A 142,905-nucleotide genomic window follows, 5' to 3' on the forward strand; every position below is an offset into this window, starting at 1 on the left:
TCAAAAATGAACCCACAGGCCCGGAGGGATGGCTCAGCAGTTAAAGACTAGAAGCTAAGCGACTCTTCCAGGGAACCCAGATTCCCAGCACCCATGTGGTGGCTGACAACTGACTGTCCCTCCAGCTCCAGGGGATCTGACACCCTCTTCTGGCCTCTGCAGGCAACAAGTACACAGGCATGCGCAGGCATATATGCCTGCAAAACACCCATATACATTAAACCAAATTAATACACTTTAAAAAGCACAATAAAACATGAATCGAAAAGAAAACAGGCCAGCTGGGATACACATCTGAGAGACAGATCAAGAGCTCAAGATCATCCTTGGCTATATAACAAATTTGAGGCCAGCCTGAATCACACAAAACGGTCTTTCAATCAACAGACAACTTGGGGACGTAATAGCAATCCTCCCACTCCTTCAACCAGTCTGTCTTTCTGGTGTTCCAGACACCTGGGGAAGTACACATCTTAGCAAGAGGTGCTTAGCACAGATCAGTAACGAACACCAGGCCCAGGTGCTGTAGATAATAGACACGTGGGTGAGGAAGCTACAGACTTTGGACCTGGGTATCCCCACAGTCAGAGGAAGCAGTGAGGTCAAAGACTGTTTGACTTGTTAGACAAACGGGAGCGAGAGGTCTGGGTGGTAACACCATGCAGCACAGGAGAGGAGCAGGATGGCTGTTAGAGAGGCACCGAGCTAGGCCACAACAGAAGTAGATAACTGTCTGTAATGGCTGGTACACAGTCCATGAGGACATAGACATTTCTCCATGGTCTGAGAAGTATCTGGTACACAAAGAGCAAGCAGCCATCCCTTTCCCTTTCGAACTTTTTGCAGAGCCATGACCAGAGTAGCACCCAGGAGTAGCTGGGGAGAGCATGTCTTTTATGGACACTGGATGCAGTTCCTACTCTGAGAACAGTCTCCTTTTTTGGTGTCAGGTGAAGAAGGTTCAGGCAATTGCCAACTATTTATATAAACTATATAATATGTTTAAAGATTTCTTTCCTCACTCCAGCGATTAGGAGAGGATTGAAAAACAAAACAAACCACTTAAACATGCCTAAAAAACAGAGTTCAAAAATCTGTCTAGAAACATCCTTAGCTCTTCTAACCCACTCTCCTAACCCAACAAACTTCCTCCACGAGGCTGTGAGTTACTATGCTTTCTCAGTCTCACTCTTGTGAGCATGATGTACCAGAAGCACTCGGTAGAGGTAAGATGTCGAGAAAGGGGAGCAGGAAGGCGACGAGACAAGGGTGCAGTTAGCAGAGTCGGCTGGAGTCTGATGGTACACTTGGCTTCGAGAGCTCCCTGGCAGCCTTTGCAGCCAGGTTTAGTTTTTAAAGCACCAGAAAGCCACAGATTTGCATGTTATTTGTTCCAGGCTTCACTTCCAGGTATGCAGAATAAAATGAATGAATGAACAGCATTCAGTCTCTTGGTTAAGGCGTGGGTTCAGAAATCCAGACCATAATGAGGATCCAACCACTGATACAGTGAGGATCAGCAGACAGTTTGGGGCAGGTTATCTATGTTTAAAATATGTATGTATATATGTATGTATGTATGTATGTATGTATGTATGTATTTCATATTCTCATATAAATGAGGAGACAGAACAGTCTCAGAGATACACAAATATATTATTGAGTCCTGGGAGTTTCCAGTCAAAGCACAGAAGCAAAATCCACAGAATTTATTTTAAATAAGTGAATTTAAAAACCCTAGGGAGTCACATATACAGATAAAGGCGACATTATCCCTGACACATTTCCACCTCTGCCCTTTCCCCCACGCTTCAGCTTCATTCTGAACTATGTGCTAATGAGTTTGTATTCTTTCTTGAAAAGGTGTGTCTGTGTTTACTCAGCCTTCCAAATCAGGCAAACTATAAACTTACAGACTGTAAGACCCTGAGGACACAGTGGCTTTTACTTCCTTTGTTAAACCATCTTTCTCACCCTTCAGGGCTCCAAAGTCTAGTGCTTGACCTCACACTTACGAAACCCTCAGATAGAAGCTTCCCATGAGTTTCAAGTAAGGCAAGTGCCTTTACAGGACAAGACAAAGAGAAAGGAACCCACCGTCTGAATGTGCAAGGGGCATGCATCCCTGTCAATAAAAAGGGTGGAGGATGAACCTGCTACCCACAGGGTTAAGATGTTCTGATAAGCCTCTGGGGTATAGCCTGAGAGCCCCACACTGCAACATGCTGAACATGGGATGAGGAAGGTGCTTCTGTTAAAGGCCAAGAGAACACTGTTGGAGGTGAGGATCTGTGCTCTGGGCCTACAGTATTTGGAAGTTATGACAAATAATCAAGTCTCCTCGCACCCTTGCAACACTGTTATTCTTAAGAAATGTTTCAGAGAACAAGCCCTGTCTGTCTTGTTCTTTCCAGACTAGAATACAGATGCTTGCAATCCTGGTTAGAAAAACAGCACCAATCCATTCTCCTCGGCTTAGCAGTTCCATGCCCCTTCCCCCGAAAGGCCCCACCCCCGTGAGAAAAGCAGATGACAAGACAAACAGGGAGAAGTCAGGCCATAGATAGTGTGACCAGGGAGAGCTTTAAATCAGATTTCGGTGCACATACTTAGTGGGTCCTTACACAAGAACTGAATGTGCCTGCGAAGAATGGAGCCCGCGTTCTCCTCGGGTACCACTCTCCCACCTTTGCCTTCCCGCAGCCGGCCTACTTCTAGGCACGCTGCATTTAGCCAGACTCTTGTGTAGCCCTAATTCTACACCTGAGGTAGCGCTGACCTGACCTTCGACATTGACTCAGAGCATCTTACTGCAGGTAGAGCAAGGAAACCGTAAGGTGTCAGTCTCTCTTTACTCTGACCTTCAGCCAGAGCTTGGGAGGATGACACGGGAAGATCAGAGGTGGAGATTCGAACACAAAGCAGCTCTTTGAAGAACGCTCTCTCCATCCACTGATGACAGATTGCACCATGGGTGTGGGAAACCAGGTGGTGGTGCTGGAACATTTTGCTGGGTTATCTGCTGTCCCCTTGAACCACTAAATGCTAAAGCAGTGCTGAGGCAGTCTAAGGACTAGTACTCCTCACAGAAGAGTGAATGGGCATCGAGTCTCTAGGCTGTCTGTGGACAAGTACTCACACTGAACCCTACACAGGACTCCTGCGAGTCACAGTGGATCTTAAGTGATCAAGAGGATGCAGCCAGCTTCCACACATCATAGCACATGTTCTGCAAAGGGCAGGACTCATCTCATTTTCTCTGCATACACTGCAGGGATGACTGCTGGGGTTGCTGGAGTCTGTAACCGCCCTGTAGTGCTTATCCTCCCTCAGATATCCCTTTTATAGGGGAGGGGAGACGGTTATGAGCATGGAACATAGGGGAAAGGGACAGAAAGGGAGAACGACAGGCATATTCTGTTTAGAGCAGGTCAAACAAGACACTGGTAGCATGCCCTTGGCCGTGAAATACACACAGCTTCCGTCTTGTCATTGCCATTCGCTCACTCTAGACTTGAAGGAGTTTCCAGATCCGTGTCCTGCTCCTGTTAGCTGGCTCTCTGAGGATGGCCTACTGTGTGCAAGTCTGTACTTGTTCCCATTAGGCCACCCGTCACGGTCTGACTTACTCCTATTACTGCTGGGAAGGACAGTGGTCTTGGGATCACTGGCTTTACCTGGTCCTATTTAAACTGCATCGGAGAAAGAGAGTCAACCTCAGACTGGCTCGACAACTCTCTATTTCACAAAGTGCTTTTGTTGCACACCTCACACTCTGTTGTCCATGGCAATGAGTATTTGTTGCTTTGGTCCATACAAAAAGTCTCTGGGGAAGACAAAACAGATTCTGTCTAAAGGAACAAACAGTGGAAACCATCTTGTGATGAGCCCGGGGTATGAGTGAGCAAGGCCTGAGAAGCTGTCTTTAGATTAGGTCGAGCTGCCACTGTGTGAGCTGTGGCGTACGTCAGTAAGTACCAGGGTTCAGACAGTGTTCTCCACTCCTGCGCTGAGTCTGTGCCAGTGTTCTAGAGAGAATGTGAAAGGGCCCAGCAACTCATATACAGAAAGCTATTTATTTCCTATGGAAAATCAAGAGAAAAAGGGAGGAGGAGTGAGGAAGGAGCAGCGAGAGAGAAACACAAAGGTACAGAGGCCCCCAGCCCCCAACATGCAGGGAGGGAGGCTGCTGGAGTGGAGACCGAACACTCATTTAACAATGGCGTAGTAAAAAAAATAGTTGCTGTTTTCAAATTGTAACTTGTGGTAAAACATAGAAAAATGTACTAAACAGGCTTGGTATAAAACAGAGTAAAATTTCCAATGAAGCCCAAGGAGAGAGCACAGTGCTGGAAGGGCTGGGCACAGGGGCGGCGGGGAGAAGACTGCATAGAAAACTACCGGTCACCATACACAAAGTAGAAAAAGTCCCTGTAGTGGAACTTAAGTACAAAACGACACTGGCACTGCGTCACCTCCCCATCTCACCTCAGGAGCTCTGCGAGGGTGGGAGAGGTGCTACAAACAACGAAGGAAATAGCAGATTAAAAACCTCAAGTTTATCAAGCTAAGCTCCGCCCGTTCTTCAGCTGGCAATGTCATTTACCTTGATAACCTTTACTCCTAAACCAGATTCATCCAGGTCTCAAAATACTCTTAGGAAATCTACAAATGCCCATAAACAGGGCTTGCTGGGATCTCTGTGTGCTGGAGTTTGAAAGATGAAAATAAACCTACAGACTAAATGGTGAACACATTCAGTCTTTTTTTCTTTTAAAAGCATATCCCTGTGAAATATATATTTCACATTTATGTGTGTGTATATATATGTATGTATACACACATATAGGTATATATGTATATAAAACTCTCTGTGGTTAGAAACATATTTAAACTAACTAGCCACAGACACCCTAGACCTGTACTCATCCAACTCTGGCATGTGACTCTGACCACTGAGGTCCCCCTTCTTGGTCAGCAGCAGGCAGCAGTGAAGCTGGGCCCTGGCTGCTGCACTCAACACTCCTGGGTGGCTCTCCCCACAGCACGGCCTGCTCGAACATGCAACCCCCGCCTGTGAGGAAAGGCCTGCTCGAGGCTTTAGGGTCTGCTGGGGCTTGTGCAGTGTGCTCAGGATGGGATGACTCGACCAGTGAGGAAACAGCCTTGAGGAGAAGCAGTCAGTTTCATGGAGGGCACATAAATAGGAAGGCTCTGGAGGAGGGGACTTAAGCGTGTGCCTCAGAGTCCAGTTCACAGTTCCATTTGTGACCCTGCCTCCTAGGGACTGCGTGTATGACCACGGCGCTGGTGGTTGTATCCTACCTGCTGCCACGCCCTTTCCTACTCCTCGGTAAGGTCTAGCAACAAGAGTTTACATGAAACCAAGATTCTTCCCCAGTTTTCCTTGGACTCCTAATGAGGGACTCAGTGAGGCTGGAGCCCTTGGAAAACAAGACGGCAGAGCTGAAGTGAAAAGCAGCCTCTCTCTTCAGTAGGGATGTCCCTCACCCCTTTCACAGCACCAGAGTTTCTTTGCAAAAATAGTATCTGAGATACAAAAGGAAGGCAGGTGTGCTTGTGAGTGCGTCTTGCCTGGTCTGGCCCAGGACCAAGGGCTGTACAGAACAGGGGTTAGGAGCGGCTGTCTCCAAGCTCTCTGGCTGTCGATGGCAAAGGCTGGTCCCCCACACGCTCAGTGTCTGCTCACTGAGACAGTCTTCACAAGAGCTTCCGGTGGAGTATCTCCCAGACCATTCGCTTCCGGAAATATGGCATGTGTTGCTGTAGGGAACAGAGAGGTTTAGTTCTCACTTGTGTGGGCACAGTTCTACGCGGTGGCCTCTCTGCTCTTTCAAACTGCTTGTCTTCACTCACACCGCCTTTTCTTCCATTGCTTCTCTCTACTACAATTTTTGCTCTATGCCCTTAACAAATTACAGTGGGTACCATCTCGAATCCCCAGGCCATTACCTAATAACTCCAAGAAATTTGAGAATGGTGCCTATCAAATTCTTTACGTTTATGATGAGACTAAGGCCAAAAAACGAAAAATACTTTATTGGAGAAGTAAGAGAACTTCAAACAATGTCTCAGTTTGGTCTAAATCTGTGTCTTAATTTTTAATTTAGTTTTGTTTGAGACAGTCTCTCACTGTCCTTGGCTGGACCAAAACTCTATGGAAACCAAGATGCCCTCTAACTCCTAGAGATGGGGCTGCTTCTGAGCACTGGCATTAAAGGTGTGTGCCACTGTGCCAGGATTTTTCAAGGGTTTTCTTAAACTCGGGGCAGTGACCCCATATGAGCATCTAAATGTGTTTTTTAAAGAGATGAATTTATTTAATGTCTGAGTGCTCTGTCTTCATGCACACCAGAAGAGGGCATAAGAGCTCATTACAGATGGTCTTGAATTGCTGGGAACTGAACTCAGGACCTCTGGAAGAGCAGCCCCTGGGCCATCTCTCCAACCTAGGCATTGGAATTTGTAACTGAATATGAGCACTCTGAAAAATCTGAGAACAGTAAAAGGTTTCTGAACACACCACGTCCAGAAATTAACTCAGGCTCAAACATGCGATGAATCCTAGGTGCGAGACGTGCCTCAAGGACAAAGCACACTTGGCACCGTGTGATCTATGAGGCACATCAGCTGGCGCTCTGGAAACACCCAGTTCAGATTTTAGCCACCGCACATTATGAACAGCAGCCTTGTTCCTTACATATAACACTTTTTGCTTTGACAGAACAAAAAAGTTTAATTATGAAAACAGAATTTTAGTACCTTTCTATTATCACTCCTCAGCATGTGACATCAGCCTGGCCTACCTTTGTATTGTACTGAGTCAGTGACATGGTTCAGTGAGTAAAGAAACTTCTACCACGCTTGATGATGTAAGTTTGACCCTTGGGACTCAGGCAGAAAGAGAAACAATTCCTACAATCGTAGGAATTGTCTTCTGACTTCCACAGGCACCTTACTCCCTGCCAGCACTACTGCTGTGCAACAGCATTCTCAGCGCTGCTGACTGTCAACCACACTGTCAACCACTCTGGAAAACAATGAGGACCCGCCAGATCCTGTAACACTAAAGAGTCAGCCAGGGCTGGAGAGATGGCTCAGTGGTTAAGAGCTCTTCCAGAGGTCCTGAGTTCAATTCCCAGCAACCACATGGTGGCTCACAACCATCTGTAGTGAGATCTGATGCCCTCTTCTGGTGTGTCTGAAGGCAGCTACAGTGGACTCATATACAGAAAGTAAATAAATCTTAAAAAAAAAAAAAACGTCAGCGAAACTCAAGTCTTTATACAAAACCAAAACCATCTGTTTCATTTGTGTAGAAACCAACTGTAAAATACCCTGTATAGAGAGACCTGTTTTAAAGTAAGTTTAGTTATTATCAGTGTATGTTTTACTTATCTAGTTAATACATGTATGTATCTAGGGCAATGTTAAAACTTTCCGGATGAGGGCTGGAGAGATGGCTCAGCGGTTAAGAGCACCGACTGCTCTTCCAGAGGTCCTGAGTTCAATTCCCAGCAACCACATGGTGGCTCACAGCCATCTGTAAAGAGATCTGATGCCCTTTTCTGGTGTATCTGAAGACAGTTACAGTGTACTTATCTATAATAAATGAATAAACCTTTAAAAAAAAAAAAAAACTTTCCGGATGAAGATGAGTAGTAAGTTTTGTTCCTTTTCAGGACCGATTCATTTTTATCTGTATGAACGCTTTCCTTGCATGCATGTCTGAGTTCCATGTGCATCCCATGGCCCGTGTGGGAGCCAGAAGAGGGTGGTAGGTCTCCTGGAACTCTAATTACCAATGGCTGTATAGGCCACGTGGGTGTTAAGAATTGAACCCAGTCCTCTGGAAGAGCAGCTAGTGCTCTTAAATCACCAAGCATCTCTCAAGCCTCAGCAAGAGGAACATGTTTAAGAAGCCCTGGTTTGGACAAAATCTAGACAGGACACTGATTCCAACAGAAGCAAACGTATCAAACATATCAGAATAAGCTATAATTTGTAGTCTCAATCCTCTGAGGTTCAGGATGATAGGTAGAAAAATGACCAACTACCTACTAAGATAAAACTGACCAGTGGCACTGACAAAGGGGTCGGGGAAGGCGGTGTGTAAAGTACACAGGGAGGTTTACTTGCGTCTGTTCCCAAACCTAAATGCTAAACTGAGGAGAACTGAAGAAGGATTCCTCTGGTTCCAGTGTTGTGTTTCCTATAAGGTTAGAGGTAGGTGGGGGGATGGATAGACAGCAAAGCTTTCTTCTCAACCCAAGACTCAGCTGCTGTCATATGTGACAATGGTAACCTGGGGTGTGGACCAACACTGTCTCCTTTTGTGCAGTGCTATGAGACACAGCCCGAGGTATGTAAAACTCAGGGCAGAGGCCCCACAGAACAGCAGGGAGGTAAGCAGCTTTTACGGCTTGGGTGTGCAAGGCAGAGGTTTTGTCTTGGAGGCCTGCCTCACCTGTGTGAAGTTGATTGGTCTGTCTTTGGTAATGCAGTCGGCATATTTGCAAGCAAACATTCCACAGTCACTTCCATTCATCTGCTGTGGGATTTCCTAAAAGACCGACAACAACAACACAGTGATCTGCAAACTTCTTCATCGATTTTACACCATTTCCCTAAATTCTGAATACATGACCTTAGATCTCCTATTTAAGACAATAAAGGAAAGTTTAAGGGGGAAGGTGGTTTTAAAAAATGTAGCATGTTAGTCCCACCCTTGTGTTGTTTTAATTTCATATTAGTCACACAGGGAACTACCTCAGGTTTTCATGGCACCTAAGGGTGCAGAAACCGGTCCTTCTGCTAAGGATCAAATAGTCAACAAGTATTTTTCAAAGGAGTAAAAATCTCAGCAAAAAAGCATGATGTTTAGAAAAGTTTTACACAAGAAACATATCACGAGTTTCCCCACAAATAATTCATCTGGAGAAACCAGAGAGAGCTGAAGTTAGAAAGTCTATGGGAATCCGACAGTAACTAACCCCCCACCCCCCAAGCTCCAAAGATTTCTGTGACGTCAACATGAAACATACCTGGCTTTTCTTGCTGAAGAGCTGCCAGCCATTGGTATCCAACTCTTTCCTTTTCTTGTCGACACTTTCTTGTTTTAGGTATTGCCTAAAGGGTCAGAAGAGATGGAGATGAGCTGTGTGCGCCTGGACGGCAGCTGCACCCAGAGTGGGGCTGGCCGTCCTCAGAAGACAACCCTTCAGACTTGCACAGCAGCCAACCTGCCAGGAGGGACAGGACCTCTGCTTCTGATATCCTGATGGGTAGTACTCTTTCTAAAGTTCTCTAGTCTGTTAATCTTCCCAAGAAACATTTTTAAATTTATTTTTCTTGGTTTGTATGGTCCTTTTAGAGTTATCAACTTATTATTAAATTATATATATTATTAAAATGTCTCAAGCAGTATCAGGGTATGTATGTTTTTTAAAGATGTATTTAGTTTATATAAGTACACAGTTGCCCTCTTCAGACACACCAGAAGACAGCATCAGATCCTATTACAGCCAACATGTGGTTACTGGGACTTGAACTCAGGACCTCTGGAAGAGCAGTCAGTGTGCTTAACTGCTAAGCCATCTCTTTAGCCCCTGGGTATGAATTTTAACATTTGTAGGGTAGGATCTTTATGCAAAAGTTCAATCCAAACCAACAATTTAACAAGTACAAATTCACACCAAGCAGCGGTGGCACATGCCTTAAATCCCAGCCCTTGGGAGGGAGGTAGATCTCTGAGTTTGAGGCTGGCCTTGTCTACTACAGAATGAGTTCCAGGACAGCCAGAACTATAAAGAGAAAACCTGTCTCAAAACCACAAACAGCAAGGCCCTGGGTTCGGTCCCCAGCTCCGAAAAAAAAAAAAAAGAAAAAGACCACAAACAACAGTACAAATTCACAGAGAGGACTCCTCCCCAATATTCATGTATATGTGTTGTGGTATGCATGTGTGTGGTATGTATGTGCATGTGTTGACACACACGTGGCTATGAGTGTGTGTATGGTATACATATGGAGGTATGAGGTCAACATCAGGAGTCATTCTTCATCACTACTCAGCCTTACTCATTGTGGCAGGGTCTCTCAATCAAGCCCAGAGCTCACTGATACTACTAGTCTTGCTAGCCAGTTTGCTCTGGGGATCTATGTGTCTGCCTGCCAAAGCTAGAGTTAAGTGGGAACCATGCACACACGTAGCATTTATGTGAGCCCTGGAGGTCCAAACTGTGGTACTTGTACAACAAGCCTTGACCTCTGAGCCTCTCCCTAGCCAAGAGTACTCTTCTCAAGCAGCAAACGCTCACTTTCCAGGGACAGATCCCCTGCCTTAGCTGCAGAGCAAGGAACACATGTTTACAAAGAGGAGCAAATGGTATGTAAGAGATCTGCCTTCTAATTTCCAGGTGAGCCACTAAGTAGTATGACCTAAGTAGTCATCTCTGTGAGACTTTTCATCTAAAATTTCAGAAAGCTGAATTAAATGAGTTTGGCTGACTGCATTTCTGTGATATAGTTACTCTATATTTCATGTGCTAAGACAGCAAGTGCCCTCATAATACACTGCAGTATTTAAAATATGCATTTATACTGATGTGATGATGCCATTAATCCTGTCTCCAAAGTTCTCAGATAATGTGTCTAATTGCTGGAAAGACAGAAAGCAACAAACATTTCTTCTGTCCTTCATTTGCACTTACAAGAGGATCCTGCAGGCCTCATTGTTTACTCCACCCATAGAATCATAGTAGGTGATACTCTTCTTTCTAAAGTCTACAACCTGGAACAAGACAAACCAGTGAGGACACTACTGTACATCAGCTGTTCCTCCCTTGGCCCCTGAGCTCTCCCCAGACTTTCTGTGAGATTGGGAGCAGTGTGGTGAATGTGTGCACTACACTATGCTGAAGGACAAGTGGATTATTTATTTACACAGAGTAGCTGGCACTGGGGACGACCATCAGTGACCTATTAATTGTCCTAAAAATCTTTTTCTGCATGTCAGTTTCTCCATGATTATTCAAAGAAAACTAACTACCATAAGGTCATTGGCATAGTTGAAGAAAGATGGTGACAAGATTCTGGGTCTGTCTTTTTTATCTTGTTTCGTTTTTTGGATTGATATCTTTCCAATGTAATTAAAAACAGAATACACAACAACTCTTATTAACATTAAACTGATGTATCCATGCTCCCAGAGCCACAGAAATGCTAAATCCCCACATGCACAAGGCAAGCCAGAGCTGGGTAGGAAATAGCATCTGAAGCTGGAGCTGGTGGCATCACAAACATGCTTGTCCCCTTGTCTCACCCAAGGGGGCTGGATGACCTGTAGCTTCCAGATCTAAGCATCTCCTACTCTAAGTAGGAAATTCATTGGTTTACCTGACTGTTAGCCAAGTCATCGCCATTAAATTCTACCTCTCCCTTCTATAACCAAGCAAAGATACAGAACGAATGACCCTCTGTGTTGTCTATGTAGATTCCTTTTCCGTGTCATCAAAACCAAGGAGCTACTCACCGCCAGACACCAGTGCACACCCAAGTGAATGGGCACCAGGAGAATGTCAACAGAAAACACATCCACTTTCTTTGTCCAGCGTTTCACTGCCTGATAACCAGCTGCTTTGAGTTTAGTGAAGAAAAAGGTATTAAAGGCATGTACACTCGGAAATCCCTTCTCTTTACTGCGCTCCATTAGCATATTCATGTAGAAATTGATGATCTGCAGGAAGACATTACACATTACAACAGTCTAAATAGTAGCACAGTAGGGAAAGAGCAGCTGTTACACTGAGCAATTCGTATGCATTAACATACGTTTATGTCTATGCTGTGGATGGCAACCAACTCAGTGAATGCTTCAACAGATAATTTTAAAATATCCAGTTTTTCCTTAGTATAAAGATTTTATTAATCATACTTCTTAAGTACCACGCAACTAAGTTAACTGCTGGCAGCCAGAACAGATAGGCAGATGCTGGCCGGGACAGGAGAAAACTGGAGGGCAGGGGGAAGATGAGGCTCAGAGAAGGGAGCCGAGGGAAGGCAGTGAGCTGTTCCAGTGTTGTATTGAGCAAGTGGATCTGGGGCTCAGGTCTATTCTCCCTCTGCTCTTTTCTCCTTCCTCTCCCTCCGTGACCTTCTCCCTCTCCTTCCTCTTCTCCCTGCCTGTGTTGAACGGGGTCTCACTCTGTAGCAGATTGTCCTAAACTCACTATGAAGCCCACGGCAGCTTCTCACTTGTGGTACATATCCTGTTTGAGACCTGAGTGCTGGAGTCGAAGGCTCGAATGCGTGTTACGGTCCGTACAGTGAGAGCCTAGCACCACACCTGAAGCCTCCTCAGCACGCGCAGTGCGAACTGCCCAGGTCTCATGCAGATCTGTGACCAGAAAACCATGAGACGAGCTAAGCAAATGCCTGCAACAGCTCGGCACCTCTCTTAGGAACCCACGAAGTCACGGGCACGACGAGTCGAGATGTTCAGCTTTCTCACCTGTTGACTGCATCCCTTCTTCAGTATCAAGCATGAATACGATAAATTAAAGTGTTTAATAGAAGAGATGCATGGGTCTTTGTCAACAAAGCAATGTCCTCCTTAACAGTAACTATGCTGTCTATGGTTCCTTTAGGTTCAGAGTCCTGGTCCTAAAGCTTACAAGTTATTAGGCCAAAAATTACAGCATACTTACTTTATGTGGATAGCTAAGGCCAAGCCAGTGTCTGTCAACTGAAAGGAATGAATGGGCTAACTGAGCCACAGCTTGGAAATATGACTATAAAAACAGGCACATTTTTCAGAATGTTTTTTGAGGAATGGGAAAATGCCCCTGTCCTTTGACAAATATTTACACACCAGGATGCCAGAGCAGTGAGCCACTGTCCACAGCAGGGAACCCTGCCAGGAATACAGCCGAGCATGGCCTAGACCAGAGAAAGGGCTACAGATACAGACACCAAGGCAGCTTCAGGGAAAACCCAATTAAGGCTCTAAGGTGATGGGCCAGGTCTGAAGACACTGTTCTGCCTGCAGCTCTGATCACTGTGCGATCGTCCTGAAGGAGGAGAGGACTGTGGCTAACTGGTTCTTAAATAACGAAAAGGAATCAAGTTAATCAGATGGTGTGTTTTCAAATCTAAGTGATCAGTTTAACTGCCAAAGACTAGTGCTCCTAAGACAGACCTCCATTTGTGAGAACAGCTACGACTGCAGGCATATCTGCCCAGGCAAACACAGATCTCGAGATCGTAAACTATAATCTCTACTGAGAGAAAACTAACCAAAAAGAATGGATCAGTTTCCTCTCAGAGATGTGGGGAGAATCTACTTAGTCTACTATGTTATCCATATTATATTTATATATATTATAGATTATAAATATATATTATAGTTATGTATTCAGTGTATCAAAAGGTACAGTATATAGGCAGATAACCAGGCAGTAGCCTTTTCCCAGGGGCACTTAGGGTATCTACTTTACCAAGCAATGAGGACTAAAGAGAAGGTCAAGAGAGCACGGGCAGGGAGAGACGGATAGTCAAGCACAGAAGCCATGCAGGTATTTCTCTCCTAGGTGTCTAACAGAGTCATTACTTTTGGAATCATTAGCTTGAAGTTTAGAAAGACAGGGGGAAGGGTTAACATGTTATACCTAAGTATTCTGGTTTTCAGAAGGAAAAAGTTCTAAAAGCTGGCCAAGTTTTGACATAGTCAGGTTTTACTTCACTCCCAGAAAGCACCAACTGCACAAGACTGCTAGGCTGAGGAGAACAGAGAATCTTTTTTCATTGCTTGTGTCTCCCCCTTCATCCAAGGTTTTCCTTGTGGGGAGGGAAATGGCTTCTTCCCACTCCTAGCCACTCTGTGGCAGGATACAGGCTCCTTCCCATTTCCCTATGTCCCAGCAGGGGGAGTTTGGTGACCTTGACATCCCCTTCCATTAGCTGCAATCTGATATCCAGGCTGAGTTTAGACGCAAGTCTTTCTCTCCGTAAGTGAAGAAAAGTGCCATGGTTCAGTAAGACAGTCATGCTCAAAGCAAGCTACAAAGGGATCCTACGTGTCATCCCGCAGAGGAGGCTAGGGATGAAGGACAGGGAAATGAGAGACGGGATCACAGTGTTCGAGATGAAAGAGAGCAACGCCACAGCAGTTGCTTGTATTTTATGAAAACAACGGTTCCTTCCCTCTCCACTGGCAAGAGCTCTGACACACGAGGGTCTCTTAGCCCAGCAGGTCCTAGATCTCCTTTGAAATAAGGGGCTGAAAGTCCAGTGGCTCGGGGTCTTGCTGTCTGCCTTGTCACTAGGGCCATCTGACAAGCACTGTAGGTCAGTTCACTTGCCACCTTTCTGGCGGGCAATGGTGGCTGCCCATGGTTGCTGGTGCCTAAGAAACTGCCTTCCTATTCCCTGAAGAGCCTTGGCCATCAAGCATGTGTTTGTCTGTGTGGCCTTGTCTAGGACAGGAAAACTGTTTGCGATGTTTTTGTTCCTTTTATACTCTATTTGATGAGTGGCCAACCTGAAGCTGGAAAGAAGCTTCTCTTTAAAGAAAAATTCTACAGTGTTTTGTTTTTTAATATAAGTACACAGTTGCCCTCTTCAGACACACCAGAAGACAGCATCAGATCCTATTACAGCCAACATGTGGTTACTGGGACTTGAACTCAGGACTAATCCCAGCCCCTTCTAAAAACGATCCTACCATTTGGCTTAAAGTAGGATCCGGGGCTCCGACTACATTTCTCCCACCCGGCAGTCTAGACCACTGGACTGGATGCTCACTGGACCCCGGCAGTCTAGATCACTGGACTGGATGCTCACTGGACCCCGGCAGTCTAGACCACTGGACTGGATGCTCACTGGACCCCGGCAGTCTAGATCACTGGACTGGATGCTCACTGGACCCCGGCAGTCTAGATCACTGGACTGGATGCTCACTGGACCCCGGCAGTCTAGACCACTGGACTGGATGCTCACTGGACCCCGGCAGTCTAGATCACTGGACTGGATGCTCACTGGACCCCGGCAGTCTAGATCACTGGACTGGATGCTCACTGGACCCCGGCAGTCTAGATCACTTACTGGATTCTCATTGGCTGAGTGAGACCTGTTATGGCATGCATCTTCCTGTTGCACTGTTTCTTCTCTCCATCTGTCTCCTTCTGTGGGCTCTTTACTTGAATACACAAAAGCCCCTGCTTTTCCTGAGATCGCCCCTGCACCCAGGCTACCTGACAGCATCCTGGAACTCGCTGATGGTCTGCCGTCTTTGCTCCTCTTGTTCTACCTCCATATACAGTCCCCCTTCTCCCAGGACCACTGGGGCGCTGTCTTCATGCAGTGTAAGGAAACTGCTGTTTATATTATTTTATGTTTAGATATTGATTCGTTTTGTTTAGAAGCAAAACCGGTTTTATCTGAACAAATACCTAAATTATTTCCATGTATTTCTAAATTTATTTAATGATTTACAAAACAGTGTTCAAGGGGCTGGACAGCTGGCTCAGCAATGAAGGGCACCGGCTGCTGTTCCAGAGGTTCAATTCCCAGCACCTACACAGTGGCTCTCAGGAGTCTGTAACTCCAGTCTCAGGGAACCCAGACCCCTCTTCTGGTCTCTGTGGGCACTACACAGGGAAAAAGGAGCACAACGGCTTTACATGCATGCCATATACAGGAGTTTTAGATTTTATCTTTATTATTACTTATTTATTTATATGTGTAAATATATGGACAGAGTTGCACGGTAGCAGATATGAGTGGAAGTCACAGGAGAAGTTACAGGTGTTGGTTCTCTCCAACTTTGTGGGTCTTGGGAACCAAACACAGGTCATCAGCCTGGGCAGTAAACCCTTTCCTGCTTGCCTATCCTGCTGGCCCTGGATTTTGTATTTTTCCTTCCCTTCCTCCTCTTCCTTTGGACTACTTAAGATTTACTTCCTTCAAAAAAAAAATCTGACTATTTTTCACTTCCTGTATTAATTTTTCAATGGTAAGAATAATTTATGAGTTACTTGATGTAGCAGAGAATTAACATATCTTATAATACTGGCAGGATACACAAAACAAAAATGGGTATTTACAAGAGTATTTGAGAAAGAACAGAATTGAAATGCACTGAGTACTTGCAAAAGACTGAATATTCATAATTGATGAAAAAGAATTAAGGATTTGTAAATTAAACATCACAATTTAAGTGTCTATGACAGTTCATCAGATGGTGACTATTTCAGCCTAAGAAATATGATACTCTAAAACTGGTGCTTCTTAAACTAGTTCATTATCATCTTGAAGATGGGACTTCTGTGTGGCTTTGAAAGCACTCCCTCCAGCACTGTATGTAGGTGTGGTAGGGCTGCAGTAGACAAGGAATCTCGCCTCCCCTGCATCTACTCTAATCATGTAATTCCCACCAACTGCAAGCTCAGTCTAGCCTCTGCTGGGCTGCAGCACAGGAAAGTCTGTCCTGATGAATGCTGCCTCTGTAAGGAATCTCTGAGGTACCTGCCACAGTGAGGGGCAAGAATTCAGGTTATGTCTCACTGCTGCCCCCTAGGTTTTGCCTAAGTTATAACAAACAGGCTCTAATTCTTTCGGAAGAACTCTCTTCTCCTAGCAGCGGTGGGAAATGATAAATGCCCACACATCATCAAAAACAACATCTGAGGGTACTTTTGATTATTGTTGATTTTTGTTTTCCTCTTTAATTCAGTTAGCTCTTCTACACTCTCATTTAATCCAGCATTCCATTACCCGAGGAGCCAAGAGAAGTGAATGAGGTTTCTAACAGAGACATCAAATCATGCGTTTCCTATCATTCTAAGTAAAAACACAGCGCGCAGTAGGTCTTATAGACTAGCCAGTGCTACCGACAATGGAGCAGTTCGGCTGGCCCAGAGGAAATCAATGTCACGGGCATATGTATGGTCTTAAGTTCTACATTTCCAGTCCCATAAGATCCAGTTTAGCACGCCTGAGGCAGGGCTGACAGTGAACCTCAGTACCCGACCGGGATCCGCTCTCTGAAGTGGGAGTGTGTGTCTTAAGTCTGCTATGCTAGGCTTGTCTCCTGATGTCCAACTTGTCACATCACACAGTAATAAAGGGATAAATCTTCTCAACTGAAACAGCTATTTTAAGGTTTAGAATGAGGACAGATCAATTTAAAGAGCATGGCATAATTAATATACTTAATTGAAATTGGGAGGTGAAGTCATTCCCCCTTGCTACATATCAACCTCATAAAAACAATTTAATTTTTTCGATAGCAACTTTGAAAATACTGCATACAAATAAACATTACTTGAGAAAGCTTATCATTTACAATGTAAGTAACCTAAAGTAATAGAGGAGAAGGAAGTCGACCTGGTCCCTGCCTAGAATCCCAGAGTCCCCTCAGGAGGCCATGCGGTCAGACAGGAAATATGGAGCAGGCACCTTAAGCAGTGAAAGCCCACTGGAGAATGGAAGCATTCAGTTGTAATAGTGTGCACAGTGTGGGAGGGCTGTGCTGAAAGGTCCTCTGTGCCACATGAGTTCTCACAGAGGCCTCTAAGAACCACCTTTGCAGAAACAGTAACACCTTGATTCAGTTTCCATGTAGTTTTGCAGACTATTTGCATACAAAGTAAGCCCGAGATTACCTCGTCATTGAGCCAGTTTAGATGGTTCAGAGTCTGAATGTCTTTGCGTGTGATGGTCAAGCGGAAGGCCTCACTGAGGACTTCATCCTGGTTACCATTACGAAACACATTCTTTATTTCTTTCTCCATTTCCTAAGTAAGAAAACAAAAGAACAACCACAATGGTTTCAGAAAACACTCGTTTCTCACCAGTCCCCAGGCTGTGTTTATCACGAGTCACCTGCCTCCCAGTTCCTGTGGTCAGCTTACATGGATCCACCATTCCATCTCCTTCCCTCAGTGGTCTTCCAGGTCACCTCCCACTCACCTTGCCCTTCCCTTTTCCTTTCATGCGACATTTAGATCCTTGATTTTGTATCACTTCCTGAACACTGATACAACCTTTGCTCGAAACTTCCAAGCTCCTTAAAAGGTTTATGCTTTATGCTTCAATTTAAATGGTCCCCCAAGAAACAAAAGCTACAAAGACGCCACGGAGTACCGGCGGCAGTCTCCCAGTCACTGCTCTTCCCACAGACATGACAATGGAATTCAGCACAGCTATACAAGCCTGGTGCTCACTGCCTCCTGGGCCCAGGACCAAGGCTGTGCACATGAAGCCAGCAAGTACTCCAGCAGCAAGCTGCACCCAGGTCCGATAACGTTTTGAAAGAGGTATGAATTAAGGAACAGATTTTAAAGCATACATAGATTTCTAAGTATTTCCCAAAATTTTCATAATGGATTACTATTGCTTAAAAAGAAACACTATAAAAATAAAGCATATATTTAAAAAAGTCATAATGAAATCCATTCCTCTGTATGCTCATTAAAAAATAAGGCAAAACGAAAACAAAGAAATCATACCTCTCAGCTCACAATTTGCTATCAAATTATCTCCTATGTCAGCATATAGGAAACGTCTGGCTCAATTACCGACTATAATCAAAACAGAACACAATCTCCCAAGCCAAACTTAACAACAATTATTTTTTTGAAATATAAAAGGATTATTAAAAATAAAAATATAAAATATAAATATACTATATATCTTCTCACTGAAGTTGCTAAAAACGCACCTATAACCATTTGAACAATCTTTAATTACCTTTAAAAGTAAACACTGGTGCACAATACAATTGAAAGTTGAGCTACACTAATATAAATGCCAGATACTCTAGTGAATTACATTTGAAACTGCTCTCAGGATCCTTTCTAAACAAAAAGCAATTGTAGACAAATATTTTTTTTGAGGCAGGGTCTGCTATGTAGCTCTGGCTGTCCTGGAACATCTGTGCTGACCAGGCTGGCCTAAATGCAGAGATCCCCTGCCTCTGCCTCCCGACTGCTGGGATTAAAGGCGCTCGCCAGCACACGCAGCTCTATGGAGGGATTTTCAGTTGTCCTTTACCTCTGTAATTTCAGGGAACTCGTCTTCACTATCAGTTAGTTGGTGACTTTTTTTCCTGGTTTCTTGGGCTGCTGTGACAGGGACCTCCTTTTCCAGAGGAACACGAAGGTGGAGCTCTACGGAATCAAGCACTGCATGCTCCTGCTCCTGCAGTCTCTGGGGACAGAACTTCAGAGTGAGTGGGACAAAGGGGTCTGCTATTTGACCTCTGTGAGGTGAGTCATGAATTCCATGCTGCTGTCCATGCACACAGCTTCACTCAGGCGGATGTAACCTCCCCACAGCTTTAAGTGCTATTTATTTTATAATTTCTTCAAAAAAGATTTATTTATTCATTTACTCACCTATCTACTGTATCTATCTAGGTTTTTTGACACAGGGTTTCTGGCTGTCCTGGAACTCACTCTGTAGACCAGGCTGGCTTCAAATTCACAGAGATCCTCCTGTGTCTGTGCTGGGACTAAGGGCATGCACCACCACCCCTTGGTTATTTTTACTTTTCAGGGGGAAGTGCTTTGCCTACAAATGTGCATGGACACCAGGTGGATACCCGGCTTCTGGGGGCGCCAGGTTCCTTGCAACTGGAGTTGCTGGTGGTTGGGAGCTGCCACCTGAGGACTAGTAATGGAGCCTGAGTCCTCCTCCACAGTCAGTGCTGTCAACTGCCGAGCCCCGACTTTAGTCTTAAGGCTGCGCGGTTTACCTGGTTTTGAAGCTGTAGTGCCAACGCCTTCTGCTCTTCAATCTGGCGCAGTCTTTCCCGGGCTCGAGAGTCATAAACACTAGTTCTGGGAAGTGAAAGCAACACAGCCAGTCAGAGTCTCAGCACCGAGCACATCTCTGCCACAGCAGACAGCCAATGGTAAACGGAGCTCACAGACACAGAAATTCCACGCAAACCTCACCACAGTTACATGTCAGGATACAGTAAGACAACATGGTAATTTAAACTATTTTATCACCTTTACTGGGCTAATTTATATATAATTCGTGTGACTTCTATGGGTATCTGTAAATACGTAGTCCTATTTCACAAGCATGTCTCCTAATACGTCCGGTGAGAGGGAAGCCTTACTCTAGACATCTAAAGGCAGAACTGAGCCCACAGAGGAAGAGCACACCATCAGGGCGGCAGCTGAAATAACACTCACTGAGACCTACAGAGACCCAGGGCTGCAGACACTCAACAGGTTTTGGCCTTGAAACTAAATGTTTTCAGTTACTCCTCAAATGCTCTGATGCTCAACAGTTTATGTAACAATAAAGGCATTTATTTTATTCTTTACATAGCTACTTTTGCAATATTTTCCAAATCAATTTAGCTTTAACAACTGTTACATAGTTGAGAAATACAGAACCAGCAATCTCCTAATTGACACCGGTTAAGAACCCCAGAGGACCTGGGTTCAGTTCCTATTACCGTTTTTTTTGCTCACAATCGCACATGGTTCGTCTGTGCTTTCAGTTCTAGGGAATCCTACACCTGCTTCTGGCCTCTGTGGGCACTGCATGTACAAGATGCATACACAGGCATGCAAAACACTGACACACATAAAATAAAAGTAAATAAAATCTGAAAAAACTAAATACTGCAACTCTAGGAGAATCTTAAAAACCCAATAGGTAAAGAGTACAAATAGGTATTTCTTACTGAGTAAAAACAATTAGGATAATTAGCTAGCTGTTTGATTTCTTCCTAAATGAAAAGGAAATGAGAAGAAAAACATAGTATCAAAACCAGCAACTTACAATTCTTTGATCCAAAGCTCTGCCTGGAAGAAAGTAGGACTATGGGTGGGGAAGAAAATAAGCAGAAGGGGTTAGGGAGAAATTCCAACATTTTTACAAATAAAAAAAATCATTTCAATAGTCTGTAAGATTCCTTTGCAATTATAGAATAAAAAATATCCAATTGACACGAAGTAACTAATTTGATTTTTATTTGAATCTACTAAAAAGATGACCTAAAGATCAGAGGAAAATGAAGTTCAGTCTAGCTCTCAACTTGTATGAGAGAATAACGTATGTAAAAAAAAAAAAATCCTTCTTCTAAGAGGATATATTAAGATAGAAAATTACTGTTCCCAAATGATTCAGGATGACAGAATTCTTAAAAGATTTAACCAAATCTTTAAATTCTTGGACTTCCCAGTCTCAGTGAGAACACAGCTGTTAGAGGACATTTGAACCTGTTACAGGACATGTCCTAGCTGTGGTGTGGCTCAGCCCTAGCACATACCTTCAATCCCTCTGGCTGGAATACAGACATGACCTTAGCATTCATCTTTAATCCCAAACAGGGAAGGTAAAGTTAGTTTGTAGGGGGAAGCACCCATGTTTGAAAGTGATGTCTAATTGAGTGGCAGCCAAAGGAAGAATCAAAGACAGATTTGACAGAATAGGATATGTCCAACTTTCACAAGGAAAGGAAAGGGAAGCTACTTAACAATAGAGTTGAGAGGGAGAGTAGAGCAACACAGAGGGAGGAGGAGGAGGAGGGGGAGGAGGAAGAGGGGGAGAAGGAGGAGGCGGCGGCGGCCAAAGATCAGAAAGAACTGGGAAGAGGAAGCTTAACCAGTAGCAATTCTCTGAGGCTGAACACATGTTAAGCCTAGATAACACTGTATGGAGGCTAGAAGCTTAGCTTCCTAGGTTAGCAGACAGAGGTACAGAAAGCCCCCAGACAACAATGACTTCAGGAGAATAAGTTACATTACACATCTCCAATCAGATCTAGTACATAGTAAAGATCTCCATCCACACAATATTGCACATCAAACTGGCTAAGGTGGAGACGTGGCGAGCAGCCCTGCTGCACGGATCATAGGCATTCCATTCCACAGGCTCTTGTGGACAAACCCAGTGAGGAACAGAGGAGTCACAGGAATGTTAACTGTTCTGACAGCTTTCCTCCCTCTTAACTACTTTATCTCCTTGTAAATCTCTAACTAAAAGATCTATCACAGAAGCAAATACAAGAATCTAAAGGAGACCTTTGTGGTCCTCAGAGCAAGTAAATTATTTTCTGATTCTGAGCAAGTCACTTCATCTCTATGGGCTTCAGTTTCAAGATATGTAAAATACAGTGTGGTTAGAGTTCTCTTAAGTCCCCAGTCGGCCATAGGCTGTGACTTGGTAATACTGTTGTGTCCCCTCAATGTCATTTAGGTTAATGAGGGCTAGTCACCTTTGGCACAATAAACACCTGAGAGGGCAAGAGAGACATCATCAGTAGCAGTATAGTTCTAGTGTGACACACAAACACACAAAGACACACAACCAAATGAACACAAGAAGATATTCATAATATGATGCAAAAAGGTAAAAAGAATTACCCAAGATTTCACATAACAGGTCATAAATTTGTCTGCACTCCTTATTAAAATACAAATTTCATGAAAATACAGATTTTTATCTATTTATAAACGACTGTATCCTCCTCAAGTAGAATACTACCTGCTAGAGAGCAGATCCGTGACTGCTGAATAAGGAATAATGTAGGGACAAGTACTTCTCTTCAATGGACTGAGGTATCTGTTGGCTCAGGAAGGACAATTATAAGAGAAATTGCATTTCTAGTGAGATTACACACAGCAGGAAGAGCTACAAGCATTCTGAGCACAGGTGATCCTAGTGCCCTAGGAAAACTGCCTTAGTGCTTTTATATATTGCTAAGCCTCATGGGATCTCCATATTAATTAATCTTTAATATAATATGCAACATGAAATTATTACCCATACTTTATGGAAAACCAAACCAAACCATGCTGAGGCCCAGAAGGACACATTGTATTGGACAACAAGTATTCTAAGTCTTCTCTGTCCAATCCCAAAGACTACATTTCCTCATGCCTCTCTGTGTGTGAACGCGTTAAGCAACAAGGAGAACCAAGTACTTGGACCACAGGAATGCCTTCTAGCTTTCTTGGATGTCCACTTGTTAAGAAAGATTTATTTACTAAACACCCATAACGCTAAAACTATCACTGGGTGGTTTACTGCAAAGATATAAGTGGTAAAAACACAGTGAGGCCGAGTGTCTAATGTCATCTGGGGTCAGAGTCACCACCTAGAAAAACTACCATCTGAATCGGATTCTGAAAAAGTAAGAGTTCATCAGAAATCAAGTAAAGAATGGGAACTGCAGTCAGAAGAATCAAGAGTGTCTGAAGTAGAGGTGTGCACGCCACATTCCAGGAGGACAGGGCGAGTCCTCACTGTTGGAACTGAAGTAAGAGGCCATGGCCAGAAGCTGACCCTAAAGGCTAATCGTAATGAGCCCAGCCTTGGGACAGCAGCTTAACTTCAACCACAACATTACTACTCATCCCTCCAGCTCCCTCTTCAACAGCTCCCTCTTTTCCCCTTCCACCGACCCTTCAGGTCATTCCTAGGAGAAATCCTCCATAAAGGAAAGCCAACACCAACTTCTTCTGGGAGAGAATACTAGAGAGAGAGAGAGAGAGAGAGAGAGAGAGAGGGAGAGAAGAGAGAGAGAGAGAGAGAGAGAGAGAGAGAGAGAGAGAGAGAGAGAGAGAGAGAGAGAGAGAGAGAGAGAAGAGAAATACATCTGTAAGCACTAAACGCCTTAACTATACATTCGTTTTCCTTTCTTCCTTTGAACTAGTCTGGGTTCAAACTCACCGTTAAAGGAGGATGACTTGATCCTCCTGCTTTGGCCCTGTAAGCATTCGAGTCACAGGGATGTACCACCACAAGCCTAGGATAAGTTACTCTTCACACAGTACAGCAGTAAGTAAGGCCTTAATGCTCACATTTTTTTGGCAAGCGAGGTTCAGAATAACACGAAGGCCAAAAAAGCTATAAGCGGAAGTCAGACCTGACTCTAAACACCATGCAAGAAACCATTCGTTCTCCTCAAAGAAGTAACAGAGAAAACTTTGTAGAATACCCAAAGCTCAGAGTAAATAATGGCGCTGCCAAGCAGGGGATGGGCTGAGACAGAACATTCTGTCACCTGCAATCTTCTCCCAAGAAACTGCTACTGCTATCTTCCTAGTAGGCAGATTGCCAAGGCTTTGTATGATGAGGACAGCAGTGTGAATGACTGTCACAGAGAGCGAGTGCCCACACCTCCAGGAAGTGAAGTTGTAGGTGGAAGAGCACATTTAAACTTGGATTCACACCAGTGTCAGACAGAAGAAACTGTGATGTTGAGACAAAAACATATACCATATTTACAAACCAACAAGTCTAGTATATCGAGATATACAAAAAGATCTTTTTACAAACATAGCTCCTGCCAGGCGGTAGTGGCACATGCCCTCGTGCCAGCACTCTAGAGGCAGAGGCAGGCAGGCAGATCTCTGCGAGTTCCAGGACAGCCACGCTACAGAGAAACTGTCTAGAAAAAGGCAAAACAAACTGAGTCAAAACAAAAAGCAACGCCTCCCATCCCAACTCCCACAAAAACAAAAACAAAAATAAAAACAAAAACAAAAACAAGACAACAATAAAAGCCACCAAACAAATACAGTTCCTTCTTTGACTTCGGTCAGCTGCGGCATTTGATCGCAGACTTGTTCTAGCCTCCTTAAGTAAACAGGATTGTAACCCTAGTGTCTCTCCCTTCATTTTTCTTCACAACATTGATAATTGCCACTTTTTGCCCGCTACTAATTTGTAGCTTTATATAAAATGCAGCTCCTTGAGAACAGGGAGTCTTAGTCACTGCTGCTGTCCTGATGTCCATTTACCAATACCAAAACCACTGTGGGTTCTCGATAAAGACTCATTAAAGGGAAGCGTGCAGGGAATGTAATTTTTAGATGTGTATGTGAAAACGTTCTTTTATATCACACTAAGGCATCCTGCCTTGAGTTATCCTTCAGGTAATTTAACAACTAAGTGGTCATTAAACGCCTTTACTGATTAGATATGAATTTTAGAAAACTAACTGTGGCTGCAGCAAGGAGGGCAGAGCATGGACAACTTGGGATGGTGCACGACAGAATGAAGAGAGTGAAGACTGGATGGAAAGAGAACAGGGGGGGTGGGGGTGGGGTGACCACTGACCCTTCCCTAGGTTTACCTGGAAGCTGGCGTCTGAGATTCTTTCACTTTGAGTAAAATCACAGAGTCTGACCCTAAACAAAGAAACACAAGAGCATTTCATTGTTAGTAAGCCAGCACTTACCACCCGCCTCTCATGGAAGTTTAAGCTTCTACATGCTGTCATGTTATAGATACATCAAAAGTGTAACATTAAGAACAGGGCAAACAGCAGCAGCTAAGGATACCATTAAAGACGGAAAAGAGAGGAAGAGCTCTACCTGTGCCTCATAAACAAAGAACCATTTAGAAACACAAGCTTGTCTGTCCAGCAGCATCTATCCTAAGGCTGTGTCTGCTGTGATCCCTCCTCCCGTTTCTAGGGAACAAGACATGTCACAATTTTTAAGTCTTGAGTCCATGATATAAGATACACTAAATTAAAAAGAAGGAAAGGAAAAAAGGGAAGACGATAACACAGGTAGAACCTATAAAAACCATTGTAGAAGCACAGACTTGACCACCGTGTATTCTGAACGCTCACTGAGAGCAGGGTTCATGACCTTCTCTAAGGGTGTGACTGCGCACTCACTCGCACCAGAGCAGGACGCAATGCCACGCCCGCCCGATGTTGTTCCTGTCCAGTTCCATCTCACTATCCTACTTCACCATATACATTTCTGAGGTTGGAGAATTTTTAATTTTAGATTTTTGGAAAATAAGATAGTTCTCAGTAAATCATTTCATAAAATGTAATATAAGCAATGTATAGTTAAACAGTGATACCACCAAAAGTTGAATCCCCAAGTAAGAAGTTTCAGAAAGTGAGTAGGGTAACAACAGCAATAACAGTAACAACAACAACAACAACAACAACAGTAAATCAAATGAACTGAGAAAGGAGGTAGGTGCTGTGTATGTCAAGAGTCCTACTATCCAACCACTTAATCTAAACCTTGCTTTCCATTATAATCTGAATACATATTTTAAAATGAGGATAATTACATAACAAAATCTTTACCAGCACCAGTGCTTAGGCCAGGTGTTTAGGTTAGCTCAAAGTCAGGCAGGAGATTCTTGTTTCTAGAATGTTCAACTACTCTGAAATGCATGAAGCATCTATCAAAACTGAGAGACAGATGACAAATCCTTGACTAATGTCTGAAAGTTCACAGAACCCCAGAGAAGCCCCCACGTGCATTGTACAGTAAAAGAAACAAAATGTGGTCCCTGGGGCAGTGGGGCTGAGTGGGCTTTGACTCGTCTCAGGAAGTTAACACATAGCATGGGAGAGGGTCCTGTAACCCCAGCCTCTGGTAGGACTGTCCTGAGTTCAAGGCCAGCCTACCACATAACAAGTGCCCAGCAGGCAGGGGCACATACATGGACACTTTTAAAAAGATAAATAAAATAGTATAGCAAGTCATTTGTATGCAGGGGGAAGGAACAACCTTTAAAGAAGGGGGAGGGAGTGTGAGAGAAAGGAGATAAGAGAGGAATGACTTTGACTGTGGGCTTGGTTTCATCATGGTATCTGGGCCACATGCACTTAATTAAAATCCACTATGTCCTAAGCTATATGCACTACGGTTTTGCCTGCAACAGAGCCAATGACAGCTGACTGACGGTTAGCACTGTTTACCTTCAGACTGTGGATTTGATGCTGGTAAACTGTCTGGCTGATGAGGTGCAGAGAGGTGATGGTGAAGAGCGGAGTCTTTGGATCCAAAGGCAACATCTGGGGTACCAGATATCAGGGAATGTGCACTGTGGGACAACTGTTCCTGTGCAGTTAAAATGCTGGCAGATCCAGAGGACGAAGTATCAGAACCAATGACATGAGATGCACAAGAGTTTCCGTTTCTCAACAGTGAGTCTTTCAAAGAGTTCTTATTGGAACTAAGACACCGAGACCTAGTAAAAGAAGGGTACGGTTTCAATATCAAGTAACACACTGTAGAGTTAAGTTCACATGAAAGGAGCGTTTGTGACTCACAGATGTAAAGGGAAATGTGTGGTGGGCTTGGCTATGGAGAACTGCTTCCCTGTGACCATCTGCAGCAGCTGCCTGTAGATCTCCTTTTCTTCTTCTTGAACTGTCTATGAGGGAGAGAGAAAAACATCTTAACCTCGTTCAATGAGGCAAAGACTCCTCAAATCGACATGTAGGTCTCAGGCTTTCTGCCAAAGCTCTAGCAGTCCTGAAGATACAGAGCTACCGTGTGTTAATGACACTGTCGAGGTACTGTGCATGGGTGAGCAGAGTCAGACAGCAGGGCCTGGGAAATCATGGTGAGCGCCAGTGCAGAGAAGCTATGGACTGGAAGCCAGAAAGCCAGGAAGCATTTATCTAATCACTCACATTATGATGAGTCCAGAACTACGGCTTCTAAAGCAGAATCCTGAGGAACCCGTGAGTCCCGATGCTGCCTTCTAAAGCCCTGAGGAGAGAAGCTGAGTCAAGGGCCACCGGAGGTACCTTGCCAACAGCTCCTTACTCTATGCAGGTGCAAGAATTCTTTAAAGATGGTTTCTCTCTCCGCCACTCATTTACTTACTTCTCTCTAAGTCTCAATTTAGTATTTTTAAAGAATAAAGCAGCATATAATCTGTAGGACTTATTGACCTGAACATTTACTCTGCTCTAGTCATTTGAGATTCACAAATTGAATAAAATAAATTTCCGGCTTTTGTGGAGTTTATATTATAGTTATTACCAAGACTGTCAATCAAAAGCTTGTTCATGGCATGAGTTAAAGGGCAAGGGAGATAAAAAGCGATGCAGGCAAAGAGCAGGAAGAGGTGCCATCTCTCTAAAAGAAAGACCTTTCAGCAGAAACCTCAACTAAGGGAAGTTAATGATGACCATAAGGCTGGATATACCCGAACGCAAAGCCCAAGACAGGAAGTGCTTGATGTACTCAAGAGCCTTAATGTCCATGCAAAGGAAGAGCAGAACGACGAGGTCACTGGGAGAGAGAAAAGGAGCCCACGAGGACCTGCACGTGCAAGGCTTTACTCTACACACAAGCAATACCGACAAACACGGCCTCAGCGCGGCTCAGCCTAAGTCTCATAAAGCATCGTAGTTCCACTGTGCTAGGGCTTGCACCGTGAGGTAAGATATGTGGCACTGTTCAGTAAGAGCATGAACATTTTATGTAATTGTAAATGCTGGTTAAAAGCAGAATGGACTAAGTAATTCTGAAAGTAAGCAGACACTGACGCTTCTCTCCTGAAGTTCACTGCTGCTGCACGGTAAGCTCTAAGCCGACTGCCATTATAAAGCCCTCATCTACCAGATACACCTCGGTCCTGAAGCATGACAACGCCAACCATCCTGACAGCCGACAGCTAAGCAATGAAAACAAAAGGAACAACTAAGCAAGCGTTTGTTCGGCAGACAGAGATCCCAAGGGGCCAGGGTCCTGTAAAATAAAGGGCTGGAGCGGCAGATTTAACACTGGCCAGAGAGGACCCGAGGCACATCTCTGGCCTTGAAGAAGTGATATCTTTGTTTTCTGTAAATTACTCTTTTCCTATAACCTTGCTGCTCTATTACTTTTTTCTTTCGTAGACTCCTGTTTTACCTTCTAGTTTTTCGGACTTTTACCTTTATTAACTTTGAAGTTCCTAGCATATTCTACATTGTTGCTGCCTCCCTCTTTCCCTATGTTCATGGTCTAGCAGCTGTCCTTAACTGTTTCTTATCTTTGTTTTCCTTCTGTGTCGTTGCTGTCTTGGCAATTTGATTTTTCCCTTCTGAGTTATATAAGGATGAGTCTCCAAGAAAAGGCTGCTCTTCCTGAATAAGACCATAAAGAAATCCATCTCAGGCCGAGGGCAGAGCTCTCGCCCTGTCTGCACAGGATGGGAGGAGGCTCCCCAGGAGCAGCTGAATGCCTTGGGGCAATGGCAGCTGCCGGTAATTCCAGTGTTCACAAGGTGGAGACAGGAATTCCTAGAGCAATCTCGCTAGTCAGCCTAGGTGTTCAGGTAAGTTCTGGGTTATCTGAGAGATCCCACTTCAGTGAGTAAGGTGGACTGCTATGGAGACAGGATAACTCAACAGTATGGAGAAATACAAAAGGGACCTAAAGGAAAATAAGAATTGTGCACAGGCTGAATTACTAGTTAGATGTCATTAGAGTGGAAGAGAGGAAAAACACTATTTTCAGGTGGGCAGTGGTGGTGCTCCCCTGTAGTCCCAGCACTCAGGAGACAGAGGTAGGCGGACCTCTGATTTTGAGGTCAGCAGAACAGCCGGTGCTACTCAGAGAAACCTTGTCTCTAAAAATAAAACATACAAAAAGAAAAAGAACAAAATTTTCAAAACATGTATGTATTCCAATAAGCTGGAAAAATCCAGAAGGAATGTATACATTTTTGGATACTTATATGACCTAACAAAATTAAATGAGGTACAACAATACCCTAAACAGATCAATAATGACACTGAAGCACTAATCAATGTCTCCTACCAAAGACAGCCCAGCACCAGACACTGACCATGAATTCTTACGGACTTAAGAACTAACATCAATGTTCTTCAAACTAGTCCACAAAACAGGAAGGAAATGTTCAAATCTGCTTTAGAGCCAGTGCTACCCTGAGACAACTGGAGGTAAGGACACAGTAAGAAAATGATAACCAAATTCTTTTTCCTTTTTTTTTTTTTTTTTTTTTTTGAGCTAGGATTTCTCTGTGTAAAAGAGCCCTGACTTTCCTGAACTTACTTTGTGGATAAGCCTAGTCTTGAACTCACAAAGATCCACCTGCCTCTGGAGATAATAAACCAAATTCTTTGATGAACAGAGATGTTAAAAATCCTAAATAATTTCCAAACAAAATTCAACAACACATTAGGAATACTGTACACCATGACCAAGTTGGTTTTATTCCAGTGAGGGAAGGCTAGTACCGCCCACAAGTCAGGAACATCATCATTCACAAATAGAAGCAAGAGTACGTATGACATCATCATTTTAACAGCTGCAAAGCAGGTCTGACCAAGCTCAAGGCCCTTCACACTAGAAGCCCTGAATGAAAGGAGTCTCATACCACATAACAGAGGTGTTTCAGATGTGACTGCTGTGCCACATGTGTGTCAGTAGGTGGCAGAGGAGAGGCTGTCTATGCTCAGTGTTCTGACCTGTGGACATCTGAATAATTAGTAGCTTATTATTCCCTGGAAAAAGAGACCCTAGGACCACTACCAGCCTCGCACCAGGGGGCCTCAACAGGGAGCTAGCCTGAGATGACTACCACTCCGGTGCAAAGCAGGCCTGGTTAGGCTTCCAGGACAGGACGAAAGCCTGAGACTAGGAGAACCCTGCCAGGAGCCAGACAGATGCCACTCGGATGGACCAGTAGAGGAATGAGACTGAAATGACCACCACAGACTGGTGCCAAGGAGTCAGGATAGGAAACTAGCCTGCTATGAGCACCAGTCTGCCACCCCCAGTCCTGGGGGGAGGACATAGCAGGCTCGAGATGACACCTGCCCGGCATCATAATGCATGAGCAGGACATAATCATTCCTGAAACAACCCCCAGACACTTAGAGACCACAGGTGCCACTAAAAGGAGCAAGTACGGGGTGGAGAAATGGAAGAGAAAGAGAAGCAGAAGGGTGTGGGCACAATGCAGAGAGGCAGAACTGGAGACTTGAGGGTAGTGAGAAACAGCCTGATGTGAGTAGCTGGTGATGCTACCTATGCCCATGGTGGGTGGGGTCCTGGCCTGTGCTGACACTGGGGGCCACGTCTGGGTCAGTGGTCCTGCAGCAGTAGAGGTCTGTTATCACCAAAGGCTAGGCAGATGTCCCTGGTCTGGGCTGCCATTGGGGACATGTTGATGTCTGAGGACTGTGCAAAACTTGCCCCATTCCTCACCTAGGCACCATAGGATAGCTGGCCCTAGAGGCATGAGAGCAGGAAAGCTGACTCCAGCCAGCTGCCTGCCTGGGTTGCAGGTGAGCTGGTCTCAAGGGTGTGAGTGAAGGAGAGCCAGCCCCACCTCTTGTCTACCGACAGTGGTAGAGATGTCCTCCTCCTTCCTATCCCTTACCATCTGTGGCAGAGGGAAAGGTTGGTCCCAGAATTATGAGAGTGGGAGAACTGGCTATGTCTATGTCTCACTGGCTACAGCATTTTGCCTTGGTAGCAGGGTAGAGATGGCTCTGGTTGTGGGGGTCGTAGATGAGCTGGTCCTGAAGCACGAGAGCATCAGAGCTGGTGGGCTGCCCATCTCTGACACCTCTCAGGCCCACATCCAGGGCTTTCAATCGGTCCGCCCCAACATCTACCCCATCAAGGAACTACTGGAGTGCTGGTCCTACAGATCCAAAACTATAGGATCTCCATGGCAGAGCAACAACAGGACTTCTGAGAGGAGTCCCAGTGAGTAGGAGAAGTCAGAGGCCTCGTACCAGACCACCAAGTCACTGCAATGAGCATTTGCAAGCAAAGAAGTGTGGACAAAAGGGAACACAGTGGACACACTGTGACACAATGCAGCTTCCACAATGAGATATTTTTTTCTGTTGCAGGGGTGGGGGAGAAGTGTAGAAGGCAGGTGTGAAGGTAGGGAGAGATAAGTGGGACTGGGGTATATAATGTAAAGTTCACAAAGAATCAAATAAATTTTTTTTAAAAAGTGTATATAAACCCTATAGTTTTTATGGGATATGTTGAATGGGGGAAAACTAAAGGTATTTTTTCTAAAATTAGGAGCAAAACAAGGGTTCTCATTCTTACTGATTTCTAGCTAGAGCAGTAAGGTAAGAAAAAGAAAAAAAAAGTATTACAAATAGGAAAGAGGGGTTGGGGATTTAGCTCAGTGGTAGAGCGCTTGCCTAGCAAGCGCAAGGGCCTGGGTTCGGTCCTCGGCTCTGGGGGGGGTGGGGGGGACGACGACAAAATAACAAATAGGAAAGAAAGAAATCACCAAGTTACCGCCACTTGCTGATGATAGGATCCTATACTTCAAAGACCAGAAAGCCTCCACTAAGAGACTTTGAGGCTTGCTAAGTACTTTCAACAAAGTAGCAGGATACAAACTGAACAGGCTCATTGCCCCAGCAGCCTCTGCCAAAGTGGCAGAGGAAAAGGAGTCCTATGTCTGTCTGCTAGCCAAGCTCCTCACTTGCCAATGCAGCAACCTGCTTCCTTATACATTCGATGGAGAGATAGCAGGAAGACCCATACTGTCCATCGGTATGCTGATGAGTAAGATAAGAAGAAACCAATTTAAAGAGGAATCTGCCTGCACTGACACTGTAATTGAGCATCAAGAGTGCGGAGAAGTAATTCAGTTACTACGTGTCCAGCACAAGAACATATGCCGGTTCCTGAAAGACCCTGGACTAGGGATGATCAGATGAAGGCTCTAGGATCTACGTGGCTGCTCACGGAGTTTAATTGAGGATTTCCTTGCTCGAGTAGAATTTCCCTTCTGTCCCTGTTACAAGTTTATACACCCTCACAGCTTGTAAAGTGTAACCATCTGGGGTCTGCTTTTATATTTTTATAGTTTTTATAGTTTTGGTTGTGAGCCTAGCCTTTAACGGCTGAGCCATCTCTCCAGCTTTTAATTTAGTAATTCCTTCATGCAATAAAGTGAAAAGAGCTAATAACAAAAAGCAAAAAAACAAAAAAAAAAAAAAAAAAAAAAAACTTTCGGAAAACAATTCAATCCCAGAATCCCAGAAGCTTCAAACTCACAAATGGGTAAGTGGGGTGGGGTGGGATGCGGTGGGGTAGGGGACGACAAACACAGAAACCATGGAGGGATAAATCAAACCAAATAGGTTCAAGATTCCTTCAGTGAAAACTACAGAACAGTAAAGAAAGTGAAGACACACAAAACAGCAACAACTCCCATATTTGTGGATCAGAAGAACTAATATTGTAAAATTAACTTTTACTGAAAGTGATCTATAGAGTCAATGAAAACTCCATCAAAATTCCACTGTTACTCTTCACAGAAATAGAAAGAAAACCAATACTAAATTGGGTATGGTGGCCTATACCTATAATTCCAGCTCTTGGAAATGGAGGCAAGAAAACCAGGAGTTCAAGGTCATCTTTGGCTACACGGCCTAAGCTCCATAAGAACTTTGAAACTTTGTTTCAAAAAATGAAAGGGAGAAAGGCAAATGGACAAACCAGCCGACTGACCTGAAACTCATGTGAGCATTAAATATATTAAATAAGCTAATTTTGGGCTAACACAGCTGCTATGGCCACAGAACCCCTGTTGTAAAGTTACACTAAAGCCATATGACCAAAACCAGCATGCTACTACCAAAAATAAGACAGACCAACAGAAGAGGCCATTCAAAAGTAACTCCACAGTTTTCAGTCACTTGATTCTCAACGAAGGACAAAAAACACTCTAAAGAAAAGTCTGTTTTAACAAACGGGTCTACAAGTAGCAGAGTAAACTCGATCCCTACTTCTCCTGCTATACAAAACTAACTCAAAACTGATCACAGAATACCTGTAAGATTGAAAAATACCAGAGGAATTCTGAATTAAAAAACTGGGCTGGAGGTGCAGCCCAGTGGCACAGACCTTGGTTAGCTCAAGGCCTTAGACCTGACTCCCAGTACTGAAAAACAGTACAATCTCCAAAAACATCTCAATAAACAAACAAACAATAAATAAATAATAAATACATACTCCAATTATAAAACGGGCAAATGAACAGACGACAGTCATCAAAAGAACAAATAATAAATACATAAAATGTTCAACAACTTTAACCATCAGAGAAATACAAAGCACCATGCTGTGTAAAGGAGGCAGGCCAGAAGGAACTCCAGAAGACCTGCACCCAAGACCTGCCATAGCACCTACCAGCCAGGTGACCCTCCCTCCTCAGCTGTGAGGTACGAATACAAACTCACCCTAGCTATGGCCCGGGTCAAAAGCACTCACTTCTTCACTATACTAATAGAAAGAGAGCACACTGCCAAACTCTCTCTGCAGACCCAGTCACAATTGGTAAGACACCAAGTAAGTGTGTAATGAACAGATGCAAACCTCTTGCTGTGCCAACTACCTACTATCTCCCCGTGGTCCACCCTGTAGGTTACTGAGTGAAAAGAACAACTCAAGTATCACCAGAACAGCTTTCTTTTAAGAAAGTCTATGACCTCCAAGACCCTACTCTTAATTAAAAGAAATAAACAAATTTAACTGGCTTTAAAAGAAATTATCTGTATGTGCATGTGTGTGTGTGTGTGTGTGCAAACCCATATGTAGAGGCCATGTTAACCTTGGGTCTTGTTCCTCAAGAAGCTACATCTTTTTTGGAACACGGTCTCTTACTGGCCTGGAAGTCATCAAGTAAACGCAACCAATGAGCCAGGATGGGCCTGGCACCTGCCTGTCTCTGCCGTCAGGAGCCGTAACAGGACAAGCTAACCATTAGCAGGTGATCCTCCTGAAATGACTTCGCTTAGATTACATCTACCACACGCTCTGACAGACAAGGCCCAGGGCTAAATCATTTCAGGAAAGATTCCTGCTATTAATATGCCTTTCCTGTTGTTATTAAACATATAATAACAATAACTAGGTATTAGCCCACCCTTTGGAGCAGACCTCTGCAGATCTATGAAGATGTCTTGTAGTGATGCTGTATAGACAAATAGATGATTTCTTAATTCTTGATGATCCTATAAGAATTCCTAAAATTCTATCAGTGGTTATTAAGCTCCTTTATAGTGGGACTGCTATTAGGTCCTTTTCTGATAGCCAAAACTGCAGTGAGAACTCTGTCAGTCTCCCATGTGTCACCAGTTAATTGTTTCCAGATAGTATCCAGACTTTCTCCTACTCAGAGCACATTCCAAGAGGTTGTAAAACAAGTCATAAAACGGGAATTAGGAGTTGAGGATTTAGCTCAGTGGTAGAGCGCTTGCCTAGTAAGCGCAAGGCCCTGGGTTCGGTCCCCAGCTCCGAAAAAAAAAAAAATAAATAAATAAATAAATAAAACGGGAATTAACGATTTATTATAGGTGCTAGGACAGAAGATAAAAATATTGACTAGGTTTATCTACACAAAACTTCACTAGTAACTTAGGTATGGTTTTTAACTTTCAAGGAACCTGTGGAGCTGTGACAGGTAATGGATGTGTAGACAGATAATTACTCCTAATCGATATGCATGTAATCATTCACACTGTAAACGTCTTATTCGATTTATGATTTGAATTTAATGTGTGAACTTGTGATGAACCTTCTAACATATGATCGTGTATTCTAAAAGATGGGTAAGTGCTGAGGACAAAGAGAAGAGTCGGAACTGAGCTGAGAGCTTTTAGACGGAACACTTCTTAGTAAGATCTGAACAGAATTTAAGAGAGCAGAAGGAGCAGACAGGCTTTTCCTTACCACAGAACAGAACAGGTCATTTCTTAATAACCAGGCAGGCTTACTCTTATGAAAGAAACAACTGGTTTGAATGGAAATGAGCGTGCGTGAGTCTGTATGTGACTTATGTGAGTTTGTGCATATTTGCTATGTAAAATTCTTCCCTTCTGTGAGTACTATACTCTTCTCCTGGGTCAACAGAAGTTTACTGCTCCAAAGAGAAGAGCGTAAGAAAACCTTCCCCGTGCTCTGCCTCTGATTGTTCGGCTTTTGCCCTTTTTTTTTTTTTTTTTTTTTTTTTTTTTTCGGGGCTGGGGAATCGAACCCAGGACCTTGCGCTTCCTAGGCAAGCGCTCTACCACTGAGCCAAATCCCCAACCCCCTTTTGCCCTTTTCTTAAGAGAGCTTTCATAAGTAATTTTGTACAACTTAGAAATAAACGCTATCATCACCTTTCAAAGTGTCCCTTTTTCTTCCTGGACTCCTTCTAGCAGGCTGAAAGTTAGAGAGGTACTGAAATAGAACAAAGGCCCTTACTCAATCCATCCCTCACTGTTAGGCTGCAGCTGCAGGTGTCAATGGCCCTCAGAAAGAGTGAAAAGGTTCCTTAGGACTTTTTAGAAGTTATCAGCACTTCAGGATAGTTAGAGAGATAGAGCATCAGGACCCTTAGACTTTAAAGCCACACCAGAGTCCTACTCTGTGCCCCCTCTTTACCCTCTCCAGGAGGGGAGGCTCTGGGCACTCTGCCTCCCAAGTACTGGCATTATAAGCGCAAAGCACCTTGTCTAGCTTTTGGTGTGAATGTTGGGAATTGACCTTAAGTCCTGATCCTTGAGGGAAAGCACTTTACTGACCAAACTATTTCCATAGCCCCTCACTGGCTTTCTAAAAAATTAATATTTTTTATTTGATATTTTGTTTTTATAACTGATGAAAACTGTTCCTAGTGAGAGTAGATGTTCTAACCAATCAAATTTATTAAAGCAAAAACTGCTGAGTGAAGTTTACAGTTTTACTAAGGAAAAAAAAGTTTAGAAAGGTTGTGAAGCAACAGGAACACAAGGCAGTAGGAAAAATGTTTTCCAACATTTTGGAACTTAGAACAAAAACTTTATAAAGAGAAATTTTGGGGAGAAAGCAGAGTAGATCAGGTAAGTATAATGGTTTACGAGCATGCAGGGGAGAGCAGACGAATAGCTCCCTGTATGAAGGCGTCTCTGGCTGCAGTGTTTCCTTACCTCTTCTGCTGTGCTGAAATGTCGCCTCTGAGTTTTCTTGGGGCTTAAAAGACTCCGCCGACACGACCCACTCCAGGACGGACTTGGGGCAGGCTTGATGGGGAATGACTTTTCATAGGCAGACACATGGCAGTGGTGATTGGACTTGCCCACAAAGGTGTTTGACAATCCACTAAAATAAAGTTGTAAGAAAAGGTAAACCTAGGTAAAAAGCCTATTTTTACTTTTACTTTTCAGAAATAACAAAAGCAGAGCTGGAGAGGTGGCTCAGTGGTGAGGAGCACTCTGACTGCTCTTTCAGGGGACCCGGTTCAGTTCCTAGTGCCCACGGGTGTAGTGACATTTCTGGAATTTCAGTTTCTTCTAAAACAAACAAACAAACAGACAAAAAAAAAAAAAAAACCAAAACAGGAATAAAAGAAACTGCTTTTGTGGAGCTGGAGAGATAGCTCAGTGGTTAAGAGCACTGACTGCTCTTCCAAAGGTCCTGAGTTCAAATCCCAGCAACCACATGGTGGCTCGCAACCATCTGTAATGGGATCTGATGACCTCTTCTGGTGTGACTGGAGAGAGCTACAGTGTGCTTATATAGTATAAAAAAATAAATAGGAAGGAAGGAGGGAGGGAAGAAGGAAGGAAGGAAGGGTGGGCTTTTGTTTTAATCTCAGTTGTGGGATATGGGGCTGCTTTACAACAATTGACCATAATTTGCCTTGTGCTGTAGCAGAGGCCTGGTCTTGCCAGTTGCAGACAGTTTCTACAATTGAGTGACGTTTGGAATTCTGGGAACTTTTCAGAGTATATACATTCCAGGGCCTCGAGAGGCAGAGTGGGTTGTTGGTAGTTCATGGGGGTGGGTATAGTTTGTTATTAGTCGTGCTCAAAGAAGAAACAAAATGAAAGAAATTCGATTCAAAGATCTCTATTTCTCTCTCCCCCGCCATCCTTATTCCTCTCCCACCTAGTGAGAGGGGGAGAAACAAGGTTATGGAGGCCACAGATAAAAGGTGGGAAAAAAGAACCCACAAAGTAGCAAAGACCAGCTACACACATGGCAGTTCACAACTGTCAAACTCTAGTCACACTGACATACATGCAGGCAAAACGCCAATGCACATAAAAGGAAAAAAGAAAGACAGCTGGAATGACAGAAATGCATCTGTGGAAATACACAACACCTGGGATATAAATCAGGCTCTGCCTCCCAAAAGATTGTAGACTGCTAAATCCTATCGCTAGCAAATAACCAAAACTGTTTTTCTTGTATTCACAATCTAGAATTTCCTTTCTCAAGAACCAGTTAGCAATATGGCGTGAGAGAGAACAAACCCGGTTGATCTTTGCTGGAGAACCCAGAGTGGAGGCATGCTAACCACATATGTTTTTCTCTGTCATCACTACTGCACATTTCTAGTCCACAGCCCTGTCCCTAAAGCTCTTTGGAAGGAATGACTTTAAACACGTAAAGGTGGATAAACTGAAGTCTACTAATCTTTACAGTGAACCTTAAATTTCCTCCAGGACAACAGAGGGCTCTCCTCCTTCAGGAAGAACCACCAGAAGGTTCTCTGCCAGGGTGCAGAGCACATGACGGGTTCTTACTATCTGTGCCCTTTCTAGTGGGAAAACTGCCAAGAAAAAGACCTTGGTGAACTCAAACCCCAGTCTGTCTAAAGCTCTCTGGTTTGAAGCGTCTCCATCCTCACATGCTTTCTTTCCATCCGCCTTCACCTACAAGCTTGAGGTGTGTACTCTAACCACAGTGAACTCTTCTTTTCTTTCATTTTCCCCCAAGGACTCAAAACAGTTGAATAGCTGTCTAAGCTAGAGTCACTGAACTCAGCTAATCTAAATGAGATGGCCTAATCTAAAAACAAACATACTCTCTTAGTTTTCAAACTCTATGGAATTTCCTATATAATGTAACAGAAGGAGCAGACTCCAAATGTCAGCTCAGGTTTGTGGTCAGGCTGGGCGGGTGTGGTAGCACAACAGCAATGACAGTGCAAGTGTCCCAGAAAGACAAGCGGGTTTCTTACAATGTCGCCTCTACCTGTGTTTACTCAAGTGAGTCTCCTCAACATTAAAAACCAACCTAGACCAGAACAAGGCGAACGACAACATGAACAGATAAGGTGAAATTTAAAACAAGACTGAATTCATCATGATAAACTATATGAAGTAGTCATTAAAAAAAAATACTTTGAAAACTAATTTTAAAAAGAACTAATCATTTATCCTTCCTTTCCCACAACAGATTATGCACTTCAGAGTAATCAAACAGCCTGACCTTATGAGAAAAACGGAACGCCAACTAAAAGTTTCATTAACTTTAAGAATCTTTAGATAAGGATTACCAATTGAAATCAATAATTATTAAGGGATTAGTTTCAGTGAAACTTTCATGCATATAAAGCCAAAGTAATCACACTCAGATTATATTCAAATCACAAAGGGAAAGCTCTACTGTTCAGTCAGGGACCAGACTCTGAACTCTCTTGTGCAGACTCAACCTACCGTCACTGACCACTAAGCAGAATAAGACAATGCTTGTTTTCTAGTGTGATATACCAAAATATCATTATGTCTTTGAGTCAGAAAATTACCTTACAAAAAGCACAGTGCGTGGAGACTTAAGCAATGATCCCATGAAGAAGGGCAACTATCAAATCCAAAGGGCAACTCCACAGGAAAAAGTTACGCCATTAAGTTACAAGCCACCAACCAGCCCTGCCTCCAAACCCCCAGCCCTTCAAGACTGCAAGAAACCTACGGGAATGACTGGCAGGACACAGTGGGGTACTACATGGGATCAGTCTGTCAGTGAGATATAACGGCACTAAAGAAGCCGGGGACAGAAGAGCAGTCTTAGTAGAGGGGCTGCTACACAAGCCTGCTGACCTAATGACCCCTGGAACCCAAGTAAAGGTGGAAGGTATCAACTCCAAAGCTGTCCATATGGCTGCCATGGCACACACAGCTAGATACATGCATATATACCACATGCTAATAGTAAATTAATAATTTTAAATGTACGTATAGTATGAACTAGTCTTTGAAAAGACGATATAAAGGCACCAACAATACTTAAAAGATTTTTATAAGACTTGTGCTCAGGTTGGTAGAAATGTGATGTTTTATTTTTATCTATATTTTTTAATTTTTTTAAAAGGATTTTTTCTATAATAATTTCATATAAACATATAGTATTATCAATTTAAAAAAGCTATTTGCTAAATAATGCATGAATGTCTTTAGGGAAGACAGAAAATCATGTTTTGCATGGCGTGCAAGTACACGAGCACTGCTACCCACAGGAAAGACAGACGGAAGAGAGACGGAGCAGCTAAGAGGAAACGGGAGAAGGCTCATGGGTCCTGCCCAGGCTCCCTCACACATGTTAGCCTTTCCACGTCTGCAGTGTGAATGCACTTAGGACTAAATGACCCTGGGAGCCATGGCAGACAGACACCCCCACAGCCCATGCGCTGATCTTCAAGTAGATAAAGGCCATTCTGTTGGTTTTAATCAGTATTAGGAAGTTTGTCTAACGAAAACAAATGACCTTATATTCCTCAAATACATATAGAGAATATATATATATATATATATGTATGTATGTATGTATGTATGTATGTATGTTGGGAGTCAGGCATGGTTGTACATGTCTGTAATTTCAGGACCTAGGTGTTAGAGGCAGGAGGATCAAGGTCATCTTTAGCTACATATTAAGTTTGAGTCCAGGGTGGGCCAAATGAGAACTTATCTCAAAAAATAAAAAATTAAAAATAGGCCGACAGGCCAGTGACACAGCCCAGTGGTAGAGTATTTGCCTAGAGTGCCCAATTTCCTGGATTTGATTTCCCAACACTGTCAAAAATTAAAAAATAATGAAGGTTTTCTGAGGTATTTGTCTTTAATAACCAGTGTAAGCATGGCCGGGTAATGGGTGGTGCTCATGAACGGATATAAAGCACTCCACACCCTGACTTTCTAAGTTACAGGAGGCTGGGCTCTGACTGACCGGCGGACGTCAGGCAGCTCTGCTTTAGGAAGGGCATGTGAAGGCCACAATGGCTGAGTACGGGCTGGAGAGACGGCTCAGCCGGTAAGTGCTGCCTGCCCTTCCAGAGTGCCTAGGGTTCAGTTCCCAGCACCCACATGACAACTCACCAACTGTCTGTAACTCGGTTCCAGAGGATTCTACATCTTCACGCAGACATACATGTAGGCAAAACACCAACGCACATGAAATAAAAATACATAAATTGAATAAAATGAAATAAAATAATAATAAAAACGTGCCAAGTTGTCACTCCAGCTGCAGACATCAACCTACGTTTCCCTGCAGCTTTTCACTGACTGCTAGAACTAAGTCCTAAAACACTGACATGCTATCAGGGTTTCCTTCAGAAGTGTCCCGTCTTATCATTTAGAAGATTCTGCTATCACCCAAATTTAGCACAAAGGAAATATTTGTACATACTGCGATGGTTTAAAGCCCTAAAATGGTACTCTCATTGAAAATTCTAATGTAAAGTCTATCTTGCAGCCATTTTCCCCTTGTGTCTGAGGGAGGGTTTGAGGAGTAGGTAGACCAAAACTAACCTTGAGGTCTTCCGGGTTTCGAGGTAAAGACTTCGGCTATTTCTTGGTTTTTGTAATGCTGATCCTGACGCTGGAGTGGAGTTTCTCCATTGTCCATTTGCACTTTGACCAAAGGTTCTTATGTCACCTGAGCCAAGGAAACTGTCTGAGGAAGGGTTATCTAAAAGAAAATCAAAGTTTCAATAAGTTGAACAAATCACTAGATGTGGGCCTTTTTATGATTGCAGCCATGTTCCACCATTGCATTCCAAAGTAACGCAGCCTATCACCATGCCTCTCATGGAGAAAGATCCCAGACTCAACTGCCGATCAATGTGCAGTAAGGGACATCTACAAACTATGATCGATTCAGCCATACTAACCTGAAAAGTGACGAAGGAGCTGAATCCTGCCACAGTCATGTGCCTTATCTGCATCAATGTGACTCCGTGGTGTCCACCAAAAGTCAACATTTTACCCCAACTATATCTTGCAAGCACTCCCAGGCCTGGGCCTGAAAGAAGGTAGGCCAGACCAGTAAGACAGCAAGTGGAGGGCCGAGGAGATTGTAATTCAAATGAACAACAGTTAGCTCAGTAAGCAGCCGGTGTCACATCCTTCCTGTAACTGACATGCTCTAGACTCAGACTCAGAGTACAGAAAACCCAACTGCTGCTCCCTGGCTGGCTTACGGCAGGAATGACCCATGGTAGACCTCTGGCTCTAGTACGACCTTCCGTTTCTTAAAGCCGCAATCATTACATAGATCATCAGTGCTCTAGCGGTTGCTACCACAGTCAGACTGAGGATTATTTATTATTTTAACTTTATGAACTCTAGATTATAAACTGGAATGACAAAAACCTCTTCAAAGTTTCAGCTACAAGTAGAATAATTCCTATGCCTTCCTTTCTCTATCAGGAGGACCAGATAAGTTAAACCCAATCCCGCAAAATAACTTCAAACATTAGGCTATCGAATTCTAGGGAGCATCAGCGGAAAAAGTAAAACTGATAATTCTCTAATCTCAGAATTTGTCTTATACTAACACTATTCTGAAGCTCTCCTTTCCAAGAACATTAACACAGGACTTTGCACAATAGAATGCATTTATGTTATCTAAAGTATTTAAGCGTGGGTATGGTGATACACACCTGTAATCCCAGGACTTGTGAAGCAGAGGCAGGACAATCACGAGCTTAAGGTCAGCTTTGGCTACAGTAAGATTATCTCAACAAACGCACACACATATGCATGCATACGCCTGTTTGTCTTTTAGTACTCTACCCAAATAAAACAGCCTTCAAAGAGAAGGCTCCGTACGTAAATCAGGAAGCAGGATTTGGGTAAACGTAAGGGGGAGAAGGAGCAATCCACAGTCCTGTTAGTATCAAGAGTCAGGGCAGTGTAGTAACTCAGGCTGACAAAATAAGCAAATTCACTTCGGAAATCAACTAGAACGTTCCTCCTCTACAGTAGTAAGTGGGCTTAACATCTAAGGACGGATACACGAGGCTCCTGAACAGGCGTCTCGGTAAGAAACCCAGAAAACAACGGATACTAAATGCAAAGTTGTAACAGTAGAAGTGCCTTTCACACTGCTTGCTAAACGATCTAACTAAAATCGTTTATTTGAGGAGGAAATCTGTTAAAAATACAAATTAGCTTGATAGATGTGAAATGTGAGATCCAGGCTACGTCAGAACGGCCTTCCAGGAGCACTAGTGAGGCTTCAGCTTACAGGGCTAGGGAAGTGCAGTGCTCAGTCAGGGGGCTCTATCCCCAGCCGAGGACATCACTGATTAATCCTCTAATTGCTGGTGGGAGTAAGGGACTAATAAGAGGCTGCAAATCTTTTGTAATTTGTAAAATTTAACCTGCTATTTTGCCATCACTAAGAAATTAAGAGTTACAAAGCCAGAAACAAAGTAATTTATCATGTGCTCATACATGCATACAAAACTAGAATAGCCGGAAAATGTAACTGTGGTTATGTTCTAAGGATGAAATGACTGAGTGCCTTTCTCTGCAAGTTTCCTGCAGAAACAGGCAGCACTTTTCTGAACATAATAAAACTAAAACCACGTGAGCTCCCGCTACTCAGAGCAAAGCTCCCCTCAGCCCCTTCTAAAAAGTAAAGGACAGTGTGTCAGATAATCATTCACTGTCAAAGTGACCCATTACCTCTCCTCTTAACATTGGGATAGATTAGTTACTATAGTAACAGCACACTAAACAAACAACCTACCATGTGTTAGCTTAATAACCTAACCGAACATACCTTCCAAAGATATTGATAAATTTAAAGCACTTGAAAACTCCTTTCATCTCAATCAACTTTTTTGTTGCTCTTCAGGATTAAGAACACTTTAAATTTCTCCCACTGTGCTCGGCTAAGGCTGGCTACTAAAGGAATGTACTGCAGTTATGCTTCGTAAACAATCGGAAGTAACTTCCTTTCTGAGAAACAGTTTTGAATGGCGTTATTCAGAGAGACAGTCCAACAGATTCTACAGTTTGGACTTTCCATTTTCATTTCCTCATGGAAGACAAGAGCATGGCAAAGCAGCAGCAAACACCAGCAGTGCCCTGACTAGAAGACTATGGCAGATACCAAGAGACCCACACCTAGCTCCATCAGCAGGGCGCTGTGCAGCTGGAATGAACTGGAATGGGTGTGGCAAAGGAAAAGGTTCTAAGGTGTGTGGTAAAGGTAGCTTTGCCTTTGTCTGGTGCTGGGGATCAAACCATGGGTCCTGTGTATGCATGTTAGACGTAAAATTCTGCTTGTAAAGTCCATGGCATGTCATAACTTGTTTAATCAATAACTTGATGAAATTTGATCAGTTCTCAGCCTGTGGGTTGGGACCCCTTTGGGGTCAAATATTCTATGTATCAGATAGCTACATTATAATTCATAACATTAGCAAAAATGAAGCAACGGAAATAATCTTATAGTTGGTGGTCATCACAACCTGAGGAACTGTGTTAAAGGGTCATAGTGTGAGGAAGGTTGAGAACCACTGAGCTAAACAGATCTGAATGCTGTTTCAAGCGGCAGAGAGCACACAGGATGGCTCTAACAGATACTGCAACACACTTCCATCAGCACGATGTCACTATTCACTGCTCTTTTTCTCGTGTATACGAAACTATTATAAAATATTTTTATTTTCGTAAAAAGGTCATAAATTCAAGTGGGAGATAAACTTTAGTGAAAAACTTTTGGTATGAGGATTAACTTGTGGTATGATGACAAACACAGGAAAAGTGTAAATCACAACAATTTGTGACTAATTAGAAAAAGACAAGAACCTAGTCAAATATTACTACATCCAAGAACATGAGGATCTGAGTGACCTCAAATATATCTCTGTCAATATTAAGGTTCAATTAAAATTAAAGAGAAAAACTGTATGAATGCTTGTAAGAGGCAGTATTAACAACCAACAAAGGTATAATGGACTTATGCCCTAGGAAACACAATGGTGACACAAACTAAGGCACAAATCCCACAGCCTGTCCTTCAGAGTCACAGACTGGGGATTTCGGCCAGATAACCTGCTACTCTGTAGAACCCTGGCCAGCACAATGTGGAGCAGCGCTCTAGAACAAGCATTGGTACATGCAGCAAAGCAACTGTGCACTTACATTTACAGGGGTAAGTGACGCCCAACAGAAACCTCTCCATGTTAGCTCACATTGGCTGTAATGTCAAATCTAAAATACAGGTTTTTACAGCTTTGTGGAGTCTGAAACTACATATAAGGGACTATGGCTGTGCATAACAGTGCCACAGATTAAAAATTAACAGAAAACAATAAGCATAAGAACTTGTGAACTAACAGAAAACAAAAAGTACAAACTTTAAGTTACAAAGATTTTATTGTGTCAAATTATATAATGTGTATAAATAGAGAGAGATAAAAATCACAAGAGGCCAAAGAGGATGGAGGTAAGTAATATTTGGTTTTTAGTCAAGGGGATTTAGGTCTAATCGTCTATACAACTGTTTTTTATAGAGCAGTCATTTAAAACACAGTGGAATGGTTCGATCCAATAGTAAACTAGTATATGAAATAACAAGCAAGTACAGCACGAACCAAATGGAAATATTAATGATTTGATTTATTAATTCCACAATCATCTTTTTTGGAGATTTAATTATGAGCTATCATACCAGATTTCTTTGTTCCCAAAAGGCCTTTTCTTTTTTTTGGAGCTGGGGACCGAACCCAGGGCCTTGGTAGGCAAGCGCTCTACCACTGAGCTAAATCCCCAACCCCCCAAAAGGCCTTTTCAATAACGACTAAAGAGTTACTTTCTCAGTTCTTTGATCATTGAAATTATTGACACGCTATGTAGAGGCCACTGTGCATCCTGAGGGGAAATCTAGTGCCCGGGGTATAGTACCACCCACCTAAATAATGCACATTTAAATATAATATATGTCTAAAAGAACATCATACTAACGTCTTTTTAGGGGAGGAGATCTCATCTTGCTGACAAAGAATCCTGAGGAAGCCAAATAATAATGATTATTATGTGCATATTTATTTCATATTTATCATAAGCTTATCCTTACAAAAAAAAATCTCATGTAGACAGGCTCTAAAGTATACCTTTTACTCCCATATTTGTGGCAAAATGAGATTTTAAGTAATGCTGAGTGAAAAGACCTGGAAGATCACTGTAGTCTTCCTGAGTCATCATGCTCAGAGAAGAATGGACAGATTCTTAGTTTCCCAAGTGACAGGCAGAATATTGTCAGCAGTCTACACCGTAGGAAGGGTTAGATAAGGCGGCCAGCCAGCCAGGGATGGGTCACCTCGAGAATGCTGACTTCTGTCACAGATCACAGGTTGAATAGCAAAGTCCTTGACTACACAAGCATACGGCTGTGGCAGGCGCTACACAGAAACATGTAGTTACTACCTTCCTGCCCAGAAGGAGAAACGGACTTGGGCAGAAAGACATTTTCAGGTTTAACTGTTTCAAGAACAGATATAAGTTAGCTGTGTGGTTTAAATCAATATGAACAAACATCCTTTGTACTACATGCACACAGCAAACCAGAGACAAAGCAGAGCAAAGCTGTGTATTTTCTGTAACGGGACAGTAGACCTGGAGGACAGATTCCAAACAATCTCCCACCCAAGGATGAGCACTTGATCGACATTAAATCCAAACTATTGTAGCGACTAAATACATACACACAAACACCTTATAACAGGATGTGTGAGCGGGAGAATGTCACGCTGCTTCTGACAAAGCTTTCACCTTTTCTTTTGACAGTATAAGGAGGAAACCCAGGGCTTTGAGCACCAGGCTAAGTGCTCCAGTGCTGAGCCATGTCCCGATCCCTGATAACGCTTGCACTCTAGATGGTAAACACAACGTATTTGCTATGAAGAAATGAGGGCACGCGGTGATTGAGTACAAGCAAGGAGCCATACCTGAGTGATAGTCTGGGTTATAGGCTGCACTGCTTGTAGAACCCGTGAAAGCTCGGTGTAGAGTCCCCTGCCTGAAAGGCAGGATCTAGAAACAGAAGGTTGTCTTCTTAAATCATATTTTTGACAATTAAAGAGAATAAGATTACATTAAGAAAAACAACATTAAACAGGACTATGATAACTGTGCAACTCGATATAACATGTAAATATCTGTTATTATAAATAAGCTGCACACTAACAAGAAAAACCTATTTGAGAGAATTACTGGGATTTAAGGGGAAAGTTGGAAATGATGACCTGCTCTCCAGTGTAAAGGACGCTCACTGGACGATGCGTCTGCATTCGCTATGTTCTAGCCGACCGTGAGTTATAAGGTTACAGAAGCGGAGAAGTCAACTAGGTTTTGCTTCTGAGGACCTCAAGAGTAATTTTCGTGGGGAGAGCTGTTACAGTCTCAGTCCAAGTGCAAGCTGTAAGCTTGTGACACCTGAGGATGTGGGGGACACGTGTCCCACCTGCTATGACAAACCCTCTCATTCAAACTAGAGTACCTGCTTTGTTTTAATTACAAGAATTAATAGATTATTGCCCCCCGCCCATGGCATGAACAAGGAGGTCAGAAGACAACTTAAAGGAGTCCGCTCTTCTGCTATGTGGGTCTCAGGGACCAAACCAAGGCCCTTCTGTGTGGCAGAAGGAATGCTTTTACCATATGGCATCTTTCCCCGTGGTAGATGCTCAGACTCCGTATCACCCCGGCTCTCAAGCAATGCCTACGTCACAGCAAGCTCAGAACGGCTGTACATTCACTCCTCTCCCTCAAGCTATGCTTAGTACCCAGTTTAAAAGAACAGAGATCTGGGTTTCAACAGTAGGATCTTCAAAGTAACAGTGAACACCTTTGGAAAAAATATGACAGGGAGGGGCAGCACACATTTACTCCCAGCGGTAGGGAGGTAGAACCAGGTGGCTCTCTGAGTACCAGGCTGGTCTGGTCCAGAGCTAGTTTTAGGATAGCCAAGGCTACACAGAGAAACAACATTCTTTTTTTAAAAGATTTATTTATTTTATGTATGTGAGTTCACTGTAGCTGTCTTCAGACACCAAAAGAGGGCATCGGATCCCATTACAGATGGTTGTGAGCCACCATGTGGTTGCTGGGAATTGAACTCAGGACCTCTGAAAGAGCAGTCAGTGCTCTTAGCCGCTGAGCCATCTCTCCAGCCCAACAAAAATATTCTTAATTCATATTCTTAACTCAAGCAGAAATCCAACATTAAAATTATTGTCAAACGTTCACGTGCTTAGAGTTTTTAGTGTGGAGTTCAAACTGCATCAGACAAATATTTATAATGAGGAAAACAATTGATTAAAGGGAAGGAATGGTTCCAACCTGCTGGTCAGAAAGTGCAAGCTGGTCCTCTGGAAAGCCTGAGTGTGGCAGGAGGTGGGCTCTGAAGGCGGAGCTGTGGTTCACTAAGGTCACCTCCCCAGCGTCCATCTTCACCCCGTCGGCAGTGTCCTCTAGGGAGAGAGACCACATTAGATCAGGACACAGTCCATCAACAACACCTTCACCTAAAAAACTGTATAGACAAATAAAACCCCTCCTTCATAGCATGTGAAGACAGCGGTCCATTCAGAATTGACTGAGGTCATCTAACAAGCAGCTCAAAACCTACACAGGAATAAAAGCAGCCTGATTTATACTTTGTTTTTAAAACAATGAAATTTTCCCCAAAGAGAACTCCCCCCGGAGCTGAGGACCAAACCCAGGGCCTTGCGCTTGCTAGGCAAGCGCTCTACCACTGAGCTAAATCCCCAACCCCCAAAGAGAACTTTTAATGTCTTAAGTACAGGAAATTTAATATTAAAAAAATTAGGATGGTGGGTAAAAAGGCATGCTCTGGAAGAGGCAGCTACTGGAAAAGCAAAGGTAGAATTCTGGTTATCTGTCCCATGAGTTTGGAATTAACATGGACAACACGAAGCCTGTCACTTAAAGAAGGAAGGAGGGGGTTACACCACCATGCAGAAACATGGTTTACACTGGTTTACTTTCTATCTCAACACAAAAAAAGGTGCTTTAAAGTTTAACTCAGGAGCTGGGGAGATGGCTCAGTGGGTAGAGGCCCTTGTACTTGGTCTGCAACCCTAGCGCCCATACAAAGTGTTTGCCTGTAGCCCCAGCACTGTGGAGTAAACACAGGCAGATCCTGGAAGCTTGCTAGCCAGACTGCTAACCTGGCAAAAGCAGTAAGCTTCCAATTCACAGAAGTCACTGTCTTGAAGAAATAAGGCAGACAGGATATTCAAAATCTTCAGGCCTGTACACATTCGCATAGGCAAGCGTACCTGCACATACAGATGTGTGCACCCTCCCCCCAAATACCAACCATTCTTTAAAACAAAACAAAACAAACAAAAAACCTTAATTCGCTGAACTGTTTTTTCTGTAAAAAGGTAAGAATGTATTTGTATTGATCTCAGAGTCATTTCAGTGACTATAGTGTCCTGGCAGACTTTTACTTTGGAAACATCTAACCATAAATTCGATAAACAGGAGCAGAAGAGAGCGAAGAGAGCTCAGGTGATTTACACTGACAACAGCATTGAGGAAGGGGAAATGAATAAGGAGAGGGAGAGAGTACACCATGGTGGTGGAGGCAAAAGTGCAAACAGCTGCCTACAGCAACTGAAAAGTATCATGGACGTTAGTCTTCCTGTTTAGCCATTTTAATTTATTCCTAAACTGGCTGCTATTCCTGTCTCCTTTTGCAGACAGAAAATACTGTGAATGAGACAGTAGGGATGTTCCTATTGCAAAGATTCATTATCACTAGCTACAGCAAATAAAATATTTACCTTACTCAAATTATTTCTCCTAGAGGAGGCGGTGCGACACAGAACTGAAGAATAAGGACTGGAACTCTGCTGGATAGAGTGTATGACCCGAGCAGGTTTCTTAACCTGTATCTCACTTTCCTTGTTGGTACAATACTGTTGACTGTGTACATTTTGTACTATTAGGTACTCTTGCAGATGGTTGAAACAATGAAATGAATATAGATTACATTCAGTCTTAGACTAGATAGTAAGCATAACAAACACTGCAGTGTGCACTTGGTGAGTAAGGAAACAACCTTCAACGGTTTTGTAGATAAGGTATGAACCAAAGGAAAAATGGAGCATACAGGGCTCTCTCATTAGGACTAAGGACCTGTAATATTATTACTATGCACAACGACACAAACAGAGCAAACACTGGGAATGCACTCTTTCTCTCCACTCTTTCTCTCCACCTAACTAATCACTGTGTAAAGGACGGACTGACTAATTTAGTTAGTAGTCTTACCCATTTCAGGTCTTTTCACATCACTGACTGTAGTAAAGATACAAAATCCTATAAAAGAAGACAAAAAACATGAAGATTACACAGTGAAGCATCTAGCTTGAGTATTATACAACAGGGACTTGCACAAAAGTGACCTTTATGTACTGAGTGGAGAAAAATGGTGAAGGCCATTGACTTGTTGAGAAAAAGAGTTAAAAAAAAAAAATGGCCTGAGGTACTCACAAACACTGCTACAAACTATACCACACTCAACAGCAGCCACAGGTAACCCAGACAATCACAGACCATCAAAGTAAGAACCATGTCAAGTGAGCCAACCCCCAGGAAACAGAATCATGTGCATATAAATCACTTAGTGACTTCGATAAAATCACAACAAGAAATTCTCCCCAATCCACCAAGGTTTTTATTACCTCATCCTAAATCATTTTTTTAAGCAAGTGATAGACTTTGTGACCCTAAGATTTGTCTTCCATAAACTTTATACAGTGGATAAACAAAATCCTACAAATTTACTGGGTACAAATCAAGGAATACTTTCAGTTGTACAAAGCACTCTCCACTCAACATTATTCACCAACCTCTGAAAAGGGTTGGAATACAGCTCCCTTGTATAGCATGTACAAGGTCCTTTATGCAACCAATCCTTAGTGCCAAACCAATCAACCAAACCAAATTAAACCTGCTTAAACCAAGGCTTTATCTGCATAGAAGTTCCCCTCATGTAGGATATATGTTCCAAGGCTTCCAGTATATGTCCAAAACTACAAGTGGTACTGAATTATACACACAGGCACATTTCCTATACATGCATAAATACACACACACACACACACACACACGCAGTGCTGCTGTGCAGTAATGTTGTTAAAAAATATAAAATAAAAAAAAAAAGTATCTTTCTACCCTTGAAGTCCGGCAATGTGCCCCACCTAAACATACAAAGCCCAGTACCATCCATCCCTTAAGAACATTAATAACAACCTGTAAATACACAGCGGAATCTTTTTTAAAAAAGATTTATTTATTTATTTTATGTACAGCACTCTGCCTGCATATGTGACTGCAGGCCAGAAGAGGGCACCATATCTCACCACAGATGGTTGTGAACCACCATGTGGTTGCTGGGAATTGAACTCATGACCTCTGGAAGAGCAGTCAGTGCTCTTAACCACTGAGCCATCTCTCCAGCTCTACACAGCGGAATCTTAACATCAGCCTCCATTGTCCTGCCACAGCTTCTCCCTTCTCCCTCCTGTCTCTTCCTTTCCATTCTAGTCTCCTCCTCTTCCTTCAAACTTCTCTCCCACCCATCCTTCCTTCTCCTCCAATGACAGGCCTCCTTCTATGCTGTACCTGCCCCTCACCTGTACTTTACAAATTCAATGGGGAGAAGGTTCTGGTGAAGTCACCTGATTACTGAGTATGTGACTAGGCAGTTGTCCTTGGGGCAATGGAATTAGCATCAAAGTACAGATAACTCAGGGCAAACCACAACACATATATAAAATCTAATTCATAAATTAGAACAAGAGATTAACAACAGTAGTAAAAACAGAATGTCTTAGGGTTTTACTGCTGTGAACAGACACCGAAACCAAGGCAAATCTTATAAAGGACAACATTTCATTCAGGCTGGCTTACAGGTTCAGAGGTTCGGTCCATTATCATCAAGTCAAGAACATGGCAGCATCCAGGCAGGCATGGCGCAGGAGGAGCTGGGAGTACATCTTCATCTGAAGGCTGCTAGCAAAATACTAGCTTCCAAGCAGCTAGGACGAGGGTCTTAAAGCCCACACCCACTGTGACACACCTACTCCAACAGGACCACACTAATAGTGCCACTCCCTGGGCCAAGGATATACAAACCACCACATTCCACTCCCTGGCCCCCATAACCTTGTTCAAACATATGAGTCTATGGGGGCCATAACTAAATACAGCATAAGGCAAAAATATATTTAGTCCAACTTCAAAAGCCCCCATAGTCTATAGCAGTCTCAATAATGTTTAAAGTCCAAAGTTCAAAGTTTCTTCTGAGATTCATTCACTCACTTAACTGTAATCCTCAAAACAGGAAACCAGCTGGGCAAACTCTAAACTCTGCATCTCCATGTCTGATGTCAAAGTGGTCTTCAGATCTCCAACTTCTTTTTCATCTTTGTTGACTACAACAAACTTCTTTCTCCTGGGCTGGTTCCACTCCCTGTTAGCAGCTTTCCTCAGCAGATAGCCCAAGGCTCTGGCATCTTGAACATCTTGGGTCTACAAGGCAACTTCAATGTTACAGCTTCCTGTTTCAATGTCAGGAATCCACACATGGTCTTCTGGGCTCCTCCAAAGGGCTGGTGTCACTTCTCCAGCTCTGCCCTCTGTAGCTCTCAGGTTGATCCACTCCACTGCCGCTGCTGTTCTTGGTGGTCATCCCATGGTACTGTCATCTCCAATCCACTGGGGTCTTCTGCTGCAACTAGGCTTCACCTATAGCTTCTTACAAGCTCTCTTCATGGTGCCAAACCTCAACTCCTTTGCCTGACCCCTTCAGTCCTGGGCCATCAATTGCAACTGAGGCTGCACCTTCACCAATGGCCTTCCCTGGCCTCTCACAGTGCCCAGCCTCAGCTGCTCTGCATGACCCCTTCTTGCCTTCAGAACCAGTACCACCTGGGTGACTCTCACACATTACCAAGTCCAGCTGCAGCATAAGGTGAAACCGTGGCCATCTTTGGAACACAGCTTCTTTGTGTTCTCCGAAAACACTTCCCAGGTTTCACCTCAGTGATGCTGGTCTCTTCTTAATCACAGCTAATTTCTTAGCTCCAGTTAACCACCTATTTGTCCCAGTAGTTTCTTCTATTCTGGACTCTAAAACCAGAGCCACATGGCTGAAGCTGCTGAGTTCTGCTGCTTGCAGGAGCTGGAACATGGCCCCCTTGTTCTATTACATCATCACCAACTTTCTGTTTTCCAACTCCTTCACCACCTAAGTTTGGCTGTTGTGGAACTTGCTCTGTAGACTGACCTTGATCTGCATGCCCATCTCCTAGGATTAAAAAGTGTGTACCACCATGCCTGAAGTTTTTCATTTATTTTCTAAACAAACTTGACTATAACTGAAACTGTAAAAGTGAATTGCAGATACTGAATTTCCCCAGAAAAGGGTTGGGAGTAGTTAAAACCCTAGCTGCCTTAGAACTACTTAATTAGCATAACTCTATACATCCGATTTTAACAACATAGTTTAAGGAGACTGAGTATTTGATTATCAAATCCACTTCTGTCTTAAGCTTCGATTTTACTGCTATGAACAGACACAATGACTAACTCTTCTAAGGACAGCATTTAATCGGGGCTGGCTTACAGGTTCAGTCCATCATCATCAAGTCAAGAACATGGCAGCATCCAGGCAGGCATGGTACAGAAGAAGCTAGGAGTTCTACATCTTCACCTGAAAGCTGCTAGCAGAATACTCACTTCCAGGCAGCTAGGGCGAGGGTCTTAAAGCCCACACCCACTGTGACACACCCACTCCAACAAGGCCGTACCTTCTAATAGGGCCACTCCCAGGGCCAAGCATCTGCAAACCATCACAACCACCACTCCTGGAAGTTTTCATTTATTTTCTAAATAAACTTGACTGTAACTGAAACTGCAAAAAGTGAAGTTGCAGATACTGAATTTTCCCAGAAAAGGGTTAGGAGTAGTTCAAACCCTAACTGCTTAGAACTACCTAATTTGCATAACCATCCGCTTTATAAATTTAAGGAAACTGAGCAAACTGTGAGACTGAGCGATTATCAAATTAACAGCCATTCTGAATCCTCAAAGTATTCAAGAAGACTATGCGCTGTCAGCAGTCACTCTAACAGTCACAGTAACAAAGAATATGTGGGCGGGTAGCCTCTGGAGTGGGCAGAGTACCCAGGCTGGCCAGGAAGGATCCCCAACAGGTCATCCAGCCTTAGATTTTTGGACCAAATACATCTCTAAGCTTCTATCTAGAATTTCTCCAGGCTATTCTTCCCTTTTTCCTTAATGGGGTGAATTTTTTTTTTGGTTCTTTTTTTCGGAGCTGGGGATCGAACCCAGGGCCTTGCGCTTCCTAGGCAAGTGCTCACCACTGAGCTAAATCCCCAACCCAGAATTTCTTTTTTTTTTTTTTTTTTTTTTTTTTTTTTCAGAGCTGGGGACCAAACCCAGGGCCTTGCGCTTGCTAGGCAAGCACTCTACCACTGAGCCAAATCCCCAAGCCCCAGAATTTCTTTTTTTATGTGTATGAGAATTTTGCCCAAATGTGTGTGTGTGTACCATGTGCATACCCAGTGCTTGTGGAGGTTAAAAGAGGGCTTTTCAGATCCTGAGCTATGGATGCCTGTGAGTCTCTGTGTGAGAGAAGCTGAACCTAGGTCTTCGAAGAGCAGCAACACCTCTTAACCACTGAGCTTTACTTCCTGCAGTAGGGCATTAGGGTAGCATTCTTTAGGGTCCAGATTAAGGTGTGGGGGGGAAAATCCAACAACCAAAGTTACTTTCTTGTTGTGGTGTGCACTGAAGTTACTGTATTTTGATGCTAATTCCACTGCCCCAAGGACAGTTGCCTAGTCCAGTACCCAGGACTCAGGTGACTTCACCAGAACCACCTCTCCATTGAATTTGTAAAGTACAGGTGAGGGGCAGGTACAGCATAGAAGGAGGCCTGCCATTGGAGGAGAAGGAAGGATGGGTGGGAGAGAAGTTTGAAGGAAGAGGAAGAGATAGGAGGGAGAGGGGAGAAGCCGTGGCAGGACGAGATGGCAGGTGATGTTAAGATTCTGCTTTGTGTATTTACAGGTTGTTATTAATGTTCTCAAGGGATGGATAGTACCGGGCTTTGTATGTTTAAGTGGGCAATTATATCATCAATTGGATCTAAGATTATTGTGTTATGTGTTCCTTTATGTGAGGGTTTGAGTGTAGGAAAGTGTGCAGCTGGGCTGTGTTTCCTAGCGGGGTAAAAGACCAACAATACATTTTTATTTTTATATTTTTACAACAACACTTTCTAATTGTGACTAGTTTATTCTGCATACCTTAAAAAGAAGTCAGGCTGAAGAGATGGCTCAGTAGTTAGGAGCACTGACTGCTCTTCCAAGGTCCTGAGTTCAATTCCCAGTAACCACATGGTTGCTCATGACCATCTATACGGGGATCTGATGCCCTCTTCTGGTGTGTATGAAGACAGCTACAGTGTATTCATACATAATAAATAAATCTTTTAACAAAATGCCAATTTAAAAGTCTACTATCTACAACTTGGGAGATAGGAAGAGTCCAAGTTTGAGGCCACTTGGATTATATAGCAAGATAGTCTCTCAGAAGGAAAAAAAAAATCTGGTATCCAGTAGAATAATCCCAATTATTTTTTTTTTCCACTTTAGAGATGTGGAAGGAGAAAACAAGCTAGAAGTTCAATAATTCAAAAAGTTAACTGTCTTGCATAAAATCACACAGATGGGGCAAAAGGAAGGACTCAAGAATTCCTCAACAAATACACACTCAAGCTTAGCACAGCTTCACATCCTTCAAACAAATTCACTCAAAGATTTACCTGGGCAATTGAAAAATCACCTCCAACTAGCTTTGAGTAATCTAGTCTGGCTCATATACGTAAATGATTATTCATCCCTTTTTACAAATACACCTTGCTTCTTCAGTGTGCTTCCACTATCTTCTTTAGTAATGATGTTGGAAGAAGAGATTTTTAAAAAACAAGAAAAAAAAAATCAAGATTCTATGAGTCCTAAATAAGGAGCCTTAGGTGTCATCAAATTCAAGCAAGGATGACAGTTTTTTATTTTAAGAAAATCTTTAGGGGTTGGGGATTTAGCTCAGTGGTAGAGCGCTTGCCTAGGAAGCGCGAGGCCCTGGGTTCAGTCCCCAGCTCCGAGAAAAAAAAAAAAAAGAAAATCTGTGTTGCTCAGTGGTGGTAAAGTCACACATCTTTCATCTCAGCCATGTGTGAGGCAAAAGTAGGTGGATCTCTTGTGAGTTTGAGGTCAGCCTGGTCTACTGAGCGAGTTTCAAGATAACCAAGGTTACACAGAGAAACCCTGTCTCAAAATATATATACGCATACATATATATATATATATATAAAATTCTAATAATGTCTCCCTAATATTCATCATTCATTTAACTTACAGAATGTTACTAAGCAGCTGCTTATTAATGTGAATCAAGTTAGCAGCTGAACACCAAGTGAAAGGGAGATCTCCTGCAATAGAATACAAAGTAGTAAATTATTTGTAAGTCTGTATGCTTTGGAAGAGAGGATATAAAAGTGAATGTTTAGGGCACTAATGATGTGACTAGAAAATTCAGCCCTGTACAGTTACCTGTATGCAGGTCCAAGATACCGAGTGGAAGTAAGCATGTGAGTGACCCTACTCTGAGTTCTGGAAAACAATTATACATATGATACAGTTCACACTTGTTCAGGTCCCCATCATAGTATTTTTATGTGTACTCTCTCCCCCAGTTGGATTAGTACCTTAAACACTTTAATACTCTACACCTCTAAACAGTAACTGCTTACACACATACACTAAGTGGGGTTCTGAGATAGAAACACGAGGAAGCTCTGGCCTTTGCCCTTTAGAAGTTTTCAGGCTAGGCAAGGAAGCCAGATGTATTCCCAGACAGCAAAACTAGCATGACTGGTAGGAGAAGAAGTCAGTGGAAGAAAAAACTTCCCTCACCTTAGCCACAAGTGGCAGAACCTGTTTGTAAACTCATCCACTCCCTCTCCAGATGAGTGAGGCTACACCCACTTTCTCGAGGTGTGGATAATTAACTGAAATCAGGTTATGAAGCTCTGTAAAATGGACTGGGGGGCAGGTAGTCTAACTGGAAGGTTCAGGTTATTATTACAGGTGTCACTGTAACCTCAAAGACAGTAATCCACATTTCAGCAAGAGTCCCGAATACAAATTATCTTTACGAAGAACACTTAGGCATGCTCTACTTCATCCAGAATTTCCTACTACAATGAAAACCCTACATCGAATAGTTGATAGCCTATTAAAGAACTACACAAAATTTTACAAGAATCACCATCACTCCAAATACAATATGTATGCCACGTGATCTAAGTAATTTTAACAAGTGTGACTTAAAAGTGATAAAGGAGCAAGTTATTGCCAACAAGATAACAGAAAAACTGTAGAGGTACTGATAAAACAGAAATCACCAAGCTCAAGACAAGGGAAACCCAGCACATATCCAGAAAGATCACGTTAGGGTATACGAAGAAAAGGTTCAAGGCAATTACCAAGAGGCGATGAGCCAGGTAAGAAAACTGTGGCAGTTAAGGGGTTTCTCATAACCTGTGCAGAAGGGTCCAGACGTTTCTCTCTGGTGATGGCTCTAGCGCTATCACATCCCAGGGAAATACCACAGGGTAAAAGAGTTGGAGAATTGTTTACGTGAGACACAGTAGTCGAGAAGCAGCATTCAGGTTTCAAGGAAGAAGAGAGGTGAAGCAGGTGGGAGCGAAAGCTGAACTTCCTCGTTGAAAACAGCTCTCCCTCCAGAGGACCCTGCTCTGGCGGGAAACTCCGGGAATCCCAACCGGCCTTTTCTCTTTGGAAAAGTAGAGTTGGGCGCAGAGAAGGCCCTGCTGTGACCGCATGGAGATGGCCTCTCCGCGGGTCAGGAGACGGAGGCCTGAAAGGGCGGCCTCAGTAAGCCCAACTACCAGACCCGGGCCAGACAGCTGCCACGGGACAGCAGGGGGGAATGGAGGTGGTCCCGAGGGGCGGGGCGGAAGAAAGGGCACCGTCCCCACCGCGGTCCTCTCTTCCGCTCAGCCCAGCGGAGGCCAGCGGGCCCGGTCCGACACGGCCTCCCGGCCCAGTCTCCCTCCATCCTCACCCCTCCCCCAGTTTCCCGCCGCCACTCACCGAACCGGAACCGGCTGCTAGGCAAAGGGGTTTCCGGCCGGGCGCGGACCGCAAAGCCCGGGAACCTCCGTGAACCGGAACCGTCTTTACAATACCGGAAGACCGTTTGGCGGGCGCCCGAGGAGGAAAGGGGGTGGGGCAAGAGGTCAAAGAGCTCGTGGAACGCCTGCGCGAGGTGGCGAGGCCTGAGAAGCTGAGGGAGCGTTTGACTCTAGTCTCAATCTTCCTGTCACCCTGTCAGACTGGGGTTTTTTCTCTTCGTCGCACTTGGAGTACTGTTAGTGCGCCCGCCGTCCTTTGCTTTTCTCTGTCCCTCCGCTCCTTGACCCGCTGTCTCCTGGTTCCGTTCGTTGACTTTTTTTTGGCTTACATGCAGGTTTCCATGGCAGCTGTTCGCTGTGGCCCTAGATGTTTGGAAACCTGCGCCTTCCCTGACAAATGAGGATTTGAGATTTAAATTGATTTCTAACTATGTCTTTTGAAAACCAGTGTGCATCTTGTCACACTTGACTGATCACAAGAAGTGGGACTAGGGGAAACAGAGACTAAGAGAAACTTTGGGAACATCTTAGCTTAGACTCTTAACACGCCAAACCTTATATAACTGGAATAATTTAAAACAGTGATCTCTAATGGGGTTCACCAGAGGTCTTAAACATGTAATAATGCGAGACTTTTTAAGACAAAATAATGGAGGGAAAATTAGCTTGTTCAAATTATTTACCGAGCCTCTGGCCCAGACCCTATTTAGAAGCTTGGAAAAGGCGCTTCACAATAGTTCTAGACCCAGTTAACTGCCTGTCTGAATTTGGTCTTTAAGTAGGGGAAGCCTCTAGAATCTACCAGCCTTTTCCATACTCTTAAGCATAAGGAGGTAAACTCATTTGTTCAGGGGTTTTATATACTTGTTATGTATATAAAATATTATTTATATCACCTTACATGCTGATATTTTTATAGGGCCAAGCCCTAAAACCCAGTGGTATTAAGTATACATATACCATGTCGACCTTTGACACTTTAAATATTCTATGGATCTATTTATTTGGGTTAAACTCTCTTTATTTCTAGGAAATAGCCATGCATAAAGACGAATTCCACCTGAGATTTTTCATGTGCGTGTTTGAGTCTCGCCATGTAGTCAGGACTACTCAGAGCACAGGTACCATTGATTATGATATAGTGACAAAGGATGGGTTCTCTCAGAGCTATACAGGATGAGAGCTTCTGGCATACTTATAGATGTGTTTGTATTTCTAGTTGGAAAAACATTTGTCACCGTGTTGTGTGTTTTCTTTGTATAAGGGAGATGCTGTCCTTGTCCCAGGCAAATAAGACTTGGGAGCTGAGAACAAGACATATGAAACATGGGCTGGGTGCTGGTTTCTATTTAATTTATAGATTGTTCTAATCTATCTGGGCTCAGTTGTGGGAGACCTTGTTGTCATTCAGTGAGCATCCCCAAACATGTAAGTCAGGACCTAGAGAGCACTGCCCCCTACTCTTCTCTAACCAGTACTGATGTGTTCTGCTTCGCCTCTGTAATTTCTAAAGGGACAGAATCTCTCGGAGGTAGTAAACTAGTTACTGAGAACAGTCATCACCTCTCCTAATCCTCTTGACTGTATTTCTGGAAAAGAAGTTTTGAGCAGCTAAGTCTCTTAGGGAAAGTAAAACAGTAAAAAGCACCCCCTCCCTGGTTCCCATCCGGAGGGTGACCTACAGTTATCGATTCCCAGCCGGGGAAGCTTCATCTTCCAACATGATCATACGGATGCCACAGCCAAAGGCAGATTCCTTGGAGAAACTAGAAAGTGTGGATGACCCAAACACCGTGGGACATGTACCTATTCTTGAAACCGGTGAGACCTGTGAGTAAACAGTGGGGATTGGTGGGGAGAGAAGTGCAGAAGAGCAGAAGGTTTGTTCACAGCATTATGATGGCGGTAGGCCAAGGCTGACATTTGAGACAAGGGAGAAAGTGTGTATGGGGAGGAGGGAGAGAAGCTATAGAAGGAAGAACAGTTCTTTGTACGAACAATAATTAATTCCATTTACTCGGTATCTGTAATTTTTTCCCCTCTGTTGCTGTAACAAAATACCAGATGCAGAGTAATGTATAAAACAAATTTTATTCACGGTTTAGGAAACTGGAAAGCCTGAGAACAGGCAGCTCCTTTTGTTTGGCCTCAGTTTGGGATTCCCTTGGTTGAGCCACATCACAGCAAGAATATAAGGGAGGAGGAGGGATCACATGGTGGAACAGCAAGCCAGATGTCCGGGAGGATCTACTCCGTTTTATAACAGCCTTCTTTAACAAGACCTGACTGGGGTCTACAGGGTCCTCATTAACCCCTGCCCAGGCTGTTACCTCACACCAGACTCTATGCTTAAGGCTTTGCCTGTTCCCAACATGGCTGCCCTGAACGCCATGCTTTCAACACATGAGACCTTGAGAGATACACTCACATGGTTTCTAAGCTATAGGGATGCTAAGTCACTTGCCTCCCTTGTTACCCTAAGCTATTTAGTCTGGCTTCTGTATTGCCAGTAAACCTTACATAGAAAAACACGAAACTCTAATCAATGGATTAAATTAAGGTATTATTACATTACAAAATGATTCCAAAAGACTATAAAATTTACCCAGGGAAACATTTAATAACAGGTTTCCCTTGTATATCTTAATAAAGGTTCAACTCACCAATACTTTATATTAAATTTTAGAAACACATCTATATGTCCCTTCTTGGCTTAACTGCACATACGTTGGAGCCGGTTTGCTGACAGTGCTGTGTGCCAGGGACATTTTAGAAGTAACACGCTATAAAGCACACTGTGCTGTTCCACTGCTCTAACAAAATGCTCTCACCAAAACCTTATGGGAAAAAAGATTAATTCCTACCCACAGCCTCAGACATTTCAGTCCATTCTGCTGGGAAGGATGTGTGGGGAGAGCAACTCACATCATGGCGGTTGAGAGGGAAGCCTATGCTTCTGAGTTCCTCTGTCTCTCCTCCCTCTTATTCTACTCTGGGCCCCAGCCAGGAACCCAGATGTGTGATGGTGACAGCAACACACAGGACAAGCTTCCCCTTCGTAGTTGACATTCTCTGCAGGTTCCCTCACAGACATATCCAGGGGTTTTACCAATTGCCTGTTTGTATACCCAATCCAATCAACCTGCCAGTCAAGAGCTTTTTAAACTGTATTTTTAAGTTAGAATACAAAATAATGCATTTTCTTTTTTTTTTTTTTTTTTTTTTTTTTTTCCGGAGCTGGGGACCCGAACCCAGGGCCTTGTACTTGCTAGGCAAGCGCTCTACCACTGAGCTAAATCCCAACCCCTAAAATAATGCATTTCATAATGACATTTGTTCTCATCAAGACTGACTCCTGCTGTGTGTGTGTGTGTGTGTGTATATATATATATATATATATATATATGTATGTGTGTGTGTGTAAGTTTTTTGACAAATATATATACATATAACATCATGTTAATAGTTAAAATTCAGAAATGTCTTAGAAGTTACTTAGCTTAACTTCCATGTATTTTCAGAAGGAATTCAGGGCTAAAAAGTTTTCCTTGAGAAGTTAAAAATTGGGGTCTAGAGAGATGACTCATCAGTTAAGAGCACTGGCTGCTTTTCCAAAGGATCCCGGTTTGATTCCCAGGATCCACAGTCCACGTGGTAGCTCACAAGAGCCTGTAACAGCAGTCCTCTAGAGAGCTGGTGCCCTCTTCTGGCCTCCCTGTGCAGCACATGCACATGGTACACACATGCATGAAGGCCAAACACCCATACACATAAAAGTAAAACACAGTTTTCAATAGAGGTTAACAATTGCACCAGCTATTCCTGGACCCACGCCGTAGATGGCAATATTTATCCATATCTTTTGAGAGAGTGCTATCCGAACTCATTGTATTAGATTCAATAAGAGATGGGGAAATGGTTTCCCTACTCCTCGGGAGCGGACTAGATATCTTCCCTACTCCTCAGGAGCCTCCGTTCAAGGAGAAGCAGTATATGAAATTGCACATGAGTTGAGAGATTGGTGATGCCGTTTCAACATGTTGAACTTCTAAAGATCCCCATAGAGATGTGGGGATGAGTGGTGCCAGGCAAGTGTTCAGGCTCTGTGGCAAGGAGCTGGGGCTGTTATCCCGTGTGATCCCAAACCTCAAGCCGTTTCTTAGTATACCTAGTATAACCAAACTCATGGGAAAATGGCTTATACTCAAGAAACATTAACTTACGTAAACACGTGCGGCACCTACTTGGCAACTGTGGTGTTCCTTTAGTCGGATGCACAGCTGGCAGCTGGCCCCGGGGAGCAGCCCAGCCTGCAGCCTGTCCTACTGTTGAGCATGTTCAGGCTGTCTCCCAGTCATCCGTCTTTGCCACCCTCCCTCTCACTGCACTATGCCTTGTACTCAGACTCCCTTTGCCCTGATGACTAATTCCGACCTGCCTCTGTGGTTCCCACTCTCCCGTTACCCCAAGGACTGAACCATGATATTCAGCTTGTGCGTTTAAACCTCAAGGCTTCACGTGAGGGCCACGCCTAATCTTTTCAGCTTTCCTCCAAGAGAAAGGAAATCAAGGATCTTCCAGCCTCAGTGGGGCCACCTTGCTCTCTTCCTAATTGCGGCCAGCTTCCATTTTGTTCTTTCTTCTGTGTATCTCTCATCCATCCATCTATCCGTCCATCTATCTATCTTTCTTTTCCTACCGAGAAAGTTTGTTGACATTACAATTCATAACAGTAGCAAAAGTACAGTTACAAAATAGCAGCAAAAATAATTTTATGGTTGGGGGTCAGTAGAGCAGCAGTTGCTGTCTTAAAGGTCGCCCAGGATCCAGCATTGGAGATAGGAGTAAACAAAAAGCATGCACCTCCTTCCTGAAGTCTTGTGGCAAGGGAGGGATCAAACAAGGTTATAAAATGAGAATAGCGTGAGTCCAGGGAAGAAAAGCAATACACAAACAGCATGTCAAACAGGGCACTGAACTCGGGAAGGCTAGAGGGAGGACTGCATTAGCCTGGCAGTGGGAAAACAAGGTTAAATTCTAGTTTTCCTTTCCAGCTCTGCCCCCACACTGACCACTCCGAGACTAGTTATTTATCACTAAATGACTAGGCCACCAGCTTTGGCTCATTCCCCGAGTAGCTAGTAACATTTAACCCACTCAAACTATTCTGTCTACCGCTTGGTACTTACCTCTTTTTCAATCCTGACCGGCTTCTTTCTCCTTGTCTCCTCAGCAGCTCCCTGAGTTCATCTACCTACTGGTTTACGTCCATAGTCTCTCAGCGCTCTTGAATCTCTCTTTCATACGCTCACTATTTCCCAGAATCCTCTCTTCCTGCCAGTGTCCCGCCTCCTGTTTCCTGCCTCAGCTCATTGGCCATTGACTTTTTTATTGACAAGTGATGCTTATAGGAGATTCTACAAGGCAGAGCAGAGAGAATCATTTTCCAGAAAGAACAGGTGGCTCTTATCTAGGAGGAGATTGGCTCATTGGAGGTAGTGTGATCCAGTAAGACCCGAGTGCTGGGGAGACTACCCAAAGGTATCATAAGAACAAGACCAGGCAGTACCTTCTCGATACTTCTAAATACTTCTTCACTACGGGAAATCAACAGTGACAGGATCATTTTTAAAAAAAGAACCGGGCTGGAGAGATGGCTTACGGGTTAAGAGTACTGACTGGGGTTAGGGAGATTTAGCTCAGTGGTAGACGCTTGCCTAGCAAGCACAAGGCCTGGGTTCGGTCCCCAGCTCGGAAAAAAAAAAAAAAAAAAAAAAAAAAAAAAACGGGGGGTTGGGGTTTAGCTCAGTGGTAGGCGCTTGCCCTAAAAGCGCAAGGCCCTGGGTTCAGTCCCTAGCTCAAAAAAAAAAAAAAAAAAAAAAAAAGAGTTAAAAGAGTACTGACTGTTCTTCCAGAGGTTCTGAGTTCAAATTCGAGCAACCACATGGGGGCTCACAACCATCTGTAATGATATCAGATGCCCTCTTCTGGTGTGTCTGAAGACAGCTACAGTATATTTATAATTAATTAATTAGTTAATTAATTAATAAAAAACAAGAACGAAACCCAAAACATCTAACCACAAGTTCTTTTCCTTCACTGACACAGGGTTAGTGCAGTGCTTTAAATTTGCATTTTTTTCTTTTCTTTTTTTTCGGAGCTGGGGACCTAACCCAGGGCCTTGTGCTTGCTAGGCAAGCGCTCTACCACTGAGCTAAATCCCCAACCCCAAATTTGCATTTTTTTTAAAGATTTATTTATTTACTTTGAATAGGAGTATACTGCTGCTGTCTTCAGACACACCAGAAAAGGGCATCGGATCCCATTACAGATGGTTGTGAGCCACCATGTGGTTGCTGGGAATTGAACTCAGGACCCCTGGAAGAGCAGTTGGTGCTCTTAACCACTGAGCCATCTCTCCAGCCCCCTTAAATTTGCATTCCTAAAATGATCTTTCAGTCTCTTAGTAGAAGATAGGTTAGAACAGTGGTTTTCAACCTGTGGTTGGAGCCCCATTTGGGGGTGAGGGGACAAAGGGCCTTTCACAGGGGCCGCATATCAGATGTTTACCTAACGACTCATAACAGTAGCAAAAGTACAGTTGTGAAGTAGCTGCCAAAATAATTTTATGACTGGGGGTGAGCACAGCATGAGGAACAGTATTAAGGGGTCACAGCCTTAGGAAGGTTGAAAAGCACTGGTTTAGGGGGAAGCAAAAGTAGGGTCGTGTGTCAGGTGGCGCAGCTGCCTTGCTTTGCTTTTGCTCTTGCTCTTGCATTCAGGGTTTTAGGGAGAAGTGACATCATCAAATAGTATAAAGGATCCCAGGCTGTGAACACAGAAATGTGCACCAACCCCAGTTTATGACCCCGTTGCTGCCTCTGCACTTCTGAGGGGAAAACAGAGTATGTGTTTGCTTCTCGCTGAATAGAGGAGCAGCCATAGCTGCTGCTTTCTCCACTCTTTGCTGATCGATCGTTGTACTCAGCCTTACCCTGTGCAACGGTGAGGCAGGTGTGTTTGTGTGTGTGTGTGTGTGTGTGTGTGTGTGTGTTTCTGAAATACAGTTATGGTCTATTTGCCAAAATAAAGGCAGGTGCCACTGAGAGTGGTCTTGTGGATCCCTTCGATGCTGCCTTTGTCCTTCTCATTATTCTGACCTCACAAGAAGAGTCCAGTGTCTACTGTTAAAAGCTCCATCTTGGGGTTGGGGATTTAGCTCAGTGGTAGAGCGCTTGCCTAGCAAGCACAAGGCCCTGGGTTCGGTCCCCAGATCCGAAAAAAAAAAAAAAAAAACAAAAACAAAAAACTCCATCTTATGACCATGAGAAGGAATTTACATTCCACAGAGGGTACTCCAGAGGCAGCACCATTAATCTGACTTCCCCCGGGGCCTGTTTTTGCATGTATACATGGCCCCTATATTGTTTGTTTGTTTGTTTGTTTGTTTGTTTAATCAATCTTTGGGCTTCCTATTACATGAGGGGGAAAATGATTACTTGTTTAAGCGACAAGAAACACAAAACCAAAAGCCAAGATAGCTGGACGTAGGGCAGAGCTACCTCAGCACAAAAGCCTTTGGGCAGCTTTGTGGGCCAGGCTCTGGCCCAGCAGACCCGACTGCCCACCTAAGGTATAAATCCTCCCCTGTGCCTAGGAACTGCACTTGTGAGCAATTGGCCTAGGTAACCACTGACTCTCACGAGTGCTTATTTGTTGCAGGATATTTGAACACATCGTGAACCCTGAGATTGTGATATTTACTGAAAAATTCAGTTTCTAGTTGTGTGGCTCAGCCCTTAGCATGCACCTTTAATCCCTCTGGCTGGAATACAGACATGACCTTAATACACACCTTTAATCCCAAACAATGAGCAAAAGTTAGTTTGTAAAAGGAAGCACCCACGTTTGAAAGTGATATCTTAGTGAGTGGCAAAGTGATGAATCAGAGGAAGATTTGACAGAATGGGATACGCCCAACTCTCACAAGAAAGGAGAGGGAAGCCTCATGAGGGGCAGTGCAGAGAAAAGACAGTTTTACTGGTAGAGTTTTACGGACTAGTGCAGAAGAGAGAAGCAGTTTTAGAGACAGTTGTACAGACAGGTTACAGAGAGAGAACAAGCTAGACACGGGTGCAGACAGGAAAAGCTAGAGACTGAGAAGGAGCCAGAAGATTAGAACAGATCGCCAGAGTTAGTATGAGGCCAAGCAGAGCAATTCAGGAGAGGCAGAGAGAGAAGCCAGGTTGAATCAGTCAGTTTGGAGAGGAGTATGACCCGGAACAGCTGAGTTGAACCAGCCCCCCAGAGTTCAGAAAGAACAAGAAGGGTCAGCTTATTCAGCAGCAAGTCTCAGAGGCGGAAAACATTCTAGGCCCACATTAGATTGTATGGAGGCTAGAAGCTAGCAGACTGAAACAGTCATCCTCGGAGACAACAATTACTTCAGGCGAATAAAAGTTACGTTTACACCAATTACTGAGTCAAAAATGGGAGAGCTTTCAAAGGAAGGATGCTCTTCCCACGGCCTTCTGTCCACAGAAGGTCTTCTCTGTAGACCTTCCCACCACGCTCTTCCTTCTTCTGACCCCAGCGTTACTCATGCCCACTCCTGCCCTGCTGGTCTTTGGACAAGTACACTCACACACACAGGTTTTATACAGACCAAGATGCCAAGTTTTGCAGACACCGTGAGTGCAGTGATCCTGTAGAGTATTACCACTGCCTATGCTCACCTCCCTTTTAAGAAAGTCTTTCTTTCTTTCTGCACCGGACACAAGAGTTTCCATTTATATGCTGCTATAAGAACCCAAAAATCTAGACCCCTGTTGAAAAAACTGGGAATTCTGGTTCTACGAAGACGGCCTTAATCTCAGCCCCACAGGCGTCCCTGAGCCCATCTCATAACAATCACTTCTCAAGTGCGGCACCCTCTCGCAGATGACTCTAGTTTGTGAGGATCTTTATCTCATTTTGTTTCACTTTTAAGACGGTTTCTATGTGTAGCTATGGCTATAGTTGAACTCATTCTCACCCTCACAGAGATCCCCCCTGCCTCTGCCTCCCAAGTGCTGGGATTAAAGCCTTGTGCTACCACCACCGCCCATCGATGACTCTAGTCTGGGAACAGTTGACAAAAGCTAGCTGTCTTCTCATTGTCTCAGTTGAGAAGATCACTGGGTGCCACAAGGAACACCTCATGCTCTTCTTCTAGCCATACATGCAAAGAGGACAACAGTCCTGTAGGTATGTGCTTCTTTCACTGTTTGGTGGAGAAGATCCTTTATATAAACAAAATCATGCATTGCACTGCATTTTGATCAACTGCACAGCAAACATACAGTGACTGTCACGGGCTATCGTGAGGTGACAACTCCATCATCTAACGTTTTCTGGTTGGACCTATAAGCATTGCACATTTTCATTTACCTATAACACCAGACAGAACACGAACCAGGAAAGTTAGGGTACCTCAGCTTCTTTACGTACGTGCTCTGACCTTTAGTTACCAGAGAATTTTCTAAGCATCCTCCACTTAATCTCTCAGAACGTCTTCTCTAGATTTTTCTTTAAACTCTGTTGTCTACTTGTACATGATATCCCAGTAGCTAGGTGAATCCTGTAGAGCTCTGAGAAGCTTAACCGAATCTTCTGAATGTCTTCCCACACACTGAGGCTCAACATGAAGAACAGCCTTTGGGGGGTGGGGGAAACGATTGACTTGCCATGGGTATTCGAGCCAGAGTTCAGATCCCCAGCAAACATGGAAAGCTGGGTGTGATCTCAGAACTTAATAGGAGGAGACTGGATGCCTAAGGCAAGCTGGTTAGCAAGGTTGGTTGAATTAGCAAACTGGGTACAGTGAGAGACCCTTCCTCAATAAATAAAGTGGAAAGCAACTGAGGAAGATATCTGATGTTTCTGATGTTAATCTCTGGTGTTTTCATGAACATGCATGCATGGATACCTGCACACACATGAGTACCTTCATGTGAACATACACCCATCCTATATGCATACACATCCAAAAGACAAAAAGAATAGGTCTTTCATTTCTGAGTACACCAGGGTATGGCATAAAGTAAGATATCAGTCATTTTGTTCATTCCTTGTACAAGTTATCCTCCCCTGGATGCTAAAAACAGGAAGACCACTGCCTGGCATTGGAAGGTAGAGAGATGGTGGCTTATACCCTCATGACCAGGAGCATCTCTCTCCACCCCCTTCCCCCCTGCTAGGGTCTACCACCCTAAGCCCTAAATTAGAATTTTCATTTTCAGGAACTGAAGAAATCTGGAGTATATTTTGGCCCAAACCTAGTCTTCGATCAGTACTATGCCTAGTTCGTGTACTTCAGTCACCAGAGCGAACAAATTCCCCAGGTTTGCCTCCGGTGCAAACCAAGGTTTCAGCTTTCTTTTTGGAAGAAGGGTACCATGCATACTTTTGTAGCTACATTAAACACTTCCAGCAGTGAAAATGGCCTTGATTTAGTTCCCTCAGGAATTTGTGGCACCATCTCACTTTCTTCATCCTTTTCTGATTCATCTTGTAAGTCTGCTGACACTTCCTTGATGCACTCTGGCTTGTAGATGCCTTCCTCAGCCACCACAGTTCAGTCATCCTCCCCGCTGCACCGCTCTCAGGAGCGCTTCTCAATGCCAGTTAGATGGAGACTGAGCATGCACCATATTTTCCAGAACTGCTTAGATCCAAGCATTTTCTCCATTGCCAGCCCACCATCCATTTATGAATTCAAACTTTGAGTCACTAAGTAAATTGACCACAGCTAGCTAAAAGTTCCTTTTCCAAGTTGTTAATATTCATGGAAGAGATCATATTTTGAATGTAAAAGTTGTCCGATGAAAAGAAAATTTGGAAAAGGGGAAAAGTTCAGCTTGGGAGTTTAAAATTAAAAGGCGGGAAAAGCCATTTATAATGAACTGTCCCTGTGGGGTTCTCCTCCATTCTCTCTAATGTTGGAAGGTTTTTATCCCCTGGTGCCTATCCCCCTAAGCAGTACTGAATGGATATATCAAATACTTACCATCCTGGTCTTTTTTTCATTTTATTTACTTTCAACTAAAATGCTTATGCCATAAAAATTCGATAAATTACAGGTGTTACAGGGTTACTGATTTGTTCAGTTATATTCCAAGTCTAATAAAATAAATAAGATCTCAGAGAGAACAAAGTCCTTTTAAAAATTGTATAAATAGAGTCCTACCGGGCTCAATTTCCTCTGTTCTTAGCATCTTGCATGGATACAGCACAGCATATTTGTTGCAACTGATGAGCCAATATTGATACACTGTTATTAACTGGTCCGCATTTCACATTATGTAGTTGTACAAGTGTTGACAAATCCATAATACCATACATATACCCATCGTCACAGCATTACTGAAGATTTCACTACTGTAGCGTAGTGTAGTTCCTACTACCCTGCCATGCACACACACACACACACACACACACACACACACATTTTTTATATGCTCTGGCTCAATGGCCAGGCTCTTCTAAGCCATCCTTGGCTATTCCACCCTTCTTTTCACTCCCAGTTAAGTCCCCTAAATCTGCCCTCTGCTTAATTCCTAATACCCTACCTTCTACCCCAGGCCCAGTTGGGGATGGCCACTCCGCCAAAGGTCTTACATGGCTGATGTCTCTTTCCTCCCCTGTTAGCCTACCTGCAGGGAAAACTCAAAGTCCTGCCTATTGCACCCAGCTCATCTTTTATTGATAGATCAAGAACCAATGGAGGAACAGGACCTTCAGTGTTCACACACAGATTCCCAGTTAAAACATCCCCTACACACCACCTTTAAAATCCTGTGTCTATGCTCTATGTAAATTCCTCTCCCCTCTATTCCAAACCCGAAGTAACCACTGATCTTCATGGTTTTGCCTTTTCCAGAAAGCCGGAATCTTATATAGCAAGTTGTATTTTCAGACTGCCCAATTTTCTGAGAAAGGCACTCTTAGGCTTCCACCATGTCTGTTCACGGCTTGATAGTTTTCGTTACTGTCGAACAGTGCTCTGTCATATCAACATACAATGCTTTCTTTACCTATTTACCTCGAGAGAGGTCTTGGTTGCTTCTATTTTGTGGTGAGAGTGAAGAAGGCTGCTGTACCTATGTGTGAGGGCATAATGTAACTCATTTAAGTAAAAAGAGTTACGAGGTTGCCATGTCTGTGGCAAGTCCATGTTTACCTTGGCAGGAAACTGCTAAGTTGCCTTTAACTACATGCATTCTGCCAACAATGAATGTTCACTGATGTTCAGGGTGGCCCTGCAGTCTCACCGGTATTTAATATTATCATCTCTTCCTCCTTGAGCCATTGAAGGCGGGTAAGAGTCTCTCAGCACCTGGTGGTGGGTTTTTCACATGCCGGTTCGCCACCTGCATGCTTCCTTTGATGGAATGTCTGCCCAGATCCTTTGCCCATTTCAAAACTGAGTTATTGTCTTTTCTTATTATTGAGCTGTAAGAAGGTTTTATTCATGTATGAAGCTTATTATTTTTAAAATTAGTTCTGCAAGAGGTTTGAGTCTCCTCCAGCATGTATGTGCTGTATGTGATCAAACTCATCGTCTTCCCCTTGCTTTCCCTAATCTCTCCTCCTTTGCTACCCACCGGTTTTTGTGTTGTTTTCTTCTTTTAGTCCTTCAAGACCAATCCGTGCTGCCCAAACAATCTCGGATGTGGTCTTGCACTGGAGTGGACTTATCAGGGGCCACACCCTCAGAAAACTGTCTCTCTCTCTCTCCCACAGCCAAGGTTGCCGTTTGCCTGGTGGCTGGGATGAGGCTGTTTGCCCAGCCCCCTCTCCATGCTGGCATTTGGTCTGGTCTTGGCTTGCACAGGTTTTGTAAATGCTGTCAAAATTGCTGTAGATTCATATCTGCAGCTGCCCCGATGTGCCCACAAGATAATTTTCCTTGTAACCACCCACTGCCTCTGGCCCTTACGTTCTTTCTGACCCTTTGTTGGAAATGATCCTGGGCCTCCCAGGTGGAGATGTGATCTCTTCATTGTCGCACTTTGTCCAGTTGTGGTCGCTGTGTTAATCACCACCTGCTACAAATAGGGAAGGCAGACACGGCATGGGTTACTAGGCAGGTCTGAGGGGGATTTCTTCTACGTCCCAGCCCTTCCTTTATTAGATACATAATTTGCAAATACCGCCTTCCGTTTTATAGCTTGTCTTTTTTTTTTTAATTTTTATTTATATGAGTACAGTGTAGCTGTCTTCAGACACACCAGAAGAAGGAATCAGATCTCATCACAGATGGTTGTGAGCCACCATGTGGTTGCTGGGAATTGAACCCAGGACCTCTGGAAGAGCAGTCAGTGCTCTTAACGGCTGAGCCATCTCTCCAGCCCCCTTTTTTAGCTTTCTTGATGGTATCATTTTTCATTGCCTGTTCACTTGCATGTATTGTTATTGTTGGCAGCCGGAATGTACACGGCAGGCAAAGCTGGCAAGAGAAAGAAGGGGCAGTAAAGTAATCCGAAGGTCCTGAGAAACAGCAGGGTTAACTGGCCACACTTAAGCGAAGACATGAGCAGGGGAAGCCAGCGGTGCTCAGGGAGCACCTACCCACTGGTCCTAGAGCACGTGCTGCTAAAGTCTCACGCAGATGCCTGAGCACTTCAACCCCCTGCAACCTGCTGCTGCGGACCTGAGAAGGGGCCCTTCCCTCTTTGGTCCTTGGTAGCACACAAGCTGGATTCGCCCTTTCCTCTCTGAGAAAGGATGCAAATGTGGAAGGACCCTCGAGGTTATTGTACGAGATACCAGTGCTGGGTGTTTCTTAAAGGCAGGGATCTGTCTTAAGACAGAGCCTGAACACAGACTGCAGTTAAAACGCTCCTTGAAAGAGCGATTGAGGTGGTCAATTGCCAATTAACAGTGGCAGGAGATGTTTGAATTCAAGGAATATCAGACAGGCCAAGAGAGAAAAAGTTGGTCTACTTAGAAACAAGATTAGCAACTACATAAATTTAGACCCTCACCACGTACACGAGCCGATAGCACCCAAGATAAAAATGTGGTCCCCAGGAAGCAAGCCACGACCACAAAGCAGCAGATTCTTAAGGGGTGGAGGAAGAGGAGGAGAGAGGCAAGCAGAGGGAGGCGGAGCCTCCTTGCCGTCTTCGGCCTGTAGAGGTTTGGAAGCCTCTCCTCCTCCCGCGGCTGCCTCCACCTGGCTCCTCCCCGTGTTCGCCAAACTCCCCTCCCCCTTTCCCCAAGGACAATCTGCAGGAAAGCAGCGGCGGAGGAGAGCTAAAACTACAAGGCAAGAGGGAGGCCTTGGGTGGAGAGCGAGGGGCGAAGCCAAGAGTGAGGTGGGAGCGAACGTGCCGGGAGCAGGCGGTGGGGAGGACAGAAAGGAACAGAGGGCCAGACGTGACAAGGCATCCGAAATCGCAGGCGAGAGGGGGATGGGTGCTGGGCACTGGTGAAGAAGCGGAGCCCCTCGGTTAACCTCCCAGCACTTGCTCGCCCGGTCCCAGATGCATGGCCAGGGGTGCTCCGCTGCGTTGCGCGTGGTTGCCTGACCCCTCCCCTGGCACATATCCAGTTCAAATTGGTGCACCTATGATGCTTCCAGGCTGTGTTCCTGTTTCCTGCGAGCTAACACACACACACACACACACACACACACACACACACACACACACACACACACACACACACACGATTTTATATATTTATATTTAGCACGAGTGACTGTCACATGCGTGTCACTTTGAGTCCATGAAGTATGCGGGTGTACGAATTGCATGCATTTTGTGTCCTGTGCCTCTTGACGTACAGACTCAGGAGAAATGTGAGCTGCTAACCTTGGTAGGGTGAACTCTGTCTCCCACTGAAACTACGACATGGAGACGCCTAGGGGCTTCTACAGGTGATGAGCCTCCCAATCTGGTGCCGAGCTCCAGGAATAAAAGAAAAAACCTCAGGGAAAAAGAGCAGGACAGTTAGATGTCTGTTGTTCTTTTCCAAATTTTTGGATTCCGGTTTTCTCCAATCATGTAGCCTTTCTCAAGACCAGCAGAAACTGAGACGCTAGCATTCCAGGTTTATGTATGCTCATGTTACTGTCCCAGTTGTCACTTTCTAAGCCCTACATGTGCCTGAGTGTTTCATTTTGTGTTTTATTTAAACTTAGCACACAAGCTCTTAGATATCTTTGTGACATTTTAAAATGTCCTCCTTTCCCCTTATCTCCCCCACCACTCTTGTACCCCTTGGTCTTTTTTCTCCTTTCATGCCCCCCACCCCATCCTTCAGCACCTATTCTAGTACTCTCTTGTCTCCTCTCTAATTTTTAGGGTTTTAACCACACTTAGTCCCGTTCGTGGATATACAGGAATACTTTACAGGGTAGGACTTCGTATGAGAGACAGAGAAAATGTAATCTTTTTGTCTGAGTTTGGGTCACTTAATACTGCACTTTGCAGATCCATCCATTTTTTTTCTAAGAAAGTAATAATTTAAGGTTTTTTTTCTTTACAGCTGAGTAAAATTCCATTACATATGTGTACCACATTCCCATCACCCATTAATCTGTTATGGCCATCCAAACCCACTCCATCTCCCTCCTTCCTTCCTCCCTTCCTCCTAACCTGTGATGTCCCCAACTGAGGGTCTTATAAATGCTGTACAGCTGCTCTACATCCCGACCCGAGTGTGATTTTAGGGTAGAACACAGAGCTGGATCCACCCCGCTCCTCACGCATGTGTGGTGCATCGGTTCACTGATGCCTTTCAGCAGTGTTACTGAGTTGCTCTAGGTGCATAGACGTCAACAAGTAGGACCTGGAACTGCGCTTGTTTTCCGTTTCCTTTCTCTCTCTTTTTTTCTATTTAGTCTTATTGTCTGAATGTATGTTTGTGCACCACATGTATACCTCATGCTTGTGGATACTAGAAGAGGGTGTCCAGTGGGGACGAGTAACAAGACAGTTGTGAGCTGCCATGTGGGTGCTAGGAATGGAACCCAGGTCTCCTGGAAGACAGATGGCGCCAGCACTGGAGAGAAGTATATTTAAAAATTAACAGCCCTGGAGGAATTTTCAGCCCACTCAGAGGAAGTGCACTTAACAGCAGTGCAGTCCAGTGGTCGGGAAACTTTAGTAAGAGGACACAGTATTTTAGGTTTGCAAAGTGGCAGATCTCTGTCACTGTCTCTGCTCCAGTGTGAGAACACAGAGTAGGGATGAATGGAAGCTCGGACTCTGCCTTTCCTTTTTCGTTTTTGTGCCTCTGAGATGGGGTTGTGATGTGTTGCCAGGTTGGGCTCAAGCTCTTGAGTCCTATCAGTTATCTTCAGGCTCTGGGCAGCTGGGACTACAGGCAGGTACCACTGTGCCCGGCTATACAGGAATCTGGATTTCAATAATGTTTCATGTCAAAATATTTTTGCAACCATTTAAAATTTAAGGACCCTACATAGTTTGCTACCATGAAAATTTGTGAGAAAGGCTAAATCTGACCCTTGATCCAGGCTAACCCTCCTATTAGTGTATAAAAATCGATTAAAATGTTACTAATGTTGTATATAAATGCTAAATGAACAACTCCTTCCAAACAATATGTGATCTGCAGGAGATTAAAAAGAAGACTTCCTGGCCCTTTGATAGCTAGTAAAGATTTAGTAGGTTAATAAGGATGAGGAGGTGTGGCTTAAAATGAGTGAAGCATGTATGTATGTGTGTATGTATGCATGCATGCATGTATGTAGGAATGTATGTGTGTATGAATGCATGTATGTACTATGAATGCATGTATGTGTATATGAATGCATGTATGTGCTATGAATGCATTATGTGTGTATGAATGCATGTATGAATGCATGTTTGTACTATGAATGCATGTATGCGTGCATGAATCCATGTATGTATGAATGCATATATGTATGTATGAATGTATGTATGGTTGGATGGATAGAGAGGAACAGGTTAGCCTAGGCAAAGGATGCAGTATATGTAGACCAAACTGGGGCTGAGGAAAGTAGTGGTCAGATCGTAGGGGATCAGAGGATCTATGGGTAGTGAGAAGGTTGAAGCAGTCAGCAGGAACTCAATCGTAGGAGCTTTGAATGCCTAATCAGGAAGTTTGGACTTGACCTCTCAGTGCTGATTTTGTAGCATGTTTGTCTCACCACATATATTTTATGGCATCTGTGGGTTTGTCTGTTTATGTGACTTAGTCCCTATAAGCAGCTTCCCTGGTTTTCCCAGGCGCTGGACAGAAGCACCAACTTCCTTAAAGTGCGGTTCCTCTGTGCCTCTGCGAAAGCCCCAGAGGCTGCAGCTTTCTCAGGAAGGCGTATTTCACATTTCTAATAAAGCGAAGAGGGGCAGTGCTAGTGTTCAAGGGAGACCAGCTCCACTGTTGCCACAACTCAGGTAGAAGGAGGCAGCCAGGGGAGAAGGTGGGGATAGGCTTGTTTGTTTGTATGTATGTATGTATGTATGTATGTATGTATGTATGTATATGTGTGTGTATGTATGTGTGTATGTATGTATCTTTTTTTTTTTTTAAAAGATTTATTCATTTATTATATATAAGTACACTGTAGCTGTCTTCAGACACACCAGAAGAGGGCATCGGATCTCTTTACAGATGGTTGTGAGCCACCATGTGGTTGCTGGGAATTGAACTCAGGACCTCTGGAAGAGTAGTCGGGTGCTCTTAACCGCTGAGCCATCTCTCCAGCCCATGTATGTATCTTATAAACAGTATATAAAGGTCTCCTCACAACACCAGTATGTTTGTGCGTTTGTCTTTCTGTGTGTGTGTGTGTGTGTGTGTGTGTGTATGTGTGTGGTCTGTGCGTGTGTGTGTGTGTGTGTGTGTGTGTGTGTGTGTGTGTGTGTGTGTGTGTGTGTCTGTGTGTGTGTGTGTGTGTGTGTGTGTGTGTGTGTGTGTGTGTCTGTGTGTCTGTGTGTGTGTGTGTGTGTCTGAATGGGCAGAACTGTAGAAAGGCCCTAATTGTTCTAAGATTTGGATTTGTCTGGCTCTCAGAGGCCTCTATAACCTCCCACCCCAGTTTCTGCTCCTGTCATTGAACCGTGCTCACTCAACTCTCCTCTCAGCCAGGAGCCAACCTGCGCTTGACTGTTTGCTTCCACATTGTTGGTTCTCTGTCAGTACCTGAAACCTCACTTGATTTATGCCCTCTGCAACACCTCTCTCCACTTGATGTAAAGGGAGCATCCCAAAACACACTCAGATTTGGTTCTTGCTTTTGAATTTCTCTGAGGTCAAGTGCCCTTTCCTCTTGCCCTCAGCCTGTTTTGAAGACACATGCCAGTAGGGGTGGGAGGGGACAAGGAAGGATAAGCTGGGACTTACGCAGTCTTGGTTGGGTTACTCTGACCTATTAGCTTGTCTGAGAGGGTGTGGCTCTCCTCTGGAAGACTTCCAAAGGTCTGTGGCTGCACAGCCCAGCTTTAGTGGGAGAGCCTGACTGGGTGGCTCTTGCCAGTCTAAGACAGACATTTCTTGAGCAAGCGGCACCTTGATCCGGTGCGTCTTAACCGACCATTGTCTTGAATTCTAGAGTGGATCATGACCCATGAAGAGCATCATGAAGCCAAAACCTTGGGGATCGGCAAGGCCATCGCCGTGTTGACCTCTGGTGGAGATGCCCAAGGTAAGTAAAGGGGATGCTCTCATGGTTGCTGTGACCCTGAGTGTCTTGACTCTCTTGTCTGTAGGCTAGTACTATTCTCCTGTAGGTTCACGCTGAATTCTGAGTTTTCCTGGTTTCTGACATGAGCCTCTAAGCAGATTTAGATGTTTTCTCTGCTGCTCTTGACCCAGCCTTTCCTAGTACTCCTATCTAAATTTCTCTGGAAGTTAATGCTGTTGGTCCTTGAACAGCACTGGAGAGGATTGGAGATAAGACTGTTGAGAAAGCAGTCTGTGGATCCATTCAAGCACTTGGGTGATGAGAACAGCATCAATGAATCACTCCAGCCACAGAGGGGCTGCTTGGGCAGGAACCAGAGAGAGCCTTTCTCTGAATAGAGTCTAAGAAGCCATAAACATACAGTATATGGGGGAAGACTAAGTGGGAGGGATGGATGTACTACTTAGAAACAAACAATTCCCACTTCCGTGTGTTTTTATGTGCTCAAGCCGAAAGCATGTTGTAAAGGGTTGACAGGGCACGGGGACAATGATAGGAGAAGAGATGGCAAACTTCATCTGGTGCTTCTGACCCGAGGCTTCCCTTGCACTAAGCGCTCAGTTTGTCCTGCTGCAAAGAAGCTGATGTCCGCCCCCGGAGAGAGAGCCCATGTATCACCAGGGTTCTTACTCAGGCACAGGAACAGAAGTAAGCCAGTGTGCATTGGGTATGCTTATGCAGCAAAACATAAGTCCTGGTGCGAGTAATCGAGAAACACTTCACAAGAAAAAATGCTTAAAAAAACCTGGCCACTATAATCAGGTACAGTGCTTACAAGAGTGATTGGCCATAGTACACACTTAGTGAGTGGATTGCTAATACATAAAAATAATTACTGAGCACCTCTGTGATCAAACAGAATGACAGGTGCTAAGGGTACATCAATAAAAAAGACAGTATTTGTTCTGGTAGTTGTGAGTGTGTGTGTGTGTGTGTGTGTATGTCTTCCTCAGTCTCTCTCCTGTTTCTCTCACTGAAGCTGGAGCTCACCGAGTACATAAACGCGTCCCACACGGCTGGTACCCCGTGGCCGGCCAGCTCCAGGGACCCACCTGTCTTTATGCTTGCAGTACTCGGTCTACAGAGTCGTGCTACGATGGCTACTTTACCTGGTCCCGGAATCTGAGCTCTTGACAAGTTATTCCCTCAAATCCTCTGCCTATTAGCATATCTAAAAACCAGATCTTAAACTATTAATGTATTTATTGGTTGTAATTATAACGTATCTAACAATTAAGAGGGAAGAAACTGACAGATGACATAGCACAGCGGCCTGAGTGACAGGGTAGGAGTACAGAGCTAGAGGTGCTGCGAACCCAAACTCTCCTGCTGCTTTAGGCTGAAGAAGACTTCCATGCCAGTACTGTGATCCTCAGCAGACACTTCCTAGTGGTGACCCTGTTCCCTGTGTACGTAGATGGTCAGGTTAGGAAAAAAGAGTCAGAAAAGAAGCATATGCGGCCATATGAAAGGAATGGAAGACACCTCCTCTGGAGAGAAGAAGAGGGAGAGAGAAAAGAGGAGCAGTGAGGGGGGAGGCGACAGGGAAAGAGAGCCAAGGCCTCTGGGACTTTCTTACCATAAGTGTCTGTCACCTGTGAGCCCATATTTTATGATAGTTGCATGTCAGTGGGGATTCAGAAAGATAGAAAATGAAGTTCTGAGGAGACGAGGGGCCAGAGCAGAAGTCTGCAGTGCTGCAGGGAGAAGCCCCAGGACAGAGGTGGCTTTCCCAGAGGCAGTGCTGGGCCTCCCAGGGGCCGCAGGCATCACAGTCAAGCAAGACTGAACCCCATACTCACAGGAGCACAGCTCCCAGTTCTTGAGCTCTGCAAAACCACTGTGTTGAAGTAGAAATATGGAATTGGTTGTCTTGAGCTAAAAAAGTCAAGAATCCTGGAATGTTGGCTACATGGAATAAACACTCCTTTTCTAATGTAGAAAGGACCCAGCCCCACTAATCCATAGCTCACTGAGCCTCCTGACATTGGCATTTCCTGCCTGGAGAAGACCTCAGCCACCTGCTCGGCCCTGTCCCCAGTCCACAGCTCCAACTGTGTGCATATCCTATTTATAAAGGAGCAGGGCCAGGGTTCCGTCACCTCTGGATAGTATCCTAGGGGTTACAATATTTAGCTCTCATCCATTAGAAAGTACGAGTCACATAGAACAACCATTCGCCATAATTCTTAACGTGTCCAAAGCCTAGGGAGGAACTCTTCAGCACTGACTTCCAAACACCATGTGATTCTGTTGGAGATATGGCTCAGTGGGTGCAGGGCCTGAAACATGTCTGGGGTGGCATACGCACCTAGGACCCCAGTTGGGGGGTGGAGGCAAGAGACTCAGAAATGCAAGGTCATCCTCAATAGAGCAGGTTTTTAGTAGCTTCTGCCTTCTGCTTAGTCTTGTGAAGATACCCACAACCCTGCTCTTCTTCCTAAGGCTTCCCCAGAGGGAAGCTGCCATTGGCTGCTTCACACTGGGAGCTTAGAGCTGTCTTCAGAGCCCCTTCTGGTTGACCCCAGAATATCTCTTGCATGCTCCGTGTAACCTAATCCTTCACCTTGCTTCTAATAAGTCATGCAGCTGCTCATAGAGGGTTATTTAGGGAAACATGGAACAGCCAAGAAAAGCCTGGCCAGGACTGGCTTAGGGCCAGACTGGGCTAAGCAGTGAGGGACCAAAGACTTCTGGGGACTCCAGGTTTAAACTGTCCTCCCCTGCCTGGTGCTTTTAGGATCTAGGGTTAGAGCACTGGAGAATGAAGGGGATGCTGAAACCATTAGAAAGCGCTGTCCATTTAGAGGCTGGCTAGGTAGCCTCCGGGCATGGCAGGGTTGCGGTCGGGAAGCAGGAGGAAGAAATGAGAACTGATTATTTCGCTTATCGCAGGGTTCCTGCCTACCAACACTTGCTGCTTTCCAGGCCAACCTTTCCACTCATGTCTAGCTCATAGTTGTTCCCCTCCCCCCTTTACTCAGCTTGGAGGTCAGAAGGAAATGCTCCAGCCTGTACATTCCAGACCATACTTCTTTCTTTCCTAAGATCACCAGTGTATGGTCCAGAGCTGCATATTCCGTAGCCGTAGAGCAACCCATTGGCTGTGCAGTGCACTGGAACAAGACTCAGCGTTTCACTACGATAGTTGAACTGCGAGTTTTGATTATCTGTGACTATTTTTTTGTGCATGAGAGGAGTCACAAACCCCTTCAAGAATCATGAACGCTAAGGATCTTCTCCCAGAGGAGCTGTAATGATCATGTAATTTTCATAGAGTTTTATGGGGTTTGTGGATTTGCTGAAACTGAGCATACATCATGGGTCCGCAGTTATACCCAGACCTACAGAATAGAAGTCAGACTTCTTCATATCCGTCCAGAAGCCTTCCCACCTCTCTCATCACTTTCTTTACAATCCTAACAGGGAAGTGACTGTTACTCTTTATAATACTAAGTTCCCTGAAGTTATCTCTTGGTGCTCCACTTTCTGCAGTATTTCCTGTCCGGAACAATCTCCCTCAAATGTCTACCTGACAAAAAGAACAGGAAATCGTGTTTTAGGTCTCAGGACAAATGCCGCAGTTTTGGACCACTCCTGTTCATGCTAGGCCTTTGCATACCTCTCCCTTAGGGACCCTTTTACCACACTGGAATGTTATGTCTTGACCCGTAGTTCCCGACGATACTGTTCACTGTTGCATTCTCAGCGCTCAGCACCAAGAAGGACATGGTGGGTGTTCTGCTCATCTTTGCTCAGCAGCCTGCAATGTGATTCAGAGCCAATGACTACATAACAGATAGCACACTTGCCTGCGAGAGGGGAGAGCGGAGGAGAGGAAGAGGAAGAAAGGGAGGCCTGTTAGTGGTTCTGGGTTGTCCATTGGTCTGTGCTGGTTTCAGTTGTGCTGCACGATTCCCAAGTATACGGCTTCCCCCGAGCTCACTGGTGACCTTTTACCACACAGAATTTAACAATCATATGATACAAAAATATCTGAAAGAGGGCATCAATGGCACTTGTAGAAGCTGGTTCATTTTGTCTGAGATGCCTGAACCCTGATGATGTTATGAGGTGGCCAGTGGGAGAGCACATGCCTCTCTGATTCTATCTGCACACTGTACAACGTTTCCAGGCACTGAAAGAGCTAGAGAATCACAACTGTGTGGCACACATAGGGATGTAGATGACTCAAACAATAGTTTTGTGTGTGTGTCCTCAAAGAATCCACCATCTAGTAACAAACATACTTAAAAACAAACTGTATTCTATTGGATCACTTAGTGCTAGAAAAATCATGTTTCCCCACAAACAGCATGGTAAAGCTCTACTCAAGTCTCTATTTGGGTGCAGAAGGCAAGGGAAGCCCAGGAAAGTCCCTGAGGTTAATGGGTGTGAACAGCAGTCTAGACTGCCGAGGTGGGCATGTGGGACCTTGGATTCAGAGTCGAACTTGGTAAGGTTATTGGTCTCATGACCTTGACCCCCTGACTGAAACTGGGGAGAGCAGAAGACGTGAGCATGAAGAGGGTTCTAACCCAAGCCAAGGACTGACTCCAGACTTTAATCCACCATGAGCTCTGGATCCCAGGGCTGCCCATCTTGATAGTGGCCACTTCCTGCTTTTCTTCTCCCTCTCACAGGTATGAATGCTGCGGTCAGGGCTGTGGTACGAGTTGGCATCTTCACGGGCGCCCGAGTCTTCTTTGTCCATGAGGTTGGTTCCCTACTTGGCTCTCCGCCTCTCTCCTCTCCCACCTTCTTCTCTACCCCCTCGCTTCGTTGCTCTGGTTTCTTTTCCTTGGCTCTCAGTCTTACTGAGTCACTCCTTCCCACTCTGACTCCAGCAGGAATGCTGGGACCCAGATCTCTGCAAACTCGGTCCTCACACTCACTGTTGAGAAGAGGAAACGCACACAGAAAGAGCGGAAATGGGAGGTCTTGCCAGCGAGCGCAGTGTGACTCAGGGCTGAGCCCCAGCACGCAGAGTCTCAGTGTCCCTGAAGCTTCCCAGCTTCTGAGGTCCCAGCTCCTCCCTTTCCTCAGTTCTCCTCATGCTTCGCCCACACTTTCTTCCCTGTGCAGTCTGTTTGCCCGTCTGTCAAGTTTGGTAGTTTTATCTTATGTCCTGTTTCTTTTCTTCCTTCCGCCAGTACTCCCTCCTTCCTTTCTCTTAGATTATCAAAACTAGGTGTCTCTCAGTCTCCTGGGAACATCTCAGAGATGAGAAAAAGGGGGGATTAGGACAGAAGGGTATTTTGATATTTCAAGAATGAGAGAGAGCCAGGCATGGTAGCCAATGACTTTAATCCAAGTACTCTGGAGGCAGATGCAGGTAGATCTCTGATTGGGAGGCCAGCGTGGTCTACAGACTCTACATCTCCAGGCCAGCCAGGATACACAGTGAGGCCCTGTCTCGAAAGAAAAGAAAAAAGAAAGGAAAAGAATGAGAGAAACTGGAACATCAAAAATGTTGACATGTCCTTCCTGGGACTGCTTTACTCACTATACCATTCTTATGAGCATCAGGGGTCACTCTTGGGGAGGGGGTGGGTTTTGAACCCCTTCCTAGGGAAGCTGCCTTAGTCATGCCATCTAGAGGAACTTAATGGAGACTTAATGACTACACCGCTCCCCCTAGGGTTACCAAGGCCTGGTGGATGGTGGAGAGCACATCAGGGAGGCCACCTGGGAGAGCGTGTCCATGATGCTCCAGCTGGTATGTTCCAGAGAACTCGTGTTCTGTGTTTGCACTGTTCTTGCCTCATCCCGCTCTGGTATCCCAGGTCCCCGGCCACGTGGTTCGGTGAAGAGTGTCAGTGACAGAAGAAGGGCTTATATTTGCCCTTTACTTTTTGCGTCTGAAAACATCACCCTGGCTCCCTGCAGTGGTGAAGGGGTGGGAAGGTGGCTCGCCCTTTATTGAAAGGTCACAGCAAGCTGGCTCATCATAAGCAAGTCCTACTCTGGGGTCACGGGGGAAGTCTGGCCCTGAAAATAACCTTAGAGGACTGAAGCCAGAAGCAGACTTAAACTCAGTCCTCATGTGATAGAGATGGGACAGCCTGAAAGCAGACTATTTTAGGGTGAAGGGATGGAGACAGTCTTGCAGACTCTCAAAGAATCCCAGGGAAGTTGGTTTTGGTATCCACAGCCCTCTGTGACTAGTCCATGTTGATCAAGTGGCCTTCAGAACTAGCTAAGAACTATAACCATTGGCTGGTCTAGTGAAAAACCTACAAATTACATTTGTATCCCATTCTTTATATAAATCCACTAAACATTCCATGGGAAGCCACTTAATAGGTAGTGGTCTAGTGACATTTTTATACAGGGAGCAGGGCCCGCCACACAGTGACCTGAGAATAAACAAGCTTTCTCTCTAATACCCTAGAGTCATGAATGCCTAGGAGCCCCTGTTGTTATGAAAGATCTTAACCCTACTTACCTCTCCAAGTATCTGTCAGCTCCTGGGAAGTCAAGACTTCCTACACACAGAGCATTTTTTCTCCTGCAAATGCCTGAGTACCGTGGCTCCTGCCACTAACTCCCTACATGCCTGTGAACTAAGGGAACAAAGTGGCAGTGTCTGGGTAATCTTAGGTGGAATTTCAGTGTGTTAGAGAGGAAGACACACTACCAAGCACACTGCGGTTGAATTCCTTAAAGCAGTTTGGATGTAGTGTAATAGTGCCAGGCACTAAGGAAAGCCGGAAGACTGGAGTCAGCGTGAAAGGCGGAGATAATTCTAGGACAGAGACGAATGTGTGTGCAAACTCTTTTGAGAACAGTCACTTTGATGATTAAATCTTCAATGAGATAGTTGATCTCAGGCGGCTCCTAGGAAGTGTGACAGAATACAGGACGGCATATGAGACACAGCGCCATTTTCTTTTCCTTTTTGAGGGACAATGACCTAGGGATGTCTAGGAACTTAGGGAAGTGGCAGGATTACACTGCTCTGTCACTGAGTTGGAATGGGGACATCTTAGTGCTTTGAGCCCAAGTGTGACTGTGACATCTGACTGTGCCCAAATGTGACTGTACCCACCTCCTGTTTCTCCCCTAAAGGGAGGCACGGTGATTGGAAGTGCCCGGTGCAAGGACTTCCGGGAGCGAGAAGGACGACTCCGAGCTGCCCACAACCTGGTGAAGCGGGGGATCACCAATCTGTGTGTCATCGGAGGCGACGGCAGCCTCACTGGGGCTGACACTTTTCGCTCAGAGTGGAGTGACTTACTGAATGACCTCCAGAAAGATGGTGAGACATTTCATCCTTACGGCTTGGCATGTGACTGCGCGCATGCGTTGTGCGCATGCGTTGTCCGCACACTCTTACCGCCTATCAGAGAGACCTGGTAAACCACACACAGATGAACAGTCCTTGCCCGCCTTTCTATCCTGGCTTACAGTCTCTAGTAATCTGCTCTGTACATGTGGAATTCCTCACGTGCTGGGCTCTGCTTTGCTTCCCTTGCAGGGAAGATCACAGCCGAGGAGGCTACAAAGTCCAGCTACCTGAACATCGTGGGCCTGGTTGGCTCAATCGACAATGACTTCTGTGGCACTGATATGACCATTGGTACTGACTCTGCCCTGCACCGCATTGTAGAGATCGTGGATGCCATCACCACCACCGCTCAGAGGTAAGAGCACCTAGCGGGGACGCAGCAGAAAAGAAGAAGCAAGAACAGACAAAAGCCAGTGCGAGCGCTTGACTGCAGCCACTGTGACTGCTTTTCTCGGACTCTGAGACTCAGCCTTGCAGCCCTGAAGATGCTCTGCCCACTAAATGCCTTCTGCCGCTCTCCGGGCTGTTCTTAGGCATATTGCTCTGGGGTCCTGAATACCTGTGACCTCTCATATTGGTGCTTCTCTGACACTACGGCCCTTTAATACAGTTCCTCATGCGCTGACCCCCAAACATAAAATTATTTTGTTGCTAATTCATAACTGTAACTTTGCCACTGTTATGAATCATGATGTAAATATCTGATGTGTAGGATATCTGATATGTGACCCCTGTGGGGTTGAGACCCACACATGGAAAACCACTATCTTAGGTGGTTGTGGTCCAGACTAAGGCAGATCTGGAGAGCACACAGCCTGAAGTGGGTGCTGTAAGCACCATTGCTCAGAAGTAAGCAGGTGGGCAGAGGGTCAGTGAGGAAACGGAAAGTCAGCTGGCTGCCAGTGTGCCCAGGTGATCCTGCAGTACTCCAGGCTAGCCTAGTCCTGCAGTACTCCAGGCTACCCTAATCCCGTATACCCTTCTTTTCTATTTATTTCTGATTTGGGGGCTCATCCTTTTTTTCCCCCAATGAAGTTAAACTGCTCCTCCCATGTCCTCACAGACTTTCAGGAAACCTACTGAATGGCTAGCAGCATAAAGGCATCTCCCAGAGGTCAGGGAGTCTTGGTGAGGATGCTGTGGCAATGGTCCTGGCCACAGGGACTTGCAGGCTGTGAATCCCATCTTTCTCTTGCAGCCACCAGAGGACATTTGTGTTAGAAGTGATGGGCCGCCACTGTGGGTAAGACCCCCATCCTGACGGTGAATTTCACATACTTAGAGATGGCCCCTTCTTCTGCCAGAGAGTCAGTCCAGGGGGACCTCGGGAGTAGGTCTGGAAGTCATGCTCCACATGTGGCGTGGTCCTCTTTCCCTGTCTGCACCATCTCTTTGACCTGCTTATCTGTGCATATGGTACACGTGAGAGCATGGGCTGTCTCGAGCTGGGAAGCCTGTGAGGTAGTAGTGACCTCCAAGGACAGCGTCTCATCAACAGGTCTAGTGCTTGTCTGCCTCAAGAATGAAAGGCTGGGTCCCGGTATCTTTCATCAGCCATGGAGACTGGAGATCATTCTGGGTGTGACGAGGTACTTGTGGGACATAAGGGTTTCTAGTCCCTGCTTTTGGCTCTCATCCTAGATACCTGGCCCTTGTCACCTCTCTGTCGTGTGGGGCCGACTGGGTTTTCATTCCCGAGTGTCCGCCAGATGATGACTGGGAAGAACACCTTTGTCGCCGTCTCAGTGAGGTATTGGCACTTTACCTTGGCCTTGAACAGACCCCTCTTGGTATTCCATGAGCGATCTATTTTCTGCCCCTCCATTTAACCCCATTAACCACTTTCCCTCTTGCTCTTGACCAGACAAGAACCCGTGGTTCTCGTCTCAACATCATCATTGTTGCTGAGGGTGCAATCGACAAAAACGGGAAGCCGATCACCTCGGAAGACATCAAGAACGTTAGTGTGAAGCCCTAACCCCAGCCCTTGGCCGCTCCTTTGGTGACTTCTGGGTTGTCACCCTGCATCTCCTCTTGCTCCTTCTGCCCCTGCTTTCCTCCTGCCAGGAGCCATCACCAGACAAAACACTTTTGTCCTAGTCTACCTTAGTAAGCCACTGCTGACCTCCTGTTGACTTTGTTTCCCTTTCTTTGTTCTTTTAGCTGGTGGTAAAGCGTCTTGGATATGATACCAGGGTCACTGTTCTGGGACATGTACAGCGGGGTGGGACACCATCAGCCTTTGACCGGATCCTGGTAAGTCACAGGATTCTGAGGTTGCCGCGCCTTAGAAGCCCGAGCCTTGCTGTCCTACAGGGCTTATATCATTAGTCATACTGTCCCTCCTCCAGCCTCTAGGCCCCAGTGGTTTCCATCCATTCCCATACACGCAGGTGATGGCGGGCACTAGCAGCCCTAGTCCTGAGTCCGGATCACTGTCTTCAGGCTCTAAGCATCAGCAAAGCCACTGGGCTCGAACCCTGGATAGTCAGTTTGGTTAATATTTGCCCATTTCATTGGAGCAAAGGCAGTCCTTCAGCAGTCAGAGGAGGGTACTGTTAAAGCCCCACAATCTGTTGATCACAATGTGACATGGACATGCTTCTCTGGAACCAAGGACAGTCCTTAGGGTTCTAATGACAAGAGGGCAGAAAGCCACCAAGCTGTAGATGAGGTCCGGGTGGGGAAGGTAAGGCACAGCAAGTACTGGGTGCAACCTTTCAATGTGGACCTGAGCCGAGCATTCGGAAGGGTCCTGAGCATCCTGGCCCTTAGCTAAGCAGACTCTTTGTTCCATGGACTCCGGCAGGGCAGCAGGATGGGTGTGGAAGCAGTGATGGCACTTTTGGAGGGGACCCCAGACACCCCAGCCTGTGTGGTGAGCCTCTCTGGTAACCAGGCTGTGCGCCTGCCCCTCATGGAGTGTGTCCAGGTGGTAAGTCCTGACCCCATTCTTCTCCAGGGGGGCATGAGGCCAATGTCTGTGTTTCCAGTAGAGAAGGCAGGATGGTTAGTACGAGACATACAGGGAAGACACAGTGGACTGCGGTCCCTCTCTGTCCGAGGGCTGGGACCTCCACTCACTCAGTTCTCTCATCCGTAAAGTGTTACTAGGGAAGATGGAGGGCCACCCTCACACCCTTTTTGTGTAGTTAAGCAAGGGGACACAGATTCAGGGTCTCTCCTAACAATAGTGAGACTCAGGAAGTGCTAATCATCGCCTTCTAGCAGGTTAGCTCGTGTCTATATGACATCCACCTGAAATGTGTTTCTCTAAATCAGCATAGGGTCCCACCACTCAGCTCCAGTGTGATAAAGATTGGGGGGGCTGTGATGCCTCTGACACAGTCTCTCCAAAGTGTTGGTCTCTTTAATCCAGGGCAGCCACTCCTGGACAATATGAATACGGTGACTGAATGCTCAACACGAGTGTTAGTCTTGACTGTCGAGGCTGCCTTAATTTCCCTCATTTTGGAGCCCACTTCTCTCTGAGACCTGAAAATCCCAATATCCTCCAGCCATGTCTGAGACTGCGTCCCCAAAGAGCAGAAGCCAAAGCCCTGCATAGACGCCAGGCTTTGAGCAGCAGTGGCAGGGACCCTTCTCACCCGGAGAAGCTTCACTCCCTGAGGCTGGGCAGCGACCCAAGTGTGGACAGGCAGCTCTGCCCCCTGTGGACACTGCTCCACTCTGCCCTGAACTCTAATCTAGTCCCTTTTGCTGTTTGTTAGTCTGGAAAAGTTAAAAGGAAATGAAGATGCTTCTGGGATAGTTTTGGGGGACTCAAAGAGTTGCCCTGTATATAAGCAGGGTCCCTTCAAAGCAGATCTGGTCACACAGAATCAGGCCTTGGAGTTGTGACTGTTGCTGTATTCCTCCCTTAGACCAAAGACGTGACCAAGGCTATGGATGAGAAGAGATTTGATGAAGCCATTAAGCTGAGAGGCCGGTGAGAAGATAACCAGAAACTGACCAACTGTAGCAGATGCCAGAATGAAGCCAAAAATATTTATCATTCTAGGCCCAAAACATGAGCTGCCTTTTTTAATTATTGTCTGCAACGATTTGTTCCCCAAGGAAATCAGTTGTAAGGTGCTCATTTCATCCAGGGATGCTCCTCGGAAAGGGCCAATCATTCTTATCTGTCATTTCTGGACTCGGAGCTCAGCTAGGTTCTAGGTGTTGCTAAGCCAGGAGCCTGTACTGAGCACAGACAGGAATGTCAGGGAGCATTTGATGAATGAATATCCCCTCCCCTGAGCCCCTGCCTGGTCCCTGCTGTGCCTTCCTAGTTCCTTAGAGGTGTACCCTGTGGAAATTCATTGAGACCCAACTCCTGACCCAGATTCCTATGGCTGCTTGCCATAGGGAGCGGCCTGAAGACACCCTGTTCTCTTTGTACTTTTTATAGGAGCTTCATGAACAACTGGGAGGTATACAAGCTTCTAGCTCATGTCAGACCCCCAGTCTCTAAGGTACTGACAACTTGCCCTTCCCCGTCCTCACTTTCTCTTTCTGAAGTGCTGCCCGTGGTCCACACAACCTTGGCCTTGCTACGTCTTTGTCGCTGCTCTTGATCCATGCTGTAGCCCTGACCCTGTCTGATGACTGTCAGCCACCCCAGATACGAGCCCCATACTTTTACCTTGTCCTGGCCAGAGAACCCAAGACTCACCCCCAGTCCAGGGTTGACAAAAGTGCATGAAAGAACAGGAGAGAGGGCTTCGAACCTGTGGGTCTAATCACACCCTGATCCATGTCAGCACTGTCCCCTTGAGAGTGGTTCTCAGTGTTACTACCTATCAGAATTGTCTGGGATGCTTATAAAGTATGCAGATTCCTGGGCCCTTCCCTCAGCAGAGTGAGGTCTGGAACAGTAGCAGGACGTGCTGTCCGTAAGCTGCTCAGGTCAACTGGGATGCAAGTGGTCCAAGGACTACAAGGGCTGCTTGTCAGTTATATAATGATCACACCTCACCTATAGTGATTTGTGGTAAAGAATTTCACTTCTGTAGGATAAAGTTGCAGGCTCTGTGCTAGCTCCTTGGGAGAGTGATTGTCACGCATGTCCCCAGGGACTCAGAGTTCTGCCTCTTGGTGATTTCCCCTCCGGGGGATCTTCTTCCTTTTCTCCATGAACAGGGCGGGTTGCACACGGTGGCTGTGATGAACGTGGGGGCCCCAGCTGCTGGAATGAATGCTGCAGTTCGCTCTACTGTGAGGATTGGCCTTATCCAAGGCAACCGAGTGCTGGTCGTGCATGATGGCTTTGAGGGTCTGGCCAAAGGTCAGGTATGGAAACACAGAGGAAGGAAGTACGCACGCAGTGTGTGGCCATGAAAGGTCAGCTTAGGAGTGGCCAGTCCATTGTCTCTACTCCTCACACCCCTGGCTTCTCTCCAGGAAGTAAGGTTAACTTGGGGGTAATAAAGATAGGAACCCTGAAACGAACCTTGCCAAACATCACCTCTTATTAACTTCTTTGTCCCAGAGCTCAGCACAGCACTACTGTCTTAGGTGCTCAACATTCCTAAATGAGTCAGAAGGGAGGAAGACGTTCAGTGCAGGGGACAGGCCAGTGTCTGGGTCATCTTCCCACTAGGGGAACTCGGAAGCATCAAAGCCCAAGATGGCCTTGGTCACACATGGCCTTCCTGGCGCTCTGGTCATGGTGCAGAGTTGTATGGCCTTTCCCTGCAGATTGAGGAAGCTGGCTGGAGCTATGTTGGAGGCTGGACTGGTCAAGGTGGTTCCAAACTTGGTACTAAAAGGTAAATGGTTTGTGGGAGCACTGAGCCCCAGTTACCCTGTCCAGATGCTTTTGAATGTGGACACCAAGCCATTGTATCAGGGCCTACGATAGCCGCTCTTCAAAATCATTGCATCTTCAGTCAGGACTGAGAGGCCCAACTGCATGTCATGTAGCAGACCTGACCGCTTAGAAGGTCCACTGTATACTTTAGAATTCCTCAGAGTGTGAGGAGAACGGACCACGGGCCCAGGCACTAGAAGGAGCACTTTCTAGTTCTCTTGTTGTTGTTTATTTGCTTTTGGGATAGGCTTCCTCTGTACAGCCCTGGCTGTCCTGGAACTCACTCTTGTGATCATTCTGGTCTGGCACTCAGATACCCAGCTGCCTCTGCCTCCCGAGCGCTAAGTTCAAAGGCGTGCACCACCACTGCCTGGCTCACTTTCTAGTTCTTAATTTTTCTCTCTGTCTATCTCGCTATCTCACCCCTGATTTCCTGTCCCCTGCCACTGGTCAACTAGGACTCTACCCAAGAAGAACCTGGAACAGATCAGCGCCAACATAACCAAGTATAACATCCAGGGCCTCGTTATCATTGGGGGCTTTGAGGTGGGTGTTCCAGCGTTTCCTCCCCCCTCCCTCCCCTCCCTTCCCCCTCCCTCCTTCCCTCCCTCATGTCGGCTCCTGCTGCTCTCTCTCTAGGCTTACACAGGGGGCTTGGAGCTGATGGAGGGCAGGAAGCAGTTTGATGAGCTCTGCATCCCATTTGTGGTCATTCCCGCCACGGTTTCCAATAATGTCCCGGGGTCAGACTTCAGCATCGGGGCTGACACAGCACTGAACACCATCTGCACGGTGAGCGCCTGCCACCTCCCGTTTCAGTCAGCCCAGATTGTTGTCCTGTCTTAGAAAGGGAACCTCTGTAAGTAAACAGCTGTGTTTGAGAACGTCTCTGTCCACCCAGGCATCTGTGCAGGAATTCCCTCCTCCTACCTAGGACTACAGCACTGCTCTCAAGGGGCCCTTCTGTTTTATCCTGAGGTGATATCCCTACCCTTAGCAACATTAACAACAGAGCAGCTTTCTTCCCAGGAGAGACGTGTACAATGTAGTGTGGCCTCTTTGAATGCAGGACCTTATGAGGTCAGGGGCCTCACTGGCCTAGAAGGATATAGACCTGCATTTTAATTAATGGGGAAAGAAGACTTCCGACCCTATCTTTCCGTGGCTGTTGTCCTTACAGACCTGTGACCGCATCAAGCAGTCTGCAGCAGGCACCAAGCGGCGAGTGTTTATCATCGAGACGATGGGTGGTTACTGTGGCTATCTGGCCACCATGGCAGGACTGGCGGCTGGGGCTGATGCTGCCTACATTTTTGAGGAGCCCTTCACCATCCGAGATCTCCAGGTAGACGGCCACCAGAGCCTGCTAGTGTCTCTCTCCCATTCCAGTCTCTCTCCCGAGTGCTCCTATAGTAACGAGAGCCATGAGAGCCAAGGGGAGGTTGGAGCTGACGGACCCAGCACCATGAAGACTAGAAGGGTCCTCCCGGGTGGCTTCTATTTCGGCACTGCGTTTTGTTGGGTAGCATGCTGTCAGGTAGCATGCTGTTGGGTAGCTGTTAAGCCCTTTGGTGGAATCTGCATTTTATCTTCACAACTGGCATCCAAAGCTGCTGTTTCTGCATTCTAGGTGAGAAAAGTTTAGAAGGTTAAAAACTTCAGACTCGCGGGGTTGGGGATTTAGCTCAGTGGTAGAGTGCTTGCCTAGGAAGCGCAAGGCCCGGGGTTCGGCCCCCAGCGGAAAAAAAAAACCAAAAAAAAAAAAAAAAAAAAAAAAAAAAACCAAAAAACCAAAAAACAAAAAAACCAAAAACTTCAGACTCTCAAGAGAGCAGGTAGTTTAAATGCTTGAGGAATCCAGGCTGTCTTCTCAGTTCTCTTGATGCCACTCCAGTTCTGAGGGAAATATCCCTTTGCCTCTGGGCAGGACTCATTTTTCACAGAGAGGGTCAAATGATCACGGTTTTTCCAGTTCCGAGTTCAGTGGAGGAGAAAGCTACAAAGTAGAGATTTAGCAGCCAACTGGGGGACTCCGGCTCAGGGCCATCCTTGCCACATGCAGAGTAGAAGTCCTTTACCTGCTCCCCTCAGAGCTCCAGTGAGGGTACATATCCCCAACAGCTGAATCACAGCTGAATCACCCATTTACACACAACCCACCATGCCACAGGTATAAAGACACATACATGCTGTGTTCTGTGGAAAAGGGAGGCCAGATGTCCCTGACAGAGAGGTGGGAGAGGGAGGGGCTGAAGTCGGTTTGGTTCTCAGTGGTACTAAACTTCTTTTTTTTTTTTTTTCCGGAGTGGGGACCGAACCCAGGGCCTTGTGCTTACTAGGCTCTACCACGCTCTACCACTGAGCTAAATCCCCAACCCCGGCACTAAACTTCTTAAGAGCCATAGACCCAGTTTAAACCCCGGCTTGGGAGCAGCCACCCGTGCCCCCTGAAAGGTTTGATGTAAAGAGGTATTTATCCACCCTGAGCAATCCCAGCAAAGTGTGGCGTTTCCTGTTTCACGTTCAGGTCAATGTTGAACATCTGGTGCAGAAGATGAAAACAACTGTGAAGAGAGGCCTGGTGCTGAGGTACCTGGGGGCTGCCCGGGTACAGTGCTCCCCGTTAGGAGAGACTAGGCAGGGTGGCCTAGGCTGTGGATCCATCAATGGCTGAGAACCTGAGGAATCTGATGAAGAAGGGGGAGGAGAAACATACTATCCCCTGAACCTTGGGAGGAGATTAAAACAGCTTAGAAAAGCAAAAGGAAGAGAGGAGAAGATGGACTCCTGGGCTTCCGGTTTCCCTGGGGGGATGGAGGAGGGGAGGAGAGATAGACTCCTGGGCTGCTGGCTTCTCTGGGGGGATGGAGGAGGGGAGGGGCGATGGACTCCTGGGCTTCCGGTTTCCCTGGAGGGATGGAGGAGGGGAGGAGAGATGGACTCCTGGGCTTCCGGTTTCCCTGGGGGGAGGAGGGATGGACTCGTAGACTTCCCGTTTCCTGGCAGGAATGAGAAGTGCAACGAGAACTACACTACTGATTTCATTTTCAACCTGTACTCTGAGGAGGGGAAGGGCATCTTCGACAGCAGGAAGAACGTGCTTGGCCACATGCAGCAGGTGATAAGACACCCAAGCACACCTTCACTGGTTCCCGGAGCCCCCAACAGCCAAAGAGCTCCCACTGGCTTTCTCCAGTTACCTGTCAGCATGCATCAAGGTTGGGTCATAACATCCAAACAACCTTACCTTAGACACGCCAGTCACTCACTGTGCTGTTGCTGTGAAGAGACACCGTGACCAAGGCAGCTCTTAGAAAGGAAGGCATTTAATTAGGGGTTTGCTGGCACTTTCAGGCCTAGCCCATTATCGTCATGGCAGGGAACATGGCTGCACATATGGTGACAGGCCTGGCCAGTCTGGAGTGGTAGTTGAGAGCTATACCCTAGTCTACAGGCTGAGAGGGCTTTCTGAGACCTCAAGTCCCACCCACCTCGACAGACTTCCTCCAACAAGGCCACACCTTTAGCCGTTCTAATCCTTTCTAGTAGTGCTACTCTTGAGCGGTAGAACGTTCAAATATATGAGCCTATGGGGGCCATTCTTATTCAAACCACCACACGGCCCTAGAGCTGGGATCCATTCTCTTTGCTTAGGATATAGTTCCTCAACCTTGGTGACATTGCCACTGGGACAGGTTAGTTCTTTGATGTTAGGTCACTGCTCTGTGCACTGCAGGAGCTTAACATGACTCCTGGCCTCTGCCTATGATATAGTTCAGTCAGTCAGACCTCCCTATCAGTGTTAACAAAATATCTCTGAAGACACTCGGTGTCCCCCGTGGGATCTCTAATTGAGAACCAGCAATTCTGATGAGGAAAATGGGGTCCAGAGGAAATCATTTTCAGCACCACTAACAGTTGAGAATTAGAGCTGAGTCTGCCTAGTTTTCCCACCTAGGGTTCTTCACCTTTTGTGAGCCTCAGGGACTTGTTAGTTTTGGCTTCCATCTCCACTAACTGGGCCTCAGGGGAAGGCATCATTACTAGGTGGTGCTGGTTCCAGATGGCCCCAGCTCATGCCTCTTAAGCACCAATGTCCCTCTACCCACAAAGAATGCCCATTATCTTAGGTTGAGGAAAGTTGCAGCTCCTGTGGGAATGTAGTGTTATTGGATGAATGGATATGTATGTATGAATGTATATATGTGTGTATGTATGAATGTATGTATGTATTTATGTACATACTACGTACCTACATACACACATATTCCTATGTCCTTTCCCACCTCCCTCCCACTTCTCCACTTGCTTTCTCTTAGTTCATAGAAAAACTGACATATTCTGAGGTCCTCCCTGGAACAGCCAGGTTGGGTTACAGCCCGTATCAGTGATGACGGTGACTGCCAAGCTGCCACACTAAAAAGTAGACAGACTGAGATGGGATCTGTCACCCGTGAAGAGAGCTGTGTGATTACCATGTCCTTTAACTGACTGTCCCTGCACTTGAGCCCAGCTCACCTCTGGTCCCTTGAGTGTCTCAGAGCATCCTTCCATGGTTTGACTTCTGTCCTGTAAATCCAAGACCCATTCTTTCTGTATGTCTAGATATCTGTGCTTCATTAGGACCCTGACTTCTAATTTTTCTGAATTTTTCCCCCTCAGGGTGGAAGCCCAACTCCCTTTGACAGGAATTTTGCCACCAAGATGGGTGCTAAGGCTATGAATTGGATGTCTGGAAAAATCAAAGAGAGTTACCGTAATGGTATGTGGGGTGGGAGGATGAGCCCTCTACCGTAATGATGTGTGGGGTGGGAGGGTGATCCCCTACTGTAATGGTGTGTGGGGTGGGAGGGTGATCCCCTACTGTAATGGTGTGGGGGTGGGAGGTGATCCCCTACTACTGTAATGGTGTGGGGTGGGAGGTGATCCCCTACTGTAATGATGTGTGGGGTGGGAGATGAGCCCCTACTGTAATGGTGTGTGGGGTGGGAGGTGATCCCCTACTGTAATGGTGTGTGGGGTGGGAGATGAGCCCCTACTGTAATGGTGTGTGGGGTGGGAGGTGATCCCCTACTGTAATGGTGTGTGGGGTGGGAGATGAGCCCCTACTGTAATGGTGTGTGGGCAGGAGGCAAGCCCTCTCCAGAGGTCCACTCCTCAGCTGAGGGAGTAACTGGCCCATCCTTTATTCCAGGACGGATCTTTGCCAACACTCCCGACTCAGGTTGTGTTCTGGGGATGCGTAAGAGGGCCCTGGTCTTTCAGCCAGTGACTGAGCTGAAGGACCAGACAGACTTTGAGTAAGTCATTATTACATTCTAGAATCACCCTCTCCCTTCTGCTCTCTGTCTGCCTGTTAATGGTCTCTAATGCTTGGAGTAGTGACACCTGTGGGTACTCCAGCCGCTTCTGCCTACCTCCTTCCCAAAAGCCTCTGGCAGGACTTCACTGGAGTACAACAATGTCACCTCACCATTACTTCATTCTCTATAGGCACCGAATCCCCAAAGAACAGTGGTGGCTGAAGCTGAGGCCAATCCTCAAAATCCTGGCCAAGTACGAGATTGATCTGGACACCTCTGACCACGCCCACCTGGAGCACATTTCCAGGAAGCGGTCTGGAGAAGCTGCTGTCTAGACCACTTTGGAGTGAGGGGGAAAATCATCTGATCATGGTCAGCTCACACCCTGGTAGACCTCAGCCCATGACTTCTCAGTGTTGTAGCCCACCCCCTACCCTTCTAGGTTTCCCTGTACTCTGTACCTGCAACCAGGATCAGCTGTGGCCAGGAGTTGGGGGAGGGGTGGTGAGTGCCTCTCCTAGGTAGCTGTCCTTCCTTGCACCCTGGCTTCATCTGTCACACAGGCTGGATGTCTCTAGTGCTACTGCTAGATTTCAGCTACTCAAGAGTAAAAGTGAGCTTTATTTATTTCTTTGTGATAACAAAGAGTCTTAGGTCCTTTCCTTGTACCACAGTGATGAAGTGTAACTACACTAATAAAAGCCAGCTGGCCACTGTGCTTTGGGTGCTGTCATTTTCTTCCCTAGGGGACTGTGACGTCAGCCCTGCATCCCTCCCAGAGTCCCGGAGAGCAGCACACGTGACTGTCCTGTGCACTTCGGCTCGCTGCAGGGTGTTTGTTGATTTTGGTTTTTGTAGCATCCCTTGGGATACCCACAACACAGGGGACTGACCCTCATGACCTCCCACTAGTCCCTCGATTATATTGACAGCCAAGATGATGTGCCTGTCTCCACGCAAGAAGTTATGGTTTATTTCTTGATCAGGTACCCATTACCCAGTTGGACTTTGCCTAGGCATCCCACAGTCTGCACTCAAATCAGCATTCTTTTCAGCCCTTCCTTGGATGAAAGCAGATTCTGACAGATCTTTGTGGGGCAGACATGTACATTTTGTAAGCGTGGACATTAGAGACATTGGCGCTAAACCTGTGATGGTTGGAATACATGTTTTGGAACGATGTCAAATCTTACTTAGCTGAAATTTGTCTTCTGTTCCACAACAGAAGCTGTATCCTCATTACTGAAGTGTCCACTGCAGTTGAGCTTCAGGATTGGGACTATACAGTGTACCCCAGGTTGACAGGAGCAGGCCTTACTTTTGAGGTGAAGATTAGCCACCGTACACTAGACTGTGACTCTGAGCTACACATAGGCCTATTCCTCCACATCCATACCGCTTTCTTCCTTGCCTGCCGAAGCAGGGCATTTACAGTCCTGCAGTGGGTAGGCAGCCTTGCAGTAGGTATAATCTGGCTGTCTGAGGGGCTACTCTACATCCTTTTAGCAGTTCTAAACAGGCCACAGCCAGTTGCTAATTGGCATTCTAAAGGCCAGAGAAATTAGCATTAAATGCCAAGTGCTGTGTTAGGCATTTTGCATGTTACCATTGAATCCCCAAAATAGCTTCATGAAGGGAACGCTGACAACCCTCTTCAGAGATGAGGACACTGTCTCAGAGTGATTCATGTCTAGATTTTAGAGCCTCACAAAACTGGGAGTCAAACTTTTTTTTTAAAGCCAGGGGTGGTGGTACCTTTAATCCCAACACTCAGGAGGCAGAAGCAGGAGGATCTCTGAATTTGAGGCTAGCCTGGTTTACATAGTGAGTTCCGGGACAGACAAGGCTACACAGAGAAACCCTGCTTCAAAATAATTTTTAAGATTTACTTTGTGTATAATGTGTATGAATGTTTTGCCCACTTGTCAGTATGAATTCCACACACATGCCTGTTGCCCACAGAGGTTAGAAGAGGGTGTCAGACCCCCTGGTATTACAGACGGTTCTGATCCACCACGTGGGTGCTGGGAACTGAGCCCAGGTCCTCTGCGAGAGCAGCAAGTACCCTTAACTGCCACACCGTTTCTTTAATCCCAGTCAAACTGATCTTGAAGCCATTCTGCTCCTCATGCTACCCAAGCCTGACCAACTAAACAGACTAGGAAAAGGCAGTGGGGGGCTCCACGCACTGGGGCACAAGTGCAGCTGCCCTCACTGACAGCCAGTCAGTACAAAAGTGACACTTCACAAAGAGCAGTATTTCAGGATCACAAGATCTGAAAACAAATGTAGACAAAGATGGCATAGGAAGAAAAACCACCTACTAAGTACGTGCTGTCTTCCCAAAGTCAAAGAGCAGCGAGTCTGTGTCAACTGGATGCACTGTAGCCACCGACTGTAAGTAGGAAGTGACTGAAAAAACACGGAATCCACGCACACAAGACGTCTCGTTCCCAAGTACTACAGGCGTCAACGATGAGAAACAGAAGGGCATCTTCAGTGGTTCCCATGCACACTGAAGAGCAGAATGGGCCTGGCTGCCTTTCAGAATGGCAGTGCCAAGTTTCATTCTAACTAATTCAGTCTTGGTAGAAAGAGTTTGGGGTTTAGCATTTAATTTCCCTGTTAGGCTGAGAGGCCCAGACTGCAGTATTGGATCTCAGCCTTGGAGACTTGACTTGCTGCATCTCTCTTATCTGGGTTAGGGGGCATTCTGAGGGAAGTGGAGGCTTTCCCCACACTGTGCCCTGGGGTAGGGGACTCTGAGGGAAATGGAGGCTTTCCCCACACTGTGCCCTGGGGTAGGGGACTCTGAGGGAAGTGGAGGCTTTCCCCACACTGTGCCCTGGGGTAGGGGACTCTGAGGGAAGAGGAGGCTTTCCCCACACTGTGCCCTGGGGTAGGGGACACTGAGGGAAGAGGAGGCTTTCCCCACACTATGCTCTCACTCTCCTGCTCACTCATGTCCACAGTCACTTGCCGAGAGGAGAAAGGCATACGAAGAGCCAAGCAATTTCTTATAAATGGGCAAAAGAGAAAGCAGAGAAAAGTAGAAAGTGGAAGTTGCCAAATTTGCTTTTAGAATTATTTTATTCTTTTTTCAAATGGGCAAACCCAGCGACAGCAGAGAACAAAAGCAGGCACGCTGTTTTGAGTTAGTGGCAGTCTGAAGGTCCTATTCATCTGGGTGCAGTCTCCAGCCAGCTTTTTAGAAAATGCTTTCCAAACTTGCATACAGATCGCCTAAGGTCAAAATCAACTTCATCTAGTTTAAGAACACGAAAAGGAAGAACATTGTTCACAAAAATGGGTCTTTTAGGGTAGGCGGCCAGTTCCAAAGAACCCCTTTTGTATTCTGTGTTCTGTCCCTAGCTCCACTTACCCCATTTTCTATAGCTCAGTAAAAGGCAAAGGTTCCAAGAGAGTAGGAAAAAAACAGCTTGGAACTCTTAGGGAATGGGGCTCTGTGGAAAAGGCAGTGCCGCCCACCCTCCGCCCTTACTAGAGAGACCTTCATGGGAGGAGCAGGGCCCTCGCTCTGCTCATTGGTGCAAAGGAGTTTTCAGGGAAAGCCACATTAGGATGGCCTGGCAATCCCGGGACTGCTGGGAATCCTGCTCTTCTCCCTCGGAGCAGCCAGACATCCTGTGAAACGCACCGCTGGATGCCGAGCCCTGGGTACCATATGGAAAAGGAATCAGGGCTCCTGAGTGCCGAATCCTGAGTCTACACCCCATCTGAATGAAGTTCAAGCACTCATCCTTGGAACATAATTCTTGTTAATCGGAGTGTGGACTTCTTAAACTTCAGATCAACTACAACTCTTCAGAAGGAACTCCTTCACAATGCTCACCATGGCCCAGGAAGCCATGTATCTAAGTACTTTACTAGATTTACCTAGGAAATGCAGTCACACTGTTGACTAAAGTGTCCTGCAGGGATCTGGGGAAGACTTCTTTTGCAGGATTGAATATAAAAAGGCAACTAAGCAATAAAACAGCAAACAGAAGTGAGGTAACTTTTTTTGGTTTGGTTGCTTGGTATGGGAGGGGAGATGGTATAGACATTGCTGTTATGTGTTGTCTCAAAATCTATAAACCACACAACAGGAACAAGTGCTTTTCTGTGTTCCACAACAAAGGGACAGAATTGAAAAGAAAACCTCACCCAGAGCTGTCTGCAAGATGGCAGAAATGTCCCCTACAGGCTACTCTAAGAGTAACAGGTATTCCTTCAAAGACGCTGGCAGTGGGAGACCCTTCACTGCATCGGGCAGATACTGGAGACCCAGGCTGCGGCGCACAGCGTAGCGGGCGAGGGTTTTAAGAGTTCCTGGTGCCGAGCACAACACAGTCAGTTTTTCACACAGCTGCTGGTCTTTGGTCACTTCTCGTGGCATGATGCCATTTTTTCTTAATTCAAACTGTCCAACAGCTCTATGGAGGAGCTCAAAGCAGGAGTCTTCTTTCTCTGTTCCCAGTCCTCTCACCAGCAGAGCCACCAGGCGGGAGATGGGTGTCTGGCCTTTTAGGTTGATGACTCTGACCTCAGCGCCATAGTCAAGAAGGATGCTGACACTCTCAAGATTTCCCTTCATGGCAGCCCAGCTGAGTGGAGTGTCATTGTTGTAATCCAGGGCATTGACAGAGGCCCCGCTCTCCAGCAGGGCCCGCACACACTCGGCATTGTTCTTAAAGGCTGCCCAGTGAAGCGGGGTATCTCTGTTGCCATCCAGTGCATTGGGATTTGCCCCATATTCCAACAGGACCTCCACGCAAGCCTCATCTTTCTCTGCTGCATAGTGGAGGGCCGTTCGGTTGTAGCCATCCAGGGCGTTGACCTGCAGAGAGGAAGGAACTACTTTACACTGGGCAGGTTACTGGGGAGAAGATGCTGGCAAAGAGTACTGTACTCATTTTCCCACTGCCTTTGTCATGCAGTGCTCTCAACAATACATCCATTGCTGTGATGAGAAACCATGACCAAGGAAACTCTTATAAAGGAAACATTTAATTGGGGCTGGCTTACAGTGTCAGAGGTTCAGTCTATTATGGTGGAAGAATGTCAATGTCCAATCAGACACGGTGCTGGAAGGAGCCGTGAGCTCTACATCTTGATCCAGAGGCAGCAGAAAGAGACTACTATGTTTTATACTAAACATAGTTTGAGCATATGTGGAACCTCAAAGCCCACCCACACAGAGATGATCTTCCTCCGATAAGGGCACACATCCTAATAATACCACTCTCTATGGGCCAAGCATTCAAATACATGAGTCTATGGGGGCCAAAACTATTCAAATCACCACATTCCACTCCCTGGTCCCCATAAGCTGTGTTCATAATATAATGCGAAATGTATTTACTTCAATTACTGACGTCCCCATAGTCTATCGCAGTCTCTGCAATGTTTAAAAAATTAAAAGTAGGGGTTGGGGATTTAGCTCAGTGGTAGAGCGCTTCCCTAGCAAGCGCAAGGCCCTGGTTTCGGTCCCCAGCTCCGAAAAAAAGAAAAGGAAAAAAAAATTAAAAGTACAAAGTTCACAGTATGCTCTGAGATTCATGCAATGAACAACTGTAATCCTCTATAAAATCAAGATCAAAAAGCAGATCACATACTTCCGACATCACAGGAGATACATTACCACTCCGAAATGTCATAGTGAGGAAATACGAAGCCAAAGCAAGACCAAAAACTGGCTGGGCAAACTCAAAACTCTGCATCTCCATCTTCTTTCAGCTTTGTTGACTACAACGTAACTCTTTCTCCTGGGCTGGCCCATGCCCTGTTGGCAGCTTTCCTCAGCAGGTATCCCACGCTCTGGTATCTGATATCTTGGGGTCTCCAAGGCAACTTCAATGTTACAGCTTCTTGTTCCAATGTCTGGAATCCACACATGGTCTTCTGGGCTCCTCCAAAGGGCTGGCGTCACTTCTCCAGCTCTGTCCTCTGTACCATTCTAGGCTCAGGTTGATCCACTCCACTGCCGCTGCTGTTCTTGGTGGTCATCCCATGGTCCTGGCATCTCCAATCCACTGGGGTCTTCTGCTGCAACTAGGCTTCACCAATAGGCTCTCTCAGGCTCTCTTCATGGTGCCAAGCCTCAACTCCTTTGCATGACACTTTCAGTCCTCAGCCATCAACTGCAACTGAGGCTGCACCTTCACCAACCGCCTTCCATGGCCTCTCACAGTGCCCAGCCTCAGCTGCTCTTCATGACCCCTTCATGCCCTCAAAACCAGTACCACCTGGGTGACTCTCACACATTACCAAGGACAGCTGCAGCATGAGGTGCAACCTTGGCCATCTCTGGAACACAGCTCCTTTGTGCTCTCACATAGCACTTCCCAGGTTTCATCTCAGTGATGTTGGTCTCTTTTAATCACAGCTAATTTCTTACTTCCAGTTAGCCAACATCAGATGTCCCAGTAGTCCCTTCTACTCTTGACTCTAAAGCTAGAGCCACATGGCCGAAGCCGCCAAGTTCTGTTGCTTTGCCGGGGGGCTGGAACACGACCCCCTTTTTCTATTATGTTATCACCAGCTTTCTCTTTTTCAACTCCTTCAGCTCGGCTGTCCTGGAACTCGCTCTGCAGATTGACCTTGAACCCAGAGACCTGCTAGCCTCTGTCTCCTGACTGCTGGGATTAGAGGCGTGCAGCACTGCACCTAAACCTAAGCTTGTCTGTGAGTCCTTCCACAGGACGGAAGCTTAGCTGCACCTAACCCTAAGCCTGTCTGTGAGTCCTTCCACAGGACGGAAGCTTAGCTGCACCTAACCCTAAGCCTGTCTGTGAGTCCTTCCACAGGACGGAAGCTTAGCTGCACCTAACCCTAAGCCTGTCTGTGAGTCCTTCCACAGGACGGAAGCTTAGCTAGGTGGGGTCTTGGCTCAAGGTCACCACTCCCTTAATCCCATTTAATATCTTTAACCTATTAATCTCCTTGAATGGATTTAGCTCCATTCCACTCTGGTGTCCTTTTAATCCTCAAACTATGCACTTTCTATTTTTCCTTTCTAAACTTGCTACCTGTCATCGAAATGTTCCTCAAAGGACTGAGCGGCATGCTTCCATGTGAGATTAGGCTGCTTTGAGATTTCACTTGCTAATTCGATTAATTTACATACATTTCTTCATTTTACTGTCAAGCAGATTCTTATGGACAAGGGCAAAAAGCAGCCACATTCTTCTCCGAATTATTTCAAGAAAGATTTCTGGACAACATATTAAAATTCTTCTCCTCTGAAATCTCTTGAGCCAGGCTCTCATAGTTCAAATCACCCTCAGTACAACTGTTTTCCTTGTTCTATGGCTCATTGAGCTACAATTACAGTGTTCAACTGCCTCTCTATTCCACAGGACCAAAATCCACATCCTTCCAAACAAAAGCATGGTCAGGCCTATCACAGCAGTACCCCAGTTCCTGGTACCAACTCCTGTCTTAGTGTAGGTTTCCATTGCTGTGAAGAGACACCATGACCAATGAAACTCTTATAAAGGAAAATATTTAATTGGGCTGGCTTGTAATTTCAGAGGGTTAGTCCATTATCATGGTACATGGAAGCATGGCAGGTGCAGGCAGACACGGTGCTGGAGAAGGAGCGGAGAGCTCTACATCTGGATCCACAGGCAGCAGAGGGAAACAGCTGTGTTTTATACTGAGTCTAGATTGAACGTATGAGACCTCAAAGCCCTCCTACACAGAGACATATTTCCTCCAACAAGGCCACACCTCTGAATAATGTCACTCCCCATGGACCAAGCATTCAAACACAAGGGTCTATGGGGGCCATCCCTATCAAAGCCACATCATACAATGCAATAAACCAAATCAAACCACTTAATGGGGTTAACTGCTTTATGTTTTACTTCTCACCTTCTCTGCTCACTGGCATTAATCACTCGGTGTAACCAGGTTTTTCACTTCAGGATCACTTAAATTACAAACAGGTCAATCACAATATTACAGACTGGCTTTTTCTGTAGCTAGTTTGTTTAATCACAAACTTATAGACAGAACACCATGGCTGTATAGAGATGCTATGGTGGGACTGGATTGTTTGACGTATTGTCCAGTGCGTTTGGGACTTCACACTGGCTTGATGGCTTGTCATCTCAGCATATGCCACCTTCAGGGCTGCTCACCTACAAAGCTGTGGCATTAACTTGTCATGTATTTACTTAGCGGCATCTGCAAGCCAGCAACCCAAACACTTTCAACCTTATTACACACCCTTTTCATAGATGGGGAGGCTGAGGCAAAGGGAGGGTTTAAGGAATCCATTCAAGGTCACACAACTGCAAGCACTGTGTCAGAATTGGAATCCATGAAATCTGGTTCCAAAGTCCTTTTGGGGATGAGGGATGGTCAGCCTCAGATGAAATCTTGTTATATATTCAAGCTGGTGTCCGCCTTGCAGCCCGCCTGACTCAGCCCTCCCAGTGCTAGGATTACAGGGAATCCTTAACCACCACCTGGTTCAGAAGCTAGTCTTTTAATCATTGTGCGGCTTCATGCCAATACCAAGAGTCTACTTTGAAAAATTAATTTTAGATTTTTATCTTAATACATTACAAAGACAGTAAGATCAAGTTATGCTAAAATAGCTAGCGGGGGGTTGGGGATTTAGCTCAGTGGTAGAGCGCTTGCCTAGGAAGCACAAGGCACTGGGTTCGAGCCCCAGCTCTGAAAAAGAGAACCAAAAAAAACCAAATAGCTAGCGGGAAATAAAAGTACAAGTGCTCGGGTCCTGAGGATGGACAGCCCCACGGCAATAGTCCACAGAATCTCCCATGTCTAAGGCTGTCTTGCAGGGCTTGACATCACCCAGAGTTGAGAGGCCTCTGTCCTTAGGTAACAGGAGAGTCAGCAGGAGAGGACACAGTGGGAACACGACCAGCCCAGGAGGTAACAGAGACAGGAAGAATCAACCTCCTTCTTGGAGACATGAACAACTTAAGTGAAGGGAAACAAGACAGGCAAAGGGCTAAGATCCTTTGAGTCGTCTTGGAGTCACACGATTCTTGGTTACACCTTGCTTTAGGAACACAATGCTAATGCCACCATGAATTACGAAGTGAGCTGGAAGGTGTAGAGAGAGAGTCTAAGGAAAGGGTCAGGTGCTTACGGCTCGTGAGTGCAGAGGCATTGAATGCAGAGGCATTGAAAGGTCACCCACCTCCGCTCCCTTCTCCAGGAGCAACTCCACGCAGTCGGCGTCGGACACCATGCATGCGCAGTGCAGGGGCTTCAGGGTGCCATGCGTGCAGTTCACGTCTGCTCCCTGCGGGAAGGAATTCAGAAGACACAGAACTGACTGACTGGAGAAGGGACCCCCAAGCCTGATCACACCTGAACCACAAGCACCTATTACTTTAGTAATGAGGCCAATGCTCAACCCGAAGGAATACGGAAGGGGAAGAAAAGGAAGTTAGTTCCCCAGAGCAGTGGCTGGAGAGCTGGCTCAGTGGTTAGGAGCACTTGTTCTTGTGAAGGACCCAGGTTCGATTCCTAGCACCACTTCCTTGGTACCAGGCATGCACACGGTGCACAGTTCCCCAGATTAAGCTATTAAGTCTCTCTACAACATGGCCTGCCAAAATGGCCACCTGGACACCTCTGAGGACATGACCTTAAATGGACCAACTACCCACTGTCTATGGTCACCGTGCTCTGAGCATCATAAAAATGAGTCTGTCAGACAGAGGCCAGAAGGAACCATCAGGCTCTTTTTGTAACTCAACAAATGACCCTCCTCGGTGCACGGCCGGCCGTCTTATTGTTGTTTGCAGAATCTTCCAGGCAGCCGTCGCAGCACTTAGTCTGATAAGGAAGATTCATTCAAGCTGAAGCCCCGTGGCTCAGCAGCGGTGCTGGAGTCAGAGGTGCTGGAATCAGAGCGCTGTGCACGAGTTCCCACTGCTGAGTCTTCTGAGGCCTCTCTGCTGGGAAGGAGCTGTCCACACACCCTCGGCTGGCAAGGGCGCGGCTCTGAGGCACTGACAGAGAAGATCCTCCAGTTGTTTTAAACCATGAATCGCAGAGTAAGTGTGTGGTTACATTTTCTAAAACCTGATTGGGTTACTTCTCTTCAAAGGGGGAAGGGCCTCAAAACTTTCTAGGCTGCCTGTCATGGGACAGACCTAGAAAGAGCTGTGCTCAGAGAACGGAGAATGTGTTTCCTTTCTTTCTTTCTTTTTTTTTTTTTTTTAAGAATTGTTTTAAGTCATGTGCATGTGTGCCTGTGTAAGCTTCTGCGTGGCTTCCCATCCTTTGGCGCTCCCATTACAGCCACTGTGAGCTGCCCACTCTGGGCTCACACTCAAATCGCTGAGCCACCGCTTCAGTCTCTAGTCTGTAAGTGCCATACACTTCATGGCACAGGGTCGTCTGTGGAACTACAACCTATTGGTAGCTGTTATAATGAAGCGGGGAAGTGAAATCTCCCCATGCCACGTAACCACCATAACCCAGGTCTGAAGGAAACCTCCAAGGATTTAAAAGCTGACCCCAGCCCCACCCTCACCCCTTTGCTTGCCTCCTGCTACCTCTAGTAAAACGTGTTCAGAAGAAGACCCTGAGCTGCACAGCACCACATCCCGGCAGATTTTACAAAACCAAACCAAACCCTGGGAAAAGAGTTGTCTAGAACATATTTTATGAAGGAATAGTCAGTGAAAGGGAGGAAGCAGGTGAGGTGTACTTAGGGAGAACATGTTTTAATAACCAGGCTAAAACCACCGATGAGCACAGGGTATGTGCTAAACCGAGGGGGTCAGCAGCAGCAGCCCACTCACCCCTCTGATGAGGTCCTCTACGTTGTCATGTGGGAAGGAGCGGATGGCAGCGATTGTTCGAATCAGGCGTTCGGAGAGCGAGTATTTGCTCTGAATGCTCTGCATAATGTACCACATACTGGAGCTCATCAAGGCTCAGGGCATGCTCACATGCTCCAAACTGCCTGGAACAAATTAGACAGACAGCATCACTGTGCTCCCCTCTCCTTACGGCTAGGAATCTTTCTTTGAGGGCTCCCCACTATAAAAAGATTCCAAGGACATCGGTGATTAATCGGTGCCACCTCCTGGGAGAATAAGGCAGTAGATTCAACTGCTAGGGTGTTAAGTAAACCCGGACACCCTGATCCTTGGGTCCCACTCTCTACTCTCTGATTCGACTAGGACAAGATCCCTCTAAAGGGTCTGGTTCTAAAGTGAAACTTTTTTTTTTTTTTTTTTTGATTCTTTTTTTCGGAGCTGGGGACTGAACCCAGGGCCTTGCGCTTCCTAGGCAAGCGCTCTACCACTGAGCTAAATCCCCAACCCCAAGGGTCTGGTTCTAAGATCCTCCTGGAGCACTGCCTGGCCTCCAAGGCTAGCAAGGCGTAAGAGCTCCTGAAGGCTAAAGAGAACAGGCCACTCTTCTCCTGCTCTGAATTCTTGTTTTTTATTACGGGCAGCACCTTCAGGTTCTTAACATCCCTGTCTTACAATATACTTTTTTGCACATGTCATGGTTCTGTCCTCTCTGCTCAGGAAAGACAACCACTGCATCCCACATGGTACGGTAGTTAACAAATACTGGTTGCCTGATGGACTGTGAAGAACTGTGAGGAACGGGAGGCAATGGAATAAGCCCATCTTGATGATAAGGCATCTGTGAAATATTTTCAATCATTCAAAAGAGAAAAAACAAAACAAGAAAAAAGGTAGCATTTAAGGGGGAAAGTACATATATAACCACTCTGGAAACAACATAAATCTTTAAAACTTCAAGCCAACAAAAAAATGCTTTCAGTTATGGGTAACAAGGAGATTTAAAATAAAAACATTTTAATAATTGGCTAGTGCGTGAGAAATATGGTCGTGCAGATGTGTGGAAACTATTATGGCAGAGAATTAATTTTAGGATGGGAGGCGAAAGAAAATAATTCAACATGCTTAGATTCAACTACGATAAAAGATCTAATTACGGAAAAGACGCGTTAAATGACACATTTTAAAATGACAGCTAACAAGTTGCTGTATTCTTATGAAAAAAAAAAAAAAGAGAGAGGTTTAAACCGGGAAAGGGGATAACATTTGAAATGTAAATTAAAAAAAAAAAAAAACAGAAAAAAAAAGCTCCTATCAAAAGCTGGAGAGAAAGCACAGTAAACAGCTCTAACTCTCTGGAGTATCTGCTTAGGAATTGATGGGTTAGGTAAGTTGCTGTCAAAGTGTGACTCAGAAGCAAAAGCTCTTTTTTTTCCCCCCTCCGGAGCTGAGGCTCGAACCCAGGGCCTTGCGCTTGCTAGGCAAGCACTCTACCACTGAGCTAAATCCCCAACCCCGCAAAAGCTCTTACTTTAGAACCTACCCTTTTTTTTTTTTTTTTTTTTGGTAATTACATATTCGGCTACTAAGAAGCACAAATCTGAGAAGTATTTTTGATAATTTGTAATACATATTTGCTTTTGTGATGGGGTACCTCTTTATACATTCGATAATGCAGTATAAACTCTAGCAGTTTCTTTTTGCTAACCAGTCGCCATTTACAGCTGTCTGAAAGGTAAACGAGGCTGTGGGTATGGAGTGGCCGCTTAGAATTTGGCAAATCCTTTTTTTTTTTTTTTTTTTCTTAAACTTTGTAACAAAGGGGACAAAAAAGCATGGGGAGGTGGGGTGGGCGCAAAGGTATAGTCTGGGTTTTAGCAATGGTGTTGAACAGAGGGGACAAAACCCAGGTTATCTAAAGCGGAAGGTTTGGCCTAATGTGGTTACGTTTCTGTACATTAAGCAGATGACACTAACCCTTGCACTCATTTTACGGATGTCCCTGGAGTCCAGGCTGAGAACTCTAAACTACCCTGAAGCTCCAGGTGAAACTGTGTGCCTTCAGCGAGGGCAGCATCTGCTGTCAGGATGGATCAAGATAATCTACCTCCCCGTGGCCCCGCGGCCAGCAACCCTGCAGTCTGACCCAGGTGGGTCCTTTCCTCAGCTGTGACTCATCTGCCCCATGCCCCTGCTTTTTTTTTCCCCTTTGGATTGTACACAAGTTTTTTTTTTTTTTTTTTTTTTTTTTTTAAAGCAATGCACAAAGGCACTCAACAGACCCTGCTCTGGGCCGGCCCAGGCCTCGCCCCCACCGAGACCCTTGGCCTAGCCCGAGGCTCCCAACGGGGCGACGCGGACAGCTGGTGGCTCGCAGCTGCCGAGTCTGGACGAACGGAGAGGGGCGGGGACTAGGGCAGTAAATGTCAGGACAATGGCGTCCCTTGCCGCAGGGACCCCCGGGCGCTCGTAGCAATGTGGGCGAGTCCTGGGAGCCTCAGCCTGCACCCTGGGGCGCCGACCAGCCCCCGCCCCCACCACTAGCAAAGACCGGGCAGTGGCCCGGTCCGGAGGCACGCAGCTCAGGCGGGCGGCTAAGGGGCGTTAACAGGCTGTGGAGCGCCGGCTGCGGTGCCTGGCTTCACACTGTCCCGCACCCACGGCCGCACTCACCGAACCGCGGGGCAGATCGGTCCGGGAAGCCGCTGTCAAGGCGTGACCCGGAAGCAGAAGCGGCCCGCAGCAGCCCCGGGTTTACAGCGCAAGACGGCCGAGTGCGTGGGCGCCTGCGCGCTGGCCAATGTGAGCACGCCGAGTGCGCCTGCGCAGATTCTGGACGGCGAAGGTTCTTCAACTTTGTTAAATCGTCCCCTTTCCCTTTGGATCGCTGCTTCGCCCCTAACCTCTGGCCTCACGTTCTGGTCCAATGGTGGAGGAAAATCCCGAATTTCAAGCCTATTCTATAAGTCTGTGTCTGTGTGGACCATGACTTCCCACTAGTCTGCTTCCCAGAGTCTGTATCTGTAAACAGTCCTGACTCCTCATCCCCTACAGTCTTCTGCTTAGCACCATCCACTTCGAAGTAGAGTCACATAACTGACTGAGCAAGTGGCTGGTGACTGTCTCTCTTGATCTGATGAAGCCCAGCTTATTTGAACCACTGCTCTCTCTGAGATTCACCCGCTACATAACAAAAGCAGGTCTGCCCCTGTACACAGTAGAGGGTCAAAGGATCTAGCAAGTCGACATACTATTTAACCTGGAGGGTGGCAGCCATGTCTTCGGAGGTACTGGGCCCCGTTAGCTCTGGTTCAATGACCCAGCACAGAAGGAAGAGTTGAGACTCCTGTATTTCGCTCAGTTTCTCCAAGCATTAAGTTTTTTTGAACGTTAGCTGTAATACTTAAATATCCTATTTCTAGAAATTTTGATTTTAAGTGCAAAACAAAGTCTTGCTTCCGAAATACATTCTCAGTTGCCCAAATTCAAACAGCTACATAGTTGTCGTGATGGTATTGTACTTCAAATTGGAACCTGGGAGCACCTCATTATAAAATGGCAAAGCCTACAGTATCTGTTCTATTCTTTCTTCTTCTGGTGCCTCCTTCCTGAAGACAGATAAGGACAACAACGACTCTCGATTTAAAATTTTAATATTACTTTTGTTATAAAAATATTCAAACGTACAGAACAATTAGAATAGCAACATGAAATCTTTATACCTATTCGTAAAATGTTGACTTTTTGTCACATTTTTTTTTTAAGATTTATTCATTTATTATATATAAGTACACTGTAGCTGTCTTCAGATACACCAGAAGAGGGAATCAGATCTCATTACAGATGGTTGTGAGCCACCATGTGGTTGCTGGGAATTGAACTCAGGACCTCTGGACGAGTAGTCAGGTGCTCTTAACCACTGAGCCATCTCTCCAGCCCGACTTTTTGTCACATTTAAGATCCATTATTGCTTTTAAAATCCATTTTTAATTTTGGCTTGTTCTTGACTTTCTTCTTTTTCAGACAAACTATTCAAAAAATGTCTATAATTCCTGCTGCCCTGGGGAATTTTTTTTTCTGAGAAGACAATTATTTGTTCTGATGGTTACCCAACTCTCCCCAACTCAATCTCCAAACTTATCGAGTGATAAATACTAAAGCTTTTAGGTTACGAGAAAAAAACCCAGTATTTTATAAACGTATGAGTGATTGTGCTTTGCCAGTGGCGATAAAATAGACTATACCCGTCCAGGTTGTTCTGAGGTGTCATGGAGACTTTGCGTTAGATTTGCCGGGACATTTGTTGAGCGTTTACTTCCTGGGGTCTCAGCTTTTCAGGGACAGAGATGAAGTGTGCTTCCTTTTCCTTAAGGATTGGAAGACAAAGGATGGTCATGTCAACAAGGTTTTTACGTATAAGGTCCATGCTAAAGAATAGCTCTACCCAAAATGAAACCAGGAGCACATAGGAAGGAGACCTGTGAAGAGCTTCAAAGGGGAAACTTGTGCTGTTGACTCCCACCTGACCTTACACTCGAATATTTCTTTCTTCTCAAGCAAACCAGGTTCTTTGGCACCGGAGAGTTTGAAAGGTGTTCCCTGATGTTGAGGTCAGTAACTACGTCATCGTTTCTGCCTGTAAGTGGGAGAGGCCTGCAGCTCCACAGAGTGCACATATCACCATTTCCTCGGACCAAATGTGGCCCATGTGACAGGCGGACAACATGGAGTTGCCTCCCGCCTGAAGAGCAGTCTAGAGGCATGGGGGAACCAGAAGGCTGAAGTTAGAGACAGACAAAGGGAGCCTAAAATCTACAGTTTGTTGTAGAGCAGCACTTCCAGGTCTCTCTAAGAGAAATGCTCTGGTAATGGGAGTCTCCAAAGAATAGTTAAAGATCTCAGGGGGGAGGGGAGGGATCAGCTTTTACCATCTGTTGACCTTCCAAAGAGCGGCATCCTGGATGCCTGCCTCCTCCTGCTTTTACATAAGCAGATGGAATAGCAGCAGGCTAATGGGGAGGAGAGCTTTGGTGCCATGGGTGAGGGAGATGTCGCAATCTACGAGAAAGCGGAAGACTGGTAGCCACAAGCAGTAGGCTCCACTGAGGGAAGGGGAGAGCAGTCTTGGGCTGATTAATACCTTAGCATGAAGATTTGAGGATATGACTGACATTCCCATAAGACTTTTCGGTCTTTCCACACTACATTAATTCCAATTCTGCCCTTAAGAAGGGCCCAGTCGATGGTGTTAACTGGAAACCCAGTGTTTCTATTTTCAGAGCTGGGCATAAACTTGAGCTGGAAACTTGATAATGCTGTTATGGTTGTACCCACTGCTGCTAGCGGTGACCAGCACAGATTATTAGTACCCAGACCATGTAGAGGCCACGGGAGTGATCCAGAGTACAGATCTGATGTCTGGCCCTTCAAGCCACGTGTGTAAATCCTTTTGGGAGTGAAACAAACTGTCCATCTTCTCGTCTCCAACTATTTGCCTGGTTTTATGCAGATCCTCTGGAGTGACAGGAAGCTGGAAGAGGGGAATTCTGCATTGCAAGCTTCTAAGTGACAGCAGAACAATTTTCACAGCAGCTTTCTGGGCTCTGGCCAAACTTGTCAAAAAACACCCATGCCTCAGACCGCCCTCTACAGGATCACATGTCTGAGGCTGATGGCAGTTTTCCCCATGTCCTTCCTGGAGACAGGCGACTTAAGTGCAAGGAGGGACTTTTTCCAAGAGATACTCTTAAACATGAGAGAGAGAAGGGATGGGGCAACACTAACAGGATAGAGTGAGAAATTAGGATCCACATGCCACCTGTTGTCTAGCCAGTTGGGGAAATTACTTTCCCCCAATAACACAACAGCATGGTTTACCTTTCTCTGAACCTCTTTAATGTTTAGAGTTGTCACTTAATGTAAATTTTTTTTGAGACAGGGTTTCTCTGTGTAGCCCTGACTGACCTGGAACTCATTTTGTAGGCCAGACCAGCCTTGAACTCACAGAGATCCTTCTGCCTTTGCCTCCTGAGTGCTAATATAATTCTTTCTATTTAGACATAACACAACGCCACATAAGCACAGTAGGAACCAACATTCCAATTCTGAGCAAGTTGCATTCTGGATCTCAGCCTCAGTTTACTGACCCATACAATGAGATCAGAGAACACCTAATCCAAGGATTAGGTTCACAAAATTTAGGCCATATTTGTGAAGAGAAGTTTTATGTGCTATATAAAGCGGTTATCTAGTTTATACTGGAATCGTCTGGGAGGGGGAAACTCGACTGAGAAAACGCCTCCAGAAAGTCAGGCTGTAGCAAGCCTGTAGGGCATTTTCTTAATTAGAGATTGAGACGTAGCACCACCCACCCCTAGGCTGATGGTCCTGGGAGATGTAAGAAAGCAAACCCCAACATCTCTCCCCACCAAATGAAACTTCCAGTGCTGGGAATGGATTCACCTAACTGAGTTGTTGTTCAAAGGGACTGTCTTAGTCAGGGTTTCTATTCCTGCACAAACATCACGACCAAGAAGCAAGTTGGGGAGGAAAGAATTTATTCAGCTCACACTTCCACATTGCTGTTCACTGCCAAAGGAAGTCAGGACAGGAACTCACACAGGTCAGGAACCTGGAGACAGGAGCTGACGCAGAGGCCATGGAGGGAGGCTGCTTACTGGATTGCTTCCCCTGCCTTGCTCAGGGATGGTACCACCCACCAGGGGCCCTCCCCCTTGATCACTAGTTGAGAAAATGCCTTACAGCTGGAGCTCATGGAGGCATTTCCTCAAGGGAGGCTCCTTTCTCTGTGATAACTCCAGCTTGTGTCAAGTTGGCACAAAAAACCCAGCCAGTACAGGGGCTCCATGGAAACCCCAGACAACCCAGCCTATAGCCAAACCTATCGGTCCTTCTCTACAAACTGACCGCAACCCTGTATTGCTGAAGACACATAACAGAAGTCCAGCTGCTGCTCACCCAGAGGCTTCACCCTGCTGACTAATGTTCATGGTTCTGGAAGGTCCTCTGCACACCAGCAAAGGAGAACAGTAAATACCAACCCAGCTACAAACCCTTTCATCTACAACGGTGGATGCAGGGAGTGGCTCTGATGTTAAGGTTCTGTTCCCTAATTGGTTCTTGATCAATCAATAAAGATGCCAGGGGCAAATTGTTGGGTGGAAGGAACAAGGTGGGACTTCCAGGTCCTGGAAGGCAGGTGGGCTAAGAGATGCAGGGGGAAAAAAAGGAATATTTTTCTCCATGCTTTGGAGGGAGAAAAGGGACCAGTCGTGTGAGATCTTGGGCGGAGAGGCCATAGGCTGCTTCCCCAGACAGGAGATTAGAAACACAACTAAGCAGAGGGCAGTTTTGGGTTGCTGAACAAGGAGAAGGTAACCAAGCAACTCAAGTTGAAGTAAGACGTGTTGGTGCGACAATAACACAAATGTTGTGGAAACGGCCAACAAATATCTGGTTGGACTTAAGGGCCACTCCATGAGATGGAACCTATGCCCTATACCACCCCGATGGCCAAGAGCCTGAGGCTAGACATATCATGGACCTGAGAAAAACCTAATATATTGTTCCGCTAACGGAATGTTCTGCCACACATATATCAGTGTCTCGGCCATCATCAAAGAAGCTTCCTCCGATGGTAGGACAAATATAGAGACTCACAACTGGACAATACGCCGCTGAGTAAGAGACCTTGGACCACTCAGTCAGTCCTAAATGGGATGTCTCCACTAAATCCCTCCCCTTCAGGACTCAGGGAACTCTGCGGAAAAGAAGGCAGAAAGATTGTAAGAGTCAAGGGGGATGGAAGACATCAGGGAACAGAGGGCGTCTAGACACAGGATGATCAATGCAATGCGATCTCAGTGGCCGAGGAAGCATGAACTGAGCCTGCGCGGGGCAGTGACTGTGGCAGCATGAACTGAGCCTGCGCAGAGCTAAGTCCGTTGGAATTCCGGTGTTGGCAGGGGAAGTAGACACTAGCCACCACCCCTAACCTAGAAGCTATCTCGGGATATGATAACCACTCGGGAATGATAAGTTTTCTGTAACAGAATCTCATTGGGTACAAATAATACCAAGGGCAAGCCCCATGTCCCGCAGCAGACGACCAATACAAAATGAACGCAATGTACCTTGGGAAGGTTTTGTCAGAGTGCTCTGTCTCGGCTTTTGTTAACCTTACAGATCTTTTTGCTTATATATTATGGTTTCAGGGGTTGGGGATTTAGCTCAGTGGTAGAGTGCTTGCCTAGCAAGCGCAAAGGTCCCCTTGCTCGGGTCCTCAGCTCGAAAAAAAAAAAAAAAAAATCGCCAAGAGGTTGTAATTGGTCTACATGGATCTATTATGGTTTCCAATATATAGTATGGGTTTTTATGGGTTTTCAGTGTGTCTGAATATGCGTGTGTGTGTGTGTGTGTGTGTGTGTGTGTGTGTGTGTGTGTGTGCGCGCGTGCGTGTATGCGTGCATCTCGGCCTCTCTATGTATTTCTTATGCTTTTTCTTCGGCTCTTTTTTTTTCTGTTGTTTTTGTCCTATTCGGGTTTGTTCTTTGTAATCATATTTTTTATTGTTATTATTCATTATTACATATTTCAGTTTGTTCTCTGAGACAGTTGGGTGGTTGACAGGATCTGGGAGAAGTTGGGAGAGGGGAAACTAAAATACATTGTATGAAAAAAAATCTATTCTCCAGGAATAAAAGTAAACACGAGCTTACAATATGGCCACATGGGAAAACAAAACAAAAGCGGGCTAAGCTGGCCATCAAGTGCAGTAAGCAGCACCCTCCACGGCCCTGCGGCAGGTCCAGCTTCCTGTCAGGCTTGGCCTCCCTCACTGGACCGTGACTCAGGATATTTAAGGGAAGCAAACCTTCCCCAGGTTGCTAATGGCTACAGTGTCCATTACAGCAATAGCAACCACAACTAAGACATCAGGAATAGGTCAAAAGCCAGGTAATCTGAACTACGGAGAGATGACCTCCCAAAGGCAGGGACAGGAGACTGTCTTCTCTGAACTGAGAAAGAAAGAGGCTCAGGGATCAAATCAGGGAAAAACGGAAAAGGAGATTTGGGAACTAGAATCAAGAGAAAGTTGGAAGGAGACAGGATGCGAGCTCAGGCTGAATTGCTCAACTGGAGTATTGGCGTGAAGCTTGAGTGGCTCCCAAGACGCCTCAGGATTAAACAAGGGCGCCTTTCAGAAATCGCCTGAGGCAAACACCCCCTCAACATTCAAATGCTTCAGCTTTTTGCTTTCCTTTTCATTTTCTCCAGGGCTCAGGAAAATTGATGAATTATTTTTTAAATGAAAACTGTCTTTATTTTGTCCTATGGAATCCCAATATTTCCCACTACCAGAAATAACTTAAGAACGCTTGGATCTTCATAGAGAAAGGATGCTTGAGGTATATTGAAAAAAATTACAGTAATAACTTAATTAACACTAATGCTAATATTGAAATAACATAAAATATGACACATTTTCCCAAGAACATAAGTACTGCAGTTTAATCATCTGGCAAAGTGGATGAACTCTTACAGGAAAAGTTTGCTTGTTTGGTTGGTTTGGGTTTTTTTGTTTGTTTGTTTTTTTGTTTTGTTTTTCTTGCCTGTGGAAGAGAAACGGGAGACTTGAAACGCCCACTTGCTGGTATGGTTGACTGCTTTACACCAGTGGTTCCTAATCTTCTAGCCCTTTACGTTGTGGTGACCTACCACAGTAAAATTACTTCATTGCTACTTCGTAGCTTGTAATTTTGCTACTGTTACAAATCATGATCTATGTTCTCTGCTGGCCTTGGGTGGCCCCCGTGGGGTCAAACCCCACAGATTGAGAACATCTGGTCGAGACTAACATGGAATGTCTTAGTAAAGAAGAGATGGGATTGCCTGAAGCAGTTCTAGGAGCCTGAAAAGTAAATTAGGATCCATCTCAGAATTTTCTGCTCCAGCGCGGCCTTTGCCTCTTCTGATAGGTATAAGGCTCCCCCTGGAGGACAAAGAGAGCATTTTTTTCAGGCTCTTCCCCAAAGTTCAGTAATTAATACATTCCTTGATTTTATTTTTATAGATTCATTCATTTAACCTCCCAACTCGTCTTTTTTTAAAGATTTATTTATCTATCTATCTATCTATCTATTTATTTATTTATTTATTTATTTATTTATTTATTTATTTATTTATTGTATATAAGCACACTGTAGCTGTCTTCAGACACACCCAACCCCATTACAGATGGTTGTGAGCCACCAGGTGGTTGCTGGGATTTGAACTCAGGACCTCTGGAAGAGCAGTCGGTGCTCTTAACCTCTGAGCCATCTCTCCAGCCCCCAGCCCTTTCAGCATGTATTTATTAAATGCTATTACTATGTCTGTTAACTGTGAGAGGTACTGATGATACTGCCAAGAACAGGATAAAGATACCCCCGACTCCAGGGAGATTACAATTCCATGTGAGAAACAAGTATTACAAAACTATCTGACTACCCGCAGAGTCACAATAGTGATGCACACCATACAGAAAAGGCACAGTGTGTACGTCTTCCCAAAATGTGTATGCTGAAGTCTTAGCCCTTAGCCCTTAGTGTAGGGAGATGAGCTTCTGGAAGGTGATTGCTTGTGAATGTGGTGAATGCCCTTATAAAAGAGACCCCAGGGAGATCCATTCTCCTTCTGTGAGGAAGGATGAAAGTAAAAAAATGGTGATCTATGAGAGACGGGCTCCCACCTCACATGGATCAGCATCTTGATCATGACCTTCAAATGTCCATTACTGTGACGAATGAGCTTTGACTATTTATAAATAATTCATCAGGTTATATTTTGTTACATTGCATACTAAAATGAAACAAAGTTGAAGAAGAATAGGATTATTCAACAAGGACATCATTCAGGGCTGAAGGCCGAGTGTAAATGTAACTTTTATCCACCAGATGTAATTGTTGTCTCAGAGGCTCACTGCAGAATAAGTTCACCCTTTCTAGTTCTTTCTGGAGTCTGAATGTATGGTTCAATTCTGCTGTTCTGAGTCAAAGTTCTCTCCAAGTTGACTGGTTCTAACTGTCTGTTCTCAGCTTCTCGATGAATTGTCCTGCTTGGAAAAACTGCCTCTGAATTCTGCAAACTTAACTTCACTGACTACACGAACTAAATGGAACTGAACCCAACTGCATTTAACTGAACTGCATCAAACCGCACTGAACTGAACTCAACTGAACTCCGCTGCATTGCCTGAACTGCACTGAGGGACACTCACTGAACCACCCTCCCCTCCTGACTCACTCTATGTTGCTCTTAACTGGTCTCCCTTTCCTGTCAGTTCTCATGAAGCTGGGCATATCCCATCTCTGACTCATTCTGTCAAATCTTTCTCTGATTTGCCACTTTATCTGCCACTCAATTAGTCATCACTTTCAAACATGGCTACTTCCTTTTACAAACAAACTTTACCTTCATTTGGGGGGTGGGGATCAAGGGTGAGAACTAAGGGTGTGTCTAGTTTCCAGCCAGAGGGATTAAAGGTGTGTATTCCAGCCGGAGCACACAGACCTCAGTCTTTGGATATACCACCTTTAGAGAGTAGCCATGTTGCTGGATTAAAATTCTTCTCCACTCATGAAACAGTTCCCTGAGTGCAGATCTGGAAGATGGGTGGGAAAACTGATTAAAGGTGAGGAGAAGGTTCAAGAACTGATGCTGAAGCTCATAGAGCACCAGAGAGCACAAAGGCTTTGAGAGGCAAAAGGCATAGCAAGTTAGAAGACAGAGAGGCCAGAATGGATAGTAGATGACTCGAAAGGAGGCTAAGAACAGCGGGGAAACTCCAGACTAAGTGGAGGCTTGGGGGACACATTAGAATTTCGGAACTGTGTCTCCAAAGAATGGGAGTCCACACAGGGTTTTAGACAAGTGAATCACCATACAAGTTTTTAATGGAAACCCTGGTTTCCTGAGGAAGAATCATTTACATGTGTGGCAGAGCAAGGATCAAAGGGATGAGAACAGTAGTGTAAGTTGATGTCATTACGCAGGTGAAGGCAGACAAGATCAAACGAGGCCTGTCATTGGACGAGAAGGAAGGAGGGGCGGGAACAAAGTCCGAGAAGCAGGAGAGAAGGAGCTGGAGAGAGGGGAGGAGCTGGGAGAACATGGCGGCAGATGTTAAGAGTTTCTGTGCATAGATACAGGTTGTTATGACTGTTTTTTAAGAGATGGGTGTGTACAGGACTTTGCGCCGTCTAGATGGGCTAATTATATCTTAGCAATTGGATCAGAGGTTATTGTGTGGTGTGTTCTTTCTTGCGGCGACTTAATTGAGTCCACAGTAAGAAAGTCAGGAGATAGGCGGTCTCTGTATGAAAATGGCGTGGCATCGACCCTCCTTGGGAACTAGTGTGTAGAGAGATTGCTGCAGGGCTCAGAGAGTAGTCATGGGCAGTATGAAATGGGATGGAGCTTAGGGGGTGAGCCGCTTTGCTGACTGAGATGAAAATATCCCACAGATGTCGTGTGGCCTTATGTATGGTGCCGGTACTATCGCGGGATAAAAGAAATCCTTTTTTATTTTTTCCGCAACACGGTAGCCTAAGTAATCCAGGCAATAATGATGCGACTGGAGGTGGCTGCTGCAGAAATGTGGGGGAATTCGATATATTTTAATGCCAGAATTAGTAGGGGTTGGTAGTGACTGTAAGCAACATGGCTCCTTCTCCTCCCAGGCCCTTGTGTGTTCATGCATAGACCAAGGAGCCACTTACAAAGCTACGGCAGGAGGAAGATGAGTTGAGACCAGCCCGATGGGTTGAGACCAATCTGTTTCAAGGTGGACTCGTCAACCTCTTATTGAAGCTCCTACTATGTGTGGAGCACACTGCTTGGCACTAGACACTGACGGTGAACAAGTGAAGGCAGTCTAGGTAGGGCTCTTATCATCTAGACACCGGCCTCCTGGAGGCTGTGATGCCATTAAGGTGTTATTTAATGAAATGGAGCTGCACAGGAATGAACCCTGTTCAGCGGACACCTGGGAAAGGTCTTGGCATCATGCAGGGGAGCCCAGTGAAGACTTTTCAGGAGCGATAATCAGTAAGTAAAGTTTTGAAAGATTACAGGAGCCCATTTTAAAAGGTGGGAGCTGGGGTTGGGGATTTAGCTCAGTGGTAGCGCGCTTGCCTAGCAAGCGCAAGGCCCTGGGTTCGGTCCCCAGCTCCAGGGGGAAAAAAAAAAAAAAAAAAAAAGGTGGGAGCTTTTTCTTCTCCCTTGGGAAAAATCAAAATAAATTAAGAGCTAAATAGACCTCTGTTGGGTGCGTGGGCGTGTGTGAAACAGGGTGTCTCTGGCTGTCAAGGAACTCACTGAGACCTGCCTGCCTCTGCTTCCCAAATGCTGGCACTAAAGGCATACACCACCATGCTTTGCTGAGTGCTCTCATTTTAATGAAGCAATTAAAACACTGTGTAGTGAGAAGGCTAGGCTGACTCTATGACAGGCTTCAAATGGGCAGTTCAGGAGACTAGGCCTAAAAACTGGGCAAGCCCAGGTAAGCCCAGGCAAGTCAGTTACTAGAACCCCCCCCCCTAAAAAACAAAACAAAACCCAAACAAACCCAGGCTTCAGGCAGCCAGTCAGAAACTGCCCGGACATCAGAAGCTGCCCCACCACCTGGCCTGAAGCAAGGGCAATGGGTCAGCAAGAGTTTCCAGCCTCCCCCAGCAATAGTTTCGAGCCCCCATTCCCCAGTAATGGTTCTGGAATGTCCTGAGAGATGAAGCACCTACCCCAGAAATCCCCTAATGTGCTTTAAATTGGGCCTGTGAGCTCACTAGACTGTCTCCATCTTGGAATGAGAGACCCCAGCATGCTGGGCTTCTGCAGAATAAAACACTTTTCGATTTTTCATACTAATTTAGTCTGGGGTATCATTCTTCAGCAAATAATGAACCCTTACAATACTACACATGATTTTTTAAAATCTTCATAAAAGTAACCAAAATGGTTCAAAATGAAACTTTAAAACTTTTGATCCCAACCCCATTTCAAAGTGAAGGAAAGGAAAATCTCAACGTTTCCAATTAAATATAAATGTTACATTGCCACACATGATAATACAAGGTGCAGAGAAACTGCAGGGGGGAGGACCCTAAATGTTAGGGAATAAAATCAAAGCACAAAATGTGATCATTGTTTTGGGAATACAAAGATAGATTAACGTTAGGAAATTCATTAATAGAATCAAGTATTGTATATAGAAAGAAAAGTCTTGATATATTTTCTCCACGGATGCTGGAGAAGCATCTGAAAACTCCGAAACGAGTTCCTACTGAAATAATGCTCCAAAGAAGAATACAAGCATATATTCACAACGTCACAGTTCGTCTCGTTCACAGGCATCCTGCTGTAATCATAGGAAAACACTGGCGGCTCTTCTAATGTCTAAGGGAAGACAAAGACACCAATCAACTGCACAACAGTTAACATACTTTCGGAGGTACTTGCCAAAGTATTTATGTACTTAGTAACTTTTGCAGACAAGGTCTTGCTGTGTACTGCCAGGTGGCCTGGAACAGCTGGCCTCAAACTTGTAACAGGCCACTTGATTCTAGAATTACAGAGGAGCACTACCAGAGGAGCACCACGGGAGGAGTACCGCCGGAGGAGCACCACCACACTTTACTTGCCAATGTATTTTTACAAAAGAAACCATTAGGCTTGTAAGAACTTTATTAGACAGTGCAGCTAGAAAAGGACAAGAAACCAATGAAAAAGTAATGTAAAAGACAAGATGGGCCAGTAAGGAGGTAGCCATGAAAGCCATAAATGGGGACAATGGGCTTCTTGTACAAGGAGGACCTAGTCAGAAGACGATGTGGACGTGACCATCAAAAGACAGCTTTCAAAAGAAGCTGCGATGACAAAAATCCCTAGGTGTGGTGTTAAAAGGAAACGTGTAAAATCTGTGAGACATATTTCTAATATTCTCTCAAGATATAAAGGTGGATATAAATAAATGAAGAATGTAATGGTAGTAAAAATTAATTCTAGTTCCAATAAGGTTTCTAGCAAGTGTGTTTGATTTTTGTCTTGACTTTTAGTTACACAAATTGATTCTTAAGTTTACGATAAAAAAAAAAATCCAAACCAAAACCAACCTAATAACCAAAAACAAAACAAAACCCAAGAATATCTGGGAAAGCACCAGAATGAAAAGCAATGAGGAGGGCCCTGTTTTTTTTTTTTGTTTGTTTTGTTTTGTTTTTTTTTTTTGTTTTTTTTTTGAGCTGAGGACCGAACCTAGGGCCTTGCTCTACCACTGAGCTAAATCCCAAACCCCAAGGAGGGGCCGGTCTTACCCAATATTTAAACTATATGAAGACTTCATAATTAAATGGGTATACAGTTATGTCATATGAAAAAAGTGCACTGACAGAGTAAAAGAAAAGGTTTAGATATCAGTTTAAAATATGCACAGATTCACTATGTAATAACAATATAAAACAGAAAACTTTTAAAATAAATTATTTTGGGATGTCTGAGTGCTATCTTTGTGCGTGTGTGTGTGTGCGTGTGTGTGTGTGTGTGTGCGCATATGTGTGCGAGTGTATGTGGTGTGTGTGCATGTGTGTGCAGGTGTGTATGTGTGCATGTGCGCGTGTGTGTGTGCACGCGAGTATGTGTGGTGTGTGTGCATGTATGTATGTGTGTGCACGTGCGTGTGTGTGTGTGTGTGTGTGTGTGTGTGTGTGTGTACAAACACCAGGCTGATAGAACAAAGACCCATGATCCACATGAGACAAGAAGGAAATATGTTCAACATGAATTGGAGAACCGGTGCTGGTCTGATACCAGGCAGTTTATTATAAGCACATTTAAGTACAGTAGAATTTAGAAAAAAAGTTTCCTGGTGCACAACCTCCTGTGCACAAGGAGGAATGATTACACAGAAACTCTTCTCAGAGGACATGTCACTTCCTCCATAAAGATGAGTTCTAGAGATAGGCTGCGTGTGTCATCCTAAGGGCCCAGGGAAGGATCTGGTGTGGGCTCTGTCATGCAGATAGCATAGAGGTCATCTGGGCTATTAACCACCTCTGGTCCTGGTTGTGGGAGCTTGGGGGAGCCCCTGGTCACACAGATAATGCAAAGGTCACCTAGACTATTAGTCATCACCGGTCCTGTTTGGGGGAGCTTGGTATGACTGGCCCTGCAGATAGCACAGATCACCAGGTTATTAGCCACCTCCATTCCCAAACCTCTGGGTAGAAAAATAGATTATACATCTTTTTTTTTTTAATTTACAGACAACTCTGTGAGTTTAACATTTCTGGTCTCCCTAGTGTTATCTGTGTGCCTTTGTCTTCCCAATAACTATTTGGGGTGGGAGAGGTAAAGTAGAACCCATAGTTATAACATATCCTAGAATAAACCCTGTCTAAGTCAGTTAGACAGTGTAGCAAGAATGGAAACCCTCCAGGTCCCAGAGAAAAATGTGGGTAGAGCTCCCTAATTGATCCGCAGGGATAGTGGGCAAACCATATCCATGACCCTAAATCCAAAATCAACAGAAGGCTGCTATGACATAATTTAAAATTTCCATGACCAGAGTATTTTTAGAAAGGTTAAAGGGAAAATGATCCATTGAACACCATGGGGAAAAGGAAACTCCTGGAACTCCTGGAAACAAAGAGACACAAATATAATTGACAAAGTAGCCTAAGACACAAATGATTTTAAAAGTCAACTATCTAGACCTTTAAACTGGTCTAAACATTCATGCATTTTTATTGAGACAGTGTGTGTGTGTGTGTGTGTGTGTGTGTGTGTGTGTGTGTGTGTGTGTGTGTGTCTAGCTTTGACTATCCTGGATCTCACTCTGCAAACCAGGCTGGTCTCAAACTCAGAGATCCACTTGCCTCTGCCTTCTGAGTGCTGGGATTAGAGGTGTGTGCCACCCCTGCCCAGCCATGCTATTTGACTTTAAAACATGAAAACACACTCAATTCATTCAAAGCAAAAAGTGAAATTATATTACTTTGACATGTAGTTTCTTTTGGTGTTGCCAAAACTGTGGACACACACTCATGTAGCCAGTGCTCGATACTTTGTGGGTTCTCCTTTTCCACACCCTTTCCTGCTCTTTCAATCCTCTAACACTAGATAAGAGAGAGAGAGAGAGAGAGAGAGAGAGAGAGAGAGAGAGAGAGAGAGCAAGGATGGAGAGGAATTGGGCAATGCTATCCTTAGACTACGTCCTGCATTGACTATGAGCATTGACTTCTTTAGCTAAGTCTGATCTTCACCTTCAGGTTATCTAATATCTTCTTTCTTTTTTGTGCACAACTTCTTAATGACCCACGACCAACAGTAACCCACTAAGAACCAGTAACTCACTTCACTCTTAGGGGGCCCTAGCATTTACCTACCTTCTGGAAAATCCTAGAATTCCAAGTCATACACAGAAACAAACTATCGGCAACTGGCAAAATCACGCCCCTGCTGGAGCACGAGGCAAACCACAGTCAGCTGCTGTGGACAATCTGAAGCAGTCCCGTATTCCACCTCAGGGATTAAAACAAAAAACATAGGGGCTGGGGATTTAGCTCAGCGGTGAGCCGCTTACCTAGGAAGCGCAAGGCCCTGAGTTGGGCCCCCAGTTCCAAAAAAAAAAAACAAAAAAAAAAAACAAACAAAAAAAAAAACATTCTGGGGTTGGGGATTTAGCTCAGCGGTAGAGCGCTTGCCTAGCGAGCGCAAGGCCCTGGGTTCGGTCCCCAGCTCCGAAAAAAAGAAAAAAAACAAAAAACATTCTTATCTGTGTTTTTTTAAAGAAACCGAAATGTCAAGATTGTCAAGACACACTTACAACTACATTACTGGTGTAAGTAACAAGGGATGCGGCTTCTAAGTCAGGGGTTTGGGTACTAATTCACAAAATTACAAGTGAATGGATTAATTCTTTAACCCAGAAACTGCATATTCCGGAGGTCTCTACTGAAAGTCAAGTCTATGCTGAAAATATACCAGCGCAAATTTGAAAAATGTGTGCATGCAGGTGGTTCCTTGGGCATTTCTTAATGGCAAGGAACATAAACACCTCAAATATCTATTAATCTGGGAGGAGCTGAGTAGTTGAAATATACTGGAATATACTGGAGTACTATGAAGCTCCAGACACAATGAGGATGTTTTTATGCTGCTAAGAGGATGACTTCCAGACTAGGGCATGTGACTCTGAGTGCACGAGGAAGCTATTTTCGTACAAACGAAGCACTTGAAAGGCTAGTCCAGAAACTAACATATGAGTTATTGGAGATGGAGGAAGGGAAGGGGTGGGGGAGGGGAGAGGAATGGGGGAAGGGGTACCGATGAAGAATGAAGAATGCAAGAGAGATACCTCTGAGCATGTATTGCAATGTATTTTTGACTCTACAATCATTTTATATATTCTGGAAGCAAATTAAAGAGTACTCTGAAACTAGAAATCAATGAGATAAATTAACCTAAATGTATATGAAATTGGTAACATAGCCAAACAGATTTATTTCAAGTGACTTCTGAACCTAACACTTTGCCTTTAGTTGTTGGGAGCACAAAGGTCCTTCTTGCCTTCACAGATAAGGACCAGGGAGACCAGGAATGTTCGACTCAAAGCATTGTCTCTTCACATATAACTTGTTTTTCCACTCAGAATGGAAGTGGCTAATAACCTGGTGATCTGTGCTATCTACAGGGCCAGGCCATACCAAGCTCCCACAAGCAGGACCGGTAATGACTAATAGTCTAGGTGACCTTTGCATTATCTGTGTGACCAGGGGCTCCCCCAAGCTTCCACAACCAGGACCAGAGGTGGCTAATACCCCAGATGACTTCTATGCTATCTGCACGACAGAACCCACACCGGATCCTTCCGTAGGCTCTTAGGACACATGCAGACTATCTCTAGAACTCATCTTTATGGAGGAAGCGACATGTCCTCTGAGAAGAGTTTCTGTGTAATTGTCCCTCTTTTGTGCATAGGGGATTGCGCACCAGGAAACATTTTTTCCCTCCAAATTGTACTGTACTTAAGCGTGCTTACAATAAACTGCCTGGTATCAGGCTCTACAGGTTTGAGCCAACACTGGCTACCTAGTGATGTTAAACCAGATTCCCCTCTTGCCTGATGTACAGGAATGATTCTGATGCTTTGATTTAATTGGGAATATGAGAGTAGCGAGTACTGCTACTGAAGGTCCTTGATCCATCAATAAAGATGTCAGCAGCCAATGGCTTGGGAGGAAAGAAAGAGGCAGGACTTCCAAGTTCCCGCCGGAACAGACTTAGAGCTACAGAGGAGATCTTCCAAAATGTAGGCGGAAGAGGAAAGCGGCTCACAGAAGGACAGCATCTTGGGCTTGCAATTGTTCTTGGGCAAGACCAATGGGCTTTACAAAAGGTAACTGGGTGACTAAGCTGAGGGCACATTTAGAGGTGTTGAGCTAGGAGTAAAGGGAACAGCGTGTTAGCTGTGGAAGGCATAGAAGAGCCCAGCCACAGAGCCAATTAGGCAGGCTAAAAATGAGCTAAGGTGCCCGTGGCTTTCATCTGCAGTTCTGAGATAGCTCCTAGGTAGGTGGCGCCTACCACTCTCTGGGAACTCAAAGCGGAGTAGCAAAAACTGCTACAGCCTCGGGTCAGAGATCCCCCACATTTCTTTTGTGGAAAGTGTTAGAAAGAAATAAGCTACAAAGCTGTATTAAGCTACAGAGCTGTAATAAGCTCTGAAGCTGTATTTTGTTACTTTGTTACCAGAACTAAAACTAGTACTGCAAGCCTGTTTAGAGTTTCACAGAAGAAAGAGGGTAAGTTTAATGTGAGCTGTGCTACAATCAAATGAACAACCAAATCAATGTAAAGGTCAGATGTTTAAACCGAGTCTTCAAGTTGCCAGGGCCCCAAAGATGCCATTTTAAAAAGAATAAAATTTTAACATTTTATAGGAAAAATTGAGAGTAATTTACAAATCACAGAAAACAAAATCAGAGGACAGGCAGTGGTGGTACACACCTTTAATCTCTCAGTAGGCAGAGGCAGGCAGATCTTTGAGTTAGAGGCCAGCCTGGTCTACAGAGCTAGTTCCAGGACAGCCCTGGCTACACAAAAAACCCTGTCTTGAAAAAACCCAACCAACCAACCAACCAACCAACCAACCACTCAGAGAACCTAAAGACAGACAATTAAAAATGAAGGCATTAGAACAAAAGTGACCTTTGTAACTTTCAGAATCATGGTGGGCTGAAAAAATATTTAAAGAAACTGTAACTAAAAATTCCACAAATTTGAAGTTCAGTTAAATGCAGGTATGAACAAAACAAAACAAAATGAATCTCATCAAAGCACGTCATAATCAAACCAAAGAAAAAAATTATAAGCAGCCAGATAAGGACATTGTTACATGGCCCAGAGCAGCCACTGACCAGCTGGGCCTGTGGGTCAAATCTCTACTGGCTGTCATTTCTGTTAATGAGGCTTTATTGAGACATGGCCACACATATCCATTTATGTATTTGCTAGACTGTGACATAATGGTCAAGCTGAGTAGTTGCCACAAAGACCATGTGGTTTGCAAAGCCTAAAGAATACACCTTAGTGCTTTGTGTAGAAAAGTTTGTCCCTCTTGATATAGAAGAATGTTTCAGAATCCATACAAGGCAAAGGAAAAGGCCAATCCAGAAGTTCCTTTGTTTTTCCTAGCAAACACTATCTTTCTTCTCTTCTTCTTCTTCTTCTTCTTCTTCTTCTTCTTCTTCTTCTTCTTCTTCTTTTAAGATTTATTCATTTATTATATATAAGTACACTGTAGCTGTCTTCAGATATACCAGAAGAGGGCTCGGATCTCTTTACAGATGGTTGTGAGCCACCATGTGGTTGCTGGGAATTGAACTCAGGACCTCTGGAAGAGTAGTCGGGTGCTCTTAACCGCTGAGCCATCTCTCCAGCCCTCTTCTTTTCTTCTTGTTTTCTTGTTTGCTTGTCTGGCCGGTTGGTTGGTTTTGTTCTTTTGAGACAGGGTTTCTCTGTGTAACCCTGGCTATCCTGGAACTTGCCCTAAAGGCCAGGCTGGCCTTGAACTCAAAGACCCCCCTGCCTTGGCCTCTGGGGTGCTGGAATTAAAGGCATGCACCACTACTGCCTGTCACAAATGATAGTCTTTCAATGAAAGTGACATACTTTGAGAGACAGGAGGAGGCCTGTCAGAGTTCCTTAGGCAAAGAAAATTTATTGAGTGTAGAAATTTGAATTAGTATAAAGGGAGAAAGGTGATACATTTTGGTGAAATATAAAAATATTTTTACTTTTTAATCTCCTGAAAAGATAATAACTATTTAAAATAGAAATAAGCTGGGTGTAGGGGCGCACACCTGTAGTACCAGCATTTGAGAGACAGAGGCAGGTGGATCTCTGTGAGTTTGAGGCCATCCTGGTCTATAGAGTGAGTTCTAGGACAGCCAGGGCTACATAGTGAGACTTAGTTGGAATTTTAGAGCACACAAATGAAATGCATATGATAACAACACCGCAAAGGTTATAGGAAGCATTAAAAAGCACACTGTCACTGTCACGAGGTTCTTATGCAGTGGGGAAGTGAACGAGAGCTACAGGGTAAGGTGTGAACTGTGTGGCTCTAGCGTCCAGTGTGCTACAGGATGAGGTGTGAACTGTGTGGCTGTAGCGTCCAGTGTGCTACAGGGCGAGGTGTGAACTGTGTGGCTGTAGTGTCCAGCGTGCCACAAGGTGAGGTGTGAACTGTGTGGCTGTAGCATCCAGTGTGCTACAGGGTGAGGTGTGAACTGTGAGGCTGTAGTGGCCAGTGTGCCACAGGGTGAGGTGTGAACTGTGAGGCTGTAGCGGCCAGTGTGCCACAGGGTGAGGTGTGAACTGTGCGGCTGTAGCGTCCAGTGTGCTACAGGGTGAGGTGTGAACTGTGAGGCTGTAGCGGCCAGTGTGCCACAGGGTGAGGTGTGAACTGTGTGGCTGTAGCGTCCAGTGTGCCACAGGGTGAGGTGTGAACTGTGCGGCTGTAGCATCCAGTGTGCTACAGGGTGAGGTATGAACTGTGAGGCTGTAGCGTCCAGTGTGCTGGACTCTTGCCAGGTATAGCTTCCTAGCTAAGAGTTGGATGCTTTTACTGTAAGAACATTTGCAAACTCAGACCCATTTCACACTTCAAGTTTAAGAGCAAACAGTGCTAGTGACTAAAATGAATGAAACCTGACTAGAATCCTCTACTCTTATGATGCTTGGTTACGCCGTATGTGTTCACCATGGCTGGCTGTCAATCATCCACTTTGTGAATTTTCTGTACTCAGAACGCATGCATGGCTGCTTATCATTTAGAGCAAGACTGATTCGAGACAAAGAGAAGCAAATACTCAGTTTCCTCATCGTGGGCAGTCACACTTCAGTCATCCAGCAGCCGTGTGCTGCTGGTGGCCACCACAGTGGACGATGCAGGTAAAAAGGTCCACCGTTGCAAGGAATTGTGGGAAAGGACATCTCAGGAATAGCAAATGATGACCGAACAAACAGAAAAGAAGAACTGAGGAGCAAACGGTGGAGGTGGAAAAGAACCATCTTAAAATTCGCTTAATCTAAACACGGGGAGGAAAGTAAGCAGAAGTCAACAAAAACAGACAGATGGAATTAATAGAGAACAAATAGCAATATGACCGGAGTTAAATCTTATCAATGATTGAAATAAATCCCGTGGTCTATAATGCCATTATAATTAGAGGGCAGAGATGATCAAGGCAGACTGAAAAAAAAAAAAAGCAAGCACAAACTACAGGTAGAAAACTAGCTTTTATTTTTATAAGTAAGTACAATGAAATAAAGAGAATCATAATTTTATTATTTATTATATTTCTTTGTTTACTTATCTTGGAGACTGTGTCTCCCCATGTCACCCTAGATGTCCTGGAACTCACAGAGATACGCCTGCCTCTGCTGTCTAAATCCTGGGGTGAGCTATGAAACCCTCTTTATGCATAACAGATATGACAAACGGAAGAGGGAAAAAGATGTAGCCCAGAAACGACCCGTATTAATATCAGGCTAATAAACGCCAGCACAATGACTATTGTCAGGATTGTTTTTTTTTTTTAATCTGTAAATCTATTTTAAAAAATTAGCTTTATATTTTATCTTACGCATTTAGGTGTTTTGTCTGCGTGTATGTGCGGCGCCATGTGGGTGATTGGTATTTGCAGAGGTCAGGAGAGGCCATGGAGCCTCTGGAACTGGAATTGTTCTTTCAGAGGACCCAGGTTTGGTTCCTAGAACTCACGTGGTGGCTCAGTTCTGGGTGCTCCGATGCCCTCTTCCTACCCCTGAGCACACCAGGTACACACAGGGTACACGAATATAAAGGAAAAACATTCATACACATAAAACTAAATAAATAAACATTTAATAAATCAAATTATTAAATTAAATATTAATCATATGCACATTATTCCAGAACATACAAGGCTGGGCTCACAAAATTAGTGGAGTTTAAGAGAGTAACAATTCTTGCCATATAAGGAAAAGGAAGTTACTCAGACATAGGACATTTTACAAATAATGTGCATTTGTTTTGGTTTTTTTTTTTTTTTTTGGTTTTTCTTTTTTTTTTTTTTAAAGTTTTATTTATTTATTTTTATGTATGTGAGTACACTGTAGCTGTCTTCAGACACACCAGAAGAGGGCATCGGATCTCATTACAGATGGTTGGGAGCCACCATGTGGTTGCTGGGATTTGAACTCAGGACCACTGGAAGAACAGTCAATGCTCTTAACCACTGAGCCACCTCACCAGTCCCTGTGCATTTGTTAAAAACTAGACTGAATAGATACATCTAGGGAGCACAGTTGTTTGTTTTGTTTGTTTTTGTGCCCTGTGCAATAGTTAAAGGCAATGGCTTGCTTTTCGGGTGTTAACAGACTGTAAAAGGTGAGAACTCATAAGGAGCATTCTTCAGTTGCAGTGGAATTAAGCTCTTCATTAGGAACAAAAAGACAAAATTCTTCTGCTTGAAAATTAAGAAGCATTTAACACTACTCAGTATTTAATATATACCACTATGCTACAAGGATTGTTCCGAGAAACTGGAATTTCACAGAAAGCAAATGAATAACTAACAAAAGTCTGACGATACAAAGTGTTGGAAGGAATGTGAGGAGGATGCTGGCTCGTTTCAAGTCAACGTGACACAAGCTAGGGTCATCGGAGAGGAGGGCGCCTCACTTAAGAAAATGCCTCCGTAAGGTCCAGCTGTAGGCAAGCCTGTAACCTACAGGCTTAACTGGTGATTGATGGGGAAGGCCTAGCCCATTGTGGAAGGTACCATCTCTTGGCTAGTTAGTGGTCCTGGGTTCTATAAGAAAGCAGGCTGAGAAAGCTTAGAGGAACAAGCCAGTAAGCAGCATCCCTTCACGGCCTCTGCATCAGCTCCTGCCTCTAGGTTCCTGCCCTGTTTGAGATCCTTTGATGATTGAATGGGATATGGGAGTGTAAGCTGAATAAATCCTTTCCTCTCTGAGTTGCTTTGGTCATAGTGATTCAATGCAGTAAAACCATAGCTAAGACAATGGGTTGTGGATACTTTTACTCTGTTGGTTGACTGTAAGACAATTTACTACACAGAACTGAAGTCTGTGATTCAGCAAATCCAGCCATGCATAAAGTTTAGAGAAACCTGTGTTGTAAACACCAGGATATTCATATCAGGACTGTTAGCGACAGTGTGACCTGCTCAGCAGGATTCCCTGACCGTAGAATGTGGATAAAATACGATGTGGGAGAAGGCTCACAAGGCCTCAGCCCTACACATAAAACAACAGGCAACTTAGAAATGGGCGAGAGGAGGATAAATCGTCTCTCTCTCACCAGTCCCTGCCCTGCCCCCATCCCACCCCACCCTGCTGCCCCACCAACATACCGATTGGTTATCTGATACCAAAAGGTCAGCCCTGAAAACATACAGATGAGTAACGTTATACAGACTGAGCTGGTCATACTTATGTATATAGGAATGCACACACACACACACACACACACACACACACACACACACGCACACGCACACTCACACTCACACTCAACAACTAAAAAGGGGGAGGGGCCAGGAATTTGAAATAGAGCCAGGAGGCAAGGCATATATGGGAGGGTTTGGAGGGAGAAAGGGGAAGGGAGAAAGGATGTGATTACAATCTCAGAAATACAAGAAATAATTTAAAAACATTCGTGTGACAGAACACAACAGAACAGTGAGACACACAAACCTCAGGCCCTGATGACCCTGGTGACCCTGGTGATGTTTACAAGAATGCTGTGCAAAAGAAGCAAGATTTAGAAACTACCACGATTCCATTCCCATGAAATGGAAAAGAGTGGGTTGGGGCAAATCGGGCCTTTGGGGGTGCGTGTGGGGGTGGGGGGGGGGGGGGGGGGGGGGGGGGGGGGGGGGGGGGGGGGGGGGGGGGGGGGGGGGGGGGGGGGGGGGTGTGGGGGACTGCTTGGAGTTGGGGCAGGGAGAGAGGGTGGTATGAAAGGGAAAGCACCAGGCAAGAAATGAGGTATTGTTTGTGGACCTTGGAAGGAGAGAGAAGGGTTGGGGAGCGGCTGGGTCTTCTCCCCTCTCCCAGTGATGAGAACGCACAGTAGCTTCAGGATTACCCAGCGGGTAGTCAGGATCTGCTTACATCCCAGAGCTGAACTCAGACTTAAGCCAGTGTTTAAAGATTTCTTTCCTTGCAGAACTCAGGCACAAATCTGCCCCCCCAGGGGAATTATTACTTCTTCCTTCCAACTCTTCTCAACATCTTTAAAATCTTGCCTAAAATCTGGGGAGGCAGAGGCAGGCAGATCTCTGAGAGTTGGAGGCCAGCCTGGTAAGTTTCACTATGAGAAACATAGTTTCAAAAAAAAAAAAAAGAGAAACATAGTTTCAGGCCAGCCGGCCCTATTTAGAGAAAGCCTGCCTCAAAGCAAACAAAGAAACCAGCACACAAACCCTGTCTAAGGGCTTGCATCTTGCAAGAGGAAGAGCGAATAGCTTGCTTCCGAGTTCAAAATTCACTGAGAAGTTTTTCTCTCTTGCATCTCTGTTATTTCCTGTCTTCCTGATCTTGGGCCTCAGATTATGACTTTAGGTTTCACTATCTCCCCACTCCGTCTGCATTTCTTGGAACATTTCTACACAGTCTTTTTCTACGAAAGAGAATGTCCCCCGAACACGACACAGATATGGAAGGGGGGCACGTGATGTCCCACAGACCTTACTGAAACTTAAACCTCAGAAATTTCAGTGTTAATTATGTGAAATTGTGAACAGTTTTTTTTTTTTAGCCCTACGACAACCGGAAGCATCGTGCCTAATAGCCTGATCAGCTGAGCAGTGCCTCTGGTAAAGGGAGGGTTGATTTTAATGATGCAAGCACCTGGAGGTGGGCGCGCAATAATGGCGGATGGGCTGGATGAATCCTTGGGCTGGATGACCCTCTGAGGAGAATCCGGTCCCAGTTTAATTCACTCGATCCAGACAGTCACTAGCAAATTTCATTTAAAGTTTGCCTCTGCTGCTCGGAGACCTGGATAAGTCTGTGGAAAGCGAGAGGCTTTATTGAGATTGGCCACCTTGGGCTATTTCAGGACTAACGCCAGTCCCCAGAAAGTTGCTTTTATAACCCATGTTTGGTGCTTGATTAGATCCAGTGCTGCGGTCCGGGGGAGGCATAGCTTTTTTTATCCTCTGATATCTATTGGGTCATCTCAGAGAGCTCTTGTTTGGTTTTATTTTAGAACAGACAGGAAGAGATGTGAGCAAGAGACACAGAGGCCTCCGTTTTATCACGGGCCACGGGCCACGGGCCCCGCGTGGGAAGGCTGCTGCTGCTAAGCCTGAAGACCCGAGGTTGAAGGAGAGAGCCGGCTCCTGCAAATTGTCTTTTGGCCTTAAACAGAGACTTTTGAACTTGTGTGCAACCCCCTAATAAAACAAACAAACAAACAAACACATAACTAACTAGCTAACTAGCTAACTAACTAACTAGGATATTTTACTATTAGGTCCAGTAGTGCACATTTGCAACCCCAGAACCCAAGGGAGTTGAAGTCTGAGGCGAGAAGAGTTCAAGACCATCCTGGGGTACATAATGAGCCAGTTTTGTTTGTTTTCGTTTGTTTGTTTTTTAAATGTATCTTCCCAGGAACACAAAGACATCTTTAGACTAGGACAAGTGAGAAGGGAAGTTTTTTTGGTGCACATTGCCATGTTACAGAGGAATGAGCATAACTCCTTTCCAATCAGGCTGAAACTGAGAGAAGTAATTTGTTTAAAAAAAAAAGTTGCCCCCTAAGAAATAGAGCTTATTCTTCTGTGGGATGATCTGGAGGAAATAACACACCCTCAGCCAGAAATATTCCTCCTCCTCAACGAAGCTGATCTCTTATTAACCACAGCCAATTCTTCAGCCCCAGCCAGCCAGCCTCGGTTATCCTGGTAAAGCAAAGGTTTCTCTTGCCCAGATGATGAACCCCAAATATCACACAGACATCCCAGACAGTCTTTGCTTCCCGCCTGGAACTCCCCAAGCCAGGCCTCCGTCAACTGCATGCAGTGTCTTAGCATCATCTTCCAGACGCCCACAGAACAGCTCACCAAGCTTTAAACACTCAATCATTTCACGCAGTCCCAAGTTTCAAATGCTTCCACGATCCTCTCCGGAAAGCTTGTTTCGGGCCATCACAGCGTTCCTCAGTCGCACGGCTCACTTGTCTCACCATCCCCAACACCTGGTAATAATTTCTCTCCTAGTTTTCTTCTCTATTGCTGAGGGATAATATTGACCAAAGTCATCGTGGGGATGGGGGGAAGGTTTATTTGGCTTATAGGTTACACTCCATTCTTTCAGGAAGCCAGGGAAGGAACTGAAGACAGGAACATGGCAGGAACTGAAGAGGAGCTGAGGAGGAATGCTGCTTGCTGGCTTGCTTCCACATTCCGATTCAGCTACCTGTCTTTTACAACCCAGAACCACCTGCCAAGGGCGACACCACCCACCGTGGGCTAGGCATCAATTAGCAACCAAGAAAATGTCTCAGAGACATGTCCATAGGCCAGTCTGGGGGCAACCATACCTTAATCGAGGATCTGCCTTTCCAGGTGTCCTTAGTTTGTGTCAAGCTGACAAAAAGACCAATGGGTACAGTCTTATACTGAGATAGTCAACACAGCCTCATAAGTTAAATCTGGGGATTATTGCTTGGGGATTTTAGACTAACACGTAGCAGCTAGACTTCCCGTTGGCTTAGTGTATTCTTCTACACCCAAGTCCGGAAGCAGCTGTATCAGACTTATTGTGCGGAAGTGTAAGACAGAGACATAAGGAAGAACAGGAAAACAGCAGGGTCTTCCCAGAATTGCAGTTTTCATAAGAATGTGATACTTAGGACTGGGTACACATAGCGGAGATGACCTTTACAGTATGAGGTCTCTCCTCCCGACAAGCTAATCAGAGTGATACCCAGAGACTAAGGCCCTACGATGAAAAGTCTCTCTGAGTAGTTTAGTAGTACAGCTGGGGTACTCAGCCACAAGGCCTGGCATCCCAGTGACCCAACCTTATAACCCAACCAGCTAACGAAGGCTTCCTTCCCTGTATACACCACCCTTAATTTCCCGAGACTATGTATTCTCCCAACTCTCATTTTCATGCAGAATTTGTGAAATGATCTTTTTTTCCTTTTTAGTCGAACACAACCAATGTTTCCTCCCTATATTTTTGAGCCCTACTCTCCGAGTTCCCACATTCTCCACTCACTCTCTCTCGAAGTTTCTACACACCCCCCTCTAAGTTCCCACCCTCCCACACCCCAAGTTCCCACCCCCCCACTCCCCAAGATCCCACCCCACTCCCCACGTTCCCACCTACCCTCTCAAATGTCTGACCTGGTACTAGACTGGATCGGCCACACTCCTGGACCTATGCACCTGCTTCCCATGTCTTTGGCGCTTCTCCAGGAACTTCCCCTCCCTCTTGGCCCAGACCCCTGGTGCTGTCTGTGTGCTGCATGGTCAGAGCCTCTGAGCAACATGATATTCTGATGCTAAAAGCCCTGACACCCACAGTACGACAACAATAGTGGCAAAAGGCCTTGTGTGATGGCATAACCCAGCTCCTACTGAGTGGGGCTCAGTCTGACATAAGCTTATCTGGCAACAGACATGGGAAGCATTACGCTGGGGACCAGATCGGTCTTCTCTGGTAGAAGGCAGGGAGCACACCCGAAGAGAACCATCAGGATAGAATCCTTCATGAGAAGCGCCACAGAAGAGATGGGAAGGAATGGGCCATGGCCCGAGAACATGCCAATCTCTTCCTGTCGTGGGAGGGAGGACAGCAGGACCGATCCTGCAAAGCTCTGAGAGCCTTTGCTACAGGGTAGCCAGAAGTCATTCTGGGTAAGTTTAGCTGCGTCTTGCCTCCATTTCTAGTTTTCCTGTGCATTCAGAAACAAAACAAACCACAGACACAAGCACATGAGCACACACAGGTGATGGTGAAGCTCCGAGTGTGCCGAGGGATACCAAGAAAAAACATGCTGCTGTTTCCTGAGCTGGTTTAGGGCTCGTGTAAAGTTTATTAGCCGTGTTTGGTGGGAATGGCAGAGGCAAGAGCAATAATAAATTTGTTGAAGGATCAAGGAAACAAGATTGATGGCTGGTTTTCAGAAAAGACAATATTGCATGGAGTGTGGGCTAATTTTTGGTTTTGGGAAATCAAATTCCTCACATCTGCCCAATATATACCTTGTTATTTATTTAAACATTCTGACCCCGGGGTACTTTAAGATAGTTTAATTTGGTTTTATTTTAACAGCAGCAGTAAGACCGGCATAGATGAAACAGTTCTTTGGTGCCATGAAAATTTCCCTGGCTAGACACTCTTCACCACCAAGACATAACAACCAGGGGAACCCAAGAACACACTTGCAGTTACTGAACTACTAGTGACCAATAACACTCACCCACCCTTAGTTTTTTCTATAGTTAGATGGCACTGTTAATAAGTTTCTCCTTCCCAGATTCTTATAAACTCAGTAGTTTTGATCACCTGCCTTCTGGCTTCTTTTTATCAAAGTGATATTAGCATGTTATAGCCTACAAGTCGACTACATTCCCAGTCTATGTAATCTCTAAACCTATTATAACCAATTTTTCTTCTTCCTCCTTCTCTCCTCTACCCTCTGAGTAAGGGAAGGGGTTTTCACAAAGGACAGGGGTGTTTAGTGGGTATCTAAACATGGGTACTAGGGGCACTGACCCTACAGCCGTTAATAATTCACTCAATTGCGCGGCTGTGCAGTGTTAACTCAGATTTAGAAACACTACAGTTCGGTCCATCAGGAAAATGATTCAGCTGAGGTCTCCGAATCACTAAGGGCTGAAACGAAATTGTATTCAGGTCTTTTGAAGTCCACTGTGTGTGGGCTGGAGATTTCTGGAGAATCCTGGGGGAAGAGAATGGTACTTGGTGGTTCTTATTTAAGTATCCATTCCACAGACACATTATGCATCCGCTTTCTGCGTCTCGGACGCTATTTTAAGCGCGGGGGATCCTGTGATGGAGGGCTCAGAAGAGGGGAATCTGTTGGTATGGAGTTTTCATTCTCAGAATTCACTTAGCTTCATCATTCTCGTAAACTCTCAGCAACCTGGATAGAAACAGCTGGGTCCCGTAAGAGACTGAATCTCACCCTGAGCTTTCTGGAGAGAGGGAAAATTGGTTATGCTGCAGAAGGGAGAGGCAGACCGGTCGTGCCTCCGCCTCCCTCTGCACTGCCAGGCCTGGTGCGTCCAGCTCGCCTGGGATTATTAACAATCACTACCCAGTCCTGCGGCCCGGAAGGATCTGGCTCTCGCTCGGTCCTCCGAGGAAGGAATGCGGAGAGCGCGTGAACCCCCCCACCCCTTCCCCAAAAGCAGACGGTCCCTCTCTGGCTTGGGGGTGGGGGTCGTGCAGCAAACTGCTTTCTCATGCTGTCCTATTAAACATTGCAGCCACATGCTCTTTGCAGCTTCTCTGAGGCTACTGCAGCGTCCCTGCCCCGCCCGTCAGCCCATACAACAGTGCTCCACTGCAGCTTCGGAACCCTGTTCTTTTTCTTCTTCACTTCCTCGTTGCCATGGAGACATACGTCATTTACGTGCCGTGCGTCGCCTTGGAAACGGGGGAGCATCCGCGGCGCCGCCGGGAGACCCGCCCCTGCCGCTCCAGCCGCACTCGCGGGCACTGCTGGTGGATGGCCGAGGGGAGTCCCGAGACCGACGCGCTGCGGGTCCCCGTCTGGACCCCGAGCCCTCTGCAAGCGCCTCTGTGACCTGGGGGACACTCTTTGCCGATGATTACCGGGAGGGCGGCAGGGACATAGGTACCACACTGGAAGCGAGCGGGCAAGCCACTTTTGCCCCTGGGAAAGCCTGAAGACTCGTCCCGGGACCCTAGACGGGTCTTCGTCCTGTCGACTCTTCTCAGCCCTCCTAGATCCTGTCCGCGCCTTTGCCTGGTGCAGCTCTCTTCACGTCGGCTCCCCGCCCCTCTAGGGAGCCTAGGTGTCACTGGGCTCCACCCCGTCCCTCCCGGGACCTCTCCCCCTCCACAACCTTCCCCCCACCCTGGAGGCCCGGCTGGACACGACCCAGAGCTGCCACCGCCCGCTTCTGCCACTCAATGGAGGACAGTCTGCTGGAGATCATGACCAAGGACGGCGGCGACATGCCGGCTCCTCTGGAGGTGTCCACGGTGCCAGCCGTGGGGGACGTGATCTCTGGGGAGTATAACGGCGGTATGAAGGAACTGATGGAGCACCTGAAGGCCCAGCTGCAGGCCCTGTTTGAGGACGTGAGGGCCATGCGAGGGGCACTGGACGAGCAGGCCTCGCACATCCAGGTTCTGTCGGACGACGTGTGCGCCAACCAGCGGGCCATAGTCTCCATGTGCCAGATTATGACCACTGCGCCCCGCCAGGGAGGCTTGGGCGTGGCCGGCGGAAAGGGGAGCTTCCCCAGTGTTCCCCGTGAGCCAGAAACACCTTCGCCTGGGATTGGGGACAGCGGCTTGCTGGGTCGAGATCCTGATGAAGAGGACGAGGACGAAGAGGAGGAGAAAGAGACGGCTAGCCCCGCCACACCCACCAGTCACTGCGAGCGCTCTGAGAGCCCGGGTCTCCTTGGCGAGAATGGGCCACTTGTGGAGCCCCTCGACCTGCCTGACATTACCCTTCTGCAGCTGGAGGGCGAGGCCTCTCTGTGAGGGGGGACCCCACCGGGGAACCAACTACCCGGGCTGGCTTTGGGTTTCCAAGTGCTTAACCCGAGGGGACTGAACAGTACGGTGCAGAATTCTTCTCCAAAACGTACGTGGTTCTTATAGGTCAGGGAGAGAGACTCCCTCAAAGCAGGATTTGTAGGGTGAAGGACTTTGGAAGCATCGCGAATTCCACCAACCAGGCATCATAACAAACTACAGAAAGGTGAGGAAAGGAAGTGCCCATCTCTGGACTCCCATCCATTCCCTTACCTTGCCCTCTGCCTCTTCCTAGGAAAACAGGAGGACCATTGAATTATGTAAATAAAATTCTGCCTTTTCTATTCTGAAAAAGGAGTCATCTAGGACTTTGGCAAATAATCTCTATATTACCTAGAAATTAAGGAGTTGGGGTATTCTGTTCTGGCAACAGGAAACTTTACCCTTTTGCTGACATCCAAGCTGTACAGTGCTCTGTGGAAAGCTCTCCCCCTTACAGATCTCTGCAGCTGCTGACTGGTAAAGGAAGCTTGAGGAGGGAACTGCAGCCCCAGGAATCTGGGGACGTGGGTTCCCAGGGCCCCAGGGCTGGGAGGAGCAGGCTATGAATGTGCCTGACGACAGCTGGAGCTCTGGCCTTGAGCCTGCAGAGCGGAACCGCCTGTCACGTCACTGACTTCACCTGGGATTGCTTTGCCACTCACCTGGGCCTAGAGAACAAAGTGCTCTGGTCACAGGCAGAGACTTGGGGCTGCTCAGCAGCAGTCTAGATTTAGGGGACCGTTGAGGAACTCTTGGGGGGAGGGGGTGGCGCTGTAGTCCCCGAACTGTCTTTTCTGGCTATACCTGCTTAACTTCGGTTCCTTCTTCTGTCAATATGTCAGTGCCCTCTGCTTCTTGGTGTCGCCTCCATAATGTCTTGTGTTCCGTGTGTGCCCACCTGTGTAGTAGTGTGTGAGCCCTCAGGGCCAGGGCTTGTGGCTCTAGCATTAGGTTCAGGGGGCTTCAGACCCGTCTGGGAGCCCCAGGCAATCATGGTGTTTTCTGCTCCTTTCCCCTTTGCCCCACTCCTCAGGCAGGGCATGGAGCATGTGGCCGTCCTGAGGTTCCTTAACTGATGTGCCTCCCTCCTACCTTCTGAAGTGGTGACTGTGTGCGCCCCTCCCCCTCCTCTGTGTATCCTTTCTCAGTGCTTTGCTTGGTGTCAACCTTAATAAAAAGGCATCATCTCCCCTCTTGCTGACTGGTACTAAGCGGGTTTAAGGCTGTGGGGCTTCTAGGTCTGCCATGTGGAGCAGGGCTTAGTAGAAAAATTTAGGGACCATGCTTTCCCTCCTCTCTCTTTGCCCCCAGTCCCAAAGAGTTAACTGACCTTGTCCTGACTGGGACAAGATTGCCAGCTCTGTCTGCTCTCCCTTCTGCCCTGGTCCCTGATCCAGAGGACCTGGAAATGCAGTGGGAATGCCCAGTTCACAAGGGCTCGGGTGGCCAGCACTCCACACCTGCAGGAGCTCTCTTTTTAGTGAGGCAAGCCACGGGTGTGTGTGTGTGTGTGTGTGTGTGTGTGTGTGTGTGTGTGTGTGACTTCTGAATGAGAGCCACCTGTTTTAGGGATGGAGTGGGAGTCACTGTTCCGGAGAGGTTGCCCGGGGTTCTGGAGTGGAGTGACACATCACTAAGGAAACCACAGTAACTGCCTCCGGCCTCCAGTGAAAGAAAAGATGCGGGCGAGGAACTCCCGGGAGAGTCAACACTGACATCATCTCTGGGCAGCTCCCTCGGGTGATGGAGATTTCCCGAGGCTGCCCCAGAACAAAGGGTGGGAGTTGACTAGGCCTCGTGTGTGTGTGTGTGTGTGTGTGTGTGTGTGTGTGTGTGTGTGTGTGTGTGTGTGTGTGTGTGTGTGTGTGTGTGTGGTGTGGGAGTGATGTGGTGAGAGTGTGTGTGTGCATTGTGTGTGTGTGTGAGAGAGTGTGAGTGTGTGTGTGTGTGTGTGTGTGTGTCACAAACACAATAATAAATAGTGTGTGTGTTGTGTGTGAGTGTTGTGGTGTGTTGTGTGGTGTGTGTTTGGGAGTGGGTGGGGGGGGTGTTCTTGAGTCGGTTGGTTAGTGGTGTATTATGTTGGAGTGCTGATGTTGTGGGGTTGGTATGTATGTTTGTGTTTGTTGTTGTGTGTTGAGTGTGAGTGTGTGTGGGTGTGTGTGTGTGTGTGTGTGTGGTGTGTGTGTGTGTTGTGGTGTGTGTTTGTGTAGTGACTGTGTGTGTTGTGGTGTGTGTGTGTGTGTGTGAGTGTTGTGGTGTGTGTTTGTATATGTGTGTGTGTGTGTGTGTGTGTGTTGGTGTGTGGTGTGTGTTTGTGTGTGTGTGTGTGGTGTGGTGTGTGTGTTGTGTGTGAGTGTTGTGTGTGTGTGTGTGTGTGTGTGTGTGTGTGTGGTGTATATGTGATAATTCCAACACTGAATTGACCATCCGAGACTTGCTCTGCACAATCCATATGATAGGAATAAAAAATATAGGATTCCGAGGATGTCTGGTGCAAAGGTTAGTTTCCATATAGTTCTCCTGGGGATGCAGGATGGGGATGCGTCCTCCAGCGAAGCAGAACCAGGGTGGGTCTTAGATACAACCCCTGCCCCAGTTTTAAAGGTTTATCATTGGTGTACACGTGCACTTGTGCCTCTGCGTTTGCACATATACGTATGGAGCCACAGAAAAGCCAGAAGACAGTGTCAGAGTCCCAGGAGCTGGGGTTCTATGCACTGATGGATGTGAGTGCTGGGGACCACTCACGTCCCGGGGAAGGGCAGCACATGTTAGTAGTCAAGACATTTCTCCAGCTCTTATTTTACAGTCAGCTTTGTGTCACCCTTCCTTTCTTACTCCCTTTCTTTTCCCCTTCCCCTTTTCCCCTCTTTTTCTTCTTGAGACAGGGTCTCACCATCTAGTGCCTCATGGCCTGGAACTTACTACGTAGAGCAGGCTGGCCTAGGACATGGAGTGCCATCTGCTCTCGCCTCTTGAGCACACTCTTTGAATATAATCTTTTCCTATGTAAAGAACCCTTGTCCTTGAGGACAGAACTAAGGAAAAGGGCATGGTTAGCTCCTCGAGAGAGTGGGGAGAGCTCGTCTTAGGTAGAGATGATCCAAAAAGGCTGGAGGACTAGCCCTGAAATTCAGAATATGCCAGAGGAAGCCTTGAGGTGTACAGTCCTTGGGTAATGAATGCTGGGCCCCTCAGGAGAGCAGCTAAGAGTATATACCTGAGGTCACGGACTTAGGTTTCTGCTAAAATTTCATCGTTCAGCATTGATTACCATGGCGATGATCGGTTCTTGAGCTCCGATTTTTATCTCCCAGCGATTCTATGAGGTAGAAACCCTTGTTACTTTTACATAACAGCTCAGAAAGAGATTTAAGACTTCAAGGTCACAGACTGGAATCTGGCAAAGCCAGGAACTAACACCGAGACAGTTTGATTTAAAGGAGCCTGAGATAGAAACCGTCTCCCTGATTGCTCTTTTATTGGCTCTTCACAGAGCTCGGGAGAATCCTGAAAAAGGAATCAACCACATTTGGGCAGTCTTCAGCTTCTCAGTCTGAAGAGATTGCAGTCAGGCCTTGGTTTGAGACCTTTCTCAGCCTTGGGTGGGTGAGAATTTACGAACTGCACAGAGCAGATGGCTGTTTGGACCCGCTGTTAGAGAGGAAACCTCCAATGCTTGCAGGCATCCCCGTCAGTTTCTTCAGTAGGTGAGCTCTTTGTGTTCCTTATAGGTCAGATTCTCTGTCATTTGACCGGCATCCCAAAGGCAGCGAGCACAGCCCATTTAGACTCCATAGAAAGTTCTGGTTGAGTCCTTCAGTGTTCCTATGCACACTGCTCTCCTTGTGCCCTCAGCCTCTAAGTTATAACCTGCAACCCTGCAAGTCCAGATAGAAACCTTCCCACAGAGAACAATTGTTCTGCCCCCCTCTTATCTGCATCAAGAGATTTTGCACAGGTTACCCCCTCACCCCTGTTTCTTCCTTCTTTGTTTCCCTCTGGCCTCTGAGGTTTCTTCTTCAACCTGCTGGTGAAGAAGTTTGAGCTGGAGTAGAGGAAGCAACAAACACTGGAGGTTGGATACAAACGCCTGCAAATACATATTCTCTCTAGAGATAAAGGGTCATTGTTTTGACTTGGTCCTCAAGAGTAAGAACCGGGCTTTTGTAAAGTGGTGAGAGTCATTGAGTAAAGTGTAACGAGATGTTTCAACTCAGAAAGCACCAAGGAAGAAACGACCGTGAGCCGGGCCCTTCCGGCATCCATGCCTCCTGAGCCTCCAGAGGATTTCCTGCCTGGAATTGGAATAGCATCTCCATCTAATTACTCAACACTTTCTTGATGAATTTTAATTACATCAGCATCTATCCAGTGCTGCAGTCCTGGGTCCCATCACTTCCAAACCTCTAACAGTAGAGGTTTGTCAAAGTGAGTCTAAGAAATGTCTGAGTTCACCTGGGAACGCACAAGCACATCCCC

At 45.5% G+C, this 142,905-nt stretch overlaps 4 protein-coding genes and 1 non-coding gene across 14 annotated transcripts; 3 read left to right on the forward strand and 2 right to left on the reverse strand.

The window, feature by feature from the left end:
- Positions 1-4,057: 4,057 nt before the first annotated feature.
- On the reverse strand, positions 4,058-58,292 carry Senp1 (SUMO specific peptidase 1). 8 transcript variants are annotated; one of them, XM_032885807.1, is made up of 21 exons: positions 58,048-58,292; positions 50,108-50,155; positions 48,146-48,276; positions 46,753-46,837; positions 45,770-45,811; positions 41,318-41,477; positions 40,883-40,918; positions 36,710-36,881; positions 27,083-27,186; positions 26,729-27,000; positions 25,127-25,181; positions 22,531-22,608; positions 20,824-20,862; positions 19,778-19,862; positions 19,075-19,230; positions 17,685-17,816; positions 11,555-11,758; positions 10,734-10,813; positions 9,066-9,150; positions 8,489-8,584; positions 4,058-5,784 (listed from the first exon to the last, which is right to left on the reverse strand). In XM_032885807.1, exons 2-21 carry the CDS (start codon positions 50,109-50,111, stop codon positions 5,722-5,724), a joined length of 2,079 nt encoding a protein of 692 aa, XP_032741698.1. In that variant the 5' UTR covers positions 50,112-50,155; positions 58,048-58,292; the 3' UTR covers positions 4,058-5,721. The 8 variants fall into 8 exon arrangements, with proteins under 8 accessions (XP_032741698.1, XP_032741665.1, XP_032741704.1 ...); XM_032885774.1 differs by lacking the exon at positions 58,048-58,292 and adding an exon at positions 57,571-58,031; XM_032885813.1 differs by lacking the exon at positions 58,048-58,292 and adding an exon at positions 57,472-58,031.
- Positions 30,147-30,272, forward strand: LOC116890556. The gene has a single exon (XR_004386730.1). It is a non-coding gene; the product is annotated as a small nucleolar RNA SNORA17 (small nucleolar RNA).
- A 13,959-nt stretch (positions 58,293-72,251) lies between the features above and the next one.
- Pfkm (phosphofructokinase, muscle) lies at positions 72,252-95,930 on the forward strand. Its single transcript, XM_032885836.1, has 23 exons — positions 72,252-72,399; positions 76,675-76,767; positions 81,450-81,523; positions 82,448-82,525; positions 83,878-84,067; positions 84,287-84,452; positions 85,296-85,340; positions 85,739-85,847; positions 85,962-86,057; positions 86,261-86,353; positions 86,907-87,032; positions 87,982-88,046; positions 88,509-88,572; positions 89,240-89,389; positions 89,798-89,868; positions 90,368-90,455; positions 90,549-90,701; positions 91,090-91,254; positions 92,437-92,498; positions 92,916-93,027; positions 94,572-94,671; positions 95,104-95,209; positions 95,403-95,930. The coding sequence occupies exons 2-23, from the start codon at positions 76,683-76,685 to the stop codon at positions 95,545-95,547; spliced, it is 2,343 nt and encodes a 780-aa protein (XP_032741727.1). The 5' UTR covers positions 72,252-72,399; positions 76,675-76,682; the 3' UTR covers positions 95,548-95,930.
- Positions 95,931-98,283: 2,353 nt separating this feature from the next.
- Asb8 (ankyrin repeat and SOCS box containing 8) lies at positions 98,284-108,812 on the reverse strand. 3 transcript variants are annotated; one of them, XM_032885845.1, is made up of 4 exons: positions 108,703-108,812; positions 106,012-106,175; positions 104,394-104,498; positions 98,284-100,052 (listed from the first exon to the last, which is right to left on the reverse strand). In XM_032885845.1, the coding sequence occupies exons 2-4, from the start codon at positions 106,138-106,140 to the stop codon at positions 99,420-99,422; spliced, it is 867 nt and encodes a 288-aa protein (XP_032741736.1). In that variant the 5' UTR covers positions 106,141-106,175; positions 108,703-108,812; the 3' UTR covers positions 98,284-99,419. The 3 variants fall into 3 exon arrangements, with proteins under 3 accessions (XP_032741736.1, XP_032741744.1, XP_032741752.1); XM_032885853.1 differs by having other exon boundaries at positions 106,012-106,171; positions 108,703-108,803; XM_032885861.1 differs by lacking the exon at positions 106,012-106,175 and having other exon boundaries at positions 108,703-108,795.
- A 28,495-nt stretch (positions 108,813-137,307) lies between these two features.
- On the forward strand, positions 137,308-139,614 carry Ccdc184 (coiled-coil domain containing 184). The gene has a single exon (XM_032885872.1). The coding sequence runs from the start codon at positions 137,803-137,805 to the stop codon at positions 138,382-138,384; it is 582 nt and encodes a 193-aa protein (XP_032741763.1). The 5' UTR covers positions 137,308-137,802; the 3' UTR covers positions 138,385-139,614.
- The last annotated feature ends 3,291 nt before the right edge of the window (positions 139,615-142,905 follow it).

The sequence above is a fragment of the Rattus rattus genome, chromosome 1 (assembly GCF_011064425.1).
Source record: "Rattus rattus isolate New Zealand chromosome 1, Rrattus_CSIRO_v1, whole genome shotgun sequence".
Classification (NCBI taxonomy): Eukaryota; Metazoa; Chordata; class Mammalia; order Rodentia; family Muridae; genus Rattus; species Rattus rattus.

Coding starts and splice junctions, on each gene's coding strand:
- Senp1 (XM_032885767.1), bottom strand. CDS start 57,468: ATGAGAAACCCCTTAACTGCCACAGTTTTCTTACCTGGCTCATCGCCT. Junction 27,001..27,082: donor ACACATTTCCCTTTACATCT/GTGAGTCACAAA, acceptor TTCTTTTACTAG/GTCTCGGTGTCTTAGTTCCA. Junction 10,814..11,554: donor GTGTGCACTGGTGTCTGGCG/GTGAGTAGCTCC, acceptor GTCTTGTTCCAG/GTTGTAGACTTTAGAAAGAA.
- Pfkm (XM_032885836.1), top strand. CDS start 76,683: ATGACCCATGAAGAGCATCATGAAGCCAAAACCTTGGGGATCGGCAAG. Junction 76,768..81,449: donor CTCTGGTGGAGATGCCCAAG/GTAAGTAAAGGG, acceptor TCCCTCTCACAG/GTATGAATGCTGCGGTCAGG. Junction 84,453..85,295: donor ATCACCACCACCGCTCAGAG/GTAAGAGCACCT, acceptor TTTCTCTTGCAG/CCACCAGAGGACATTTGTGT.
- Asb8 (XM_032885845.1), bottom strand. CDS start 106,140: ATGAGCTCCAGTATGTGGTACATTATGCAGAGCATTCAGAGCAAATAC. Junction 104,499..106,011: donor TAGAGGACCTCATCAGAGGG/GTGAGTGGGCTG, acceptor TCCTTCCCGCAG/GGAGCAGACGTGAACTGCAC. Junction 100,053..104,393: donor TCCTGGAGAAGGGAGCGGAG/GTGGGTGACCTT, acceptor TCCTCTCTGCAG/GTCAACGCCCTGGATGGCTA.
- Ccdc184 (XM_032885872.1), top strand. CDS start 137,803: ATGGAGGACAGTCTGCTGGAGATCATGACCAAGGACGGCGGCGACATG.